The sequence below is a fragment of the Lissotriton helveticus genome, chromosome 9, assembly GCF_964261635.1.
Source record: "Lissotriton helveticus chromosome 9, aLisHel1.1, whole genome shotgun sequence".
Lineage (NCBI taxonomy): Eukaryota > Metazoa > Chordata > Amphibia > Caudata > Salamandridae > Lissotriton > Lissotriton helveticus.
This window is the reverse complement of record NC_136070.1, coordinates 99,834,890-99,979,068: the sequence shown is the minus strand read 5'-3', so window position 1 is coordinate 99,979,068 and position 144,179 is coordinate 99,834,890. Positions and strand designations below refer to the sequence as shown.

Genomic DNA, 144,179 nt, shown 5'->3' with positions numbered 1-144,179 from the left:
GCGCATCTGAGGCGCTGCTATGAGGCTCGCTCTGCTCCTCCGCGCCACCGTCAGCCTTCAAGGGCAGAAAATGGGCAGAGCTGCCACCTGAGGACCAGGGAACCCGCTTCCAGTCCCGGGGTTGGCTCGAAATCCTGTGAACCTGGGCAAATCACTTGATATCTCGGTGCCTAAAAAAACGAATGAATGTGTCCTTCTGTAACGTCAAGGAAGGTATGTTGTGCTGTTCCTCAAATGGGAGGAGTTGAAGGAGTCAATCTAAGGCTGGAAACCACTGGGCCTCGAAGAGATCTACAGTTGGGAATCCATTTGTTGGATTTTAATGCCCTCACACACCCTTTCAGGTGTCATGCTTCATCATATGGGCTGCTCCTCGTTGGGTCGGCGGTGCAATACCCTACGGGCTCACCTCAAAGAGGGGCACTTTTTTGGAGATCTTCTATTCAACAGCCGTATGGTGAAGTGTGGGTGTGGGGCCAGAAGAGTGTAGATGTGGTAGTGAGTTTAAAATGGGGCTGGGAGTACTTGAAATAAATTTTATTCTGGGGGTCTCCTGCCCTAAATAAAAGCAGTGAAACCGGCACTCATTGGAGTATAATGTCTCCTATTTGTGTGTCAGTTTGTGAAAAATAACGGTCAACATGTTTCTCGCGTTTGTGTCAATTAACTCGCAATTCTTCAGGACCTTGAGAAAGGAAACTATCTACACTATAAAAACATATTGAAGGTTCATCAAAATCACAGTAGAAAGGTGTCTAATGTGTTAATATACCTGCGATGATCTGGATCTACCTAATTGTGTCAAGTATCCAGGCATCAACAGTACCCGGCGCTCAACACATCAGGCTTTTGCTCCCATGTATGTTGGGGTTTGTCGCCTTGTGTGGTGCCTTCTGACCTACCCACGCCGCCGAGTCCTTCTGTAAGGTAACATCCTTGCGGCGTTACAAGGCAAGGCATTTTTTTCATTTAAGTGAAGCTGCTTTCACGTTGCTGTGCATTTTTGTGTTGTGTTCATTCCTGGCCAAAGAAGCGCCCACTGTTCACCTATTGTTCAAAGAATAAGCCATGGACAGATTAGTACCTTTGGGGCAATACGCTGTGTGTCCACTGGAATAGGGCAAGCCAAAAGATAAAGAGGGAGCTACAAGCGCACAGGGAGACAGAGCAAAAGAAGCATTGGCATAGCCAATAGGTCTCGCCTTTGGGACCTTTTTAGTGTTTAGGCATGCAATAGTTAATGTTATGCAGTAAGGATATTGAGCTGCATAACTAAATACTTATAAGGTCCCAAAGGTGAAACATATTGGCTATGCCAATGCCTTTTTTCCTAGAGATGGTTCTTCTTTCACTGCACTGAGCAGGAACGTTTCGTTCCTCATAGCCAAACTTTCAAATGGGGTGAGAGCCTTGAAAGTATTAATTCCTATTCAAGTGATAGGCTATAGCTTTGAGCAATCAGAGGTTTGGGGGACCTCGTAGGGAGCACTCCACCAAAGCATAAAAAGTCTGTAGCTTTTCATGTTCACCATTGATTTTTTTATTGTGCTTGTACCTATGCACATATGTCAAGGGGTCCCCAATTACCGCACTAACCGAGGCTTATGCTGAGGCAAACATGAAAAACTGCCATGAAGAGAAAAGAAGAAAATAACACGGAGCAGTGCTGAACATGACTGAACGTTTAGAATGGGTAATGCTTGTCAGTCTGTTATACTGCGGTGATGGCTGGAGTCTCAATTAAAAAGATGACACCATATGCTCTGGATTCGGTAAATGTTGTGCTCCTACTCCCTGTGGCTTCCCTTTTAACTTCTCCCTCCGTTCACATTGCTCAGGATAGTTCGCATTTTTGATTCTATGATTCATGGTGGTTCAGTTTGTCCCGGTCCTATATGTTCCCACTTTCTGTTTAATAGTTTTAACTATACCCATTATGCACTCTGATATCATGTTTCCTCTTCTTTCTAAGGCAATACTTACTGCATGTAATAACATCGTGGATAAGCACCCTAAGTATTGTAAATGGCAATGCCTTTAATTTATGTTTTCAAAACCTGCAAGCATTGTTCACGCACTGCTTGCAGGTTTTCAGAACGCATCAATAGAAGGCATTGTCATGTACAATGCCAATAGTTCAAACTCTCACAAATGCGAGACCTATTACATTGCAAATGCTTGTTTATATTTGGTTAGCTGTCGATTCTGGCCCATAACTCAATTGCCACCTAGGTAAACCTAGCAAACCTGCAAATTTTTTAAAGCTAGACAGCCGGGGTAAAGCAGTGTGTTATGTTATGTTATGTTATGTTAAATGAAACTTGTATAGCGCACTGACACCAAAGGTTTCCTGGCGCTTGGAGACAGAGTGAATGAGGGTGAGGCAAGAGTGACGGAGTTAACCAAGGGGGGGGGGAGGTGAGTTTTGAGCGATTTTCTGAAATTAAGAAGGGAGGGGCTGGATTTGATGGAGAGAGGGAGGGAGTTCCAGAAACCGGGAGCTAGGTGGGAGAAGCGGCGGCCACCGAATTTCTTGGTTTTAGCTCTAGGGGTGACGAGCAGATGAAGATAGGCTGATCGGAGGTTGCGGGTTGGTCGATGTGGGATGATTAGAGATTTGAGGAACACGGGACCGGTGCAGTGGAGGGCTTTGAATGTAAGGCAGCCCACCTTGAAGGCTGCCCTTTGACCTATTGGTAGCCAGTGCAGGCTGTGAAGCAGGGGTTTTGCAGATTGCCATTTGGGAGTTTTATGGATGAGACGGGCCGCCTGGTTCTGAACAACCTGAAGGCGGTGCAGCAGTGATTGTGGGAGACCGTGGTAAAGGGAATTAGAGAAGTCCAAGCGGGATAGTACCAGTGTGGGGAGATTTGCATGGCTTTCATTAAGTTTTCTTTTCCAGAAGCCCTTGCAAGCTCAAACTTTGACTTAGAAAACACATTTTCACCACATTTATGTGATGGAAAGTTCTGGAATCTTCAGGGATCAACACATTTCCTACTACCTACCCCCACAAGTCTCCCGATAAGAATGGTACCTCACTTGTGTGGGTAGGCCTAGGGCAAGCGACAGGAAAGGCCCCGAAATACAATGTGGAGACATCAATATTACCTGTCACAAAGTTGATCTGATTTGGTCAGGGGGTATCAGTGTCTTTATGGTCGGAGATCAACGGTCACCCAGGGGAACCGACCAAACCCAAATATTTCTGAAAACTAAACACCCAGGAGAGTGATGTGCCTTGCATAGATCACACAAGGTTTTCTTACCCCCAATGCATTGAGATGCTTAAGATTGCACATTTTCTTTGCATTTCTGTGACGTAAACTTCTGGAATCAGCAGGAATCCACAAAATTCCTACCACCCAGCATTTCTCCACTTGTCCCAATACAAATGCTACTCCACATGTGTGGCTAATGATGGTGCCCCCGACAGGCACAGATCAAGCCAAAGTCAATTGGAATGTCACATATCAACTCTCATTCACCCTGGTTTGATTTGTGCTTGCTTGTGGAACTAGGCCCAGCCACGAAAGTGGGGTAGCAAGCAAATTTATCGGGACAAGTCAGGGACCGCTGGGTGGTAGAAATGTTGTGGATCCCTGAGGTTTCCAGAAGTTTACAGCATAGAAATGCAAGGAAAATGAGTGAATTTAGTCAAAGTTCAAGATTTGTATTGCATTGCAGGTAAGAAAATTTCATGAAATCCATCCAGGGCACACCACCCTAGACTCCCCCAGATGTCTTGTTTTTAAAAATGCCTGGGTTTAATAGGTTTCCTTGTGTGGCCACCAAGCCCGGGTCCAAACACTATCCCTATTGCCGATTTCTCCACATTGCATTTTTGGAAATTTTGTATTACAGACGCTAGGCCCAGCCACATAAATCAGGTAACTTTTTTATCGGGACTAATGGGGGATAACAGGGAGGTAGACATTTTGTGGATCTGTGCAAGCCCGTATGCGCCCGTCCGCGGCCGGCCGGGGCTAGGGGCCCCCCACTATGCCAGTTTTTTAACTTATTCCCGAGAGCAGCTCTGCTCAGTTCAAGGCCCCTGGTCGCTAAGTGCCCCTACGATCGAGCTCATTGATAATCTCGGACTTAGCCAATCCAATTCCTCTCCTTCCCTGCCTCCTTATATGCATCCTTCATTAACCCCTTCAACAACAGCAGCTGCCCCCCCTACTCCGCTCGGTCCCGCACCAATCATTTCAGCCTACCTCCTCAACACCAGGTCGGCCGTTAAGCATCATGACCTTTTTATCGTTTTTAGATATGGTTAAACCAGACCTCCTGTTTCTTACAGAAACCTGGTTTTGTCCAGATTCCTTGCCGAATGTGCTAGCGGCCCTCCCCCCCTCTTACTATGTCCTACGCGCCGACCGGCCCGTGGGAAAAGCGGGAGGTGGTGTCGCCCTGGTTGTCCGCTCTGGACTTCATTTTCTACTGCTATCATCTCCTTCCATCATGGCGGTCGACTGTCTAGTGGTACGGTCAGCCTCCTTCCTTACCCCTATTATGTGTGTCCTCATTTATCGCCCCCCTCAACAAACACTGCACTTTATTTCTGCTGTCCAGGATTTACTGGCTACTCTAGCAGTAAACAATTCCTCTGTTTTACTGCTGGGGGATTTTAACTTCTGGCCTTCCGACCCGGCTGAAGATGTGATGTCGAAAGAATTCACTGAACTCCTCCTCAGTCTAAATTTCTCTTCACACATTCGAACCCCAACCCATGTCCGTGGTCACATTCTGGATCAGCTTTGGTCACTTAATATACCGGTATCCCCCCCTGTTGCCACACCTTGCTCTTGGTCCGACGATTATTTGATCTCCTTTTTCTTAGATCTAAGCCTTGCAGAAAAACCTTCTCTCCCAAGAAATACCTGGGCCCGCAATTGGAACCAGATAGATGTGCCCCTCCTCTGTTCTTCTCTCCTTGCCTCTTGTCCCACTCTTACTGACTTATCCCCTTTATCCCAAATAGACACCATTAACAACTGGTTGTCCACAGCGTGTGATCAAGTGGCCCCGCTCAAACGCGTCAGAACCAGGCGAGTACATGACGCCAATAGATGGTTCAACGCAGAGCTAAAGGATAAGAAACTTACTGTGCGACAGCAGAGCGCGCTTGGAGACGCGCCTACTGCCCCGCACTGAAATTGCAGTACATCTCTGTATCCAATGAATATAAAAAAGCCATTCTTTTAGCCAAGACAAACTACTTCTCCTCTAAAATCCTCTCGGCGGAAAATCAACCTAGAGACATTTTTGCTACTGTTCACGAGTTGGCTTCCTCAGATAGAGCCACCCTTAAACCCTCCCCTTCCCAATCCTTCTGTGACTTTCTCAATGAGTATTTCATTGAGAAAATTGTTGCCATTAAATCCAACATTCCATTGCCCCCCCGTCCTTCATTGACCCCCAAACCCCGTCTAATCGGTCTAACCTGGATCATATCCCTCCTCTGACTAGGGAAACCTTTTTGGCTTTGATCACCAAAGTCAAGTCTGGATCCCCCTCCGACATCTGCCCGGCATACATTCTAAGGGAGATCTTTTTGGCTTGTCCCTTGCCTCCTCTCACTTTCCTCAATGATTCCCTCACCCAGAGTATCGTCCCTGACTCCCACAAATCAGCAATCATTATTCCTATCCTTAAAAAGCCTGGTGCCGACCCAACCTCCCTCCCTAACTACCGCCCCATTTCCCTTCTACCGTTCCTGGGCAAAGTCCTGGAAAGTCACGTCACTAAAGTCCTGAGTGCCTTTATGGAGGATAGCGGCAGCCTAGCCCCCTGTAAGGCAGGCTTTCGTCCATCACACTCCACTGAAAAGGTAGTTTTTTCTGTGATGGACAAGCTCAGAGAGGGGATGGACGTCAACTTGCCCCAGGCTTTGGTTCTTCTTGATTTGTCCGCCGCCTTCGACACGGTTGATCATTCCATCCTTCTTTCCCGTGTCGAGGCGGCCGGCATTGGGGGACATGCTCTGGCTTGGCTCACCTCCTTTCTGAGTGGCTGCACGCAGGCCGTCCATCTGGCCGACTTTTCCGCACCTCTACGCAAGGTTCAATGTGGCGTTCCCCAGGGCTCTTCCCTCTCCCCTCTTCTTTTCAATCTATATATTTTCCCTCTCATTTTTGGTTTACAGCAGATGGAGGTCACGGTTTTCAACTATGCCGACGACCTCCAGCTTATCTTTAACCTCTCTTCTTCACCCGAGTCCATTCACAACTTCCAATCGGTTATGATTTTCATCAGGGACTGGATTACCTGCAACCACCTGAAGTTAAATCCAGATAAAACTGAACTTTTACTTACAGGTGGCAGCTCCAGTCCCTGGACCCCTTTGTTTTGGCCCCCTTCCCTGGGCACCCCTCCCTCACCTTCTTCCTCAGTTAAGACACTAGGGATAACTCTCAACAACCATCTAACCCTTCACTCCCAGATCAGTTCAGTGGTGTCATCCTGCTTCTTAGTCCTTCGCACCATTCGTAAGATCTCTCGGTTTTTCTTCTTTTCCGCTCTCAAGTTGATCCTAATGGCCATGGTCTTATCCCGCCTTGACTACGGCAACATCGTGTACAATGGGGCCCCTGCCTATGATCTTCCGCGCCTCCAAATGGTTCAAAACCAGGCTGCCCGCCTCATTTTTGGCCTCCCGAAATTTCATCATGTCACCCCTTTACTAAAATCCCTGCACTGGCTCCCCATTCGGGAGCGCGCCCTCTTTAAGATGGGCTGTACGACCGTCCAGGCCCGCGCTGGAACTGCTCCAGCCTTCATCAATTCAGTAATTAAAATCTATGCCCCCAATAGGGAACTCCGTTCTTCCTCCTAGTCCCTTCTGACTGGACCCCGTTTCAGGAAGAAAAAATCTGGGGGCGTGAAATTCTCTGTCCTGGCTCCCACCTTCTGGAACACCCTTCCCCGCACTATTAGATCCACGCCATCCTACTCTGACTTTCGTAAAATCCTGAAAACTCTACTCTTCTCACAAGCCTTCCCGTCCTAAGTGTTCTATCCCTGCCCTCCTGGTTTCTGCATCCATAGCGCCAAGGAACCGCTTGGTAGTAGTGCGCTCAACAAGTACCTTAACTTCAACTTCAGTGGTTTTAAGAAGTTTACATCACATAAATGCAAAAAAAATGTGCAATTTTAGTTTCAGAAAGATGGATGCAGCTATTCTGGAATGGGAGCATGGCGTGATGCCTTTCATTCCCCCCCGAAGAAGATTCTGAGTAAACATCCTCAATCCACCCCAAGGGGGCAAAAATAATGATGCGCCATGCCAGGGTGAGCCACTCCCACATCCTTTTCTCGCCATGCCCTTTTTTAGCCTATTGCAAGGGAACCGCTTCACCATCAAAAAATAGTCCCTGTAGTCTAGTCGGTGGATTCCTCCTTCATCAATGATCCTCATGCAAGGATCCATTGGGAAAAGGTACCATTGGAAAAGGGATATTCTCCCTTTTCCAATGATGTCACTCTCATCTGAATAAGTGCACCAAATGGCTCATTTCTTTTTCACTTTCAAATGTATTGACGCCAACATGCTAGGCATGTCGATCCTCATCACAAAATAAAAAATAAATAACACCAGGGCTTACTGGGGAAGCTTTTCCCTATCAGCCCAAAGTGAAATTAAAAAATGTGCACATGCTAGGTTGTGCTGGAGCCATCCATAGCACCTGGGCACTGGAGCTATGGACATCTCCAGCATGCCTACAGCACCCAAGCAGTAAAAGAGATCAAACGCGCCATTTTGGAGAAATGGTCCACATGGGGTAACACTGTGGTGTTGCCAGCTGTGGGTAATTACACTGCAAAGTCCATTGAAAAGGTGTGACAAGGCTTTGGTGGTATTGGAAGGGGGTGTGATAATCCTATGGGTGGATAATTAAGTGATTTTGCAGCAGACAAATCCTCTGGCAGCAAGGCAGTCCTTCTTCTGTATTACTCACAGGAGTGCACTGAAGAGTTGGTCTGAGGGAACAGTATTTATACCTGGTGCCAGCTTTGTATTGGGAGAAACGTCTGGACTCCCCCCGCATCTAGTTCTGAAATTCCCTACATTCCCCTGCCCAGTCTCCCAGGTGTCTGGTGTAACAATAGACTAGTGTGAAGACCTTTGTGAGTGTGCTGAGGCAGCTCCATTCAAATGTAATTTGTCAGGAAAGTGTGCCCTCCACCCATCTCGGCAGGATGGTCAATACTGATAACAGCTTGTGCCCCTTTGGGATACGATCTGGGACGAATACACAAAGGCCAACTGCTTACAAAAGGAAATAACTACGCTGATGAAGTAGCTCATGCTTGTGTTTTTTTAGGAGAGAGCACAGAAGAGATCGAGCTCAGCATGATGTTGGCTGTAGCCAATACTTGGGATGAGGTGAAGCGGCTGCAGGATGAGGTCCCAGAGGAGGAAGTTGCATCATGTGTTGGAGCAGGCTGTGAAAAGAGAGAAGATGGCATTTGGATGTCGACAGATGACAGAGCAGTAGTACCTAATTGTTTATTGAGCCCAATGGCAAGGCAGATTCATGGAGCAGTTCATCTTGGGAGAGATGCCATGGTGCGAGTGTTGAGTCAAACTTGGTTTAACCCAAGTTTTCATGTGTATGCTGAAGCAGTGTGTCACAGGTGTGTTACATGTCAACAAATGAATGTTGGAAAGAGAACTGTGGTTGCGATGAGTCACATTGGAAGATCAGGAGGACCTTTTAATAGGATACAATTGGACTTTATCAAGATGCCGAGGTACAATAGGCTGAGATATGTTTTGGTGGTGGTGTGTATCTTTTTTCACGTTGGGTTGAGGCATATCCAACTAGACGATGTGACAGTCTCACAGTGGCAAAACTGCTATTAAGAGAACTGATACAGCTTTTCGGATTTCCAACCTCAGTGGAGACAGATAAAGGAACACACTTCCATAGCGAAATCATGAAATTGTTGTGTACAGCTTTGAACATTGATCAGAGATTGCACTGTAGCTACAGGCTTGAGGCAGCTGGTCTTGTGGAGCAGATAAATGGCACAATCAAGATGAGGGTATCAAAAGTTTGTTTGTCAACTTCTTTGCAATGGTCATATGCGCTGCCATTGGTAGTGATGAGTCTGCGTAGCATTCCTGATAGAAGGACAGGGCTCTCTCCCCATGAGATATTGATGGGAAGAGCTATGCGATTGCCTACGGTGCCAGCTATAGCATTAATAAACATCACATATTATTTGGTTTTGGATTATTGTAGGGGACTGGCTAATGTGGTTAATTCTGTGTCCCACCAGGTAGAGGCTGTGACTCCATCCACCTTGAGAGACCTGCTGCATGTCCTTAACCCTGGTGACTGGGTGCTTGTACGAAAGCACGTGAGGAAGAGCTGCCTTGATTCTCGCTGGCGAGGACCATACCAGGTGATTCTGGTCACAAGCACAGCGGTGAAGTGTGGAGGATTGGCAAACTGGATCCACGCTTCGCATACCCGCCGAGTTGCAGAGCTTGTGGAGGAAACGACTCCACTTGTTCCGAGAAGTGGAACTGAAAATGCAACAGGAGAGGAAGGAACAGGTCAAGTCATAAGAACTCTTGGTGAGGCTGGACAACCCACTGAGCGAGGAAGAAGAGATCGAGCTGCTCCAGAGTTGAGTTCAGATTCTGAAATAGATGAGATTGCAGAAATGAACTTTGAACCAGATCAGACCAAACAGCCTATTGAAGAAGGATCAGATCGAGAGCAAGAAAAGAGAGGCTGAATATAAGGCTTGCATCTGAGAAAAATCTCGCTCCGATTCCTGAAACGTCTGAATCAGATCAAAGTGAAACCGGATAGAGACCGGAAGGTCTAAGACGATCCAGAAGAGAGAGGGTACCGTCTCATAATTAAGCATCTCCTGAGTGGACGTACCTGGCTGCAGATGATGAGACCGGGGAGATCTGCGAGGCTGGGGACCGGTACAATGAGTCACGAAGAGAGCACGCTGACAATTGATATTAAGTTGCTGGTCCCTGGAGTTGATGCTTTCGGAATTCTGACAGTTCCAGGACCACCAAGGCTGAGTGGTTTGCGATTTCTAATCCTTAACCAGGTTGCTTTCCCTACCTTTGGTCGACAACCCACTGCATAGGAAATGGGAGAGATTTGTGCAGAGATTCTGCAGCTTGTTCTTGCTATGCTTGGATCTAATATCTTTAACAATGAATCTTGAACTGTGAAAGAAGAACTTATTAGCCTTTAAAAAGAAGATAACATAGGGCCAAGTGGAAGAAGATGTAAATTAGGGACTTTCAATAGAAAAAGAGTTGAGGGCCAGGGCTGACTACATCTCTTCAATAGGTTAGTATTGACTGAAATTTGCAATGACCGAATGGAAAACAGAAAATAAAAAGACATTGTAAATAACAGGATAAGGCAAAGAAAAGAAGAAAAGAGACTTTGTTGATTTCGTTTGCGCCTTAAGAAATCCAAACAGTGGTTCAATGGGGAGGCTGGAAACTCAGAATGCAGGCAAAAGTGCATAATTAGTACCCTTATTGTTGTGGTGCTTATTGTCATAACTATAGTGATTGTTACATCTTTGGTTGGGTCTCGCAATTCTGAAAATAATGTGGAACAGGCGACACTTACCCCTCCTGTCTCAGATGTAGAAGACGGTGCATCTGCAAAAGATAGAGATATGATAAGAGAAACTAGTCGGATGTTACACGTAGATTTGTCAAAAGGTGATTTCACGTTGAATGCATATGCTCGTTTGTTGTATGAGTATGTTGATACAATGGAAGCAAAAGACTGCTATGTGTGTATGCAATTGCCAGCATCAGTAGAAGAAGGCATTCAATACCATAATTTAACTTTGACGTATGGCATCACATGTAGTGTGTTTTTTTAGCAGGTTTTATAGTAAGGCATATTTTGAGTACTACTTCTCCAATTATGATGTGGTACTCTCAGACGTTCCAGTTCTTAAGTACATGAATAATTATGATTTTTATAAGGAGGTAGAAAGGATGTCTACGTATTTTGTGCCTACTATTACTTTAGATACATTATTGCCCATAGACACAATGTGACCTGTATGTTATCTGACATTGAGAAGAAGTTTGTAGATCAGATAGAAGATCGGCATAGGCAGACTTTATTTAGACCAGATCGAAAGCATGGACACAAGAAGAATTAGATTATAAGGCAAAGGGGCGTTCTTGTCCAACAGCTTTAGATTTCCAGCAAAAAGGGAAACTGTGCATTAGACACCCTTCAACATATTATGACAAGATATTTGTGGGTGAGATTGATTGTGAACACATTTTCTTAATTGAGGAATCAGTAAGGAAAGCGCTATAGAAAAAATTAACCATAGGGCCAAATGTGTTTTGTGTGTGGAAAAAGTGCTTATGTGAAATTGCCGAAAAATTGGTATGGTACGTGTTATTTGGCTGTGGTATTTCCTAAAATCTTCCATGTGGGTAATTTATAGCCTTTGGAAGGAAAAAGATCTCACTGTGGAAAACGTGGTGTAAGTGCGGGAGAAATTGGTGGGGATGTATTTGGCACCATGATACCTAGCTTTGGTGTGATTTTGAATGATGCGAAAACAAGAAAGTTAGGAACGCTGGTTGATAATCTCTCTGTGAATATGGCCCAAATCTTATTACTTGTTGATGGGGAGATAGTTTCGATAAAGGCTATGGTTCTTTAAAATCATCTTGCGTTAGACGTGTTATTAGAAAAAGCCGGAGGAATCTGTAATTTATTGAAAGTTCAACAGTGCTGTACTTCTATTCCTGACAATAGTTGGGATATAAGGAAATACTTTAGAAACATTTCAGAGATACATCAAGATTTACGTGATCTGGCTACTGAGGGATTTTGGGAACAAATTGGTAAGGGATTTGGAAAGATTGGAAGCTGGTTTGGTAGCCTGGGACAAGGAATAATGGAAAAATATCATAATAGCTGTCAATTGTATAATAGTACTTTTGGGAGCCATCAAGGCTTAAAAATGGCAAAGGGCACAACATAATGAAAAATCTTTGAAAAAATGAGAGCAGCAGTTGGAACAACTGCATGATAGTCATTATCAGCACCTTAAAGGGTTAGAAGGATTTAGACTAGGACAGCAGGCTACAACTTCTGTTTAGGTTGGTCTTTTCTACAAGGAGCAATATGTGAGAGGGTAGAATATTGGTGTTATGACACTTGTCATAAGAGGGGGGAACTGATAGAGCACTTACAGCACTCTAAATTGTATGGGTGCACTATACTCATGGTTTAACCGCACTCACATGTATTTTGTCGTTTGCAGTGTTTCATAATTATTAAGATGCATTTATTCAAAGTTATATTAGAATTGAAATGTAGTGTACACATTTAAGTAGGACTTTGTATGTATTAAAGAAACCTATAATTCCTGTATGTATAATGTGCACGTTGAAATATTGCTTGTGCAATGTAATTAATGTTTAGTTTAAGTTGCCTGAATTGTAGGCCCAAACTGCAGGTTGTTTTGAGATTCATTTCTCCTTGGTTGCTCAAGAATTATAATTAAATGACTCCTTTTTGGGCTGGAAGATAGTGTGTTCTCATCCTACTGCAGGTGCGGGAATTCGACCTCGTTATTCTTAGATTTAAGGAGATACCCAGAATGTCTTTGAAGAAGGCGAAAAGGGAGGATGCCTTTCGTGTCTGGCCTATCTGGGAACCAAGGCCACTGGAAGAGAATTAACTAAAGCTTCTGTGGAAACTTACTGAAAGATGTTGCAAATGGAAAAGTTTACCTTGTGACGTATTGTGGGTTAAACATTGCCTTTTTGTATGATGCGCTGGGACAGATTCGAGAGACTTCTGCTTATTAAGGAGGAGAAGGAGCATCTTAGAAAGAGCTCCATAGCTTCAGGCTATTAGACCCATTTGAAGTGAGTACTTCTTAGGAAGTCAACACGTGCTGACACCTTTGGGATAGGGTATCGTGGAACTAGGTAGGATTTTTATGTAGAGAAGAGTAGGGAAAGATACATTTGTTTTCTTCTCTAATGAAAAGAGAATTGGACTGAGCTTCTAATCTTTGTTGCATTTTGATTTTGGAGTTCATCATATTATGCCTTTTTATGCCTAATGAATTATATTCGTAGACTCGGCTCTGTATTGATTTTTCTGTACCTATATACTCTAATATTGAAGTGTGTTTATATTCAAGTATTTTTGGCCTTGTAATAAATCCACAAAACTGGAATCAGGAGTCTGTGGTCCTTTAAAAGCATGACTAAATTGAAAGTATAATCTTGAATTATTTTACTCCCCTCAACACTTTTAGCAGGCTATAAAAGACCATCTGCCTTGAATCTAGTAGGGAAGGCAAGGAGTACAATTGTGTGTAATCAGTGTGCTGTCAGGGGCTAATGGGAGTTCTCAGTGAGGTCCAGAGCTGTAAGGGCTGCCTGCAGTATGATGCCACTTTAGCAAGGGCAGCTCTTAGAGTGAGTTAACTGCATTAAGTTCAGGCGAATGTGATGTCAGTTTAGTGAGGGCAGCTTTTGGTGTGATGTCATGTTACTAATGGCGACTTCCAATGTGATACCACACCAGTAAGCTCTCATTGTTATGCCACTGGAGTGAGGGTTATTTCTGGTGTGATGTAGAGTCAGATGGAGTGAGTCATTGTGAGAGTGAGTGAGACTGATTGAGTCAGACTGAGTTAGAATGATTGTGTCTGAGTGAGTTTGAACCAGAATGAGTGTGAATAAGTGGGTATGAGTGAGTCAGTGAATCAGAATACATATGACTGAGCGAATGAGTGAGAATGAGTGACATTGAGTGAGAATGACTGAGGGTGAATGTGAATGAGTAAGACTGAATCACAGTGAGAGTGAGTGAGTCAAAATGAGTGGGACTGGGTGTGAATGAGTGAATCACACTAAGATTGAATCAGAATAAGTAGGACTAGGTGAATCAGAGAGGATGAGTGAGTTATGTTGAAACTCAGGGAAACTAGGTGAGAATGAATGATACTGAACGGGCATGAGTGAGTCACAGCGAGACAGAGTGAACTGGGTGAGTCTCAGTGAGACTTAGTGAGTCAGAGTGACGTTGTGTGAGTCCGAATGAGTGAGACTGAGTGGGAATGAGTGGAACTGATTGAGTGTGAGTCACTGTGAAATTGAGTGAATTGGAATGAGTGGGGGTGAGTGAATTGAAGATAATGGGTGAGTCATATGTAGAATCCTCAGGAAAACTAGGTGGAAATGAGCGAGTCAGAGTGAGACTGAGTAAAACTGGGTGAGACAAAGTGAGTCAGAGTGGGATTGAGTCAATTAGAATAACTTAGAATGAGTGAGATTGAGTGAGCATACCTGAGAATGAGTGAGACTGAGAGGGTCAGAGTGAGACTGAGCGTAACTGCAGGAGTCTGTGAAACTGTGTCAGAGTAAGTAAAAGTGACTGCAAGTGCGAATGAGGGCAAATGAATAAGACAGAGCGAGAATAAGTGAGAGATTGAGACTGCCAGTGTGAGTTACCCCCCCAAATCCTCTAAAGTGAGGGAGTCAGTCTTGTTCACTGGAATTCAGGCCAAGGAGTATGCCCCACCACTTTTAATGGTCACCAGCCATCACTGATGAATTATAACCATTATTCCACAGCCAAGTTTGTGGCAAGTGTGGGTGTCATCATGCCAGCGTTGTCCACAGTATGTCAAGTATTATCACCATTATGCCACCATAATTTTAGGGGTGAATGGTCATAATATGCCACAACTGTGGGAAACTGGGTTTTTGTTGCAGTACCCCCGCCACACGTTTTGCCCGGTTTTTAATGCAACTTCGACTGAAGTGTACTGGGTCCCTACTATCCAGGTTCCCAGTACCAGTGTATTTTCCCTAAAACAGTACCACAATTAGCACAACATCAGCAACCCCTGTAAGTCCATAGTAAATGGTACCCCTGGTACATAGGGTATTAGGACTGAAGAGGGTCAACTAGGGACCCCTCACCAAGGTCATGCATACTGCCATTCAGGCTGCGTGTCTTGGCGCAGAGAAAACCGACAAGTCAACATGGCACACATTCGTGCGTTGAATGCCCACATACACTGCATGAGGTACAGGTAAGTCACCCCTACTGCAGGCCTTACACCCCAAAGGCAGGGTGAATATTATAGTATTAGCTCTCAGCTGAGCTGGTAGAGCCTGCCCCTTGAGGAATGTTTTGATATTGGATACTATAATATTCATTGCACTCTAGAATCTCGTCCCATATTGCTTTGCAGGGCCTTTGGTTGGGGTTGTATTTTTGCCCTTAACTGTGGTTGGGGTGGTCCTAGGAGGATGGGACCACCACCAAATCGTTGAGGATGATGTGCTCTTTGTGTTCAAGGCATCTGCATGGTTCTCTCTAGGTTAGGGAGGACCCCAAAATCATCCCCTCTCTCACAGCTTGCTGTACTTTAGTTTTCACTTTTGTGAGATGACTGTATGCATTTTTGCATGTACAGATAGAGTTATTTGTTGTTTTATCAAAGGTATGTTATGTTTCTGTTTTATTAATTAGGATGAGATGAAATGGAGTTGCGGAGTTCACTGAGTTTTTGTTCAAATCCACAGAGTTCTGCGTAGTGGTACTCCGCCAACTACTCCCACCCTTAGCGCGATGAACCAGTTGTACTCCCATGGTCCTGACGCTCTTGTGATCTGATCCCTCTAGTGGGACCTTCTGGACTTACCTTTAAGTCCCTCTGTGCAGCTTGTTTTCATGTGGCCCCTTCTTCATAGCACACCAACAACAACAACCTCAATACCTCAACAACCTCAGCACCCTGCTCCCGGCCGAATCTGGGACGCTCCCTATTTTCCTCTGTTAAGAAGATTGAACCTGGCCCTGCTACTTACCTACATCCAGAAGGTGAACCTCGATAACCCACTGTGTGATTTTCTTTTCTTTTTCCTCTTTTTGTACACAACAGTGACTTATTTTGCGAACTTTGTAAAATCATAACTTAAAAAGTAGTATTTACTTTATACCACAGTTATTTTACAGTGTTTGACAAATGGTTTCACCAGTTATGCGGAACTGCCATGGGAAATTGCACGGCAACGTCGTACGCTAATATATTCATGAAATCCTTTGAAGAATCACACATATTGACTCAAACATCATGGCAAGATTGTGGGAAGCTTTATTTGAGATTTATTGATGACATTTTCATTTTATGGGCAGGAACAGAGAACGCTCTCATTGATTTCTTGAAATCATGGAATGGAATTAACGATCAAGTACAGTTCACGTGGACCCTTGACAGAGAGTGCATTCACTTCTTAGATGTGAAGATTGAACGACATGCAGGAAAAGTGACCACTACCATATTTCGAAAAACCACTGATCGCAATTCAATTTTACATTTTCAGAGTTTTCATCGACCTGGGTTGAAACAAAATTTACCTCTTTCTCAGTTGATGCGTGTCAAACGCATTGTTTCATCTGATAATTTGTGCCAACAAGAAATATCCAATATGGTCGAAAGGTTCAGAGCACGTGGTTATCCCCAACAGACATTGGATAAGGCTGTTACCCGGTGTGGGAACATGAATCGAGATGATCTTCTGCAAATCCGACCCAAAACGGAAAATTCCCGGATGGTAGTTGTTTCCAAGTACACTGTCATGAGCAATCAATTTAGAAACATCATCTCCAAACATTGGTCTCTACTCAGTTTGGAATCTGATTTCCAGGGAGCTTTCACACAGCCACCGTTGTTTGCCTATATCAGGGGACGCAATCTAAAAGAGATTTTGTCTAAACCTAGGGAGCAGAATAAACCTGAAACATTCAAGGGACTCAGACCCTGCTACAATTGTAGCAATTGTAACAACTGTATACAAGGTAATGTCACCAACCACCCCATGAAGGGTCATCCTATTAAACTGCGAGTCAATGCTACCTGCAATTCTGCCAATGTAATTTACATGTTGAAATGTCCCTGCGGGAAGTGCTATGTTGGTCACACTGAAAGAAAAATAAGAACGAGGTTACTGGAACATAAAAGCAATATAAAAACTGGCAACATCAAATCCACAGTAGCTGTACATTTTTCGGAACAAAAACACACAGTAGCCCAATTAAAATATCTCATACTGGAGCAGGTAACACCCACATATAACAATAAAAACACGTTACTAAAAAGAGAGAACTTTTGGATCCGCTTTATGGCGACGATGCAGCCACACGGATTGAATGACAGGATGGAATTTCTGTGCTACCTATAAACTGTGCATCATTTGTTCATGTAATTGTTATATTTGTGTCACTCACATTGTGCATAGATTCCCAGTAACCTTTTTTACGTATGATTATATGTCCATTCTTTTGTGAGTTTTCATGCGTGGGATTATTTTTCCAATTCTGCATTATATTGTTTAATGTTGTGAGTTAACTCTAGGTTTAGTTTTACCTATCATGAGTTTGTTTTGCTGCACTTACACTCTTTAACACCTTTCTAATATGGCGCTGGTTTTTTCATTACGTTTTAGTCCTTTGTTTATGGCAATTCCACACACCGCGCGTTTACTAACCCCACCGAGACTTTGATGGTGAAAGGCTTCTAGCTTGTTGCAGATTGAGGGAGCCCGTGGATTTCATTGATTGTAAGTACCTCTACCGAGGACAATTGCAACCGCGTTTGCGTTATGGCATGTTTACCGTTTGTGGTTCTAACGCGGTCTTACGTTCTTGTAGGCTGTAACGACTTTGTACTACGGATGTAATCATCCTCGTGAGTATTGAGCGCTGAGGCGGTATATTCATGGTTTGTTGGGCACACTGAAGTACTATTCTTAGATTATCGAGCACTTGGGTTTAATCGAGCGTTGTCTCGCTTACTTCGAGACAAAGCGCATTTATGTTTTTTTGCAATACGGCTTTTCTTACTCCATTAACTCACCCACACTCTTTGTTGAATGATATCACCTTCTTGATTTTTTCACACCCGGTTACGCTTTTAGCATGATTATTTGGCATCACCAAACACCGTGTGATGTTAATTGCACAGCATGGAGTTTGCAATAATTATGTAGTAACAGTTTGATGTTCATGAACAACTCAGTGACAGTATGAAGTTTTCCTTTATGTTTGTAGAGCTGTCCCCTGAAGAAGGGCTAGTCATCAGCCCGAAATGCATTGGGATTGTTAATGATTGGATGACATTTCATTTGGATTATGTTTACTTCATGCATTTTCAAGCCTCGATGAACGACTTATGAAACCAATGAGTGGATTAAAAACTTGAGGAACCCCTCAAACTTGTGGATTTAACTTTTTGATGAACTGTGTATAAACTTTCAGACTTTACAGTCAATTCAGTGCTGTGCACCGGGGAGTCTTCCTCCAAGTGGAGTTAGCCGTGTAGTAGTCTTCTATAGTTCACGCTGACAGGCACAGACAGCGTCATCTCTGGTAGCACGCCACAGACCATTAACAGTGGTTAATTTTGGATTCACCAAGCTGTGCAAGTCCTTCTCCAACTCTTTGTTATCACGTATCGACCAGGCAAAGAAAACACCAAAGTGGCTATCCTTTCTTGCATCTGAGAAACTGAGTTCTACTCCCCACAAACAGACCCAAAACCAATACTTGGCTGTCCTACCTGCTCTGCACTTAGCCCGCTAACCTCGGTAGCGATGAACCAGTTGTACTCCCATGGTGCTGATGCCCTTTCTTACCTGATCCCTCTATTAGGACTCCCTGGACTTACCTTTAAGTCCCTCTGTGCACCTTGTTTTCATGTGGCCCCTTCTTCCTAGCATGCCAACAACAACAACCTCAACACCTCAACAACCTTAGCACCCTGCTCCCGGCCGAATATGGGACGCTCCCTATTTTCCTCCGCTAAGAACATCGATCAATCATAGCATTTGTAAAGCGCACAACATACCCGTGAGGGTCTCAAGGTGCTGGGGGGGAAGGGGTGCTGCTACTGTTCGAAGAGCCAGGTCTTGAGGAGTCTCCTGAAGGTTAGAAGGTCTTCGGTCTGCCGTAGGCGGAAGGGGAGGGTGTTCCACGTCTTGGCGGCGAAGTGGGAGAATGATCTGCCGCCGGCAGTCACTCTTCGGATGCGGGGGACGGTGGCGAGGGCGTGGTCTGCGGAGCAGAGCTGGCAGGCGGGGGTGTAGAGGCTGAGTCGTCTGTTGAGGTACGCTGGTCCGGTGTCGTGGAGTGCCTTGTGTGCGTGGGTGAGGAGCTTGAAGGGTATCCTCTTGTTGATGGGGAGCCAGTGCAGGTCTTTCAGGTGGGGTGTGATGTGGCTGCGGCAGGGGATTTCGAGGATCAGGCGTGCTGAGGCGTTCTGGGTGTGTTGGAGTCGTTTCAGGAGTTTGGCTGGGGCTCCTGTGTAGAGTGCGTTGCCGTAGTCCAGTCTGCTGCTGGCGAGGGCCTTGGTCACCGTCCTTCTAGTTTCGGTGGGGATCCACTTGAAGATCCATGCGGAGGGTGTTGAAGCAGGAGGAGGAGACGACGTTGACCTGCTTTGTCATGGAGAGTGTGGAGTCGAGGATGACCCCTAGGTTTTGTGCGTGATTGGTGGGTATAGGGGTTGCTCCTAGTGCCGTTGGCCACCAGGAGTCGTTCCAGGCCGAGGGGTTGGAGCCGAGGATGAGTACCTCCATCTTGTCCGAGTTCAGCTTTAGTCGGCTGTTCCTCATCCAGTCGGCGATGGCCTTTATTTCTTTGTGGAGGTTGGTTTTGGCACTGTGGGGGTCCTTGATGAGCGAGAGGATCAGCTGGGTGTCGTCGGCGTAGGAGATGATGTTTAGGTTGTGCTGTCGGGCGACGTGGGCGAGTGGTGCCCTGTAGACGTTGAACAACGTTGGGCTGAGAGATGAGCCTAGGGGTACGCCGCAGATGATCTCGGTGGATTCGGAGCGGCAGCGGGGGAGGCGGACGCTCTGGGTTCTCCCGGAGAGGAAGGCAGTGGTCCAGTACAGGGCCTTCTCTTGGATTCTGGCGTTGTGGAGGAGTGCTCTTAGTGTGCGGTGGCAGACTGTGTCAAAAACGGCTGACAGGTCCAGGAGGATAAGGGCTGCGGTTTCTCCATTGTCGAGCATGTTCCTGATGTCGTCGTTGGCGGCGATCAGGGCAGTTTCAGTGCTCTGGTTGCTGCGGAACCCTGACTGGGATGGGTCCAGGATGTTGTTCTCTTCGAGGAAGCTGGTCAGTTGTTTGTTGACGGCCTTTTCGATGACCTTCTCCGGGAACAGGAGCAGGGAGATGGGTCGGAAGTTCTTGAGGTCCTTGCGGTCCGCCTTGGGTTTCTTTAGTAAGACGTTGATCTCTGCGTGCTTCCAGCTCTCCGGGAAGGTCGCTGTCTCGAAGGAGATGTTGATGGTTTTCTGGAGGTGGGGTGCGATGGTGCTGCTGGCTTTGTTGTAGATGTGGTGTGGGCAGGGGTCTTCCAGGGACCCGGAGTGGACGGTGTTCATGCTCTTGATAGTGTTGTTTTCGTTGATGTTGGTCCAGGCGCACAGGCGGTTGGTGTGGGTGGTGGTTGTGGGAGCGGGGGTGTGGGCTGTTGCCGGCGTGGTGACGGCGTCGAAGGTGTCGTGGATGTCTGTGATCTTGCGATGGAAGAAGGTGGCCAGCGAGTCGCACAGGTCTTGTGACGGTGGGATGTTGTTAGTGTTGGAGCTGGGATGGAGAGTTCCTTCACGATGCTGAAGAGCTCTTTGCTGTTGTGTGCATGGTTGTCTTGGCAGTCTCTTAAGGCGGTCCTTTTGGCAGATCTGATGAGTTGATGGTGTCGGCGGGTGGCGTTCCTGTGGGCTGTGTAGCTTTCCGGTGTTCTTTTGCGGGTCCAGTTTTTTTCTAGTTTTCGGCAGGTTCGCTTGGAGGCTTGGGGGTCTTTGGTGAACCAGCTGTCTCTCTTGCTGGTGTGGGTGTTCGGGGGTTTCTTGAGCGGGGCGCGGGTGTTGGCTCAGTTGTTGATCCATTGTCTGAGGCTGCGGGTTGCAGCGTCTGGGTCGGGTGGGTCTGCAGGTGGGTTCTGCGGGAGGGCGGCGGTTAGCTGGTCCTCGGTGATCTTGCCCCAGCTGCGGCGAGGCATCTGCTGGGTGCGGTGGTGTGTGGTGGGTTTCCGGAAGGTGAAGTGGATGCAGCGGTGGTCGGTCCAGAGGAGTTCGGTGGTGCGGTCGAAGAATATGTGGGTGCTCGCTGAGAACATGGGGTCAAGCGTGTGGCCGGCAGAGTGTGTGGGTGCTGTGACAAGTTGTCTGAGTCTGAGGTTGCTGAGGTTGTTGATCAGGGTGGAGGAGTTGACGTCATTGTCGGTGATGGGGGTCGCAGAACTGTGGTCAGGGTCCGGGGGTCTGTAGATGAGGGTGCCTCTGAGGGTGGTGTTGGGGTCGGGGTGGATCTGGAAGTGCTGGTGTTCGGCGGTGCTGAGGGTGTCGTCGGCGTGTGTCGAGATTTTGAGAGTGTTTCTGTGGCCGATGGCAATTCCTCCTCCTATTCCATTGGTGCGGTCTTTGCGGGTGATCTTGTAGCCTTCCGGGATGGCTATGGCGATGTCATGTGCCAAGGAGGGGGTCAGCCAGGTCTCAGTCAGGAAGGCAACGTCTGGGGCATTGGTGTCGAGTAGGTTCCAGAGTTCTACGGCGTGTTTGCGGGCGGAGCGGGTGTTGAGCAGGATACATCTGAGGATGTTGGTTTCCATGTTGGGTGGGTTGGCGGGCCGTATGCTGGTGAAGCTGCAGTTCCGGCAGGAGAAGGGTACTTGGGTGCATTTCGGGGCGGCCAGGCAGCAGGTGCGAGATCGTCAGTCGTTGAGTGCGTGGAGAGTGCTGGAGTCGTAGCAGAGGCGGGTGTCGTGGTGTGTGCGGGGTCCAGGGTTCCTGGCACTGGGTGCGGTCCAGGCTCTGCTACTTACCTACATCCTGAAGGTGAACCTCGAGAACCCACTGTGTGATTTTATTTGCTTTTCCCTGTTTTTGCAAACAACAGTAATTTATTTTGCAAACTTTGAATAATCATAACTTAAAAAGTAGTTGACTTAGAATGAAGTACAATGACTACAATTTTGTTATCACGTATCGACCAGGCAAAGAAAACACCAAAGTGGCTATCCTTTCTTGCATCTGATCAACTGAGTTCTACTCTCCACAAACAGAACCAAAACCAATTCTACCTGGGGAATGTTTTTAAGCCAGGATTTTTATTTCAACGTTCCTGGATGATCTTAGACTTCAAATACAAGGTAAAAGACAAGAACTATGGTTACAAGAGTACTCAGACCTGTCAGACCACAATTCACTTTTGTTCCTATGGAGATGCAAGTATTGGCTGTGAAACTGTGTCATGACATGGTATTAGCAACACAGCCTAGCATAGAGAAAACCCTCTTGCTTGTACAAAGACATTTTTGGTGACCATGAATGTCTGACGACATACACAAGTATGTCAAAACCTGTGCTAACTGTGCTCAAAGCAACTCACTTCATTCACCACCCATAGGATTATTACGCCCACTTCCAATACCACCAAATCCATGGCATGTCATTTTATTTCGATGGACTTCGCAGTGGAAGTTCCCACAACTGGTTATACCACAGAGTTACCCGTTGTGGACCATTTCTTCAAAATAGCACTTTTTATCCCTTTAACCCCTTGGGTGGTATAAGTGTGCTGGAGATGTCCATAGCACCAGTGCTCGGTGCTATGATTAACTCCAGCACATCCTAGTACTTGAAGCAGGAATCCTTCTGGTGCAAGCACCAGAGGGATTTCCTTTTTTAATTTCACTTCACACTGATGGGGAATAGCTTCCCCAGCATTTCCAGGCATTTTTTATTTTATTTTGTAATGATGATCGGCTCACATTGGCGCAATGACGTCATTACTATTGAAAGTGTACATGAAATGAACAGATCGGTGTAGTGATTCAAACGAGAGAGATATAATTGGAAATGGGATAATCTCCCCTTTGTAATGGTTCCTTTACCTAGTGGATTTCTGCTTAGGGATCGCTGACGGAGGGTGACTTCCAAGCAGGGATCCACCTATAGTCACACAGGGACTATTTTTGACTGTGGAGCGGGCCCTCTGCAATGGTCTAAAAAACGGGAGGGCAGCTCACCCAGGCACCACTACTTGCTCTCACCCCAGAATGCTTTCTGCCCCCTCTGGATGGATTGAGGGTGTTTACCCAAAATCTTCCTCCGGGGGACAGAAAGGCATCACACCATGCTCCCACCCCAAAATAGGTGCAACAGTCTGTCTGAAACTAAAAGTGCACATTTTCCTTGCATTTCTATGATGTAAACGTCTGGAAAACTCTGAGATCCACAAAATGCCTACCACCCTGCCTTTCCCATTAGTCCTGAAAAAAATGTTAGCCCACTTGTGTGGCTGGGCCTAGAGCTTGTAATAAAAATTCCCTAAAACGCAATGTGAAGTAATCGGCAAGAGGGGTAGCTCTAGTGTTTTGACACGGGTTCGGTGACCACACAGGGAAACCTACCAAACACGGACATTTCTGAAAAGTAGACATCTGGGGGAGTCCAGGGTGGTGCATCTTGTGTGGATCCCATGATATTTTCCTACCCACAATGCTGTGCAAATCTCAAACTTTGACTAAATTCACACATCTCCATTGCATTTCTATGATGTAATCTTCTGGAAACCTCAGGAATCCACATAATTCCTACCATCCAGCATTCCCTCCCTTGTCCCAATAAAATTGCTACCCCACTTGCGTGGCTGGGCCTAGTTCCCCCAACAGGCACAAATCAAACCAGGTTCAATGAGAGTTGTTCCATGAGACTGCAATTGACCTTGGTTTGATGTGTGCCTTTCCCTGGCACTATCCCCATCCACACATGTGGAGTAGCATGTTTATTGAAACAAGTGAAGGAATGCTGGGTGGTAGTAATTTTGTGTATTTCAGTGGATTACAAAAGTTTACTTCACAGATATGTAAGGAAATTGTGCAATTTTTATCAAAATTTGAGGTTTTCAGTGCATTGTGGGTAGGCAAACCTTGTGGGATCTATGGAAGGCACACCAGCCTTGACTTTCTTGGGATTTTAGTTTTCAGAAATATCTGGGTTTGGTAGGTGTCCCAGGGTGGCCGTCGATCCCAGGTCATAAAGCCGCTATTGCCCCATTACCAAATCAGATCAATTCTGTGACAGGAAATGTTGATGTCTCCACATTGTATTTTGGGGCCTTTCCTGTCGTGGGCACTAGGCCTACCCACACAAGTGAGTTACCATTTTTGTAGGAAACATGAGGGAATGATAGGTAGTAGGAAATTTGTTGACCCCTGCAGATTCCAGAACTTTCCATCACAAATGTGGTAAAAATGTGTTTTTTAGTCAAAATTTGAGTTTGCAAGAGCTTCTGGATAAGAAAACCTCATGAGAGCTATGCAAGTCACTCCACCCTGCATTCCCTAGCTGTCTAGTTTTCAGAAATGTACAGACTTGCTAGATTTCCCCTGAGTTAGGTCCCAAAATCCACAGCGAGCAACATTCAAAAAAAGATTCTGTTTTCTGTGGAAAAATATGATGTGTCCATCTTGAGTTTGGTGCCTTTCCTGTCACTGTCACTAGCCCTGACCACACAAGTGAAGCACTACATTTATTGGGAGACTTGGGGGAATGCTAGGAGGTAGGAACTTTGTAGCTTCCCACAGATTTCAGAAGTTCACCTCACAGAAATGTGAGCAAGATGTCTGATTCTAGTCAAACTTTGAGGTTTGCAATGTATTCTGGGTGAAAAAAGTGGGGGGAGCCACGCAAGTCACTCCACCCTGGATTTCCCTAGGTGTTTAGTTTAAAAAATGTATAGGTGTGCTAGATTTCCCTTGGTGACCGCTGAGCTAGGACCCAAAATCCACAACCACCCACATTAAAAAAGGGTCAGTTTTCAGAGGAAAAAAAGTGATGGTTCAATGTTGTGTTTTGGTTTCTTTCCTGTCACAGGCACTAGGCCTACCCACACACGTGAGGCATCATTTTTATTGATAGACTTGTGGGAATATAGAACAGTAGAACATTTGTTATTATCAATTGTACATGCCTGCATTTAAGCCTTCCAAATGTGATCCAGTGTGCAAGAAAGAAGAGATTTTGAAAAATGCCCTCTGAATTACATGCTAGTATGGGTAGCCATAAATTAAGTGATGTACAGATAACCACAGCTTCTAAATTGTGTATTTGGTGTCTATTTCAGAAATATATAGGTTTCCTTGATGTCCATTTTTCACTCTTTATATTTTACCATATGAATTGTTCTATACCCAGTGCACAATGAAAAACCATACCCTGGGTCTAAGAAAACCTTACAAACCCAATATATACCTGCAATCAGAATGGTCTAGTGGACATAACGGCATATTGCTTTTATAAATTTGCCACTATGACATGAAGTTACAAATGAAAACATTGTCTCAAATGGCTGTTTTTTCCGAATCATTTTCAATATTTGTTTTGTTCCAACCGTTTCTTTAGGTAAGCCTTGAAGGATCTACACATATGCCCCCTGACTGAATTCAGAATGTTTTATACTTCTCAGAAATCGATAGCTGTCTAGGATCATCCATGGGTTTCACCCCAATTTCCACCTCAAACTGGAAGTAGGTTGAAAGCACAGAAATTAGGGAAAATGGGGTACTTCTATGAAAAATGCCAAAATTGTGGAGAAAAAAAAAAGAATTTTTGATTCACCTATGCATCTTCCTGAAAGCCGCGAAGATATTAACTTTAGCACAGCAAACCTTTTGTTGATGCCATTTTAGGGAAAATACAGACACTTTTTTGTGGAGCACTTTTTTCCTATTTTCCCCCCAAAACATAATTTTGCTATACTTTGCGTGTTTTCTCAGTCCCCTACTGCAGAATCCACAAACCATGGGTAGCTTTAGAATCCCCAGGATGTTGGAAAAAAGGACCCAAATTTGGCATGAATACCTTATGTGGATAAAAAGTTATTGGAGGCCTAGCTGCGAACTACCCCACATAGTCAAAACGTGCTTATCACTCTAGCAGCGAAAGGCTGATAGAAACTCTCTACATTCCCAAAGCTAGCATCAATTTTTATGACAAATGTTATTTGGCTACATGGTTTACCGTCTTTTATAATTACTGAGAGAGAGACAAAATTTGTCTTGCAGTTTTGGAACTCCCTGTATAAGTTGTTAGACATGGATGCGTGTTTCTCCTCTAGCTACCATCCTCAAACAAATGGTCTAGCGGAGAGGGCTACCCAAACCATGGAACAGCACTTATGTTGTCTCCCACCCAACTATAAGGGTGATTGAGCAACCCTGTTTAAGGCAAGAGAATATGGATACAACAATTCAGATCATGCCTCCTTAGGTATGCCCCCATTCTTTCCCATTCAAGGGTATCACCGAGAATAACCCCTTGGGAAGAAGTGCCGAATTCAAAGGTTCCGACTGTACAAGATTATCACCCTCATTACACAAGGCCTGCTTTCATTTAGCCTCTACCAAGGAAACTAAAAAACCAGCTACTGATATACAGTGTAAAAAACAGAACCGGAATTCTCTATAGTAGGCCTGGGAGGTGAACTCCGCTCTGTTTGTGGAGGTTGCAGAGTTTTTCGTACTACATGCTCCGCGGAGCTCGCAAAGTTCTGAAAAACGCCCTGCTCCTGCTCGCCAACAGTAAGTTGGCGAGCGCGACCGAGGAAAATCAATGGTAGCAGCTTCCCAGCTAGATTGCTCAACATGGGTGGCCGCGGATGGTTGTTGAGAATCCTTCCATTCGCGTTGAGGAGTTGCTGCTCGAGTTGAATTTCTACTCAAGTGGCAGAAAGAAGCTATGCCATCTTGCGCTGTGTGTGATGCCATTCGCGCTGATTTTACAGCATGGGTCAAACACCAGGGGCTAAAAATCAGTGTGAATATCACGAGGTAATGCACTCTGCCGCTTGCGGAACTCCGTTTAGCTTGGCAGAGTTTTTTTGTCACTTCACAGAGTTCTAAGTGTGGCTTTCGACATAAAATTTCCCTTAAGGGGCAAAAAGAAACTCTTAACATGTTTCTTAGGCCCCTTTCCATTGTGTTCAGTCCTTAACCCTATTGCCGTGAAACTTACATTATCTCCGGCATTAAAGAACCCCGGGTGTTCCACATATCTATGCTTAAAGCTTATCAATGTTAACTTCTCTGCCTCCTCCCATTGAACTATATAGGCAGAAAGAATATGAAGTCCACACAATTCTTGATTCAAACCGCATTTGTGGTAGGCTACTATTGAATTGATTGGAAGGGTTACGGACCCGAAGAAAGCTCCTGGGAGCCTATGTCCAGCGTCCAAAATGCCCCCCCAATTATTGTATGCCTTCCACTCCCGCTATCTGGCCAAACCAAGTCCTATTCTTCCAGTCCTGGAGCCATTGTAGGACGCGGGTACTGTCATGCCTCATGTTCCAAGGACGCTCTATAGTTCCTAGATGTTCCCCAAATGCCTCAAAACACGTCCTATGCCCCCTAAAAATGTCATGAATCTCTAGCGTTTAGAGTGATATACAAAGACCCCCATAATTCCTATTATAAAATATAAATATCTCAGCCCTCTGGCACTGTCACACACTTTTTACCTTACATACAGTTACATCTCAGGCACCAGGCACTGTGTTTAAATGTTGGCAACACTGAAGAAGTGTATGAACACGAGTTTCCCTAAACTCTGTAATGCCTTTCTGACTGCCACAACTCCCGCAAGTTTTGCCACGATGTCTCAAGCTAGTGGCAAATCTCGACAGTCATCTTGGGAGCTGTCAGTACTTACATTGCGCCAAGCTCTGCTCATCTGCTTTGCCTCAAGACTTCCCGACGAAGGATCTCCTCTTCAGAGTTACTTAACAAAGGTTTATGATCAATGCTCCTCTTCAGACATCACGGAGTTGGCTGCCATCTCAGCATTCGGTCCTCAACTATTGACACTGCATCTGCAAAAGAGAAAAAAAAACAAAGACCAGCGGGTAAAGAACAGTGAATAAAGCTGCAGACAGAATGTATGAAAATCACAGGTATTGATTTCTTGTTAACACATAGCTCTGCCAAAAGAGAGAAGCCGAAAGTGAGATATAATTCTGTTAAAGCACCACTCAGGTCTTCATTGGAAGCTTCTTGCAAGACCATTTTGAAGTAAGAAAAGACAACAGCAACTATAAGTGCAAGGACACTTGAGAAGAGACTGCCATTGTGTTAAAGTGATTTCAGTTGCTGAATGTATGTAATGTAATGTACTTATTCAGTTATGGTGGATAGGGATGTGATCCAAACCAATTCTTATACCCATAGTAATAAAGTACACGGTATTTGTAGGAACTTCGAGATCAGAAGTCCTGCACAGACCAAGGTCCATGGAAGGTATTGGGAATCTTCTTTACAACACACAAGGCACGCCTCTTCCCATACAAACGACTCGCAGAACATATCTCAACCATCCTTACTACAGACGACCATGCAAGACTGAGGCAGTTGATTGCAGGTAGGGTATTGGTGAAAGTTAAGAAACTCTCACAAGTAGGTGAAACAAGGGACGAAGGAGAGTGTTCTTATGGTAACTATATCTTCCTTACTTGATAATTACCATGCATTGCCTCCAGCAAGGTTCACTGAGCCCCCATCTGATGGCAAGGCACCACATGTCCAAATACATATGTTCCTCCTGACTAGGTGCCTGTTTAGTGTTTATCAAAAAATGTAAAAGATAAACCCTTTCCGGAGAGGTACATACATCTGCTATATGGAGTTTCTAAAGAAAGAATCAGTCAATCTGTCTACATCCTTGTTATCTTTTACTGGATTGCTCTTATCTAAAGTCCTTATCTTTCAACACTCCCTTGTACAAGGATTACATAACATGTCACTTTACCACTGTGATGTGCACTAATCAGATTGGCTGACCTGTTACATATAACCCTCAGCAGGAATCTTTTCTGGCAGACTAATCTTTGACACTGACAATCTGTAATTGAAGAAAGGACAGTTGTGGAGCACCGGATATGTAAGTCATGATATTACATTAGTTCCTTGTTATATGCACTTTGTATGTTCATTGTATGTAGTAAGATATTGAGATATAAATGTTCTTTGAAAGATGCAACTAATCAGTTCTTCTGATACGGCAGGTTGATGATACTCTGATAGTCGACTTTTGAGAAAGGAAATTGCTTTAGTGCATCCCTTATGGGTCAATGAACAAAGTAGATCTGAATAAGCTCAAGAACATATCTTAACGTGAAACAAGTATAATGAAGGTCCTTTGCCATTAATATGGTGCCAGATATAAACCTTTAATTTAAATGAAATTATCTGGCAAATGTATGGTCATTGCAGAAAACTGATATTTTCTCAGATGCTAGCCACCCACAAGCTGGCTGAATTAATAGACTGTGAGAAAAAGTGTTTTTAAATGGATATGCATTGGTAGATTCAGCCGGTGGTAAAGATAAGCAGTGTTGTTTGATCATTTATGCATCCAATGCCATACATGTGAAAATGTATATCAAAATATCTGAGAGATTGAAGAAAGAGCGACAGACAGACAGAAAATCCAGATTCCGAGGCAAAGTAAAGAAAACACATGTTCTATGTTTGGAGAACATTTGTGATCTTGCAAGATCTCTGGGCACTCCCACAAATATAAGCCAGTAGTAGATTGCCAGGAAAACTAACTGGTGTAACATTATTTCATGCACAATTGTCACCGTGGGGAAGGTTCTGGCTACAGATATGTGCCACAAATGTACACATGTGCATTAAAATTTCCTTGTATTCTCCTTGAGGAAACTATTTTTTTCTGTGGTCAAAGCTGTTTCCCCAAATCCTATAAAATTTGAGGATATTGATTCACAATTTCCACTATTCCCACTCATTAAACAACTGTAGGTATGGCATAATGTATGATGTTAAATACATATTATCACTCAAGTATGCAAACTTCGAGGGGACAACTCACAGCCTATGCACAGCACCATCCAAGAGTGACACCTTTCCTGTCGCTGTTGTGCGTACGACCAAGAGCTAGCTTCCTTCAGCCCCAACATTCAGAATAATATGACAAGGAGGGGGGCCAACTAGTAACCATACATTTGCTTGAAATGCTCCTTAAGAATTCATGTAGTTCCACAGAAAACTCTAAAGACAATAGTCTGTATAAAAAGTGTACTTTAGTTGGATAATGTAAGCCTGAACACATTAAACAAACAGCCAATGTGTTTCGCTCTTTCAAAAAAGCTTCTCCAGGGCTAGAAACATAATCTGATCCTATTCTCCACTCAGCTGCCCCGATAATCTATTTTTCAGGGTGTGAGGCTAGAGGTAAGATTTACTTCAGTTTTTGCACCTGGACTTCTAGTTTAGTTTGGGTTGCACCTTTTCTCTTTTCTATATGTGTGGTGCGTCTGACTTATAGATTGTTTCTGGACTTATGTTCATTGGTGACCCTTACTTCCTCTTAGCAATTATATGTTGCTTTCTGTGTACTGAAGAAGTGTCTGAAATTACCTGGTTAGTCTCTAATCTTTTTTGGTAAGTTTCAACTTTGATTAGTTGGCGTTTCTGGGTTGTGGGTTGCTGGTGGGCTTTCCCGATACGTCTCTCTATGCGTCCCAATTCACTTAGCAGACATTCATTCTAGGTTGTTCTCCCCCTCTCACACTACCTCTCCAGTTAGTAGTTGGTGGCCTTTTGTGTGGCCTTTTCTGGGATTCACCTTCCTCCTTTTTTGTTTTTCGGAGCCTGGGGAATGTCATATTAAGTATGTCATTTTTCTGTCTTTTTTTACATGTGTATTTGCAAGCCTTTGGGTGCTTGCCCTTTGTGGGCCTTTGTCTGCTTTTTAAGGCCAGTCTCCTTCATTTGGCCCATGTCTGCTTCTGGCTTGCCTAATGTAGGAGTTAGGGCTCGCTGTGACCTTGGTCCTTGGGGACATTCTGCAATGAATCTTTTTCCCTTGTCCTCCTGGCCTTGAAGGTTTTGGGGGTTATTCAAACAGTAGTTACAGTTAGTTAGTTCTCACTTTTTGGGATCAGTTTCTGCCCTTCTGTGTTAGCATATGGGTGTGTTGGGTTTCTCTGATGGCTTCTCTCCTCTTTGGGGGACAGTTGTCTGCATTGGCGAAGCATTGTTCTCATTGCTATGTTCTCTTTACTGCCTCACCGACTTTTATTGGGGGGAACGCTGCAAGAACAGGAACATCACACAACACGTTAGGGTTGTTGGGAGTACCTTGAATTTCTCCATGAGTTCTCATGCTTATGGTCTCTGAGGTAGGTCAACACAACTCAATTAGTTGGAATTGGTTCTTCAGTGGAGGTCCTTCTCCTTCCAATTGTATAGTACTTTCTTGCTTTTTGTTATGAGAGAGGCTTCTCCAGTGGGCCAGGTCCTTGTATGGTCCTTCTGGTGGTTTCTCTGTGGTTCTTAAATCCCTGCTCCCTGCTGGACGTGCAGCTATGTGGTTAGAATGATATATATTTTCACTGATATGGTGCACTTTTTGTTGGTGCGTTAAACACAGGTCTCTCTCACTTTCCGCTGCACTCTCTGTAGTGCATGTGATGGCTTTCTTGTTGGTGCTGTAGTCTCCCTTTGATTTCATGACCCCAATATCCCACCCTTTGTGTGAAGACTGGAGGTTGTCTTTCCACTATTCCTCTGTTAATGATTGGGCTGGGGTGTGTCTGTTCTATAAAGAAACACCAGTGTCCATTATCATTGATGTTTGTGCTTCCTTCTGATATTCTTTGCCCTCTGTCATTTGGTTCTCAGCTGGCTTTAGCTCTCCAATTGCATCATAATTGCTTTTGATAAAGGTTTCCGACTCCTTTGGATGATCTTGTAATATCTTCTGCTATGTCCTTCTTTTCTGCTTGCCTATTCACTAAAAGGCAGGAGAAAGTGACATCACATGCCATTTGACATTTACGTTCACACACATACATGCTTACTCATACACAATCACAAACACACACAGTCTGTCTCACAAAAAAACAATCTCACCTGCATGCATGCAAACAACATACATTTAAAGGCTTTTTTTCTTACCTCAGCTGCTAAGGAGGATCAAATTTCAGCTAATTGTATTCCATTCCGTATTACTCTGATATTGAATAATATATTATTAATTATTTTTAGTGAGATAAATATTGACAGAAATGCAAGGGGATTGGCGCCATAACTGATGTCCATAAGCATGAGTTGCCCCTCTGTTCCTGGCTCTGATTTTGCCACCTCTGAGGACAGGGGTCGCAAATCCAGTGCCTGGGATCACAATGGGCACGCCAAGGGTTGCATCTGCGGCCCCAGCTGACCCCTAAATGACATGCACATTATTGACTCCTTGGGCATTCTAGATTCAGTCCTTCCTCTTGTTGCTGGGCATTGCCTCTTGTGGTCTGATGCCTCGTTGGGGAATCAATGCCAATGGTTCCTGTTTCGTACATATGATATGAGATCAGAAGATGATGAGGAGGTAATGCATCAATTATATACTGCTAAATTCATTCCCCTGACTCATCTTCCTTGTTCTTGTCTTTCCATCTCTACAACCTCTCTACTCCGTTCCCATTTTTAATTGAAGTCCATTCGACTCAAGAGTATTATAGACAGAACTGGCCCTTAATAGTTAAATGTGGAGGGGCAGGAGTTTCATTTGTTTGCTCGTCTTAGGTAGTAAAAGAACTGCCCATCACTAGTGTTTGGACTGAGACTTGGAACAAATATCATCACTAATAAGAGCACTAGTAAGTAATCAAAGCATTGAGAAACTTTAAGGGATGCTGCTCTCCTTAGCTGCTTTGACTGAAGAAGCTGGTATTTGGGCCTGTCTGTAAAATGTATGATTGAATTAATAATTCATTTGATAGTGATATTTCTAACAAGAAAGTAATAGCTAACCACACATTATAGAATGAAAAATATAACCTTCCAATAGCAAAACATAAATGGAAGATGTTTCCTTCCATTGGACTTTCTAAACAAACATAACACACACCTTAGTCTAAGTTGGTACAATGTTTTGTCTCGTGGAGTCATAGATTATTTAATAAACAGTTTATTAAAATCTTAATAGTCATATCGAAGAATACACTGTAATGAGAGAAGAAGCTGCTGTAATCATCACAGAAAGTCTATACAATTCAGATAGAGGGACAAGAGAGCAACACATGAGTGACAGATAGAGATCTGTGGCCCAGTTTACTAAACTTTTCAAGCATTGCAGTGTAGCAAGGGAACTTGGTGTGGTGTGTTCCGTGAAAGGGAGAGAGTAGAAATTAGCAATATTTAATAAGATATGGTGCACTTCTGCTCTCTCCTTGCGCACTTATGAAAGCCTAGCGCCAACGCAGGCACCTCTGTTTCATGCCGTATGAGTGCCTACGCTGCGGTCAGGATAGTTTTTTTGTGCTGGAAGGAATGGCGTCATGTACAAAAACTATCTTTAGAGGTGCATTCCTCTTTGCATGTAGCACGCATGCAAACAAGAAGTAACAAGGAGAAATATAGATATTTCCCCCCCTTACACTAAGGTCAGTGAGGCGCCCTATTTTGGTGCAAACACAGGTATACTGACTTTAGTAAATCTGGGTCTCTGTCAAAATACTTGGATGGATGTATGGGAATTCCCATGCTCCAACCATGTAACACTTCCCTGATGCAGGGTAATGCAAGGCTTTGCCTTGCGTTACTTTTCAGATGCAAAGTGACGCAAAGCCACACAGCTATTGGTTTGCATGGCTTTGTAAATGTAACTTGGGTGATGCAAGGACAACACTAGTGCTTATTAAATCTGTACCTGTGTCTTCAAAACTGAAATGCCTGTGATATTATATGAGCATGTGGTTATTTATATCATATTTACATACAAATGCATTAATCGCTGGATATATACTTTTTGTTGTAGAAACAGATGTGAAAATGGAGATGTATTTTCTGTTACTGATTAGCATCGCAGGAGCCATTTCCCATGCAGTCGGTAAGTGGTATGACACTAACAGCTACTTTTAGAAACTCAAATTTAGTGTTCAAAATAGACTCACATGGTATGTGTGCTGGTTTAAGCACTAGCACCAATCACAAGCTCATTTAGGCACCTCCAACAGGGCATTTGGAAAACATATGGGTCATTTCATAACAGAAAAAAGATATATCTAGCCTATGAAACGGATTGTTTTATCTTCACAGAAATCCAGAAAACACAGAACCGTTTAGAGCAATTGTTGTCAAAACCTATAGTCACAGCTCCCAAAAGCCAGACTACTAGTTTGCCAATTGCTTTTGAGCTCATCATCAGGATGCATGTGCAGGAGCTGCACTTTTTCAGAAAACATTACTCTGGAGGCATATTTCTACTGGGCATCATATCAATCTTCATATGATTAACAGAACAAAGGGATGCAGATCCAAAGCAGTAGCTAGAAAATTAAATTATCTTCCACTTTGAACTAAAGCTTTGATGTCACTATGCAAAAGAAGCAAGTGCACCCAACCCTCCCTAGAAGAGCTCCCTTGTCACTTCTAATTATCTTTTCACCCTTCCATCCATCTGCAGATATGCACTATTTCACCTTTATATTCTGTCATTCGTTCATTCTTTCATCTATCACTGAATCTTTCCCTATTCCATCCATCCATACATCCACTCTGCCATCTATTCATCATTTTATCCATCCACTTTGCCATTCTTCCATCCCTCTGCCATCCATTCACTCATCTACCAACACATCCTTTCACCCGCTCATCCATATTATCCCTTTGCCATCCTGATACCTGTTCACCCATGTTATATAACTGGGTTACTGGTTGACTGGGAAGTCAGCCCTGCTCAAGCAGCAACCACAATCCTAGTCAGGGTAAGGCACAGCAAACCCCAAATTAACGCGTGCTCAACCCCCAGGTAATGTCGCACAGAGCAGTCAGACTTAACTTAGAGGCAATGTATAAAGTATTTGTGCAACATTTCAAACAGTAAAACAGTGAAAACACCTCACAAATGTAATAAATGAAACTAGACCAAAACAGCAAAAATGTAATTAGTAGAACCAGAGTTATGAATTTTTAAAGAATAAACTGTAATTAGAACCTATAAACAGAAACCACCAACTGCAGCTACCTGGTCATGCAAGACTGGGTCAAAGTCAGATGTTGAAGCCAACCGCGAGGGAGCGCAGGTGGGATACGGTCCCAGTTTAGTCCCGCTGATGGTTTGCCTTCTCCTTACTGTGAGAAGAGCGTTGCCGGTGGCAGAGGCGGGCTCTATCCACTTAGCGCTTAAACTGCTGTCTGTTACACTGCTCGCGCTGTTTTCATAGCGGTCTGTTTTAATTTAGCGACTGAGGCTAATTTTAAAAACGTTCAGTGTTTTGTTTACCTGATTGCACTTGTATCACTGCACCACACTTCCAGGCTGTTTGTATTCCGCCCACTCCCGCCCCGGTCCGCCGCGTCCAATCATGGGCGTTTGATGCGGAGGGTGAGGAGGAGCCTTGCACTTACGGGCTCAGGGATCACAGGTCAGCGCTCTAGCGACGCTGAGAGTGGAAGTCTACTTAAGGTCAGCTGGGTTATCTCGCGCTGTGGAGAAGAGCGTTGCCGGTGGCAGAGGCGGGCTCTATCCACTTAGCGCTTAAACTGCTGTCTGTTACACTGCTCGCGCTGTTTTCATAGCGGTCTGTTTTAATTTAGCGACTGAGGCTAATTTTAAAAACGTTCAGTGTTTTGTTTACCTGATTGCACTTGTATCACTGCACCACACTTCCAGGCTGTTTGTATTCCGCCCACTCCCGCCCGGTCCGCCGCGTCCAATCATGGGCGTATGATGCGGAGGGTGAGGAGGAGCCTTGCACTTACGGGCTCAGGGATCACAGGTCAGCGCTCTAGCGACGCTGAGAGTGGAAGTCTACTTAAGGTCAGCTGGGTTATCTCGCGCTGTGGAGAAGAGCGTTGCCGGTGGCAGAGGCGGGCTCTATCCACTTAGCGCTTAAACTGCTGTCTGTTACACTGCTCGCGCTGTTTTCATAGCGGTCTGTTTTAATTTAGCGACTGAGGCTAATTTTAAAAACGTTCAGTGTTTTGTTTACCTGATTGCACTTGTATCACTGCACCACACTTCCAGGCTGTTTGTATTCCGCCCACTCCCGCCCCGGTCCGCCGCGTCCAATCATGGGCGTTTGATGCGGAGGGTGAGGAGGAGCCTTGCACTTACGGGCTCAGGGATCACAGGTCAACGCTCTAGCGACGCTGAGAGTGGAAGTCTACTTAAGGTCAGCTGGGTTATCTCGCGCTGTGGAGAAGAGCGTTGCCGGTGGCAGAGGCGGGCTCTATCCACTTAGCGCTTAAACTGCTGTCTGTTACACTGCTCGTGCTGTTTTCATAGCGGTCTGTTTTAATTTAGCGACTGAGGCTAATTTTAAAAACGTTCAGTGTTTTGTTTACCTGATTGCACTTGTATCACTGCACCACACTTCCAGGCTGTTTGTATTCCGCCCACTCCCGCCCCGGTCCGCCGCGTCCAATCATGGGCGTTTGATGCGGAGGGTGAGGAGGAGCCTTGCACTTACGGGCTCAGGGATCACAGGTCAGCGCTCTAGCGGCCCCCCCCAACGTTATAAATGTGCTTTGGTCAGCGACCGCGCAGCGGACGCGTGCAGCGGGCGCGCCGGAAGCGCGCCGAAGTCGAGCCAAAGTCAAGCCCGTCTGCGCCCGTCCGCGGCCGGACGGGGCGCGGGGCCATAAACCCTGGCTCTCCTACATTTGCCACCATAAGGTATGACAGACAAGAACTGTTGGATATCCAGTCCAATATTCCCTCATGCTGCAAACATTCTATGAATGCGCTATCGCTAAAGAACTGTACTATATGCACATTTGCTCCAGAAAAAAATGTAAAAACTAATAGTGCGACATGCACAATAAAAGCAGCCCTACTTAACTGCAGGTCCCTTCGAAAACAACGTACAGAAATCTTTCACCTGCTCGAGGATGACGAGATTGATGCCCTGTTTCTCACGGAAACATGGCTGGACGAATACTCAGACCCCGATATCATTCAGGCCCTACCTCCCGGTTACTCCCTCTCCAGATTGGATAGGAAGGATGGTAGAGGCGGGGGTATTGCCATTGCCACTAAAACTCCTCTAGAATGCACCCTCTCTCCTATTTTTGTTGACCATAGTGAAGCTGGTTCATTTACCATCACTACTGGATCCAACCACTCTTTTTCAGGTATCCTCATGTACCGTCCCCCTGGAAGGCTCTATGACTTCACTTTCACTCTTATGGAAGCCTTAACCCATCTAGCACTTAGAAAAACACGATCACTAGTACTAGGTGATTTAAATGTCCACTTTGATGATCCCATCGATAAGGAGGCGGTAGACATCAAAGCCGAGCAACTCTCCTTACAACTAGAGTTAAAAAATAATGATCCTTCACACCAACATGGACACTTATTGGACCCTTTCTTTGGGAACTGGAAGGGAGTTCAGACCCTATCTCCCCAGCCAGTACCCTGGTCTGATCATTTTATTATCCCTATACAACTCCAACTAGATGGTACGGAGCAGTACAAACAAAGCTCACAGCGTTATAAACGCAGGAAATGGAAAAACTTCTCTATAGACTCCTTCACAAAAATCCTCCAAGATGCAGGATCTCCTAGAGGATCCGACTGTGAGACAGCATATGAGCATCTACAAGAATGCATCACGAAAGCTTTGGACATTACTGCCCCTAATCGTACGGTAACTAACGCCACGAGGACTAAAAAAACTGCCCCGTGGTTTAGTCAGGAGCTCCAACTTGCCAAAACCGCTTGTAAAAAGCTCGAAAGAGAATGGCGCCTCAACTTCTGCCCTGAAATCAAAGCCCGATATAAAGTAGCACAAAAAGAATATAATAAAAATATACGCTTGTCCAAGGCATCTCACTATAATAATCGGATCTTGGAAGCTGAAAACTCCTCGAAGGAGCTCTTCCAAATTTACAAGGAAATCTCAATAATTGATTCTAATTCTACTTCACATAATGACTCAGTAGAAACCTGTAATAAAATTTCTAAGTTTTTCTCTGGCAAAATCACGAACATATATGCTAAATTCTCTAGCAACATAAAATCTGGCATTGATTTTGCAGAGAGCGAAGACCATATACGTACACAATCTTGTCTATGTGTTTTCTACGTTCCCCCTGTTGAAATTCTAGTGAAAAACTGTAAAAGTATCAAATCCGGCTCTCCACAAGATCCCGCTCCACCCAAAATTTTAGCAGCCAGTCTTGCTGTTTTAGAGCCCCACTTCAGACATCTGCTCCAAATATCTTTTTCCATTGCTTGTTTACCTGCAGAATGGAAGAAAGCTATAGTGCTTCCAATCAAAAAAAAACCTAACATAAGTCAAGACATATTGGAGAACCTACGCCCTATCTCCCTGCTACCCTATCTTGCAAAATTAGCAGAGAAAGTAGCCAATGTCCAACTTATGGCCCATCTTGAAGCCCAAAATGCTTATCATTCATCGCAGTCGGGCTTCATATCGAGCTTCTCCACAGAGACAGCACTCCTGAGAGGTTCTGAAACTCTGCGGGAAGGAGCTGACGAAGGCAAGACCATGGCTCTTATCATGCTGGACCTCAGCGCCGCGTTTGACACTGTAGCACATTCCATCTTGCTACAGTGTCTAAACAGAGCGGGGGTCATCAAAGAGGCGCTGGGATGGCTGAAGGCTTTCCTTACCAACAGGAGTTTTCAGGTCCAGAGAGGGACCTTCCTTTCGGACAGCATGACATTAGAACAGGGGGTACCTCAGGGCTCTGCCCTGAGTCCCACCCTGTTTAACCTATACATGGCACCGTTGGCAGAGGTGGTCCAATCGTTCGGCGTAGAGATTGTCTCTTACGCCGACGATACTCAACTTCTGATCTCCCTGTCTCAAGCTCCCTCCTCTGAGGCCGACAACTTTAAATCCTGTATGAGCAAGCTTGCAGCTTGGATGACCGAACATTGCCTCAAATTAAATGGCACAAAAACTGAGGTACTCATAATAGGAGGAAAAGACACAACATGGACTAAAGATTGGTGGCCTACCTGTCTGGGACCCCTACCAACTCCCAGTCAGGAAGCTAAGAACTTGGGTGTCTGGATAGACAACAAGCTCTCCTATGATAGCCATGTCAAAAAAACAGTAGGGAAGCGCTTTGGAGTCATGAAAACTCTTAATCGCACCCTGGACTTGCTCCCTATGAATTCCAGGCGTACCATGGCACTCATTACCTCCCGAATAGACTATGGCAACGTGCTGCTGCTGGGCACTTCTGAAAAAAACATCAGAAAATTACAAGTCCTACAAAACTCAGCCGCACGTCTAGTGCTAAGACTCCCCCGCAGAGCTCCTTCCAAACCTTCCCTAGCTACCCTCCACTGGTTACCTATCGGTAAGAGGATACTATTTAAAGCACTCCTCTGGTGCCACAGGATTATCTATCTATCTATCAAAAAGCTCCATCCTACATGTCTGATTTAGCCTTACTGTATGAGCCCAACAGATCCCTTCGCTCCAAGGGAATGGGTATGCTCAAAACATCGCTCCCTAAAAAAGCCAGAATGGGAGGCAGGTCCTTCCGCACCCTTGCAGCTAAGAAATGGAATTCCCTCCCCATGAATATCAGACTAGATAAAAATGAGGTCTCCTTTAGAAAACTGGTGAAAACTTATCTTTTCACTCTCTAGCTGCCTGTCATATGTCTCCGTCCTCCTAAGACTCTCTCTCCACAGCGCGGGGACACGCCGGGAGGCGTCACCAGGCGCTTTACAAACCCCTTTAATAATATTAATAATAATAAATTACCATCAAGAGTCCTGTTTGCGTGGAAAAAGGACACAGTGAGCAAGAATAGTTTCACTGCCGGTGAACGGTGTGGCACAAAGAGCAGGCTGGGCATCGCAAACGGGGGGCTGTAGCTTTACATTGGTGGTCCCCGTGCGCTGACAATGCTGCTGTGTGAAGAGATGGCCTTGTGGTGGCTTGTGCTGATTTTCTGTGTGAGCTGCTTAGTTCTGGTGCAAAAGGGTCTGTCCACGATTGCATAGTGCCTAAATGCCTGAATTTAAGAACTCAAGAATCACAGCAAGGGTCTAGGACCTAAGGGGCACCTCTTGGGGGTCAGAAACTCACTTAAGATGGAACCCAGAGCTGTGGGGAGCAAGAGGGTAGAAATTCAGGATTTTTGCTGGAAAGTAAGCCCCAAAACAACACTTTGTACTGGGTTTGCATCACTTTTGTGATGCAAACAGGAGCAAATTATTAGTAAATCCACCTCAAAAATTTAAAACAATAAATGGCATGTCAAACTTTTTAAACTGTATTGCTACCCAAAGGAACCCTTTTTAGCAACCTTAGAATAATGAAAGAATAAAGGGAAAAACAATATTGTTCTAAACCTTTGCCTTTCAATTTGCATGCAACACCCTGATGCTAGTTCATGGCTCACTGTGCTACTTTAGAAGAATTTCGCTTATGAACTCCAAATAACAAAGGATCTCTATTGCAAAAAGCAATAACCCAGTAAACTGTACTTTGCAACAGGAACATTACCCTCCTATGCTACAATATAATGAGGCTGCTCTTATCTCAGTTTAGTCTGTCAAGCAGAGGTAGTCAACCTCAACATGGCGCTCAGTGCACGGGTCGCACCGCCGAAAGCCGGAACTGCTTGCATGTACCTTTCACAAAGGCTGTGGTACAGTGAGCAATGTTTTTCTATTAGGGTGGGAGTCCTAAATCCTGACCTCCCATCTTCTTAATGAATAAAAATCATAACTAGAAAAGAGTGAACTGCACAATAAGAGGAAGCGCTTTGTATTTAATGTTCTTAAGAGTACTGAAGGCCAACAAAACCTAAGGGCACTTACCAGCACCAATTAGGGGTGATTGGCCTTGCTGGGTTTCCCAGAAGAAGGCGTGATAGAGGGTATTGCCCTTCCGAAGTGAGACCTAAGTTCGATTCCCAGTCTCTCCACTTCTGGGCATAGGGAGTTTAAATAAATAATGCTAAAAGACCTGGGCGAAAAGAAATCTGTTTTACATGGCAGCTCCAAAGAACAAGAACCTATGAGGTAATGATGAGGTAATGGCTGAAAGCCAAAGAATCAACACAAGGAACAAGTCTCTGAGTGACAGCAACAGGACTTTCAGAATGCTGACGTGGAGTATCGCCTAAGTGAGAATGATGACAGAGCTTTCATATTTACTTATTTATTCATCTAAACATTCATCGGAGTGAGTTAGGCACCCACTCCAAAAATCGGTTTGAAACCTACGTGTCACTCACGCCTTAACTGCACATGGTCTGTGAGCGATGAACCTGATTTGTACGTATTGTGTGATGTGAAAAATGTGCTGCTTCTGTCCTGCCATCGCCTCTCTGTTGATGGAGGGAGGTTTGCACTGTTTCTGCCCAATATATATGTGTACTATGAAGACCAGGCTTTCCCTCTGCTATTGTACCGGACCTCTAGTCCTGAGGAAAGCATCAAACCATGTAGGGGTAATATTTGCACTCCAAAACATTCGGCCTCGATCCTCTATATGGTTATGGAACTCCTCAGTGACTTGCAATATCCTTATAATGTATGGCAGGTAGTACTTTACCCTTTATATATCTGATTGTTATCTTGTGTAAAGGCTCATAACCAATATAGTCGGTCTGATTATGGTGAGAAGCAAATGATAACAGCTATTGGCCTGATTGGTTCACTTGGAAAATAAATTCCAATGCCATAGATCTAATGAACTGCTTCCCAAACCTTTTAGAACCACTGCCCAGTTAGTAGAATGACAAACGTCTGTGACCCACCTAGCTTTAATGGACATGAGGTTTCATGCAACTAAAGCATTGTGTGGTATGGCGCTATCCATAACAAACACCACATTTTCTATTGAATTGGACACCAAATTTGCACAGACATGCCGTTATAGTGATAACACTACATGCAGAAAAAGGGATGATGTGTATTGTTTTACATTTAATATTTATCATTTGTGTATCACCAACTAAAGTGTTTTGATCCTATTCAAATCTTTGTTTCACTCACAACTCAGAAATACAAAAATATGTGCTTTAATTTTTCTTTCCTAACCACTGAATGTGTACAGTTCATTTACAGGTATTTTCATTTTGTTGTGTGTTACATCCTACTTTCCTTTCACACTAACAGTACCCCAACAAGATTCTCACATAATTCACTTTACTTTTCATTCTAAGGCTACAAAGAAAGAGTTTGTAAACATCAACCCCATGATAAAACAAAATAAGAAGAATTTTATGAGAAGATACAGCCTAACATTTGACCTCTGTCTTTAAAGCACAGCAAATGTGACAAGATAAATACAGAATTTAAAGGCATCTTTATTTATAACTTGGACTTTTGCAACCCATTAAAAATCAGTTCCATTCCTTCTAGTGGGTAGCAACCCACAATGTGGGAAATTCTAACATATTGATTGTAAAGCATTTATGTTAAAGCCAATAAGCATTTATGAATGAATTGTTATTTCTATGCATTAAAGCCTACAGATAGGCATTTTGTTAAATGAAATGTTACAAATTGTCACTTGGATAGTGACCTAATTAGGGAACAATATTATCCTTTTGTTGAAGACTCTGAGCAATGAGGTCTCTGGCATCAATGAGGTACTCCTGCACATTATGCATTATGCTACGCGAGCAATGGCGTTCAAATAATTGCGCTGCCGAATCGTGGCGCACACACACTTTTTGGTTAAGCAAACGGAGATTTGTCACCTGCGTAGCGAAGTTTGGGAGCTCTTCAATACAAACAAGGTTCAGATTGCAGCCAGCCTATTCGATTGTCTTTTCGAAGACAGACAATGAGAGACTACGAGATTTGCATAAGATAACAACAAAAATAAAAAGACAAGAATGAAAAGTTTATTGACACAGCATCATTTTGAAGTGTGACCCCCCCTCCACCTGGATCAAATTTGGGACTTTTCAAAGATTAGAAACGCGTAGACCTTTTTTCATTCTCTAGGCCAATCTATTGTCTTATTTGGTTGCAAAAAATATGAATTGGTTTATGTTGTTAGATGGCCTTGTTGTTATAAATCCCTTTTCTTTTTATAACAAAACTGTAGTGCCGCACCAAAAATAGGGTTTAATAAAATATTGCAGGGGCGCGCATTTTTTTGTATGTATGATGTAAGTATGGATGGATGGGTGAATTAGGACAATAGGTGTATGATTCTGACACGGTGTATATGTTGTATATATAGTGTTTTTAGAGTACGATTGTGAATTCTTTTTTTAAACGGGGCTCCATAATAAAAAATAAGAAAGAATTGAGTCGATCACATAGATTTGTTTAAAAGTTTGAAAAATTGTAAAAATGGTTTAAAAATATTTTCTGGAAAAATATAAATACAATTCTTTGAGATTAATTTCAAACTGAAATATTGGTTTCAGAAAGGACAATTGTTTTATTCATTGTTTTTTCTAATGATCAAATAACAGTGCAGTACTGGCATTTTGTTCTGTTTACTATAAATGTGGCGCGGCCTTGCTGCGCTTAAGCCAAACCTTTGTTGTTTTTGCCTATTGAAATATGGCTCAGGCCTTCCACTGCATCCTGTAGTTCAGTTTTAAAGTAAAAGTTTGACTTGGCAATATAAACCCTTTGCCAGGCTTAAACCTTCCTTTTCCTTCTCATAAGTCACCTCAAAGATAGGCTCTAAAGGCTCATGAGGCAGGGTGAATGGTATTCAAAAAGTATGGTACGTGGGTTTACGTTTTACAAGTCCTGGCAGTAAAAAAACTCCTAAAATCGTTTTTCACTGTGTAAGGCCTATGTCCCCCTGAGCAAAGACTGGGTTTAATAAGTGCTTACTTCAGATTGGGCACAAATAGAGAAATGCCTTGACACTACAAATGATTATGCATTATAATAATTAAATATCTTTATTTGATAGTTAATTAAAATCATTCAAATCTTTAAAACAGGCAATACATATACACCAAGCATGTGTCTGGTATTTAAAACTTAAGAGAAAGGATTCTTAAAATATTAATCAAAGTACAGGACCAAGTATAACTTTATCAGAAGTAGGAGATGTGCTGCTTTTCAGAGGGCACACGGTTTGCTAGTGAGGTGAGTCTAGTCCCCACTGTGTCCCTAAACGTCACAAAGTGAACAGTAAGCCTGCAGTTCCTTCCCTAAAAACAATGGTCAATTGCATCTTGACATAAGTGAATGTTCAGTTCTCGAAATAATGGCTTGAGCCAAAATTGTCTTTCCCACATATAGGGGGGCAGGAGCACAATACTTGGAGCCAGTGATTCCTTCTAGTAAGGGAAGAAGTGGCACGAATCTCCTGCCCATATAAGTTTCCATCTTTTGACTATGTCCCCCTCATCAAATAGGCCTTTTCTCATCCTAAAAACTTTAATTGATAGGATTTTAACAAAGTAAGTCACAGATAAGTTGCAGGTTCAAATCAACATAGGTCGCTACTACAAACTGGCTGTGAGACTTAGATTTTATTGTGAAGATATAATTTTTTACTGACTGGTTTTTGATGGTCTTTCTTAAATGAGTTTTTTGAATGAGTCATTTGAGATTTTCAGAGCCTGGAGGGAGACTTTTAGGTCAATCAGAGTCGTCTGAATCATCTCTTGCCAGGGTGATGAAGATAGTTTAAGCATCTCTTGGGCTTGACGAGATTTGAAAGTCCCGGCATCTGCTTGTTCTAATTAGAACCACAGTTTCAATATCTTGGCTCGCTGTTCCAATATTTGGTCTGCGAGGCCAAATTAGAAATACATCGGAAATTCCCTGGAGGAATTCGGCAACCAGAATATTTGTTGAAATGGCTTTGATTGCTGCTAATTTAGCCAGTGCTCAAATTTGTCAGGAAAGACTTCTAGGCCATATATGAGCGAAGGCAGAAACTTGGCTTCAATAACTTGCAATAAAGGCAGTAAGGAAGTGCCTGTGAGAGTTGATGAAGCTGTACACAGCCCGACGGCTATCCCTGTGACTCGTGTTTACAGAGTTTCTTTGTGGAGACTGCAGATGCCTGAGGCCTGAAACTCAAAGCCAAGATTGTTATATACAGCTGTCTTATCAATAATATGATCTCCAAGTTTCCACAACCATGAGATGAGCTTTGTAACCTGTATTTTCTTGTATTTTGACCTGCTGCCCGTGATTGTACTGTTATTGCCTTTTTTTGTATCCTGCCCCCTCGCCTCCTTTGTTTTTCCCGCCGGTACTCCCCCCGCTACCCGCTCCCCGCCGCTGCTCCCCTGAGGCCCACCCCTCTTTCCTTCTGTACCCGATCCCCCGTCCCGTTCGCCGCCCCGCTCCCGCATCCCAGCTGCTCCTCCCTCCCACTTGGCCACTTATGGCGGAGTCCGCGCAGTGGTGAGCTGCGACCCTTGACCCCACCTTACGGCCGGTCGCTCCACGCACTGCGTGGCTCCCCGTGATTGTGCTTAGGCTCTGCCGCTGCTACCGCGAGTTCGCCGCTGCTCCTGCAGCTAAGTATTCTGGTTATGTGATTGTGCTGTAATCTGTATTTTCTTGTATTTTGACCTGCTGCCCGTGATTGTACTGTGATTGTCTTTTTTCTATCCTGCCCCCTTGCCTCCTTTGTTTACCCGCCGGTACTCCCCCACTCCTCGCTCCCCCCCGCTGCTCCCCTGCGGCCCCGCCCCTCTTTCCTTCTGCACCCGATCCCCCCTTCCCATTCGCAGCCCCGCTCCCGCCTCCCAGCTGCTCCTCCCTCCCACTTCGCCACTTATAGTGGAGTCCACGCGTATGCGCAGCGGTAAAGCACAGCGGGCGCGCCGATTGCGCGCCGAAGGCGTGCCAATGGCAAGGCCGTCTAAGCCCGTCCACGCCTGGACCGCGCCCAGCGCCAGAATCCCTGGACCTCGCCGGACCCAGACCAACCGACTGAGATACGACCCTGCCACCCGCAATGCACTCAACACCGGACGAGCGCCCGCCTGCTATCGAGCCACCCCCAAGCGCACCCACGGACCCTTCACCTGTCATGCTTGCAGATTCACCTGTCTCCAAAACCGCTCCATGCCCACCAAACAAAGCAACAACAACCACCTCAAGTGCATCCTCCTCAACACCCGCTCCGTACACAAACACGCCATCAACCTCGGGGACCTCCTCGACTCAACAGCATCAGACGTCGCCTTCCTCACAGAAACCTGGATGAACACATCCTCAGCCCCCAACATCGCCGTAACCATCCCGGAGGGCTACAAAATCACCCGGAGGGACCGCATCAACAAAGTAGGATCGCCATCATCTACAGGAACACCATTAGCATCACGACTAACTCCGAAGACACCATCCCCACCGCCGAACACCTACACTTCCAGATCCACACCGGCCCCCAGACCACCCTCAGAGGAACGCTCATCTGCAGACCCCCGGGCCCACACGCACACTTCAGCGAAGCCATCGCTGACCTCATCAGCTCGCACGCCCTAGCCTCACCAGAGTACATCCTCCTAGGAGACCCAAACTTTCACCTAGAAAACAACAACGACAGCGTCCCCACCACACTGCTCGACAACCTCGCCAGCTTCGGACTCAAGCAACTAGTGGACACCCCCACTCACCTCGCCGGCCACACCCTCGACGCCATCTTCTCAGCCAGCGACCACATCGCCTTCAACCATGCCACAGGACTACACTGGACCGACCACAGCTGCGTACACTTCACTTTCAAGAGGACCACATCTCACCACTACACGCATCGGATCCCCGCAGATGCTGGAGCAAAATCACCACGGACCAGCTTACCACATCACTGAGCCAGAACCCACCTGCCGACACCAACATTCCCGACACCGATATCGCAGCGCTCAACCTCGCACACTGGATCACCAACTGCGCTGACGACCTCGCCCCACTCAAGAACACCCACAGCAAGACCACCACCTGAAAACCCTCATGGTTCACGGACACTCTCAAAGCCGCAAAGAAAGCCTGCCGAACTCTCAAAAAGAACTGGCGCAAAGAACAGACAACGGAGAACATGACAGCCCTCAAATCCGCCACCCGTGAATACCATCAGCAGACCCGCAACACCAAGAGGACATCGCTCAAGGAACGACTGGACAACAACGCCCACAACAGCAAAGAACTCTTCAGCATCGTCAAAGAGTTCTCGAACCCAAACGCCAGCAACAACGACATCACCCCTTCACAAGACCTCTGCAACTCCCTTGCCACGTTCTTCCACCGCAAGATTGCAGACATACACGACAGCTTCGGACCCCAACCCCCACCACCGGACTCCTGCCCTACGACCTCCACCAACACCGTCAACGCCTGGACCCCGATCAGCAGTGAAGACACCATCCACTCCAGCTCTCCCTCCAACCCGTGCCCCCACCACATCTTCAACAAGGCCAACACCATCATCGCACCCCACCTGCGGAACATTACAAACAGCTCCCTCACGTCAGCCACCTACCCGGAGAGCTGGAAGCACGCAGAGATCAACGTCCTCCTGAAAAAACCCTCCGCAGACCCCAGGGACCTCAAGAACGTCCGACCCATCTCTCTTCTCCCCTTCCCGGCTAAAGTCATGGAGAAGACCGTCAACAAACAGCTGACCGCATTCCTCAAGGACAACGAATCGCTCGACCCCTCCCAATCCAGGATTTCGAGCAAACCACAGCACCGAGACCGCCCTCATCGCAGCCACAGACGACATGAGAACCATGATGGATGACGGAGAAACAGTAACCCTCATCCTCCTGGACCTCTCAGCAGCTTTTGACACTGTATGCCACCGCACCCTAATACACCGCCTCCACAACGCAGGAATCTAGGGGAAGGCCCTGGAATGGACCAACTCATTTCTCACCGGCAGAACCCAGAGAGTCCGCCTCCCCCCTTTCTGCTCCTCAGCGACCGAAATCATCTGCGGCGTACCCCAAGGATCCTCACTCAGCCCAACACTCTTCAATATTTACATGAGCCCCCTCGCCTCCATCGCACCCAAGCACAACATCAACATCATCTCCTATGCCGACGATGCCCAGCTGATACTCTCCCTCACCAAGGACCCAGCTACCGCCAAATCCAACTTCCAGGAAGGAATGAAAGAGGTAGCGGACTGGATGAAGCTCAGCCGCCTCAAACTCAACTCGGACACGACTGAAGTCCTCATCCTCGGACAAACCCCCTCAGCATGGGACAACTCCTGGTGGCCCCGGGCGTTGGGTGCCGCACCGACACCCACGGACCACGCACACAACCTGGGTTTCATCCTGGACTCCTCGCTCACCATGACCAAACAAGTCAATGCCGTATCATCCTCATGCTTCAACACCCTGCGCATGCTCCGGAATATCTTCCGCTGTATCCCCACCGAAACCAGAAAAACGGTCACACAAGCCCACGTCACCAGCCGACTGGACTACGGGAACACCCTCTACGCCGGAACAACCGCCAAACACCAGAACTGTCTCCAGCGCATTCAAACCGCCTCCACACGACTAATCCTCAACATCCCTCGCCACAGCCACATCTCAACCCACCTGAAGAATCTTCACTGGCTCCCCGTCAGCAAAAGGATCACCTTCAGAATGCTCACCCACGCACACAAAGCACTCCACAACAGAGGCCCGGAATACCTCAACAGCCGACTCATGTTCTACACCCCCACCCGCCAGCTCCGCTCCACCAACCTCGCCCTCGCCACCATCCCACGGATCCACAGAGCCACCACCGGAGGAAGGTCATTCTCCTACCTGGCAGCTAAGACCTGGAACGCCCTCCCCACACACCTACGACTGAACCAGAACCACATCAGCTTCAGGAAACACCTCAAGATCTGGCTCTTCGAGCAGTAGCAGCACCCCCCCCCAGCGCCGTGAGACCCTAACGGGTGAGTAGCACGCTCTACAAATTTATTGATTGAATGATTGATTGATGAGTGCCTCTTACTTAGCCCTATAAAAGTGACTATTTAGCTTTTTTCCTGGATATATTTCTAGTCCGTTGGTGCTGCAGTATACGGCCAAGTTGTTAAGTGTAGGTTGCAAGCCAACAGCTGAGAAATTTAACAAAACTATCTCATCTCCATACTTCATAACAGATGGCGGTTGGTTGGTAAGTTTCAGAGGGCATGGATTTGGATTTGTCATAGTGAATGCTATATCCGCAGTATATATTTTGAAGAGAATAGGGGCTAAAACACACCCTGTTTTAGTCCTTTATTAATGGGGACTCTTTTAGACAGGATGCCGTCCACACTTAGTTTTACTTGCACCCAATTGTTCAAATAAAGAGTGTAGTTTTGCTGGGAGACCGCAGGTTCTTAGTTTCTGCCACAACCTTGACCTATCAGTGCTAACATAGCCTTTTTTATAATCTATAAAGCAGCCATGCAGCGCATGCTTATTGGCCAATGTTGAGTGGATTTTGAGAGCCAGTGCTATGATGATGTTTGTGGTTCTGGTGTTTTTACGGAATCCTTTCTGGAACCATGGAATTATGTTTGCTTCAGAGGCCCAGTCCTAGAGATCTTGAAGAACTAGTGAGGCAAAGAATTTTGCATCAACATCAAACAGCTTAATTAGATGGTAGTTCGCTGGATCTTCCCTGCTCCCCTTTTTGTGAATGGGAACAATATATGAGTCCTGCCGGGACAGGGGGGCTAGACTGGTGGATGTATGACATCACAACGCATACTTTCACAACGCATGCCATTACAATGCAACTTTTACAACGCATACCATTACAACGCATAGTGCTTTGGGGCGCTGGATAGTGAATAGTTTAATTTACTATTCCAACGCCAGTCCCCGTGGATAGTAGGGAAGGTGTTGGATAGTAAATGAAACCTATTCCCTATCCTAGAGCGCCCCCCAGCGCAATGCGTTGTAATGGTATGTGTTGTAAAAGTTGCATCGTAATGGCACTGCGTAGTAAAGGTTGCGTTGTAAAGGTTGTCTCCCAGACTGGTTAGCAAAACATTGTCAAAGACACTATTCACTATTTCCCTCTAGAATTGAGGGTTTGCTTTGAAAACTCTGGTAGGCAAGCCATACGGTCCCGGAGCCCCGGTTACTTCTTTCCTGATGATGATCTTGTCAATAGCTGCAGGATAAACCAGACTAATGTCTGAGTTTGTCAGGTGTGGCAATGCTGTTGCTTGTTTTAGACATGCTGGTATGGGTTGTATGACGTTACAGCGCATGCTTTTACCCCGCATGCCGTTACAACTTGTTGTCGGGGGTGCGCTGGATGTTGGAATAGTATAATTTACTATTCCAACTCCAATATGTGCAACATTAGGGAATGTGTTGGAGTTGAATCCAACACCGTATACCCCCTACCAGCAAAGCCATTTTCGTTGTTATGGCATGCGGGGTAAAAGCATGCGTTGTAACGCCTGCAGTGTAACGGTTGTTTCCCGCTGGTACGACATACATGGCATCTGTATTAGTACTGTACAAGCCAGTAATGTAAGTTTCCCATGTTGTGCTGTCTAATTGGTTTTGACTTGGTAGGACTGACGTTGCTGTGAGCTGATTTACCCACTTTAAGATCAGGGCACTATTGGCAGACACTGCTGCTTTAAGCAAAGAGTATCATATTCGTTCTTGTGGCTCTTGCTTGGCTTCCCAGGCTAACTTTTTGTATTGATTGATTATACATTACAAATTAATAGTAATTTTAAATAATTTTAAGGCCAAAGTTAGATTTCAAGTTATTATTATGAAAATGCCATTTTAGAAAATTGCCATTCTCCTGCCCTATCCAAATGTGCCTTACTGTCAGTGTTCTGGGTGACATGACTGTGAATGACTCTCCTGTTGCAGGTTGTGTTTTGTTTCCAGACAATTAGACCAAGAAGGATAAGGTGTGAGGGGAGAGGATTTTCCTGACAAGCTGGCTGGGGGGAAGCCGTACCCTGCCCTGATTACATTTCAAATACTCAGCCTGATAGCTCACACAAGGGAATCTCACACCAGGCCTGTCCTTGCCTTTGTCCTCCTAGCCAGGTCCCAGTCAAACTCTTAAAAGAGGAGACAATTGGCCTCCACAATTTCCCCCACATAAAGGCTGGCTTCAGGAATAAATGTATCATCTTAAGAAACTTTTCACCAGAACACCCCTGGACCAGTGGAAGATTTAGAAGAAGGACTCACTTGCTGCCTGAAAAAGACTGCTTGGAGTGACTCAAAGGGTCAATTGGCTGAACTCCTGTGAGAGATACAGGGACACAACACGCTTCCAGAGGCCTCCCTGCAACTGTCCAGCTGACCAGCACAAATTGGACCCGCCTGTACCTGCCTGTGCCATGTGGCTGGCTTCTGTTGGAGTGAGTGCTGATCCCCAAGAGGTGCCTCCTGGGTTCTGGATCCTTGGCTGGCATTATAAAGAGATGGTGAACAAAAAAGAGACATTGTGGGCTGCATGCAACTGCAATGTGACCTCTTTGCACTGAAGATCAGTGCACTTTGCAATGACCAGCTTTTTGGGCTAAAGTGAAGGCCATCTGCGACCGGATCTTCCTTCGAAAGCCTCCTCCTTGCAGCCCCATCCAAAGCAAACAGAACTCTTCTCACCAGACTTCAAAAGGTAACTTTTCTGCATGACTTAGCTGGTCCCTGTATCCAACCTGCTATCTATTGTGGTTAGCCTGAACTTGTGACTTCTCCCAGGTCCAGTGCAACCAGATATCCACGAGTGGAGGTTGTGCTTTTTGGTGCTATTTTCATTGAGACCTTTAAATATTCATATCTCTGGTTCTACTTAACTGGATTGTTGTTGTTATTGTGTCATTTATTAAAACTTATTCTATGTTTTTATATTGGGTTGGGATTTTTGTTGTGTTGTGTTTTTTTATTTTATTATTGTTAGGCCTGACTTCTTTGTGCCAAGATACTAGAGGATTAGGTACAGGCTTATTTAGTGAGTTTTGTAGTTCACAGATTGTGTTTATTATTAGAAGCCTGTGTATTCTAGACAGTCGCTCTTTTGGATTTTCAAAGTCTGGCCTAATAGATTCAAGATGGGTCAGACTGTGAAGAAAGACTTTCAGCAGAGGAACAACAAGTCAGCTTTTTGACTTTCGTTGTGCTTTAGCTTCCACTTCAGATTTATATATATCTGCTAGGAGGCACATATTACTTGTTAACCTCTACCGCGCTACCGCGTTTTCCCGCTGTGCGCTGAAATTTCAAAAATGCGCGGTTTGTGACAAAGCCAGCTCGTCATCCGCGTAGCGCAGGTAACGCCCATGACGAGCTGGCTTTGTCATCAGCGCTGTAGGGGTTAATAAGGAACCTCCCTTCCCATAACGCAATAATAATATACTTGCCTAACTTACCTTATAATGTGTGCTAAAGTCTTGCAAGGTAAAATCATATGTGGTAAAGTCTTGTAGTGTAAAGTACCATGCATTGTAATTACTGTGTGGTAAATGTGCCAAATAGTAATTACATCATGGCAAAGGTAACATAGCCATAGAGAAAGGCCAAGAGCCAACTCTTTTTTTTTTAAAGTTCAAGTAGAATTTTATTAGGAGAAATAAAGTTGATATTACAAAAAGCAAAATGAAATACAACAACCAACTCTTAACCTTGGTCTACAAAGCCGATATATTTGAGTAAGAAGGCCATCTCTTGATCTCAAGTGTCAGACTGGAATATGCTACTACATTGCTACAGGCCAGTATTGTGATCCTATTTTATAAAGAAACGTACACTTTGTTGATACACGAATGTCCCCTGCATGTGACAAGGGTGTGTTCCCCTGGCCTGAGTTTCTGCCTGCATTTGAAACTAGTTTCCTGGCTTTCATTATGGCAATTGGATAATGCTAATCTAGCATGTACAAGAGGCCTATACATGTCCATAGTAATGCAGGGTCCAGGACCTGTCCGGTAAACTGAAGGGGTGCACCAAGTGTGCCATCATATTTGGCATGGACTACTGTCCATACATTTGGCTTATCAAATAAAAAGTGGTGACAGTGTAATATGTTTTTTGGATTTATAATAAGGACACTCCTTTTTAGGTCGAACTTAGGCAGCGTTTGCGCTGGCGCTTTGCGACTTGTTGCATATGGTTTGTGCAGTGAAACTCTGCCATTGCTTGCTATTGCTTTGTCCTTTACATATGCTTGCTTGCTACTGAACAATCCTTTCTCTTTTCCCTCCTTTGTGTTTCTGGTTTAATGCCACGGAGCACCGACCAAGTACTGTCTCCTTACGCTTTTGGTATTTATGTGTTCCTGGGGACTACTTTGTTTTTTCTTGCCTGCTCATGTTTCGTGCCATCATAAAGAGTGAGTGTGGTAGAGGCACTCACACCCAGGGCTTAGAAGGTTTCACCATTCGTCCGCGAACACACTCGGGTGTTTGTGTATTGACAGCACCATCTTAAAGAGTGAGTGCTGTGGAACCACTTAGACCCACAGCTCTTGGAAGGGGCTAAGCCAGCTTCACTGTTCGTCCGAAACACACTTGTGGCTATGTATATAGTGTGCGGCTGAGACTGCAACTCTACTGTATCAGTTCCTTGGCAGTTGGACGGGGACCTTCATTGTATTTAGCGTGGTGCATAATGTGGCTTTGCTGGGCACGTGTGATACAGCGGATTCCATTTCAGAGAGCTGGTGTTTAAGGTGGTGAGGCTAAATATGAAAAGTGACATGAGGAAGAGTCTGAGGAATTCTATTCTAGGTGAGCCTTTTTGGAGTGAGGTTTAATATTGCTTTTGGAGATCAGTGTTCACTGTGCGCTGATTGAGGAGAGTCGGTGTAAGCAGAAGGGTTTCCTTTGGGGCTGTGCGAATGTGGAAGAGTTTTATAGGTGGCCCCAGATCCCGGAATTTAAGAAAAAGTTTGCTTGGAGGAGCCGCTGAGTTAGCAGAGCCGCATTTGATTTCCTGGACACAAGTCCCCGCGTTTTCTTTTCTGTTTTACCAAAGGTTAATGCTTACCTTTCCTTCATAATTGAGACTTCTTTTGCTTAATCGTTGGGGATATTAACTACCTTTTGTAAGCCTGCTGCCATGTGATTGAGACTCCGAGCTTATTTTTTTACAGATAAATGCATACAGAAAATGTTTTTCCTGTCTGTATTTATCGGACCTTGTCCAGTGACTCATGTATAGATGTAGGGTCGGCGAACAAATGCTATCGCTTGTTTATGCCATACTTCCTTAGGGTTTGTCCCTTACTGGTTTAACACGATGTTTAAGTAAAATGTCTATCTTTTCGGTCTATCTCTTTCATTTATATCTGCCACTGTAGAGAAACAATCACAACATGAAAGCTTTTGGTTTCCTTTCGGAAAACAGTGTGGCCAAGTCTAGTGTATAACCACATTTTAAAAGTGTTTTTATGGTATCTCAAACGTAGTGCAGCTTCATTTGGCAAATAATTATTTAAGACACAAAGGATGTTTAGGTTGAGTCCGGGCAGTGCATGCGCTGCTCTGCTAGGCATGCTGTATTGAGGTATGGCATAGAAGCTCCAACTATTTCCCGCCCATCTTTGCAATTGGCTCCTGTTACTGTCCTTTCAAAATTGTTGCTTTTCATTCATGAATAGGCTTAGTAGTCCCTCCTTGGTACCGCCTTGTCTGCATTTGTAACCTCCCATAAGGACTGGACATTTTACTTGTGTTGTTACACGGTGTGTTTTATCTCTTCGGTGACCACTATTTTCTTTAATGATCTTCCCTAATCCATCCACGAAGTTGCAGCACGCCACCACCTTATATATTGTTATTAGTCATTGATTTTTTCATTTCCAGTTCCCAGTTTTCAATTACCAGTACTCAGCACTGGTAATTTCAGACTCTGAGGTGTCCCTCACCTCAATTGCCTTTTGCTTGGATGTCTTTAAATCTCTGCGGGGAGCGTCGTATTTCCTTGCAAAGGTCATTATTCTTCCCTGCTCGTAATTACGAGTATCTATATATCTATATATATATATATATATATGTATATATATATATATATATATTCTACTTTAGAAGATAAAAAAAGAGAGAAAGGAAAAGTTGGGAGACAGTTTGCACACTGCACTGAGCACTTTCTTTCATAGAGCTGCTATTTACAAATTTTGGATCGATATCATCAGAAGAAAACATAATAACTTAAAACAGGCTATAATGAACTTTCAACCAATATATGATTTTGAGCCATTGCACATTGCACTTTAGAAAATGATGTTTTTTAGGACAGTAAATCAATAATTTATAGTGTACTTTACAGACATTGAATTACTTAACTTATGCTATTTAAAAAAATCGCTGCTCTCTAATGTCACTATCTTAAATGCACATGTTTCTTAATTCTTCCGTCTTTGAAAAAAGAACTATTGCTTAATTTTGCACACCAATAACTAAAATACCTTTTTTAATCACCTCTTAGCAGCGACTATGAACTTGTGTAAACTTTGCTTTTTACTGCCTTGTAATAATGGTACTTTACCACTAGAAATGCTAGTAAAAATGGTAGCCATGAGTAGCCATTGTTTGTGACAAAAATGAGGGTCAACAGTCTAGCATATTGTAAATAACTGAAACAAACAAGGGATCGTAATGCACAAGTTCACTTTAAATAGATGTTCTAGACAGCGGGACTCTATGGTCGAGCTGAAGGCAGGAGCGGAAACGAGTTGACCATCCATGCTTGCCCAAATAGTGTACTAAATAAACACTTTTTTGGTTAAAAGTACCTGTGGGCTCTCTCTCCTGTGCCGTGTAACTCTCGTCGAGTGGTGGTGTGGAGTTTTGTTGAATATATATATATATATATATATATATATATATATATATACAAATTGTTTTTTTGTTTCACATTCCCCTTCTTTCTGTGAAGAGCTCCAGGGTCTGGCCGGAGGGGGTAGGGGGGGGGGGGGGGGGGTGCGGGGGGGGGGACTCTACAGTCCTGATTTACACTTCATTAATTCCTGCTGTGCTGCTTGAATGAGGGGAGGCAGCACAGCAGGAGAGTCTCACCAAATAAACTTCTGTCCCAGGTTTCTAAAAGGGCCAGTTGAAATGTGAACCTGCACAACACTGTGGTTAATGTGCAGGTTCACCCGACCCTCCCTTAAACGCCGGGACATTTTGAAAGAAGACAGAAAAAAGAAACAACATTGTTTCACCTATAATGAAGGCTGCTTCCTCACTACTGCTGCAGATAGACAACTAGCATTAAACTTCACTTAATTCAACACAATAACACACAATTCCACAAAGCACAATTCAGTGCCACACAATTCCACACCACACAACATATTTACACTCCACATAATATCACTCAACACCACATAATTAAACTCCACCTAATTACACACAACACAATACCACATAAACATGAGTCACATAAATACACTCCACACCATACTACATAATTCCACTCAGCGCCACACTGTTCAATGCCACACAATTCAACTCAACACAAATCCATTCCACCACACACAATTCAACATAAAACCACATAATTCCTCTCCAGAACACAATTCCACTACACACCACATATGTCCAATTCACAACACATAATTCAACATCATACCACAAAATTCGACATTACACCACATAATTAAACTCCACTACATAACACTCCACAGAATCACACTCCATGGCACACAATCTCACTTCATATATTTCCAATACACTCATAAACACATAATTACTATCCACATAATACCACTGCACACTATGCCACATAATACCACTGCACACTATGCCACATAATTCCACCACACAAATCCACTCCACATCACAATTCAATGCCACACAATGACACAACTAACAATTCCAATCCAACCCACATAATACCACTATACACAACATACATCCACTGCACTCCATAACACATTGGTATGAGACATTTACATTTGCAATGCCAATATCTCTAACTCTTTTTTAGGTCGAGCCTAGCGTTGCTGTGCAAGCGCTGCTCGCTTTGCGAGGCATGCAGTATTTAGTATAGCGAGGAAGATTCATGGAAGCTCCGCCCACTCTCCGCCCACTCTCCGCCCATCATTTTCATTGGTTTGTGTCTTAAATGCTGCCTTTTGATTGGTTGTAGGCTTGTTAGTCCCTCCGTATGACGACCATGTCCTTCCATGGCTACTGGTCCCTTTACTGTGCAGACTACTTTCTTTCCGTGCCCCCACCTCCTGCAGTCCAATGCCTTCTTAGCCCGTCTCCCTGACCGTTCATGCCTTGTCGCCCCCCTTCCTGTGTCTTGTCGTTTGCAATGCAATAGGTCTCGCGTAATGGGGAGTTCTATTGCATTGCAAATGCTTGTTGAAACTTAAAGTCCCTGATGCACACACTGAGCTTCTTCCATGTCAGTCTAATCTCAGACTTCACACACTTGGATTAAAGTCTGCTCCGGTTTAACAGTTACTTGTTGAACCACTGTGAGTACAAGGACAGGAAATGAGCAACGTAAGCAGTGCTCATATACTGCACTCTCTATTAGTAATGAAAAGGGGGGGCTCTTGGCCCCCCCGCCCGCATGGCGGCGCGGCGACCGCTCCCCTCTCCAGGTGCCCTCCCTGACCCGGAAGTCATCATTATACTTCCGGGTCCGGGGGGCGGGCCGCAGGAGGGGCCGGGTGGGGGGCGTAGCCGCCCCCCCCACCGTGCCCCTCAGGAATATAGAGGCGGGGAGCGCCCAGGAGACCCTCTTGTTCCTGAACGCTCCCACGCAACTGGTCGTGCCCCGCGCCCGGGGGCCTCTTGTTTTGATAATTCTTTTTCTTTTTCTTGCAGGTTCGTTTGCGGTGCGGCCCGAGCTCGGTGGACGTCGCTGGTGGTGCCTAACGTCGGCTGCCCGGTGATCGTTGGGATTTGGGGCATCGGAGCCACGTGGAGCGCCGCGTAGTAACTTGCCGGCTGTGGGGGCAGAGAACGAGGTATTTCTCGGCGGGCGGGTGCGGGGAGGTGAGACACGCGCAGCCGGAGTGTAGGCTGCAGTGGTGCCGGATGAACTGCGGGAACTGCGCTTCAGGGCTACGGAGTGATTTACGGTGAAAAACCTGGCACGCTGAACCCCCGCCTTCTCCGCTCCTCACATAGGCGGTTTGTCCGATTGTTCCTTTTCCGCTTTGTTCCTTTGTTCCGCTTTTACAGCGAGTGATTTATACGGGTATTCGAGTTAGCGAAGGAGGTTGCGAAGCAGGGTCGACCAGGGCAGGACCTGGATGGGAGACCAGGGGGAAAGGGTGCATTTAATCGCTGAATTGAGCAATTGTTCAGAAATTTTGTGGGCTGATTCATGTTGATGCATACTGTCTTGTTGATTAACAATTTTGGGTGTTGTTTTTAAATTGAGGAGCCTGCTGAAAGAGATAACAACTGCCCCCCGCCTCATACCACTAGGTATTAATACATTTTCTATTACAGGCAATTAAAGAGAACTTAGCTGCTTTTTGACTGATCAGCGCGAGGTCGTGGATGTAGGGCGCGGTTGCGGATACAATACCGTCGGAGAGTACGCAGGACTGGTCGGTAAGAGGGGAACGGGGGGCTGGCATTCATCGCTCCTGGTTGCCGCCGGGCGGGTCTACATTAGGTTTACCCACCCCTTACATAGCCGGATGAGCCGGTGGTGTTGCGGTTGCCGTTGCATGGTGCTGAAAGCCCCCTGAAGACCCTCCATCTGGTGCAGGTACAGAATACAAGTACGCCTGATTGTGATACTAGGAGTGTAGCAGTTGCCATCATGCCAGGAGCAAGGGGTGGTAAAGGAGGGTCTAAGATGGAGGTGATGATGCGAGCCATGATGCGGGAAATGGGCGAAATGAACAAACGGTTGGGGAAGATTGATGAATTAGAGGCACGAATTAATGAGAGGTTTGATGATTCCCCTGGCCCATCGGGTAGGCCTGTTCGGCGGAAGGCACCCCCCTTGCCAAGGGGGGATTTTGTTACCTCACCAAGGAGGTCTAAGGCCAAGAAAACTAGATACGCGGCTCCTACCCCAGAGCCGGTAGCCCCGGTGCCTGTTGCACCTACGCCTGTGATCCCAGCGCCTGTGATCCCAGCGCCCGTGGCACCGGCTCCTGCCATCCCGCCGGCGCTCCCGCCTGTGGGGCCTGACCCTCCGCCCATGGCCCCAACCCCAGGTACGCCCGCGGCACCAGTCCCAGTTACGCCCGCACCCTTGCCCATTGCTCCTATGCCCCTGACCGTGCCCACAGTGATCCCGGCGGGCCCAGCGGGTACTGACGCATTGCCTTCTGAATTGGTAACTCGGATAGCAGATTTGCTGCCGTGGTTAAAAAAGGGGGGTATGTCCTTTGAATCATCTGATCATGTAGCCGAAGCACAAAAACTGGTAGAAAAGATTAAGGCTTCAACGGCGGTTGCCAGCAGTGCGGGACCAGCATCTTCTTCCCTTACAGGTTCGGGTCCTGCTCAGGCGAACGGGGAGAGTGCCCTACCGGCTCAAGTGCCTGTGAATGGTAAGGAAGTGTCTCTGCCGCTGTTGGGGGACGGCTTAGTGCCAACGAGAAGTGAAAATTTGGGACAACATGTGTCCAAGGAAGTGAAGGAGATGATTTGGGCAGGGAAATATGTTTACATTTTCTCTTTACTGCTAGACAATAGGGAAATGGAACAGGCAAAGGTATTGAAAGAGTGGATGCATCCAAGCGAATGGAGGGCACAATGCTCCAGGTTTAGAGTAGAGGAGACATTGAAGAATGGGATCAGGGCCTTCGCTGTCCTTTCAGCCATCACGGCAGAACGCCCCCCAAATGTGCAGGCCGAAATGGCTTGCTACCTGAGTAGGATTGTGGGGTGGAGTGATCAATACACTGGTGATGCGTGGAGGGAGTATGATGTGAACTTCAGGAAGGCCAAAGAATTTGACGCATCCCTGGCATGGGACAAGGTCGACTCCTTGTCTTGGCATAAGCAGTTTTCGGGTGACTCAGTCCCTTCGCAGGCCATCAGTACAGTGAGGGTGTTTTCCGCGAAGCCTCATCAGCCCTTTCGGACAACCCAGGGGAGTGAGGTCCCGGGGAAGAGTAAAGGGGCGGGGTCAGAAAGGAGAGGGGTATGCTGGGATTTTAATAGGCGAACATGCACGAGACCCCAGGGCACCTGCAGATTCCGGCATGCATGTTCAATCTGTGGACACCCATCACACCCCGAGACAACCTGCAGGTCCAAGCCAGGCAACCATGGGCATAGGGGAAGGGGGAAGCCGGAGCAACTTTCACGAGCAGGGCCCCCCCACACCAATAGATGTGTCAGCATTGATCCCCTGATCACGCAGCGGCCACCCTACTTCAGGAGGGGTTTTCACGAGGTTTTAGGATTCCGGCAGTGGGTTACACAGGTAGCAGTACTTGCAGGAACCAATTATCAGTGAAACAGAATCCAACGGTAGTGTCCGCTAAGATTACCAAGGAACTGTCCTTAGGCAGGATAGCGGGCCCCTTCCAGGAGGCACCGGTCCCTAATTTTGTGTGTTCACCACTTGGAGTAGTACCCAAAAAAGAGAAAGGTGAATTTAGATTGATCCACAACTTGTCTGCACCGAGGGGATCATCCTTGAATGATGCGATTGATGAAGGAATTTGTAGTGTGAAATATGCCTCTTTTGATCAGGCGGTTGACTTGTTGCGTGCACTGGGCCCGGGGGCATTGATGGCTAAATCTGACATCGAATCCGCTTTTCGCCTCCTCCCAGTGCACCCGAGTGACCACCATCTTTTAGGCTTCACCTTTGAAGGCAAGTTTTACATGGACAAATGTATGCCCATGAGCTGTTCCATATCATGTGCCTATTTTGAGATATTTAGCTCATTCCTAGAATGGGTTATGAGACAGGCAACGGGCCACCAGCAAGTCATGCATTACTTGGATGATTTCTTGTTCCTAGGAGCGGCGGACTCTCAGGAGTGTGTGTGGGTATTGCAGGAATTTTGCGTGCTCATGCGGGCTTTTGGGGTTCCGCTGGCGCCGGGGAAGACGGTGGGCCCGGCTACTTGCTTGGAATTTCTGGGCATTGAAATTGATTCGGTTCAAGGATGTTTCAGGTTGCCCGAGGACAAAGTGTCTAGGTTCAGAGCGGCTCTGCAGCAATGTATAAGAAAGAACAAGGTTTCCTTGCAGCAGCTGCAGGAAGTGGTGGGGTAACTGAATTTTGCATTACGGGTCATCCCAATGGCACGCCCATTCTCACGCTCTATTGCCCATGCTATGAAAGGACTGCGGGAGAAGCACCACCGCACTAGGCTGTCAGCTGAGGTTCGCCAGGATATGCAGATATGGATGGCATTTCTGAGGGACTTTAATGGCAGGGTAGTGTGGGCGGGTCCTCCCGCGTCATCAGCAGAATTGGGTTTGTGGACGGACGCTGCTGGTAGTGTTGGTTTTGGTGCCATCTTGGGGACCAAGTGGGTAGCTCAACGGTGGCCAGAGGAATGGAAAAGATGGGGCTTGACTGCCAACATTGGCTTCCTGGAACTTTTTCCAGTATGGGTGGCATTGAAGGTCTGGCCAGAACATCTATGTAACCAATCAGTGGTGTTCTGGTCGGATAACATGACAGTGGTCGAATGCATAAACCAGCAAGGGGCACGCTGTCCGTTCATCTTGCGCCTGATTAAAGAGATTGTGTTGCTGTGCTTAAAATTGAATGTACTATTCAAGGCCAAACATGTCCCAGGCATCCTTAACAATGCAGCTGACTCCCTTTCTCGCTTCAAAATGCAGGTTTTCAGGGAACACCTTCCTGCAGCAGACCCCTCGCCAGCACAATTCCCGACAGTACTCCGGCAGATTGGTGCCCCAGATTACAGGACCTCGTGGTTGCTAGCCTAGCACCCAGGACCAAGACATCTTATGAAGGGGCGTTTTTGTCTTACCGCTCGTTCTTAGGGCAGGAGTGGGAGGTCAGATGGGCGCAGGAGGACAGTTTTGCAGAATATTTGGAATGGATGCACAGGGAAGGGAGATCAGTGGCAGCCGCAGCCAGACATAGGGCGGCTGTTTCCTTCTTTGCACAGGCTAAGGGCATGCGAGATCCCACCAATAATTTTGTAGTGCGCAAGGCCATGAGGGGATGGCGCCGGTTGCAGGGCCATATTGCAGATACAAGGAAGCCCATAGGCTTGGCGCGGCTGACAGCCTTATTAGTGGCACTGCACGAGGTGTGTAGTTCAGAATGGGAGATACATCTGTTCAAAGCTGCTTTTGCCTTGGCTTTTTATGGGGCTCTAAGAATTGGCGAACTGGTAGCAGGGTCAAAAGGGGATAAGTTGGGCGGCCTACAGCTAAATGGTGTTAGGATCAGGGAAGACACCATGTGGGTGACAATTCAGAGGTCAAAAACTGATCAGGAGTCTCGGGGTTGCACCATAGTGCTCCTCCGGGCCGAGACCAACCCCTGTTGCCCGGTTTCCCATGTGGAGGTGTTCCACAAGCAACGGGTGGGCACGGCGGGTGGGGCACTATTGTGTCATGCCAATGGGACACCATTGACTAGATACCAGTTCAGGCGGGTCCTTGAATTGACTGTTAGACAGGCAGGGTTGGATCCTAAGGAATTTGGCACGCACTCATTCAGGATAGGGGCGGCAACTGAGGCTGCCCTAGGGGGTCTCTCGGCAGACAGTGTGAAGAAGATTGGGAGATGGTCATCTGACTGTTATAAACGATATGTACGGATTGACATGTTATGACAGGATGCTTCTCACGCTGGTTATGTTTTCTGGTTCTTGCAGTTTCTCAAACCTGTGACGCAGGGGAGGAACTCGCTCGCGGGAACAAAGGAGCTACACCAACACAGCACAAGCAGCAAGCTGGACGCGGAGAAATGAAGATCTGGATTGTAGGTCATTCTTATGTAAGACGGGTGCAAAATGTTTTTCTTTCAACAGACCGTAAGAGAAAGGCGGCATTGAAAGGGTTGGACATCTCATTCTTTGGGAGAGGGGGTCTGTGCCTTGGACAGTTCAGAAACTTCTTTCAGGGACTCTTAGCTCAGCAGCCCGACCCCCCGTCAGTGGTGATAATTCACCTGGGGGAGAATGACCTGGCCAAACTGGGGAGGCGAATACTCATTGAAGAGATCATTTCCACTGCGGGGTGGGTGTCTAGGACTTGCCCAGGTTGCACAGTAGTATGGTCGCAACTTATTCCTCGGTGGCAGTGGCGGGGGGGGGACTCAGTCAGGGCGTTGAATCACTCGGTAAAGAGGATCAACACACAGTTGGACAAATTATTCCGAGCCCCCCTGTTGCAGACAATCCCACATGGGTGTATCTGGGGTGAACATTACTATCTGGGTGATGGGGTCCACTTGACTGAGGAAGGGAACGTCCTGTGGTCGGATAATGTCTGGGCCTGGTTAGAGGGTTTTGCTAAAGGGAGAACTTGCTAGGGTAAGTCAGGACACAGGGGGAGGCCAGATCGTCGGTTAACAATGCTGGCCTGTGGCGGTAAGGTCATGACCGGTGAGCAGCTAATTTTTAAGGTCTGAGGGGGCGGGCATCATCCCATAAAGGAGGTTCCCGCCCAGGGGGAGGGGCCATTGGCACCTCCTAGAACTTCAGGGGCAAGGTAACTGGTGCTTCAAAGGGTCGCGGGTTGGAGTAGTCACGCTTTCCTTTGGCTGGTAGCCACCTCGCGCGCGCATACTCATGACGTCACCGGATGGCGCAGAGTAAGGACCCTCCTTTAGTGGGTAAATGGAGTTCACGGCGTGGACCGGGTAATTTAACGGGCTTGGCTACGCATGCGCACATCGCTAGGTAAGGCGCAGCTTGTAGGACCTGACACCGGTTAGCGACCTTGCCATATGGCCAGAAATGTTTATACAAAATCTAGATGAGGATGTTAGATTCGGTTAGGAAACAAAATGTATTAGAGTCTCTGTTAAGGTTAGGCTTTCACATTTGTTGACACCATTGTATCTAATGTCTTGATGATTTTGTATAAAACGTTTATCATGCAATTAAAATTTTATGATCTTATATCTTAATAAATACGGCCGGGGGTTTCGTGACCCCTGCCTTCCAAAAGTTAACTATGTTTCATGACCCTGTGTCCTGGGTTGGCGTGGTGAGTTCGAGGGAGGGGGGCGGCAGCCAGTCGGCGACCATGTGAAAAGGGGGGGCTCTTGGCCCCCCCCGCCCGCATGGCGGCGCGGCGACCGCTCCCCTCTCCAGGTGCCCTCCCTGACCCGGAAGTCATCATTAGACTTCCGGGTCCGGGGGGCGGGCCGCAGGAGGGGCCGGGTGGGGGGCATAGCCGCCCCCCCCCACCGTGCCCCTCAGGAATATAGAGGCGGGGAGCGCCCAGGAGACCCTCTTGTTCCTGGACGCTCCCACGCAACTGGTCGTGCCCCGCGCCCGGGGGCCTCTTGTTTTCCCTCCCACCATCCCTGGAACAAAAAATGACTGTGCGATGATAAAGTTGGTCTAGTTGTACATTTGTAGATTATGTTCTGAGAAATGTTGAAATATATTGTACTGTTCGAGTGTGTTTAGGCCAATTTTTTTCCTTTGATAGGTACGTGTTGAATTATGTTTTGCTGTTACAATGATATTTAGGCCCTTTCTTCCTTTGGTAGATGTGTGGATGTGTTATGTGTTTAGTAAGAGAGTAGTTGTCCATTAGAATTTTTTCCCATAGGTCGTCGTATTTATTAGGTATGGGGCATGCGGTAAGGTCATGACCGGTGAGCAGCTAATTTTTAAGGTCTGAGGGGGCGGGCATCATCCCATAAAGGAGGTTCCCGCCCAGGGGGAGGGGCCATTGGCACCTCCTAGAACTTCAGGGGCAAGGTAACTGGTGCTTCAAAGGGTCGCGGGTTGGAGTAGTCACGCTTTCCTTTGGCTGGTAGCCACCCCGCGCGCGCATACTCATGACGTCACCGGATGGCGCAGAGTAAGGGCCCTCCTTTAGTGGGTAAATGGAGTTCACGGCGTGGACCGGGTAATTTAACGGGCTTGGCTACGCATGCGCACATCGCTAGGTAAGGCGCAGCTTGTAGGACCTGACACCGGTTAGCGACCTTGCCATATGGCCAGAAATGTTTATACAAAATCTAGATGAGGATGTTAGATTCGGTTAGGAAACAAAATGTATTAGAGTCTCTGTTAAGGTTAGGCTTTCACATTTGTTGACACCATTGTATCTAATGTCTTGATGATTTTGTATAAAACGTTTATCATGCAATTAAAATGTTATGATCTTATATCTTAATAAATACGGCCGGGGGTTTCGTGACCCCTGCCTTCCAAAAGTTAACTATGTTTCATGACCCTGTGTCCTGGGTTGGCGTGGTGAGTTCGAGGGAGGGGGGCGGCAGCCAGTCGGCGACCATGTCTGGCTGTGAGCATGCGCAGTACGATAATATCCAGTCTACCCGCTGAAAGTATCTCACGTTCTGGGCACATGCACTGGAATAGATGGACAGCACATGCTAGTGTTTACTAAGAGGAGGTGCTATTGTCTCTCAGGGTCTTTAGTTTTTCGATCCCAGTGCTCATCTCTCCGTCACTGAAATACATCCTCCGAATAACAAACCCTTTAAGGTCATATAAGAATGTACCGGCAGCACACAGAGGAGGTGAGTTGGGTTTTGTATTAGGGGGTTAGCTGAGGAAGTGTTTGTTGAGGTGAACCTTCTCATTTTGTTGTTATTTAGGGAGACTCAAACCTAGTGCCAAAGTCTACAGCTCAAACCGAAACGCCACATCTACCCTATCTGAAGATTACATCCGGCATTTGTACCGCTTTCAATAACACTCTTCATTCCCCTAGAGAATGTCACTGCAACATCATTTCAAGTTAAGCATTAACTTAAAAAAAACGCATGAATTATAGCTTTATGTTTCATAAAGCTCTCTCAGTCTTGCACCCTAGTGTGGCTTGCAATACCCTTACAGATGTAGCTTTATGCAGTTTTTTCCATTTTATTCTGACAATTTGTATTCATATACGTACTTACACAAATCCATATTGAATGTATTTATATGAACACGTTAATTTGGACCTTTTTTTATTCTATGCTTCTAGCCTCTGGCAACATTTATAGAACATATAAATAAACGTCAAAGAGAACATGGTGTGTGTAGTTTTTGTTAAAGTCTCCAGTTACATCTATCCCACTTCGACCTTACAGACTTGCTTCTGATGAAAGTGGGTGGTGTAGTTGGATGAAGTAATTACAATGGATGTTGGTTCTCCTTGCTGTACAAACAGGAAGGTTGAAAGTTTCAGAACAAAGGTTATTGAGAATGTCTACTGTTGGAGACCATAGCTTCTATTCCAGTGGAGATGATGCTTTGATGGTGTCAGCCCTGTTGCCTTGTTAGCGTAAGCCTTTGTCCATGTGGCATACAGGCAATGAAAGAAGACGGAGAAACAAATCTGGTAGATTGACGGATGACATAGACAATAGGCTGTTGTTTAATACCAAGTGAATTTATGAGTAGAAAGGGGAAGAGGCTCATGGAGTGAAAGTTACAGGGATGGAGGTCTGCAGCATTAATTCCCGAGAAAAAAGTCTTGTTAGTCACGTTTAAAAATGGAATAATTTATTGATACGCACGTTTTTTGTTCTGTTAAAATATTCTTATTATAGTCATCCTACATTTTGTGTTGGTCTGTAAACCGAGACTAACACAATGGACTGTTTAGCTGCTGGCACGCACTTGAGGTCACTGAATGTATGTGTTGGTGGATGGCCCTTTTGTTGCATTGCCAGTGGTCTTGGTGTCAATAGGAAACTAGTCACACCTGAAAGGATGTAACAACAGATTTTATGAAGTGGTAACAGTTAATTTAGAAAGTCTGGACAATGTTAAATGCCAGGTATGGCTCAGCTTTGAACTCTCTACCATGGACATTTGAGGTATTCACGCTGGCTGAAAACTAAATTACTGTAAATTTGAAAAAAAAATCACAAATGTATAAATGATTGAAATGTTTGTAATAGAAATCCCAGATAACGAACACAGTGAAATAGAGCCTATCAAATGTGTAATAGCATAGGAAAGAAAGTCTTGATTGCACTGTATTTTGTATGTTAACCGTTTCACCATTTTGTGCCTAGAAGCAGCATTCGAAATGGTGTTTCATAATACTCTCATCCGTCATATCACAATGATAGGAAAATGAGTGGAATTTGATCTTGTTCATGTTTTGGTGTTTAGTTGCTGTAGCTTGCTAAAAGAAGCCTTCTTTCTCTAATAGTTGCCCATCAAGTTTGTGAATTAGTATATTATCCATATTATAAATGTGAACCAGCTGCATAATCCTCTAAAAGTACGAAAAGTGTTTGGCATTGGCAGTGTTTGGCACTCGTGTATCCGGTATCCATCATGATTGTTGAACTCTGTCTCTGGGTGTTGACACACTTGCCACCGTTTTTGTTGTTCGGCACAAAACTGGGCAGTGGATGGAATTGACCTTCCGCACAAGTCAATTTTAACTTAAGAATCCCTTCCTTTACATAACTGTCAGTTCTGTGTCTCCACCTGTAGTGTAGTTCCTATATTCCCAATAGGCTCTGCGCATGGCAATAATATATACTGTAGTTTAGACGTAGGACTGATGTCTGCTAGGTCTCTACCGAATATATTAAACTTAATTGTGAGTGCCAGCTCGCTCAGAGGTCACTAGAAACTTTCTTAAATTCACAAGAAGGGATTCGTTTCTGACAACCGCATAAACATGACAATTTTGTTTCCCAAGAATAAGAAATCAATCTCTTGAGTCGCGACGGGAGCTTCAGAGATGCAGACTGGCAAATGCTTCGTTGGTGCCTGCCAAGCAGGGGAGTCACTCCTCGACCCCAAGGGAGATTCTTCTGTCCTCTAGTCTTTAGTAGAGTTTCAAAGTTCTGGGATTTCTATAGCAGAGTTTCGACCAGGTGTAATCTAAAGTCCTGTAGCCTGGGGTTCCTTACTTATACCTAAGAAAGGGGTTGGACATACTCTGGGGAACCACCTATGGGAGGGTCAGGAAAGAGGGGTGGCTGCACCCATTTCCTTTGTCCAGTTTTACACCAGAGCAGGGGCTGGTAGCCCCTGCAACCGGTTTGAAGTGGGCTATGCACAGGGGCACCAAATGTGCCCCCAGTGCAGACTTCAAAGCACTCTCAGAGTGCACCCATCCAGCCCCAATATACTAAAGCCTGTCTGGTTACACCTCCCTGTGACAAGAAACCTATTGTCCAGGCCCCCCCTGCTGGAGTTTCGGTCAGCAGCAGGAGGCCAGATTAGTGTCTGTGGCTGTGGCTGCAGCATCCATTTTGTGAAGCCAGGGCTCTTTAAACTTCGTACCGGGTAGACCGGTGTGTACATGTCTCTCCCTCTAGAAGGGTGGAATTCTACCCCCGCCACCAGGACTGGCGGGGGAGGGGGGGTGGGATTCCAAAGTGTTTGACACCAAACACGACATGTTTCCTTGCAGCCATTCCAAAGTTAGCATTTACCGCAAGGTTATAATGCACTTAAGAGTATATGGTCTGGCTGCAACACAGAACAGCCTCAGAGAATAGGCTCCGAAAGCTGCAGAGGGGTCCCACTCATGCATGGGCACTCTCTCACACGAAACCAAGCACCCTGCCTTGAATTGAATTGAAAATAATTTATACCGCGCAAAAAACAATAACCCGGAGGTATCAAGGCGCCTAACAATAAAATCAGAAAATAGAACCATTCATCCATTACACATAGGCTTGCAGGAAGAGGCGAGTTTTAAGTGCACCACGAAATGCCTGTAATGTGGGTAGAGACCTGAGATCCAAAGGGAGTTCGTTCCACCATTTAGGGGCAAGGGTGGAAAAGGCCCTGCCACCCCATTTAGCTCTTCTTATGCGAGGGACTGACAGAAGCAATTTCCCGGAGGAACGCAAGTTCCTTCCAGGGATGTAATTGGAAATGATGGAGCTTACTCCAGAGTCACTGTTTTTTGTAATGACTCTATATGTCATGCACAGGACCTTGAACCGTACTCGGTATTCTACCGGAAGCCAGTGCAATGTTTTCCTGGCTAACGTAGCTGAGGTACGTCTGGGAGCGTCCAAGACAAATCTTGCTGTGGCATTTTGGACCACCTGTAAGCGCTGCAGGAGGCTCTTTTTCAGCCCCGCATACAGCGCATTACAGTAGTCTAGCCGCGAGCCTATTAATGCCACAGCTACCTGTTTTCTGGAATTTAGAGATAGATATTTCCTAATCCTTCGAAGGGTATGGATTAGGTCCCAGCAGGTGGAGATGGTTCTACTCACCTGTCCATTCATATCCAGAACTGGGTCTATCATCACCCCCAGATTCTTGGCAGATGTTGTGGGGGAAGGGCAGGCTCCAAGCGAGTTGGGCCACCAACTATCTGACCAGATGTTGTTGTTCCCTCCAAACACCATCACCTCAGTCTTCTCCCCATTCAGTTTAAGAGAGTTCTGAATCATCCAGTGACCAACCGCCTCCATACAAGATCTAAACTTGGAGGCGGTCTGCACATCTGAATGGGAGAGAGAGACGAGGATTTGGGTGTCATCAGCATAGGAAACTACCTCCATCCCGAAAGATCTTATAAGTCTGGCCAGAGGGGTCACATAGATGTTAAACAGGGTCGGACTAAGAGCCGACCCTTGAGGGACCCCACATAGCACAGATCTGGATGGAGATAGAAACTCACCCAGTTTGACTCTTCGCTCCCTCCCAGCAAGGAAAGAGGTCAGTAGATCCAAAGCTACCCCCCCCACCCCCACGTCCCTCAGACGAGATGTAAGTACTGAGGGGGAGAGGGTGTCGAAGGCAGCAGTCAGATCCAAAAGGACCAGGAGGGTGGTCTGGCCCCCATCCACTGTCCTACGGATGTTATCGAGCACAATGGTGAGGGCCGACTCGGTGCTATGTTCCCTCCTGAATCCATGCTGGGAGGAGTCCAAGCAGCCCGAGCATTCCACAAAGGCCGCAAGATGCTTGTTCAGATGTGCTTCAAGCATCTTTGCCGGAGCGGGAAGCAACGAGATTGGGCGGAAGTTTTTTAAGACCTCCGGGTCGAGGGAGGCCTTTTTTAGCAGTGGTTTTACCACTGCCTTCTTCCACTCCAACGGGAAGACACCATTTCTTATAGCTAGATTCATTATCTCCAGCAGCGGTGGTAAAAGGGTCTCCCTGCACTGCTTGATGATTTTCAGTGGGCAGGTATCCAAGGGGGAACCGGATTTGATCTTATTAGTCAAGATTTCAAGATCCTCAAGAGTAAGAGGTGGAAAAGAGTCCAAGGAGCCCAATGAAAAGGGGTTGGTGGCTAGCATATTTATCTCAGCCATGACAGTGGGCACACTAATACGGGCTCTTTGTTTTTCAAGAGCTAAGTGGATGTCCTCTATCTTAGTGTGGAAAAAAGAGGCAATCCTATCGCATAGATCCTGCGAAGGTACGACAGGGTCAGGGGCCTGTAAATTGACCAGGGAGTCAACAATTTTAAAAAGCTCCTTCGGCGAAGAGAGCGAGGATGTCAGGGTCACAAAATAATCCTGTTTAGCCTGCACGATCTCAGCCTTATATTTCCTGATAAGGAGTTTGTGAGCCTCTTTATTCTTGAGGTCCCAACTGGAGTGCCAAAGCCTCTCCTTCCTCCTTACTTCCTGCCTGAGGAGCCTAAGGGAGTCGGAGAACCACGGGGCAGATGGTCTCTTCCTGGCTCGGCGACGGGTTAGTGTAGGGGCCAGTTCATTCATAGCCTCAGTAATAACATACTCAAAATGACCGACTGCGGTCTGTACATTATCCATGCCCAAGGTAGAAAGGCTACCAGCCCAGGGCTCAAACGAGTGACTGTTAATATTCCTAAAGTTTCTAGCCGTTTCCACAACGTGATTTCCCTTTTTGCCTCCTTCCTCCCTATCATACTCCAAGTGAAATGGAACTGCAAGGTGGTCAGACCAGGACAAGTGCAGCGGATCCTTAATAGTCAGGCGGACGTCATTTGAAAAAATTCCATCTAACATATGGCCCGCCCGATGAGTGGCCCCGCGGACTAACTGCAAAAGTCCACAGGACGCCAGCCCTTCAGTGAGACTTAAGGTATCGGAGACATCATGTCGTTCTAGGTGGTAATTAAAATCGCCAAGGATGGTGAAATTCTCTCGACCAAAGTATGGTTCCAGAGCCTGCAAGAGACTGGAGGTAAAGCCAGTTCGCGGGCCTGGTGGTCGGTATAATAGGATGCCATTAAGGAAAGGGCGCTGTACTTCCTTTATAGTAAAATAAAGGGCTTGAAAACACTCTGGGAAGTCAAGAATAGGTACAATATGGCATTGTAGACGATCTTTATAGAGGATCGCTATGCCCCCTCCCACTCGACCCTGCCTGTCAAGTCTAGCCAGGCGGTACCCTTCCGGGGCTGCTTCAATTAGATCAGGGCCAGACGACTCTTTAGCCCATGTTTCGGTGATAAATACAAGGTCAGGCCTTCTATCCGAAACCATCTCCCTAAACATTATCTTATTTTTAACAAGGGAGCGGGCATTAACCAGAATGCCTTCTACTCCCTTGCTCCTAGGTCTAATGGGATCCGAGTGGCCAGAATGACCAGAGGGGGAATGTTGAGGGGGGTTGATAGACTTAGGGTTAAGATAACAGCCACATTGTAAGGGGGAGAGAAAAGCAGCGGGTTCAAAAGAATGCATGCAACCTGATATGCGAGGTTTCAGGCGCAGCATTTCCTGAAGGGAGTAGCTATGAAGGGAGGAAGTGTTCAAATCACGATTCAGAGTCCAGCCGTCCAGCGCGTCCTCAGCGCGGACAGGCGCAGACGGGCTGGACTCTGGCGTGACTCCGGCGTCACTGCGGCGCCCACGATGCGCGTACACGCTGCGCGTCATATCCTTACAATTATAGAGGGCTCTAGCGTGCCCACGTGATAGGCTTCAGCCAGTAGCTGAAGAGCGACTAGCTCGACCCACCCAAGATGGCCCCCAGGTCAACAGAGCGCTGGGACCGGGCTGCCCAAATGGCAGTGAGAGTGGCGTAGTGCCACAGTGTAAGAATGCGGTCCGTGGCTAAAGAGCACAGGTAGGGGGACTATGACATTTTTAACAATTCTAAATATGTTTAAAAGCAGGGGAAAAGCGGACAACTCAATATAAAACAAGCGACAGAACAGGGGCGATTAAAAGTTGTAAATAGCCAGTAACAGCCCGCTTCTAGCGAGCAGCGCTATGTGCGTAGCAAAGGTTCAGAGAGGGAGTAAGGCTTTCACCTACCCGCATTAAGTACTGCTCCCGAGTACAGCCTCTAGCGAGCCCACGTGATAGGCTTCAGCCAGTAGCTGAAGAGCGACTAGCTCAACCCACCCAAGATGGCCCCCAGGTCAACAGAGCGCTGGGACCGGGCTGCCCAAATGGCGGTGAGAGTGGCGTAGTGCCACAGTGTAAGAATGCGCTCCGTGGCTAAAGAGCACAGGTAGGGGGACTATGAAATTTTTAACAATTCTAAATATGTTTAAAAGCAGGGGAAAAGCAGACAACTCAATATAAAACAAGCGACAGAACAGGGGCGATTAAAAGTTGTAAATAGCCAGTAACAGCCCGCTTCTAGCGAGCAGCACTATGTGCGTAGCAAAGGTTCAGGATAAGGCCTGCCATAGGGGCGACTGTTAGGTTTCTATGTGCAGTAATTTAAGGTAGATATAGGTAACCTATATCTTAGTAAGGGGTGCATGCACCACCTTACCCAGGCTGCAGTAGCAGCCCTGTGGTGTTATTTTGGAAGGCTTCCCAGGGGTGGCGTAATACATGCTGCAGCCCCTGGTAGGCCATATACCAGGGACTCACAAGGGTACCCCAGTAACCAAACTGGAGTGTACCTAAAGTACTTGCAATCAATTTTAGAAAGGAAGCAGCTAGGCTGGGGTCCTAGATAGCAGGGCCCCAGCCAGACTAAAGTCGAAAAAACAGTGAAACATCAGCAAAAAGTGGGGGTGACCATAGCAAGCAGATCCTAGTCTCCTACAATGGGTACTCACTGGATGATTAGAGTGCTGCAAGGAGAGTGCATGGTGATTTTATAAGTGCTTGGGTATTGGCGAATTGATTAGATAGGAACATAGTGCTGGCTGGGTGATTAGAGGAGTGCATGGGTAGTGACAAGGTGATTGATGAACTGCATGGGTAGTACATGGGTAATTAAAGGTGTGAATGAATAGTGTCTAGGTGGTTATAGGACTGCATGGGTAGTGCACAGGTGATTGTAGCAGTACATGGTTACTGCCTTGGTCATTGCATGAGTGCATGAGTACTGACTGGATGATTAGAGTACTGCAAGGAGAGTGCATGGTGAATTTATAAGTGATTGAGTATTGGCAGAGTGATTGGATAAGTATATGGTGCTGGCTGGGTCATTGGAAGAGTGCACGGGGAGTGACCGGTGTATTATGGAATGCATGGAAACTTCCTGATTAATTGAAGGTGTGAATGAGCAGTGTCTAGGTGGTAAGTGGATTGTATGAAAAGCACACAGGTGATTGTAGCAGTGCACATGTTAGTACCTCGTCATTGCATGAGTACATGGGTAGTCACTGGATGATTAGAGTACTGCTTGGGTATTGGTGCAGTGATTGGATCAGTACATGATGCTGGATGGGTGATTGGAGGAGTGCATGTGTATTGACATGGTGATTGATGAACTGCATGGGTAGTGCATGGGTAATTAAAGGTGTGAATGAACAGTGTATAGGTGGTTGGAGGACTGCATGGGTAGTGCACAGGTGATTATAGCAGTGCATGGTTACTGCCTGGGTCATTGCATGAGTACATGAGTACTGACTGGGTGATTACTGCACAGAGAGTGCATGGCGAATTTCTAAGTGCTTGGATATTGGCAGAGTGATTGGATAAGAACATGGTGCTGGCTGGGTCATTGGAAGAGTGCACAGGGTAATGACGGTGATTGCGGGACTGCATGGAAACTACCTAGGTAATTAAAGGTGTGAATGAGCAGTGTCTAGACGGTAAGAGGATTGTATGGGAAGTGCACAGGTGATTGTAGCAATGCATGTGTTAGTGCCTGGGACATTGCTTGAGTGCATGGGTACTGAATAATTAGACTGCTGTAAGGAGAGTGCATGGCGAAATTATAAGTGCTTGGGTATTGGCGGAGTGATTGGATAAGTACATGGTACTGACTAGGTGATTTGAGGAGTGCATGGGTAGTGACATGCTGATTGCTGAACTGCATGGGTAATTAAATGTGTGAATGAATAGTGTCTAGGAGGTTAGAGGACTGCATGGGTAGTTCACAGGGGATTATAGCACTGCATTTGTTAGTGCCAGGATCATTGAATTAGTACATGGGTACTGACTGAATGATTAGAGTACTGCAAGGAGAGTGCATGGCAAATTTATAAGTGCTTGGTTTATTGCATGAGTACATGGGTAGTGCTTGGCTGATTGGGAGAGTGCATGGGTAGTGGCTGGGTGATTTCATAAGTGTTTGGGTAGTGGCAAAGTGATTTCATGAGTGCTTACATACTAACTGGGTAATTGCAAAATATGGAATCAGTCAATCATTACTCATGTAGCTTTAATATCACCTAGTAACTACCTTTGCACTCCTGTAATCGGTCAGGCACCACCTCTCAACAGTTCACTAAGCTTACACACAACTGTATAAATACAATCTGAACAGATAGATAAGTCATTACATATTATCTAGTTAAGTAGATAAGTACAAGGTGGTTTACTTTTGAGCTACATCTTGAGCATTCTATCTACAAATATGCAGCATCATTAAACTATACCTCTCAACAGACTTAAGAAAGAAGGCTAATTAGCAACACCTTTTATGAGCATTTTTAAAACCACACTTTTATTCTACATTTTCACCTTTGTATCTAAAATTATGTGGCATCATTCAACTATACCTTTTTTCAGACTACAAAAAGAAGCCAAATTAACAGCACCTTATTTCACCATTCTATCTAAAAATATGTGGCATCATTTAACTTTACCTTTGTACAAACTAAAAAAAGAAACCTAATTAATAACACCTTATATGAACTTCTTTCAAACTGCAGAGTTGTGCGGCATCTTTACCAAACTATCTAAAATATGCAGTATCAACTAATCCTTTGTAGAGACAACAGAAAAAGAAGCCTAATTAATTACACCTTCTATGAACTTCTTTCAAATTACACATTTCTGCTGCATCTTCCACCAACTATCTAAAATTATGCGGCATCATTCAACTTTACCTTTGTACAGACTTAAAAAACCAGCCTAATTAATAACATCATATATGAACATCAGTAATCATTTTAAAAAATACACTACTGTACAAACTCTTTTTTAAACAACATTTAAGCACAATGAAAGAAAGTACAATATACATCTCTATATGTAATAATATATTTTAAACAACGTCGATTTTGAATAATGTTAAAACATTTCAAATAAACCTCACAAATCTATAACTCACCTTGCAAATGTGTTCAATTTAAAATCTCACAAACTCTGACAGGATTATCTATTACACACAATCACCTCAATGCACCAGACTCAGCAAGGTAAAACCAGTAATGGCAAAGTTTCCTTCTTTTCTCCACACAAATACACATAAGTAACAAATCACTTTGCTTCCCAGATTTTTCAAAATTGCAAAACACATTTCTTTTAATAACGCATAATAACCCTTAGCAACTCACTTCTAAAGGTGTCCAAACTCTCCCTACATTTTTTTAGAAGTCGCGACCCCATCGTGCACCACCGCGATGGAGTCTCGAATTCATACAGGAGTTCATAAAGATATAACAAATAAATTCAACACTTTTTTTTAAAACATTTTTTATTATAGTTCAAAACAATCATAGGGCATATAGAGAATCACTGTGTGCATACATAGAGATCGATAGTCACTTGGTCTAAATACAATACACAAAAGGAAAACACATGAATGATAACCTTAGGATTCAGTGCATTTGGGTAAATTCGTGTCCAACCGTAAGTCCCCCCCCCCCCTCTACTCAGAGTCACTCCCGCTGTCCAGTACCGGGGGTCACATAAATATCCTCTGTACTCATTCCATGCCCCCCAGAGCCGTTTCTATTTCTGTGGGCATTTTCGATTTAAATACACTGTTCGTTCAGCCAACATTGCAACGTCAAGATCAGAACACCAATCCCTGCGTGTCGGTGCCCCCTGGGCCCCCCAATATTTAGCTATATTTCTTTTTGCGTACATCATCCAATCCAGGGTGGAGTGAGTGAGATCATTGGGTTCCCAGATATTTCGGAGACAGCATTTAGGGTCCGGTAGTATGGATTCCTTAACTACTTGCGACATAGTCCTCATTACCTTATTCCAGTAATCTGCAATATATGGGCAATCCCAGACGGTATGAAAGAACGTCCCTTCTTCCCCGCACCTTCGCAAGCAGTATGCATGTTCAGCCCTCCCTATCGCGTGTAGTGTGATCCTAGTGTAATATACTCGGTGTAGTATTTTTAATTGTATCAGTCGGAGTTTGGAAGGAATAGCAACTTCCCTAGGGGAGGAAAGAGTCAGTCTGATTCGTCAAGTTCCCACACCTCTACAGTCCATTTGTCCTTTAGTTTTAAGGTTGGGTCCGGTAGGTTGTTAATAAGCTTACGATAAACGAAGGAGGTCGCTTTTTTTAGGCATATGCTCCGTTAGGAGCCTGTCTTCCAGGGGGTCGAGTCCGGGACGTCATGCCCAGGTTTGATAATGGAGCCTAAGGCATGACGAATTTGCAGATATCTAAATCGTTCGGTGGGAGCCAGGTCATATTGTTCCACAAGTTGCTCAAATGTTAGCATGGCACCTCTTTTCCAGAGGTCTCCCACTGTGGAGATACCGATCAGGTCCCATGCTTGGAAGCCCTTACTCTTGCATAAGCGGCCCAGTTGGTGCGATGCCCAGAGTGGAGTCATCTGTGTAATGACGTTTTTACACTTAAGGCGGGCCTGGGCCTCGTACCATAATTTAACTGTGTGGGCTGTAGGGCCAAGCAGGGCCGAGGCGCCCCTCTTGTCATAAAGTGCAACTAGTACTCCACCTCCACCCAGGTCGTACCTATCAGCTTTGAACGCAGGCTCAGTCTGGGGCGCATGCAGCCATTGATTGATAGTCTTCAAATGGGCCACCAAGTAATACAATTAAATATCGGGGAGGGCAACTCCGCCCTCATACCAGCCCCGGATTAATTTCTGTCGGGAAATGCGCGCCGGTTTATTCCCCCATAGAAGACCTGAGACCAATGTGTCTATGGATCTGAAGTACGTTTGAGGGACAGGGAATGGGGTATTTTCAAGGATGTAGAGCAGCCGAGGCAGTGTCTTCATTTTATATAGCGCCGCCTTTCCCAGGAGAGTCAAGGGCAGGGTGTGCCAGTGTTGTACGTCTGCGCGAAAACGCTCAAGTGGGGGAGCTAAATTATGTCGAAAGAAGCCCTTCCCGATTAGGCGTCACCCAAACCCCCAAATATTTAAAGGAATCTTCAGTAATAATCAATTGGCAACCTGCCGGACGTTTTGGTGGGGGACCTTTGAGAACAAATAAAACAGACTTGGACCAGTTAATAGTATACCCCGAGATTTCAAAGATGTTAAGGAGAATTATAATAGAGCGTCTGGGTCGGGTCAGATACAAAAGGATATCGTCTGAATATAACGATATGCGGTCCTCCCATGCCTCAGTCCAATTAAGCCCTTTCACACTAGGGTCCCACCGGATCCATGCCGCCAGTGGTTCCAGAATGAGAACAAAAAGCAGGGGTGATAAGGGGCACCCTTGGCGTGTGCCGCGGCCGAGCGGGAAGTCCCTAGAGATGTGGCCGTTAGCTACCACCTGTGCCAACGGTTTAGTATAAAGCAGTTTTACCCACGCGGAGAAATTGGGACCAAAACCAAGATGCTGGAGAACCGCAAATAAATAAGGCCACTCAACCATGTCAAATGCCATTCGGGCCTCCAGGGATAAAATTACCGCAGGTTCTGGGAGATTTGGGATTTGTACCATTACCGCGTGGACCCGGCGCAGATTAAGAGCTGTGTTTCTATTTGGCATAAAGCCGGATTGGTCAGGATGGATCAACGTCTCAAGATGCGGAGTTATCCAATTGGCTATTATTTTGGCCCAAATCTTGGCCTCTGCATTAAGTAAGGATATCGGACCGTATGAAATACATTCGTCCGGAGGCTTGCCAGGTTTTGGTATTGCAACGATTGTGGCAAGTCGCTGATCCCGCAGCAATTCCCCCCTGCTTAAACTGTCGGAAAACACAGCTAAGAGATGTGGGACCGTTAACTCAGATACTTGCTTATACAACTCAATAGGGATCCCGTTGGGTCCCATAGCCTTTCCCGATTGCAGGGAGTGAACCGCAGCCGCTACCTCCTCTTTCGTAAAAGCGGTTTCTAAAAGTAGGGCATCATCCTCCGATAGAGACGGCATTTTTATGTCTTTAATGTAGGCTTTACCCTCCTCAGTCGTAAAACATGAAGTGGAGGTGTATACCTGCTCATAGTGGTCAGCTAACGTGTCGACAATTTCTACAGGGGTAGAGACTACTACGCCTGGGGAGGACCGGAGCTGTGCGATCGTCTTCTGAGCCTTCTTCTTCTGAGCTAACCGGGCTAGAAGCTTCCCAGCCTTATCCCCAATTTCATAGATAGTGTGATGCGTGTGTTGGAGCCTCAATCGAACCTGTTCCCGCTGATGTTCAGTGAGCTCGCTCTGTTTAATACGCAGCTGCCATGCCGTCTCCACCGTGGGATCAGTGTCGTCCTGCGACTGCAGTCCGATCAGTTCGGCCTCCATCGTATCTAATTCAATTCAAGCTGCCCGCTTATGTCCCGTTATGGAGGCAATGGCCTGCCCCCTCAGCACAGTCTTATAAGCCTCCCAGCGGATGCCCGGTGAGTGTACAGATTCCAAATTTTCTCGAAAATAGTGTTTCGTGACTGCAATAAGTTCTTTTCGAATCTTAGGGACCTGCAGATAGCCAGGAGAAATCGAGAAGATTCGTTTCCGAGCCTTGACGTGGGAGGAATATGTCAGAACAACCGGCGAGTGGTCAGAGATGCCCCTCTGCCCTATCCGTGTCTCAGTCAAGTGAGGAAGGCTGTCTGCGGTAGGAAAAAACAATCAATACGGGAGAGACTACCATGAACACCGGAGTGGAAAGTATATCCACGATCAGTAGGGTGGTTGTATCTCCACCCGTCCGTAAGGCCGAGGAAACTACTCAATCGGGATGTCCCCGTCCCCTGCACCTTGCCTGGATGGCGATCCAGCTCAGCATTTAAAACTGCATTGAAGTATCCTCCTATAATGAGCTCCCCCACGGCAATGCCAACAAGAATGTACTAAGGGCCGGAAGGGCCACGGAGTGGAGGGCTGGCGGAATGTATACTGACAGTATATTAAATCCCTTCCCCTTCCATTGGCATGAGATAGCAGCGAATCGCCCCTGTGTGTCCCTCCATACCTGCTGAACAATCAGGGGGAACCTTTTGCGAACCAATATGCCAACCCGTCTAGAGCCAGTAGAAAACTCTGAGTGCGCCACCATCGTATAGCCCCAGCGGTCCAGAGCCTTACACGCTGAGCGCACTAGATGTGTTTCTTGGAGCAGGGCTACAGCAGGCGCCGTTCGGCGTATGTATTGTGACACCAATCCTCGTTGAATTTTGTGTCCCAACCCATGGACATTCCAAGTAATTAAAGTTATAGGGGACATCAGGGCCGGCGGGGGGATACTAACTTCTGCAGCATTGTGCACGGTACCCATTTCTGTCATCAACGTTAAGCCAGCGGTGCAAACCAATCTCCTCATTATACACCTCACAGGTCACAGTAGTAAAACATAGCCCATAACATAAACTTAAGGTAGAGTTTAAAACCCCTTCATACATTGCTGTCATTATTTCAATTAACTTTACAACTTTGCAAAAAACAAACACCCCGCCCCTCCGCCCCTCGTGAACTCTTCTCCCTCCTCTTCTCACCCCCCTCCCTGCTCCCCTGCCTGTGGATATAAAACTACCCACCCCCAACGCAGCAGAGTGCCTGAACCCCTCTCAACCATGCTAAAAACGCAAAGGGGAACTGAGCCCTCCGTTCAGTGGCCTTTTGAATTGTCATCTATAAGATACAGCCTTAACGTTACCAAAGTCCCATACAAAACATCATGACATGTCTTAATAAGCGGCAAATAGAGCATATTATATACCCAGCTTCTTCTGAGACCTACCATAGCCTCAAAAACTCCGAGTCGTCACTCACCTCATCCCTCCACCCCCCCCCGCAATACTTGCGTGTGTTCTTAATGTCTGGCCCCCCGATGAGGCATAAGATATCTTATTCCTGCTCATTTAAACCGCTAGATTCCGCCGCGTTCTCCATCGTTGCCGGGTCAGGAACCTCACTGTCTCTCCGCTCTGTCCTCTCCCGTCGGTTGCGGCTCCTGCTTCTGACTTTTGTCCAGCCCTCCAACCAGTCCCAGGCCGCATCCGGGGAATCAAAGAACCAAGGTTTACCGTCTCTTTCCACTCTCAATTTTGCCGGAAAAAGCATTGCGTACGTTATATCTCTGCTGCGCAGCTCCTGTTTAACTCCTTGGAAACTTCTCCGCTGTGCTTGGACCTGGGCAGTAAAATCAGGGAAGAAGGACACTTCATAGTTATCGATTATGAGCGGCGGGCCAGTTCTCGAGGTCTGCAGGATACTGTCCCTATCCTGAAAATTAAAGACTCTTGCAATCAAAGGTCGCGGCGGGGCTCCAGGCCTGGGTCTTCCGGAACCCGTTCTATGGAGAAGTAAGCCGAGAGTGACTTGGGCTTTAAGTGTTTTGTTATTAAATACTCTACGTATAGGTCCGCAGCCGGCCCCTCTGTTTTTTCCGGAACACCAAGGATTCTTATATTATTGCGACGGGCCCGCCCTTCGTAATCATCCAGCTGCTGTGCCATTCAAAGCTGTCTGGTCTCCATTTCGGACATTTGGCGTTGAAGCTCAGGTGAATCGTCCCGTAATGCAGTCGTCGCTATCTTTAGCTCCTTCACCTTCTCATTTACCTGCTTAAAGTCAGCTCTCCGAGTCTATGGTTGTGCGCATACCTCCAATGGCAGCCATGACGTCATAGAGCGTTGGTTCCGGCTCTGAATGTGACGGTGCCACTGAGTCCCTCTTATCTGCGTTCGGCGAGCTGCTTTTGTCGCCACTCTTGGTCCACGCAAGTTTGGACAGTTGTTTCTGGGCATTATTTCTTGATCCCCTGCCCCCTGAGGCCATTGCAAGAGTCGATGTGAGAGCGCGTTGGGGGGAAGGGTGGGGAGGAGAGGCGCACAAGCGTCGCAGTAGCGTTAACAACGGGTCCTCGCTATCAAATTCGCTGTCCGTACGTATCGCAGGATCAAACTTCGTCACTGCGCCTCAGAGGCTTCCCAGGGACCCCTAAAGCAAACTCGAGTCCCCCTGTACCAGCAGCACGCGGCCATATAGTGCCCACCAGTGGTAGCTGCTCTCTTGAATGGCCGTCTACACAATGTATCTCCCTGCATTGGCAACACACTCCAGAACTCCGCCGCAGGTCGCCGTTTCCCAACAGAGATCAATATGCCGGGAGTGGGGTGGGGGGGAAAGGCTATCCCATCCCAAACACTGCTGCACCCCCACAGAGCCAGCAGCGCCACGGGTTCACAAGGCCAAACCAGGGGCCAGATGGGAGAGCGAAGTCACATGGATGCCCCTTCTGCGTCCTCCAGGAGTCATCACCAAGCACTGCACCACATGGTTGACGCACAGCAGCCCCGAGCAATCAGTGTCGCTACAGTGGGCAGGGGGGGGGAAAGTCCATCCAAAAGGCACCCGCAGTGAGCTGATGTCTGCCAGCGGGCCTCCTACCTTATGCAGTCAGGCCGGACCAGGCCTAAAGTTTAGTATTCATGCGCAGGAATGGCGCGACGCTGTCTCGAGCCCGGGGAGCAAAGACATGGAACAGCTTGCTCACGGGGTGCCTCCGAGCCTCTCCAATCGGGTCCCCGCAGTCCAGGGATGCTCCGGGTCGCACGAAGACCAACACGCGTGATCCTCGTCACTCCTCTGCCAGTGCGTGGCTTCCACTAGGCCGCAATCCGGGGCCTCAGTTTAGGGCCTACCCCCAGGCCAACCTCCGCACCTCCAAAGGGCCTCCAAGTTCAGGCGACCTATCCGTCAGTACTGCGGGGTGCCGGCGATCCCCCGCACCGCGACCCGTGCGAGCCGCAGGTCGAGCTCAGGCGGGGGGGGCGGAGGCGGGGAACTTCGGCGCTGCGGGGCAGAGAGCAGGGTCAGGAGCCACCTTAGCTCGTCTGAGCCGCCATCTTGATCGCCTTCGGCCCCAGAGGCATCCAAATTTCAAAGTTGCCCAGGGTGCTGCACCCACCAAATACAGTCTGTCGCCCCCCACGGGGGTGCCAGGCCCTTGCGGGAATTTCACCGGGATTACAGGCTGTAAAGGATGAATCGGCCAAAGAACGGGGCGGAGCTCACTCAAGCCGCAGCCATCTCTCTTGGCTGCTAGCCACACCCCAACACTATTTTCTAATGAAACACCACTTCTACAGATAGTACTGACTTGGGAAAATTCATTGAAAGAAAACTATTACTCATATATAAATTACAATTCCACATTATAAAAGCACAGTTAACGTTTAACCCTTCCATCATTCTGCTTCATGCCAGTTTCCATAGTAACAGTTCATGGAACATTCAACTGAACTCTCAGGTCACAAGTTCACCATATTTTCAAGTTAACTACACAATGTTGCAAATACAAACAGCAGGTGTTGTTGCCTTGGCAAAATATGATCTTATCCTTTCTATTGAACCTTTCAAAAAATTTTTACTAACCAATAGGAAAAATGCTTTAAAAGAAAAGTAAAATGCACCCTACATTTGAATGTTGAATGTTCTTAATCAGACAATTAATTCTGTAATTTTTTTTAATTGTATCTTGTCCACCATTTTACATACCTCTCATTTTACAAACTTACTACCTCAGCTGCAGACATCTCTTCGTGACTTACAGACATCCCTTCAAGATGCTTACAGTGTGGATTATTGGGCACAGCTATGTTTTCTGGTGCAAAAGGTATGCTGAACGCAGAAGTATTGACAAAGACCTAGCTTTGCAAAATGTACACATTAAATGGATTGGACATAGAGGATTAAAGTGGCATCAATTAATGGCTTTGGATAAAACCTTTTTGCATCTCTAACCCCCTAACCTAACTGTGCACTGTGGTGGCCATGACCTAGGCACATTGACTGGGGTAGGTCTCGAAATGCTAATGAAGAACGCATTTGCAGAATTGATGTTGCTTTCCCCCAAACTGTATTTGTGCACACTAACATATGCCAAAGACAGAAGTGGAAGTGGTCCAATCAATGTTGAGAAAGCTAGAAAAAATGTCAATAAAGCTGTTTCTGCTTGCCTCAGAGACCATAGCATGGGCTCCATATGTAACCACAATATACGTTTCCATATGTATAGCATCTACAGAAGTGATGGAGTACACTACACTGATCAAGGCAACAGAGTGCCTACAACAATCTCCCAATGAAAACATCCAATAACCCAACATATAACCTAGGTTTAGATTAAATAATCGTAATTATTTTTGTTAGGAGTCACGTACTCAGCGCGACTGACGGAGCCGCGGACCCATCGTGTTCACACCAGTAATCTGCTCTGGGAGCCGTGCACCCATCACATTCACACAAGGGGACCGCGCTGAGCGCCAGGCACCCATCATGTTCACACTAGGGAGCCGCACTGAGCGCTGTGCACCGATCACTAGGGTCGTGACTCCAAAATTTGACGGAAAAATAAGTCTACTTCCATTAATTTATATTTGCCCTGGGGACCCCATCCCCCGGGGCATGGCCATATATTTGTTTTTTATTTTTAATATTTTTTTAAGGAGGGAGGCAGCGTGGCCCCCCTCTTGAGGCCTCTATTAGCCTCGGGGCTCTGCCTCTTTTTTTAACTTTTTTTTTTATTGAGGGAGGTGGGCCACGTGGCCCCCCTCCTGGGCCACTTCTGGCCCCAGGGACCCCATCCCCCGGGGCCTGGCTGCTCCGTTGGGGACAGCGGGGGAGCCCAATACCCCCGCGGTCCCACCGGTTCCCCGCCTCCTGCGGGAGCCGGCATTACTTTTCCATAAGGCGAGCTGCTGACATGCAGCACCCCTTGTGGAAAAGCAATTCTGCTTTGCTTGATTGAAGCGAGAGCAGGTTTCCCTGCTCTTGTTTACTTGTGTTTCTCATGGCCGTGCGAGGGTGCACCGCTCTGCTCACTGGGAAGGTCAATGTGAGCAGAGAAGCTATGGAGGAGAACAGTTCTTAGCCGTATGGTACAACGTTTCAGAAAAATGAACAGCACTGACGTCCGAGGTCTTCTCTCCTACTAAAGGATACAAACAAGGACTATAATTTCAGCACAGAAGACAGTCACCTACTCATGGGAAATTTCAGGTCACCTCATGGACTACATGAACCATCATGCCGATGGTAAACATATTGAGCCACGCCCACTGCGGGCGGTGTTTACCTGATTGAATAAATAGTGAAGGAAACAAGAGGTGAGCTGCCTGCCTGATTCTGTGTGTCCCCATGATGAAGACGCCGACTGGCCTCGAAACGCTTTGGGAGTCGGGAGAAATATTTGGAGAATGGGCGTGAGAGCTGATAGAGGCGCATAGGCAAGATTGCAGAAACCCTGTGAAGTGCCCCTCTAAAGCACAAATGCTTTGTTGTTGAACCATAAATAGACACAGCTTCTTTTTGCAGTGCTAGGGTACACCACTCTGCTTACTGGGAAGGTCAATGTGAGCAGAGAAGCCATGGAGGAGAACAGTTCTTCGCCGTATGGTACAACGTTTCAGAAAAATGAACAGCACTGACGCCCGAGGTCTCCTTTCCTACTAACAGATACAAACAAGGACTAATAATTTCAGCACAGAAGACAGTCAAGGGAATTTTTGGTTCACCTCATGGACTACATGAACCATCATGCCGATGGTAAACATATTGAGCCACGCCCACTGCGGGCGGTGTTTACCTGATTGAATAAATAGTGAAGGAAACAAGAGGTGAGCTGCCTGCCTGATTCTGTGTGTCCCCATGATGAAGAGTCAGACTGGCCTCGAAATGCATCGGGAGTCGGGAGAAATATTTGGAGAATGGGCGTGCAAGCTGATAGAGGCGCATAGGCAAGATTACAGAAACGCTGTGAAGTGCCCCTCTAAAGCACAAGAGCTTTGTTGTTGAACCATAAATAGACACAGCTTCTCTTGGCCGTGCGAGGGTGCACCGCTCTGGTCACTGGGAAGGTCAATGTGAGCAGAGAAGCCATGGGGGAGAACAGTTCTTTGCCGTATGGTACAACGTTTCAGAAAAATTAACAGCAGTGACGTCCAAGGTCTTCTTTCCTACTGAAGGATACAAACAAGGACTAATAATTTCAGCACAGAAGGCAGTCACCTACTCAAGGGAAATTTTGGTTCACCTCATGGACTACCTGAACCATCATGCCGATCGTAAACATATTGAGCCACGCCCACTGCGGCCAGTGTTTACCTGATTGAATAAATAGTGAAGGAAACAAGAGGTGACCTGCCTGTCTGATTCTGTGTGTCCCCATGATGAAGAGGCGGACTGGCCTCGAAACGCGTCGGGAGTCGGGAGAAATATTTGGAGAATGGGTGTGAGAGCTGATAGAGGCGCATAGGCAAGATTACAGAAACGCTGTGAAGTGCCCCTCTAAAGCACAAGAGCTTTGTTGTTGAACCAGAAATAGACACAGCTTCTCTTGGCCGTGCGAGGGTGCACCTCTCTGCTCACTGGGAAGGTCAATGTGAGCAGAGGAGCCATGGAGGAGAACAGTTCTTCGCCGTATGGAACAACATTTCAGAAAATGACCAGCACTGACGCCCGAGGTCTCCTTTCTTACTAAATGATACAAACAAGGACTAATAATTTCAGCACAGAAGGCAGTCACCTACTCAAGGGAAATTTCGGTTCACCTCATGGACTACATGAACCATCATGCCGATGGTAAACATATTGAGCCACGCCCACTGCGGGCGGTGTTTACCTGATTGAATAAATAGTGAGGGAAAGAAGAGGTGAGCTGCCTGCCTGATTCTGTGTGTCCCCATGATGAAGAGGCGGACTGGCCTCGAAAGGCGTCTGGAGTTGTGAGAAATATTTGGAGAATGGGTGTGAGAGCTGATAGAGGCGCATAGGCAAGATTGCAGAAACCCTGTGAAGTGCCCCTCTAAAGCACAAATGCTTTGTTGTTGAACCATAAATAGACACAGCTTCTTTTTGCAGTGCTAGGGTACACCACTCTGCTTACTGGGAAGGTCAATGTGAGCAGAGAAGCCATGGAGGAGAACAGTTCTTCGCCGTATGGTACAACGTTTCAGAAAAATGAACAGCACTGACGCCCGAGGTCTCCTTTCCTACTAACAGATACAAACAAGGACTAATAATTTCAGCACAGAAGACAGTCAAGGGAATTTTTGGTTCACCTCATGGACTACATGAACCATCATGCCGATGGTAAACATATTGAGCCACGCCCACTGCGGGCGGTGTTTACCTGATTGAATAAATAGTGAAGGAAACAAGAGGTGAGCTGCCTGCCTGATTCTGTGTGTCCCCATGATGAAGAGTCAGACTGGCCTCGAAATGCATCGGGAGTCGGGAGAAATATTTGGAGAATGGGCGTGCAAGCTGATAGAGGCGCATAGGCAAGATTACAGAAACGCTGTGAAGTGCCCCTCTAAAGCACAAGAGCTTTGTTGTTGAACCATAAATAGACACAGCTTCTCTTGGCCGTGCGAGGGTGCACCGCTCTGGTCACTGGGAAGGTCAATGTGAGCAGAGAAGCCATGGGGGAGAACAGTTCTTTGCCGTATGGTACAACGTTTCAGAAAAATTAACAGCAGTGACGTCCAAGGTCTTCTTTCCTACTGAAGGATACAAACAAGGACTAATAATTTCAGCACAGAAGGCAGTCACCTACTCAAGGGAAATTTTGGTTCACCTCATGGACTACCTGAACCATCATGCCGATCGTAAACATATTGAGCCACGCCCACTGCGGCCAGTGTTTACCTGATTGAATAAATAGTGAAGGAAACAAGAGGTGACCTGCCTGTCTGATTCTGTGTGTCCCCATGATGAAGAGGCGGACTGGCCTCGAAACGCGTCGGGAGTCGGGAGAAATATTTGGAGAATGGGTGTGAGAGCTGATAGAGGCGCATAGGCAAGATTACAGAAACGCTGTGAAGTGCCCCTCTAAAGCACAAGAGCTTTGTTGTTGAACCAGAAATAGACACAGCTTCTCTTGGCCGTGCGAGGGTGCACCTCTCTGCTCACTGGGAAGGTCAATGTGAGCAGAGGAGCCATGGAGGAGAACAGTTCTTCGCCGTATGGAACAACATTTCAGAAAATGACCAGCACTGACGCCCGAGGTCTCCTTTCTTACTAAATGATACAAACAAGGACTAATAATTTCAGCACAGAAGGCAGTCACCTACTCAAGGGAAATTTCGGTTCACCTCATGGACTACATGAACCATCATGCCGATGGTAAACATATTGAGCCACGCCCACTGCGGGCGGTGTTTACCTGATTAAATAAATAGTGAGGGAAAGAAGAGGTGAGCTGCCTGCCTGATTCTGTGTGTCCCCATGATGAAGAGGCGGACTGGCCTCGAAAGGCGTCTGGAGTTGTGAGAAATATTTGGAGAATGGGTGTGAGAGCTGATAGAGGCGCATAGGCAAGATTGCAGAAACGCTGTGAAGTTCCCCTCTAAAGCACAAGAGCTTTGTTGTTGAACCATAAATAGACATGGCTTCTCTTGGCCGTGCGAGGGTGCACCGCTCTGCTCACTAGGAAGGTCAATGTGAGCAGAGAAGCTATGGAGGAGAACAGTTCTTCGCCGTATGGTACAATGTTTCAGAAAAATGAACAGCACTGACGCCCCAGGTCTCCTTTCCTACTAAAGGATACAAACAAGGACTAATAATTTCAGCACAGAAGACAGTCACCTACTCAAGGGAAATTTTGGTTCACCTCATGGACTACATGAACCATCATGCCGATAGTAAACATATTGAGCCACGCCCACTGCGGGCGGTGTTTACCTGATTGAATAAATAGTGAAGGAAACAAGAGGTGAGCTGCCTGACTGATTCTGTGTGTCCCCATGATGAAGAGGCGGACTGGCCTCGAAACGCGTCGGGAGTCGTGAGAAATATTTGGAGAATGGGCGTGAGAGCTGATAGAGGCGCATAGGCAAGATTGTAGAAATGCCCCTCTAAAGCAAAAGAGCTTTGTTGTTGAACTAACTACATATATACTACTCTGAACTACTCTGGCCTTCTTTTTTTATATGATTTATCACTGGAAGTTTCTGTTTTATGCATCTTTTGGCTAGTATTCAGTGGCCTTTCTTATTTACATCTTTCTAATTTGTCAACACGTATTAATATATGTTGTTCATTTTGCATATACATGATTAGCTATGCTTTTTTTTTGATTGTCACAATTGTTGATCAATGGCAAAGCCTGTTTAGATAACATCATTTTGTTTGCGTTTTCATGAATTTTTAAAAAAAGAACAAGTCTGTCTACTATGTTTATCAGTAATGCAGAGAGGGCGTGCACTTTTTTGAATTGTCCCACTTTTATTTTTATTATAAATTGTCCTTGTGTTTCTGAGCGCGTTATGTGAACAAGCTCCCTAGTGGAGTGAAACTCGTCGTCTTTTTATTGAATAAATATGTCATCCTGCAACTCACTTGAGGAGTAATTCTTTTGCTCGAAATTACCACTCGCTACATTGGAAAAGGATAGCCGGAGGTCCATACCTGTTTGGTTCCGCCGATCACTGACGGAACAGGAGTGTTTCTTCATATATATATATATACATATATATATATATATATGTATATATATATATGTATATATATATATATGAAAGCTCCAATTTCCTAATAATGCCCACCACCCACACCTAGCGGGACAGTTCAAAATACCTTAACAACTCAATTCCAGAAGTTAGAACGACTTTATGAACGTGAACTCCGCAAGTGGTGGGACGGCACATCTCTGCAGGGATACATTGAGGTACAGAGGGTACCTCGAGGCTTGCGAATTTTTACTGTACCCGCGTATGAGAACCCAGATCCCCTCCTGCTAGAAACTTGGGCTACTCACATAGCAAATTCATGCAAAGGCATGTTGGAGATCCTAATCCAATTTGCGTGGAGTGACCGCGACAAAGTTGTCAAGGAGATCGAAGCTCTGGAAGAGTTAATTGCACAAAATACTGATAAGGAGGAACAAGAACAACGTAGGGTGAATATGAAGAAGAGATTACAAAAATATGAAAACAAGATCAAACAGAGAAAACAAGAAAAATTTGACCGGGACGAGCGGGACTATGCAATGGGGAGGGTCCTTACGTTCTCCAAAAAATACGACCAGCCACGTAAGGAAGTTGCAAGAAAGAGCCACATGCCTAATGTTGCAGCAGAATCACCAGCCGCAACCTCGGAATCAGATCTCACTGCAAGTGAATTATCAGGAGATGAAACCCCTGGCACAACAGCAGCAGCAGCACCAATCACTAAAACTCCTTTTCAACAGGAGTTCAAAGTTATCCGAGAAAGTTGGCTCAGAGGTGGAAAGAACAAGACCCCAGAAGATCAAGGCAAACCAGACGTGGTGGTTGGAAAGGGAAGAGGCAACGTACAAACAGGAACAGTCCCAAGGGTAACCAGAAGCAAGAGGAGAGGCAGATGGTGAGAGCCCCCAACCAACTAACCATTGTAAATTTGTCCCAAAGATCATTGACATCAGGGGAGGAGTCCGTTTTAAAGCTAGGACTCACATTTTGTCCGAACAACAATATGGAGTACACTCAAACTCGTATTGATTTGTACAAATTTATTCGGAAGGTCAAACTCCATAAGTTTTTTAAGACCAAACCTACTGTGAAAGAAGTGAAACAACTGAGACACAACAAAAAAGACACCGACCTCTTATCTGTCAATGACCTGACAGCGTGTGAGGTTCTGCAAAATCTAAGACGAGAAGGAGACATGAAAATCGATGGGAGTGGCAACACTCTCACACAGACATTGATTAATATCAACATTGATCAAGAAGCACCAAAGAGCGAATTCAAACGAGCATCAAAATTTGTCCCCCAGATTGCAATTGATGCAATAGACATTTTCTCCGATGCGGTCATTAGGGATCTGATGGCCATGAGAAAAGAACAGAATCAACAGGGGAAAAAAAAATTTAACACGACAAAAGAACAAAAGTTGGCAATTAAAACATTAATGGAGGACAAAACAATTGTGTGCAAACCCTCCGACAAGGGAGGAAATATCGTGATCATGTCGAGGTCTAACTATGTTGCAGAAGCCATGCGTCAACTCCAGGATGTTTCTTGTTATATTCCAATAAAAAAACAAGACTATTTGAAAAGCATCGATGACTTACACACTTTGCTTAAAAAATGGCATGATAAGCAAATGTTAGATCTTGAAGAATACCTTTTTCTAAAGACTATGAACCCCACCTTACCTTGTTTCTATCATCTACCTAAGATTCATAAGAACATTGACAATCCCCCTGGGAGGCCTATCATCTCTTCCATGGGAGGTCTCACTGAGAATCTCTCAAAATTTCTAGATCATTATCTTTTTGATTTTGTGCTATCCTTGAAGTCCTATATCAGAGATACCACAGACTTCATTGAGAAGGTGGAACTTGTAACCTGGCAATCCTCATATGCACTGATTACTTTGGATATTACAAGCTTATATACTTGCATAGACCATGAGCAGGGTCTCCACGCAGTGGAACACTTCCTAAACAAAAGAGAATTGAAGCACGCAATGCACAATAAGATGTTACTTGAATTAATTGCATTTTGCCTGCGTAATAACATCTTTCTCTTTCAGGACACCACTTATTGCCAACTCTCTGGTACGGCCATGGGCTCCTGCTTCGCCCCCAGCTATGCGAATTTATTCGTAGGCTGGTGGGAGGAGCAGGAACCCTGGGCCCCCGGGAATGCGGTATGGAACAACAAAGTGGTGGCATGGTGCAGGTACATCGATGACCTGTTCCTTGTTTGGGACGGGTCTATAGATGAAGCTATTCAGTACATACAAGTACTCAATGAGAATGAGTGTAATCTGAAATTCACTGGTGATGTAAACAAAGAAAGTGTAAATTACCTAGATCTACTAGTGAGTGTCAGAGAGGGACGAATCTGTACACAACTCTATCGTAAACCGACTGCCGGGAATAGTGTATTGCACGCTTCAAGCAGTCATCCCCGTAAACTCATTCATAACATCCCCTACGGGGAGTATTTACGACTCAAACGTAATTGTAGTCACATTGAGGATTTTGAGCAAGCTGCAACTGAAAGCATTGAGAGATTCCTGATGAGAGGATATAACTTGCAACTTCTCCAGGATACCTTGAGTAAAGTCAGAAAACTACCCCGTACAACCCTTTTTGCTAAAAAAACACGCCCCATTTCAGACGGAAAATTCCGCATGATAACACCATATGCTGCAAATTCTTTTAAATTGAGATCCATAATGTCCAAACATTGGCACATTCTCAAATGTGATTTGATAGTAGGGCCTGACATCCCGAAGTGCCATTAATTACGTTCAAGAGGGAAAGATCACTACGTGATCAGATGGTCCACAGCTATTTGCCGCCACTGGAAAAACAAATAGGGACTTTGAAGGATGCTAAAGGCTTTTTCCCTTGTGGAAAATGCAAAGCCTGCTCAGCCAGTAAGAGAACATTAACATATGAAGTCACAGGCTGTAGAGGTGGCAAGAAAATCAATAAATTTATGTCCTGCCATACTGACCATGCGGTCTACTGTCTGATGTGTCCTTGCCTTTTAAGATATGTTGGAAGCACTATTAATCCTGTCAAATTAAGGGTGCTTGAACACATGAGGGCCATCGCTAACAAAGATTTTTCTTATCCAGTGGCCCGTCATTTTGCTATCAAGCACAATAGCGACAGGAATCTCCTGAGATACTTTTGCCTGGACCACGTTAGTGAGAACCCGAGAGGAGGCAATAGATTGCAAACACTCAGGAGATTAGAATCTCAATACATTGTCGACCTAGAGACAAGGGCGCCAAGGGGCCTAAATATGGGTGAAGAACTGGCATCTCACTTAGGTTGAAGAATAAATATCAGTATAAATGTGTAATTTCACGACATAAGATTTTGAATGGTATGTAACAATGATTAATAGAATGGGTTTTTTGTTTAAAGCTGCGCCTAGATTTGAATCAATTGCATCACATGGTAATTGTATGGGTTTATATATTCCAATACCCAGCAGCCAATACATGGCTGCTATTGCCGATCCACGGCAAGATTTACGCCCCCATGACTATTCATTAATGTGGTCTTCATGTGGTTGTCGCGCTATGATGCATGATGTTTGTTCTTGTTCCTAGTTTGGATATATTCTGTCCTATAGGTTTTAACAAGAAATGAATGAATATTTTTGTTTGCCGATACACGGCTGTAATTACGGTTTATATAACCCGACTGTCATTTCCTATGATGCATGTTAAACTATAACACATTCAAAGATGGCGCAGAATTTTGCGCTTGTGGTATAGTCCATTGTTTGTTTCTATTAGGTTTGCAAACATAGATAATGGTGCCGCATAGCGTTTCCTGATGTGAACACTGACGAAGGGATTTTGCTCCTGAAATGCGTTTGTTCTGAATAAACCCTTTGCTGATATGCTGCTGTAACCGTGAGTGCTGTCTTTTCCTTAACCCGGCTGGGCAATATTAGGAAATTGGAGCTTTCATTTTACACGCGGACACCATCGCGTGACAGCACCCGCTTCCAAGAGTGACTCGTTTTCTGGTGTAACTGGAGCTTGGATATATATATATATATATATATATATATATATATATATATATATATATATATATATATATATATATATATATATATGAACAAATCCTCCTCAAAAGAAAAGGCAGTGACCCGTAGGGAATTGAAGAAGCACTTTATTTTCGGCAAGCTGTAGGCGAATGCATTTCGGAGTTTCCTCCTTCATCAGCGCCCCTCTCCTATATATTTAGTATGGCAATGTTTTTTTAAATTCTGGACCAACATGGAATATGGAATTTGCTGCTTCTAGAGGTTACATACTGGAGAATCAGAATATTTAATTTGTTCTCTCCAGAACTGCCTGTAAAAACTATGTCTTTTTTAGTAATACATTTGGAAAATTGTGCTGTAATTTACCAAATGGTCTTACTTTTGCCAAAACATAATTGGGAGAGAATCGGCTGAAACTCCCCAGAAGAACTAAGGGCCTTCATTAACGTTTGGCGAATGGGTAAATGTCCTTCAGGATGATGGGGTTCCATCATCGAACTACTTAATGCCCACCCTTCTCTAAATGATTGAAGCTGGCCAAGGCTTTGGCAGGCAGTGTCCTCGTAATGTTTGTAACAGATTGCCCTGTCTGCCAAACTGTAAAATCGGGCCATACGTATGGTAAAGGTACTAGAATGGGCAGGATTCATGGGCTTGGCAGAGTTCTTATAGCTGCATTCACTATAAAGAGAATGCTGCTTTATTTTAATGTGCAGGGATCACTACATTAGCTTGAATTGTCTTTGTTTTCCAAATTCAACAGAATATAATTACTGTACGTTTACACCATCTCAAATGGGTCTGAGAAGGTTAAAATATGACATTCAATACCATGTAAAACACAGAAAGAATATACATGCCTATTTACTTATGTCCCTTCTCTTGTGCCTTCAACTACCACCTTTGATGATGTCTTTATTCCATCCATGGTGCCTCCTTCCCTTCCTCTTCTCCCTTGCACCAGTGTCACATTGACCTAACCCACTCACCCCATCTTTAATGCCACTTGTTCCTGTGGCTTCTAGATCCACTATGTTTGTATAAAATTATATCCCTTTATGTGCTCCTTGTTCTGGTCTTGTCATATTTCATTCTTTTCCTCCTTCGCACTCCTGCTTGCCATCTTTCACTTCCAGCACTCAATACTCTTCCACCATTTTACCATTTTTAATTTCTTGTCTTCCCTGTGACTCCGCCTGTACCCCCAATTCCTCACACAACGTCTTCCACTCCTTATCTGCCACTTTGACCCTCAACCCAAGGCTAGTCTACTAACCCCAAGGCTCCAGAGACCTTCAACATAGTCTAAGCAGTTGAGAAAAAGATAATCACAGTGTGTTCAAATGTTTTGTATAGTCTGCCATCTTCCTTTTAACCACGAGAGACTTTAAAAAAAAAATCTTATCTCCCTTTCTCTTCCACAGACCTGGATGGCATGCTATTCCTTTTCCCAAAAGATTCAGTCACTGACTATGTGATACTGAAGCCAGACTTGGACACCCCGCTGAAGAGTTTCACCGTCTGCGTTCGTGCATTCACTGAGCTCACTCGCTCCTTTGCACTGTTTTCTGTGAGCAGCTCCACTGAATTCAATAACCTCATACTTTATTATCATCATATTTTTACCAATCCATATTCTGTGTATGTTGGGGGTCAACTTAGGGTTTTCAAAGGCCTGAGAAATGCCCATGAGAGGAAGCATCTGTGCAGCTCATGGGATTCCTCATCAGGGGTGACACAATTCTGGCTCAATGGAGAACCATTGGTTAGGCAAGTTATGTCAAAAGGGCACACCATTGAAGGACCTTTGAAATTTATACTTGGACAAGAGCAAGATTCATTTGGCGGTGCATTTGAGGCTAAGGAGTCATTTGTGGGCGAGATGGGAGATGTGCATATGTGGGATTATGTTCTGTCTGCTGCAGACATACATCAGGCCTTCATTAACAACAAACACTTTAATGGTAATGTCATCAGTTGGAGGGCCCTGCGCTACGATAAACATGGAGATGTCCTTGTGGAACCTATGCTTCAGAGCGTCGGGGAGAACCAAGCATGTAGCAGCGTGCAGCCAGGATGTAAGTCAAAGTAAGATGGACGGGTACCCTGCAGGAGGCCAGCAAATGGAATACTAGAATTTTTGCAAAGAATTTACTGCATATCGCAAAACATATGGAAAACATGCAAACGTACATTTTCGGTAGGTCTATGCCTCCAGACCTGGCTGTTCGAATAAGCCTTCAAGACCTGCTATCGCCTGGATACCCTATTGGGTGATTAACCGTGCTTTATAAATCCTGATTAATTGATTGATTGATGCTTAGGTTATCTCAGCAGATAACAATCTGAATGCACCTGTAAAGAGGTTGCCTTTGCAATCAACCTTGTCCTCCTCATGTTAGGTGAATTTTGCTGGACCTTCAAAGAACATCCGAATACATCGCAGCTGGTCGGAAGGAAAAATTGAGTGGCAGGAGGGCCAACACAATCTAAATGAGACATTGATACATCTGTTAGCAGATATTATGAAAACAACCTGAGGCTTTTTAACATTTCAAGATGAGCATATCTTAGATAGAGACCTTGAGTGGAAAAGGCTGACACTCTTTTCCACCACATCTCTGTGACCTGCCCTGAACAAGGCCTTATTAAGGAGGCATGTGAAGGAAAACTGTCGGTGGTTGCTCTAGGGCTTAATTTGTAAAAAAACAAAAATTATAACTTCCGGGGCCCTCGTCAGGAGGACTCTGCAGCTTGCAACACCCATTACCCTTGCCAGTGCTGCCAATGACAGTAGCAACACAACTACCAACCATTAAACTCCTACAAGTATGACAATCAAGACTATTCCAGAACCCCACAGCTATAAGAATAGCTTGGGTGTCAGGTATTAGTAATTTTTTTATGTATATTGAATCATAAACAACTGTTCTATTGTTCATCTCTAAATCAAACAAACAGTGCCACCATGTGGCAGACTGTCGTAAGTACCGGTGTTGACAATGAAGTGCTGGTGCTGAGCACCAGAAACCATTGGTTCTAATTAAGCACTAGGTGGTTCCCATCAAGCCAGGTACTTAAAAGACATACCAATAACACATTCTCCAACTTACTGCGAGAAGCTCTTATTCTGGGGGAAGCTACAGTTTCTTTCTTAACAAATCTCTCCTGATACCTTAGAGATTTCTGGCCAAAAGACCATTGTGTTAATACAAATCAATATGGAATTCAGAAATGTGTTTTCACCACTAAAATCTCCCATGTAGGTGATATGTTGCTACTTCTTGCCAGAAGAGACCGTGAAATATTTAAAGGGCCAATTAGTTCATTTGTTTGCGTCTCACATTCATTTCATGTTTAATTTCGCTTCATGGTTCACATTTAGAAATCATGTTAGAGCCCTGGCCTGTAGATCGATGTACAGAGATTTGAAAGGGGTCCAACATATCCAGGGAGAATTCGGAAATATGGCCTAGTTTATTGTCTCATCTTCTCTTTCTGCTCCCCTTGACTCTCCATCTGGCCATAGCATTGCTGCATAGCTGTCCAAATGACAATCTCATATTGGGTTGATTTTTGGGCTCATGTAATAGTTTACAAATACCATGTAGTGTGAGATGATATGTCTCCTGGCAGAGCTGTCACCTTGACTGTCAAAGCAAACAGAAGGAGATGATGGACAGAGTGCTGAAACTTTTCAAACACTCATCCCCAATCACAGATCTGGGTTGAATCCATCATCATTCTTTAGCTCACTTTGCCACCCCAGTTCAGACACAGCTATATGTAAATCAGTCTTGACCCTGTGCCTCATGGGAACAGTCCAGCTCGAACTGCCAAGCCATGTCTTCCCTGGACCGGAAACAAGCATCCTGGGACCGGTTTCGAGCTAACTGGCTGGGGGAGAATGTTTGCATTGTCAGCATTCCGCCCATCATTTGTTTGCTGTAACACTCTTCGCCCTAAGTGGGATGGGTATGCCCAGACATGGGTCCCTTGCTCACTGTGCTACTGGAGTCGAGCTAGCGTGGCTGAAGAAGGGTGACATACCATGAAACCGGTCCCAGGATGCTTGTTTGCGGTCCAGGGAGGACCTGGCCTGGCAGTTCGGTCTGAACTGTTCCCATGGGGCACAGGGTCAAGGCTGATTTGCATATTGCTGGGTCCAAACTGGGGTGGCCTAGTGGGCATAAGAACGATGGATTTAACCCAGATATTTTGACTAGGGGACAATGTTTGCATTGTCAGCATTCTGTCCATCATTTGTTTGCTGTAACACCTTGACTGCCAAGGCTTGAGTTCTCATCCTGTGTTTGGCACTTGATTTAGATCATGTGATCCTTGCCAAATCACTTAATCTTCCTATACCTACAACTATGAAAATATGTGTAATGCAATTGTAAAGGCATATATTGTAATGTATTTCAAATATGCAATGCCATACTTGATGCTCATACCCTTGTATTGGCTCTCGAGTTCTTTCTCCAATGAATGTACAGCTCTCTGTTGCCTCCAACCTGGATTTGTGATTGTTAATACAGTGTAATAGATGTTACTAAATAAATAAATTCACTGCATCAAGATTGATCATTTATCCTGTAAAATTGTAGAAGCCTAATCCATGGAGCATATATTCACATTCCATTGTCATGGTTCTAAAATTAGCCTGAACCAAAGGTGAGCAGGGCATCACTTGAGCAAGGTCATCTCCTACCAAGACACAATTGCTAAAGCTACCAACGAAAGCAACACAATCTTCAAAGTAGTAGGCCACTCTATCAACCCCATGTGTCCATTGACATGCCACATCCAGTGCAACATCACAAGCAACACAACTGAACACTAGATTTCCAAAATATATCTAAATGAACCCACCAAACTCTCTGACTCTAGATGATCTTTCAAACATAAAAGCATCTCTGAAACCTAGCTCTTACATCACAGCTTAAGCATCATATTCATCTCCTGAAGCCCTAAAATCCTGCCTTGCTCTAGTCCGTTCCTCTCCCAGAACAGGCACACTCCCTCATTCTCAAATTCTGTCTTTTCTAAAAATATTTTGAGGTACATTAACTCAGATTCCGTTCCTGGGCAAAGAAACAGAAACAGCTGCATCAATGCAGGCTCAAGACCACATCTACAAACATCAACCACCATCAACTACTCCAGGCTAATGAATCAGAATTCTACCATTTCTGCAGAACAGAGCCACGCACTATCCATAAACTCATTGAGAGAGTCCACTAGCAACAGAAAAAAGGACCACGAAATGGCAGCTTTTAAAGATGTAAACCGTCAGGCTCTCTGTAGTATTGCTATTGTGGAGAACAGGAGATTCTACAACAGAGCTTGTAATGATTGTAAAGGAGTAGGTAAGATATAACAATTTTCCTTCAAAGCTGTACTTCCTCATGAACTGTGACCATAATGGTTTGATGTACCCCCATCCTGCCCAGCAGACAAAACCTTTTACGTGCCTGTAGGCTTCTCGGTCCCCGCTCTTCATTTCTGGCATTCCCCCAAGGTCTGGCTTGTATCCAGTTATCCTTAACCATGCTACATACAGCTTCTGGATGCCCTGTTCATAAGACAATATTTTTCATAAGCCAGAAAAGTTGACATGGTTCACATCTAAATCTAATAATGGTGGGTAACCCAATATACCCTTGCGGGCTCGGGCAAATACTGTAAATTAAAAGGTACCGGCAAGGGAATTTATTCAGATCAACAGTTAACAGAACTCAGATTGACAAATTACTTGTATCAGTTTATCTGGCCCAACCTTATTGGAATCTGTACAAAATGTAGCTTAGTTTGTCTTGTTATGACATGAAAGAACAATAAAAAAAAAGCAGCAACACAGGAAATCTTTTATATCAAAAGATTATTTTATATATATGTAATTATTTGAAGTTTCAAAGGGTACAAATCATCTCATAGATTTAATCACAAATTCAAATGCACAAGGAATAAACAAATTGTCCTATAAAGCATCTGAAAAAAAGTCCAATCAAATAAATCAAATGACAAATGACTCCTATTTCTTTTACAGTGAGGGTCACTTGCGTAATTGATAACCAATATAGAAATGGACTTAGCAGTCGACGTTTCGGTCTTTGGTTCTTAACTTTCAAGACCTTCTTCAGGACAACATATCTTTATATATAACGGTGACCCCTAAAAAGACATAATGCAATAAATTACCATCATATCCTACTGATTACATCTTTCATTTTTAGAAAAAGAGAAACAAAACATATATAACCCGTGTGCAATGTATACCTAATTGTTTACACGTAGTTAAAAAACATCATCACTTTTTCAAATGTTAACAACTGTCAGATATCACTTTTTGCCCAAAATACTCATTGCATATAACAGTTTGGGCACCAATCGAGAACCAACCCATGTTGTCTCTGTTCCTTGAGCTTGTAAATATATTAATGGCAAAATTATATCTGATCTTATCCATTTTTAATACACACTTACTTCTGAAAGCTGATTTTAGCAGAAGTCCCATAAGATTATTACCAATGGAAATTTGACGTCACAATTTTCTGTAATATAAAATCAATACATGAAAATCTTGATCAAGCAATCAATCAAGACATTTATAAAGCGCGCTACTCACCCGTGAGGGTCTCAAGGCGCTGAGGGGGTGGGTAGTGCCACTACTGCTTGAAGAGACAGGTCTTGAGGTGTTTCCTGAATTCCTGAAGGTAAGAAGGTCCTGGGTCACTTGTAGGTGTTTGTGGAGGGAGTTCCAAGTCTTCGCTGCCAGGTAGGAGAATGATCTTCCTCCGGTGGTGGTTCTGCGAATCCGTGGGACGTTGGCGAGGGCGATATTTGACCTGAATCAACCCTGCTGATCTTAACATGTGGTTGAAACTTTACTTGAACTGTTTAGTATTATTCCTTCAGGCCTATATTTCAAGGAACTTTCGTTTGCAGCCTCTTTATTCTTATTTAAGATGCGCTATTACTTCTCACTTGCAAATGAATCTGCAATGTAAAAGATGTTCGAACTTAATCAAAGAGATTTATCGCTTTTTCTATGAATCTGAGCTCCTTGCAAGGAGACTCAAAGCGACATCTTTATGCTGCATTTAACCTGATTTCAATCATTATATACTGGGCTACTGCTCGGGCCCATTGACCCCTATGAAAAGCCTTTAACTCCAGCTTAATCTGGAATTATTTTGAAATAAATTTGCTTTGGTCTAAAAACATCAAAACACGCGTTTAATTTACATTGATACCAGACTGCCGGCCATTGCTTTAAAACCTAGGCGAACTAGTAACGTGTTTCCAATACATTTGTATCTGATATTCTATTTAAACTTGCTATCGCGGCAGACATATTTCATGTTCTAAACTAAGCTGAATACAGTGTTTTGCATTTATTTGACATCGGTTTTGAATTATCGCAGCAGACATGTGTCCCGCTTGGAATCAGGTTCAATCCATTGTTTGACACCAGTTTGAAGTTAATGTTAGCGTTCGGCAAACAATAGCCTAGGCATTGTGAAGATATTGCCATTATTTGCTTGCTTACCTTCAGAGAGTATTCACGGAAAGTATTCCTCTAACGCTCCACAGTCTTTCCGGTTCGAAATGCACTGACGTCAAAACAGCAATCGACGTTCCCTGCATTTCGCACGGTTTATAAAGGCATCTCGAAGCCGCTTTTCAGTGGCGGCCATCTTAGAGTGGTAAAGATTACTCTGTTCGATCCCAAGCGTTTATTTTGGATGTTTTTATGCTATCAATTTAAACTGATAATTTAAGTTACATGAGAATTGCAGTTTTTAGATCAATCCAAATTCATGATCTAGATTGCTTATAAAATACAATTTCTACATGGTGAGTGCTTACAAAACAACATTTTATCAAAGCGGCCATCTTGAGATGGTGACAAGTGACGCATTAAATCGCTGCAATTCCTCTATCGGAGAATCAAAAATCAATTGCAGATCGTGAATTTATTCATTGTAATGAATGGTTATTAATTGATTCCAATTTTAACCTCATTTGTACTGACAATAAATGCGCTCACGAAAAGACGTTGTAAGAAGACGGCCATGTTTAGGAATTTGATCTTATTGTTTCACAAAGTAAAATAGTGAATCGACCACAGATCTGGGATCACCTTGAGTTTAGTAAAAGCTCGATCTTGCGCTTTGCTCTGTATATGTTGTTTACAGTGACTCATTTGGAAGCAAATGGTATTGAGTATGTAGTCATGGCTAAAATTCAAGGTTACTTTTTGTCAATATTCCTTCTCGATCATGATGGAAACAGATATGTCGGTTGTTTAATCAAACAAGGGGCTGTCGCTAGAACATGCGCTCACAGTCTATGCATGCCCTGGCTGTATTTTCATATTCAAATGATCAACACTAGATACATGGTAGCGTTTAGAGAGCACAACAATTCTTTTATACATTTTCATTAACCCAATAGCAGTGGAGACAGTTCTTTTATATATTTACACTGACCAAATAGCAGTAACATGCATATCAGTAATACAATCAACAGAATTGCTGTCACTGAAAAATGTGCTCACAATCTGTGTATAATTTCAATGCTTCGTTTCTATGCTTAAGTAAATATAGTCTAACTTGAATACCAGAGATGTCACACTGGCAACAGAATAGAGAAATACATGTTTATAACCTTATTACTGATATTTCCACTCTAGTGGTGGCATAGGAGCATCAATGTGTGAATCACTAGAGTAAGGGTTAGAAGAAGTTATTGATGTGTTCCATCTATTGATAGCTCAGGGTCTGCTTATGTCAAACATGCTAGTGTATGCCACTCTGTTGCAGAGTTCAAGCCCTTCTTAATGCTCTCCGCTGAGTCTATCCAACGATTCTCTTTCAGTGTCAAAGCCTTATCGACATTTTTTTGTTTGATGGTTGGTTTAACCAGTTCCACCACCCACCAATCCATTTCCTTTCCTGTGTGTTTCTGCTGGATATAGTGATCTACCAGTGGGGCGTTTTCGACTTTGCATCAAATCCTTGATTGGTGCTGTAAAATTCTCTGTTTCACCATTTGGGTTGTCTACCCTATATAAGAAAGACCAACAAGGACACTTTATACAGTACACCACATTGGTGGTTTTACAGCTGGAGAAGTGCTTAATCGTGGTGACTCTCCCATTTAGTATAAAACATTTGATGTTTCTTGTTGAAGTACAGGCGATGCAACCATTACATTTAAAGTGGCCTTTGACCGGCACCAGTTGTTTCGTATTGTCCACTATATTAGCCGCTTCTGTTTCATGTGCATGCACCAGTCTGTCACGTAAATTTGGGCCACGCTTATAAGCAAACAATGGCTTTTCTATAAGTTCTAGAAGTGTTGTTAACAGAGGCCAGTGTTTGTTGACTATTTTCTTAAGCTGGTTGGTTACTGTGCCAAATGTGGTAACACATACCAGAGGTTTGCGATCGGATTTCTGTTTGATTTCCAGGAGCGCATCCCTATTGTTGTACCATGCCCTCTTGAGCGAGTTTTTCAGAAGTATGTTGGGATAACCCCTGGCATGGCGTTTATCCTTTAGTATTTTCTCTTCCCTAAAGTAATCAAGCCGTTTCATGCAGTTCCTTCATAAATAAAGAAATTGCCCAAAAGGCAAACCATCTCTCAAGGCCTTGGGATGATGGCTGTTGTATTTCAGCAATGTATTTCTGTATTTCTTGCTGTGGGCTTGGTAAACAAGGTAGTGTAAAGAGTGTTCTCATCTCCCACCTTGATTGTTTTTTCAAGAAAATTCATTTCACTGTTGCTACTCTCTATGGTGAACCTAAGATTGGGATTTCTGTTGTTCAACCAATCATGAAACTGAGCAAGAAGTTCTTGGCTGCCCTTCCAGATTAAAAAGATATCTTCTATATATCTCAGCCAACATGAAATGTTGGCTGAGAAGGGATTGAGAGGATGATAGACGAATTTGTGCTCAAAGTTTGAGACATAGATGTTTGCTATATCTGGGGCGTAAACCACCCCCATCGCTACTCCCTTGAGTTGCTGATAAAAAGTTTTTTCGAAAAGAAAAAAATTCTCAGATAGGGAGATCCTGATACAGTCTATGATAAATTCTGTCAGCACATTATGTGGTCTCATACGTGTGTCTAAAAGTTCCTTTATTATCATCAGTGCTTCGTTCTGAGGGATGTTAGAATATAAACTTTCAATATCCATTGATACTAGAAGCTCATAGTTAGGGTCAAAGTCATGATTTTCAAGTTTATTGATTACCGAAGTGGTGTCTCTGATGTATGTATTAGACTCCACAGCAAACGGCCTTATGAAAAAATCAGAATATTGGACCAAAGGTTTTAAAATAGAGTTGCAGCCCGAGACTATTGGCCTCCCTGGAGGAATTGAGGCATGCTTATGGACTTTAGGAAGAATATTTATAGCTGGCACTGTGGGAGATTTGTTAATCAAAAATGCAGCTTCCTTCTCACTAAGCCAACCGCCATTGAGGCCTCTAAGGCTGAGTGATGTAATTTCTTTTTCAAGTCTAGCCGTGGGATTTGTTGAAAGTTCTTTGTAGTTTACCTCTATTGTGAGTTATTTAAGCATTTCTGTTTTGTATGCTACAAGGTCCCATAGCACTATGCCCTCGCCTTTATCGGCTGGTTTAATTATGGTGTCTGTTAGAGATTTAAGGTTCTTCAGAGCCTGTTGCTCATCTCTTGTGAGATTGTTTTTCACAAAGGGAGATTTCTTAAATAGATTTTCAATTTCAATAATAACTGCACTCTCAAAGGTTAGTATTTCTTTGGCCACCATATTGTTGGGTGGAAAAAACTAAGATGGATGATGAAGACCTGTGAAGTCTTTTTGTTCATTGGGTGGTGTTCCTGAAAAGAAGTTTTTCAATCTGATCAACCTGAAGAATTTATATAATTCCAGCTTAGTCCGGAATCGGTTGCTCCTGTTGGTTGGGACAAACGAAAGTCCAGATGACAAGACTGAGATCTCAGCCTCAGCCAACAGATGGCTGGACAGATTGAAATCTGAATTGTTGTTTCATTATTCACCACTCGTAGTATTGATTCCGGGTTTGTCTCTGACCCGGAGTATACTGGTTGCGGTACCATCCTCGTTTCGCACCTGCGATTTCCGATGTGGACCTGAACCTCTCCTGTCCTGTCCTAAAAGAGACTGTCTCGAATTGAAAGGTTGTTGATTGTAAATTGGTCTAAAAGGACCAGCTGATGTTTGTTCGCTGTCTGTGTCGGATCCTGTATCAGAGAAAGTCGCCCTCTTTTGCTGGTGATGGTTCGGGCCTTGATTGGTTCCCTGTGTTTGATAATAATCTTTTTGTAGGTAAGGATAAGTCTTCTCTTTGCTGTATCTGCGTATATCTTTATGCAGCTTGTCGGTCTTTTTATGCAGCAAGAGTTCAATTCCCGTAGAGGTAGAATTATTAATGTGATGTGATGTTCGACTGCAGTTTGTGAGGATGAATGTACTACTTTTACTTGGACCAATGGCACCTTTGCTGTGCCACTGTGCATATCAACTACCATTGAAGTGTGCCACTATAGCCATAGACTGGTGTAATCTGACCATTACTGAATAGCTAAAGAGGAGATCCTCACAACTTGTGCAGTCAAAACATGATTAAAGAAATGGACATCGTGGCTTCTCTAAACTCATCAAAGCCCATGACAAGAATGTTGCCTCAACCTATTTTCCACGGTTACTAAACTCCTCTTTATCAGCTTCCAGCAGCTACCCTTGTCAGACCATAATTTAATTAACTTCTGCAATGAAAGCAAGTTATATGAAAAAAAACAAATTTTACTTTCGTCCCAGAAAACTTTATTCCTCAGAAACCTGTCAACTGATGTTCTTTGAGATGTCATAAGTGATGTCACTGACCATGTCATGAGTGATTTAATATGTGAGGTTATAAGCAGTGCATTGCAGGGGTGTAGGTTATAATTAGATCAGGTAACTATAACTGCTGAATTTCTATGGTTTTGTGTGTGTACAATCTGAGCCTAACTATAACGTCCCCATGACCTTTGGTTTTTTTCAGTGAATTTCTAAGTTTTTTTTAATTATATACATGTGTGTGAGGGAAGAGTGTGTTTGTGTGTGTAATTCGGCCAAGTGTCCCTAATGCCATAAAAGTATTTTTACTCCAAAAAGATTATTGCTAGGTGTCGTAATTTCATATAGACCAAGATCTAAATTCAGAAAAATTGAAATATGGGATTTTCAGGAAATATAATGTCAACACTTTGCACTATACACATGACATTTTATGATCGCTATGGTAGTATATACATTGAGGAAGAAAAAAAAGGGTTTCATTACTTAGAAATCACATACGATTAGAATGGTCAACTTGGAGTGCCTTTTCAAATATGGGCAAGGTGTACATGTATTGGAAAGATAACTATTGAAACAATCCCTTTTAATTGTTTAATGAAAATCAGCACATAATTCCTGAGCACCTTCAAGGATATGCATTGTATGTTAGAAATAATGAATTTATGTAAAATTAATTTTGGAATATTGTTAGTATGGAAGGTATTTTACTTCACTTGTGGGAAAGGCTGTATGAAGTCTAGTTGTTCATGTTACGAAAAAGTGAAAAAAGCTATTCATTTTATTTGTTTGGGTGAATGGAAGAAGGTTCATGGTCCTTCTGAAGGGAGTGAACTGAATCTAGTTGTCCATGCTGGCTAGCTGCATATATGTTTAAGAATAAAAGAAGATGATACTTATAAACCTCTGAGGTCCATCCTCATTCCTGGTTTGGTGAATCCAATTTGGTTGTTATGGATATATATATATATTTATCAAAAGAAGGGTGCCCCCAAATGTGTAATGTAAGGTTCGGGAAAGGGGGAAAACAACAGTAATCAATAATGAGTCTTTCCGCTTAGCCTATCTACATTTATCAATGGAATTACTACAATGTAGGCTGACAAAGATTTATTTTGAACATGTTTCTTTTGTTTTGTATTATATACTTATTTTCTGACAATTTTTCTTAGTTTCATATATTTCATTTTACATAAACGTTTTCTAATACAAATATAATGCTTAAAACTCATACATAGAATCCACAAACAATATTACAATAAATACAAAATCAAATTTGTTCAATGTACATCAACTAAATATTTGACCACTCCACTCGCCAATCACTGTCTCTCACTCATACACCACACCCAGCACACTTCATATACACAGGTCCTTGAACCTCCCAGAACAATAATCTGCGACAGGCAACCCAGGAGACCTGTGATATCTTCCAGTTCAAAAAGTAACTTTATTAAAGAAGTCTTAATACATCAGTAAATGATACAATAAAACAAGAAAATTACATATGGAACCGTATCAATTTGAAGTACTTATTCATAAAAGAAGGAGATAATATACATAAGGAAATAAAGCACGCTGGCTTGTATGCGGATTGGCATAGTATAATATAGATATACAATTGTTTGAGTGATAAAAGTAAACATACAAAAATAATATTAATACCACTAAAGGGAAGGTAAAGGAGGCTGAAAAACTTCTTGTTGAGAGGGTGTAGGAGCAAAAGGAACACTTTGCACTTTCGCCTAGGAACTGTGTTATTGGAGACCATAAGTGCAAATGCTTCACAGCAAGAGATATAGGATAGAAAAGTGATATCCAATCTGTGAATATGGCAAGCAGCTTACCAATAGTCTACGGTGATATGAATAAAGGGTTATGTCAATGCTTACTGTATGGAACGCTAGTGTACAATGTAGAATACATGGCACAAAGAGTCCCAGGTCAGTTGCTGACTTGCTGGTGTGGTGGCTGGGACATTTCCTATGTACTGCTCTACTACAGTAAATCTTTTGTTCATAATCTTCTCCTAGTGTGCGGCCTTCTTCATCACAAGACCATTCTTCTTTAGCCTTCAATTAGTTTGTCTTGAACTGGGTTTTTCACACGAACCTGGTCAATGCACGTTTCGGTGGGATACAGATTCTTTCAACCACCATCTTCAAGTTTTTTTGCTCTCTTTTAACCCTGTTCAACAAGTGGGGTGATCTAGCTAATAGGTGTTGTATCAATTATAATACAGCCACATTCATGTTTTTCTGTTTCTCATTCATTCTGCAGTTGGTCACACTAGGGTACCACCTTCCAAATCATATAATACGCGGATCCGTGCAGTTAGCACTAACAATAATTGCACTTCTTATGGAACTTGCAGAGAAAAAAACATAGATATGCCTAATTTCTCATACTTCTAGTCTCCGACTGGAGTCCTCATAGTCGGTAGATTTGCCATGTTTTTTTTGCTTTCTCCACATTGGGATGATTCCATTGATGAATGTAGCTAGGTTAAGCGGGAAGTGTGATTATTGATTGCTGGTATGGATATATATGCATATATATTTTTCTGTGGGGGCGGTTGTTTGAGAGCCTCCTTCTTTTTGTTTAAACCTTACCTCTACCCTCACCTAAACCCTAAATTACATTTACGCCCCTTTACCTCCCTTTACCTCAACCCTCCCCTAAACCATAAACTCGCTCTTATCGCTGTTTACCTCTACCCACTCCCAAACCCTAAAACACCCTTACTTACCTTACCTCTACCCTCCTCATAACCCTTAACTCACCTTACTTACCTTTACTAACCCAGATCCTAAAATCACATTTATCTCCTTTTATCTCTACTCTCCACTAAACCCTCAAATTACCCTTACAACTCTTTGTACTCATCATGTTACTTGAGAAAAAATACCTAACTATGTGGTAAAGTCTTACTTTGTAAATGCATTACATGGAAAAGGCTGTTTCCTTGCAAAACAACTTGCAGTACCCTCGGAGTCCCATGAGTCAGCCACACTGAAGTTGGAAAATATATTTAGTTCTGGATACAAACTGTAAATCTCTTAGAATAGTATGATCAACTGAAGGAATACATCACCCAAATCTGCTGATAGAGAGGAAGGTTGCTAGGCCTTGGTGAAGAGTCTCCAGGATAGATGGACTGATACCAGCTTTAGGCACTGAACCAGCAGGCCTGATGGAAGAAGGGGAATAGAGGCAGGTAGGGGGTGGTTAGCCAAAAGTCTTCTTGAAGGAATGGATTTTAGTCATCTCCTGAATTTTAGAAAGATAGACTACACATGCAGACACAGATATATGGAGCCCCTTGCACAACAAAAGACCATTACCCTGGATATCTTGTAACAAGGCAGATGGTTGAAGTAAGTTAAGATTGAAAGACATTTGGCATCTGGTGGAAAGATAAGGGATAAACAACTGTAAGAGGTGATTCGGAGCTCAGCCTTATAAGGCTTTGTAAATGAGGCAGATGACTATGAGATTTCCTCTTTCTTTTATGGGGAGGCAGTGGGCAGGCTTGATGAGGTTGTGTTGATTCAGCTTTAGCAGGAGAAGAGCTGGATATTTCTGGACTCTTTGGAACTTTTATATTGAATTTTCAGACTATTCCAATAGTGAAGGTGACAAAACAGTTAATACCAACAATTAAACTTTATAAAGTGTTCGTTTCAAAACCTTTAATCACTTTGGCTAAGAAAGGAAGAAGATGTATAACAATTGATGTCTTATTTTTCTGCCTGGCTGAGCAACTCCTTTACCACTCTATCAGAATTGCATGACAGACCTGGCTGGCAGTCAGCACCTCCACAGAGTTCATGGTGCACAGACAAGCAACCACACTCCACTTGCCCACTGGCCCTATTTGTCAATTTTTATCCTGTTAGCTGTTACTGGTGTTTTACGCGAAATATGTCAATCAGCATTCATGGTGCGTTCAAGTGACAGGAGAGTGGGAAACATGTGGAAGGCATCTGTGCAGCAGCCAAAGTGAGTTGTGTTGCAATTTATTTATTCTCAGATTAGAATTTCACCACCTGCCTTGGCACGCCTGATATGACAAGATGCAGCTCCTTCTATACCATATGAGACACCCATCCAGCATGTCTCTGTGTGCCCAGTTCAGCCTACTACTGGCTCCTAGTTATTATATCAATATATTCTGACCACCATGACTGTCTCTGGATTTCAAAACTGAAAACCTTTTTTAAAGCAGCCCAAATTCCTTTAAAAAAACAGGTCTGCTTTAACATGGGGACCACAGACTACTCCCTGGGAAGCTCCCCCCCCCCCAATTTTCAAAGGAGAGGCGATCCATAGAAGATCTATTCCCCTTTACGTATCAATTTTCACGCCTAGTAACTGATCAACGGTTTGCAACCAGAATTACGGCTGCAAACCATCGATACCTCAGGGTTTGAATCCCTATTTGCAAAGGACGCCCAAAACATGCCGCTTCCGAGAAAAAACCTTTAAAAATCGTTAATTGGCTAAATAAGGAATAGTGTTTCAGTGGTCAACAAACCTTAAATGAATTGATACGCAAGAGTGCAACTCCAGAAACACTTAGTACATCTGACCAATTGTTTTCAATGGATCACTCCTCAATGTTGCCACTCAACTGGGTAGCAGAACAATTTGATATGATTTATCTTCACTTTGTAATGCAATTTTTGGCTCAAAAGATGATTGAACGGCTTGCTCATCTGGCTTCACCACTGCTGCAAAAATAGAAAAGATGGAATAAAGGAGCATTGAAAAAATTTACTTTGATACACTTGCTATCAGAAAATATGAAAAGAATGGAAAAGAAGGCGTTCCTCCAGATAAACTTGTGTTTTGTTTTACAAAGACCATTGTAAAATGTTGATATTTAATAAGTTAGACCTAGAGCATGGATCTATCTATTTGTATGGAGACTCACAATTTGACAAGATGCTTTTGTGGGTTCCTGTGTTCCTGTGTGCTTTACAACGTCCAGAAATGATCAAAATACCAAAACGCCTCGATGATTACAACCAATGACTATTGTTGAAATATTTTATTTTATGATAGTTACTAAGAGGATATTATCTTCAGCACACACCTCAGAAGGGTGGCAATACCAAATACACACAACAGTATTGCCATTTACTTAACAATTAATACTTTTGTATCTCTAATGTAAATGCAAGTTGATGTGATTTTAAAATAACTTTTAGAAAAATAAACTGTTTGTTTGCAACTCTTTATGAAATTTACATGTCACCAACTTTGTGGCAGTGGTAATGCAGCCTGATGCTCGATGCTTTTGCATTGTTTGTGGTTAAGCTAACTCCAGCGCAAGCCCTACAAATATCAAATAACTCATGAACATGGCCAGGTGCATGCTGTGGCCCTCATGAACAAAGATTACATTTGAGGAATCGTAAATTTAGACAAGTAACGATTCGTAATTTGCGATTCCTTAAATGGAATGTACAAAAATCGATTTGTTAGAAGTTATAGCAATTTGCGCATCAACTTCTAATGATTCATTGTTATTTTGAGAACTGACCTATGTTTTAATAGGTTGGTTCTCAAAATACCAATTGGCAATGGATCTCAATTCGGCCCACGTTTTAAAGGAAAACGGCCTACATTTAAAAAAAAAAAAAGTTACATTTTTTTATAAGCAGACAGTGGTATCGCCGACCACTGCATGCTCATAAAAACACGTTTTTGTGAACATTCACAAATGGGAAGTATTCCGCAGGGCACCCCTTCCCATTTGCAAATTGCTTACCACCCCCTCCTGTGAAGAAGTGGTAAAATATTAATTTTTTGTGATCAGATTTAGGTCACAAAGCATTAATACACAGCTCAAAGATTTGGTAACTGGAAGGCACGTACGTCCTTAACACTCCCCTTCCTAATACCAAATATTTATTTATACCCCAAACCAATTTGCGATTCAGTAAGATTCAGTAATCTGTTACCGAATTGCTATTTGGTATTGGAGAATTTAAAATGGCAATTTATGGTTGGAAAGGCTCTGATTTTTTGAATTGGAGCCTTACCAACCGTTAAATAGCTATATACATGAGGGCCCTAGTCTTTTGCTAATGTTAGGAGTCGAGTCGAGTATATTTTATGCCTACGCTGGGTTACTGCAAGGGACCTGGTTCACTCACATTGCCTTACATTGCATGGGCATGCTGTTACATGCCGGGTTCTCCCAGCTGCTCTGCTGCACTGGTTCTACCAGCACATTTCCCTTCATTGTATAGGAGAGGGCCCTCCAGTTTATGACATTACCATACAAGTGTTTGTTGTTAATGAAGGCCTGGTGTATGTCAGCAGGTGCTAAAACATAATCCCACATATGCACATCACCTATTTCGCCGATAAATGATTGTTTTGCATCAAATGAACCTCCAAAGGAATCCTGCTCTTGTCCAAGTATGACCTTGAGTGGTCCTTGAATGGAGTATCCGGGCATTAAGACTTTCCTAGGTAATGGATTTCCATTGATCCAGAGCTGTGTGACTCCTGTAGATGAGTCCCAAGTGGTGCAGATGTGCCTCCTTTCCACTGAGTATCCCAGAGTGCTGAACGCCAGGTCTTGACCACCCACAGTGACAGAAGATGGGCTTTTACCTTCATTCACGAAGAGAAGGAGCATGTTCTCGTGAGTACGACTGCTTACCGAAAAGAGGCTGTAGCTACGAGTCAACTCTGTGACTGCACGAAGGCACACAGTGAAACCTTTCATGGGAGCAGCAAGTTGTGGCTCCAGGATCACTTGGTCAGTGTCTGATTCTCTTGGGAAAAGGAATAACATGCCATTCATGTCTGTGGAGAAAGAATGGAGATATTACAGATGTTCGCATCAATGGAAAAGTGGAGAAAGCATACCAATGGAGTACATTTAAACACTTGCTTTTACAATGTTGCTCTTGTATTTACAGTGTGCTGTGCAGTGGGCCACTTTTAAGTCACTTGCATGCAGATTGAGGCACTGAGCTGAGCATTGATAGGGACTAGGGCGGCAGCACAGCCACACCCCCTTCAATCCTTGAAGCAGCACAGCAATCAGTGGCGAGTCCTCGAGGGAGTTCTGCGGGGCAGTGAGATGGTTGAGGGGCAGGTTGGCGGGTAGTAAACTCCGGCATATGGCCGAACGGAGTTAAGTAAATAAATATATCAAACTAATTACATTGCGCACGCTGCAAAACCAAATTTGTTTTATTTATCTATTTATTTACTTAACTCCGTTTGGCCGTATGCCGGTGTTTACTACCCCCTCCCTGCCACCCCTCCACCCCGCCTCACCACCCGCAGCACTCCCTCGAGGAGCTGCCACTGACAGCAATAGTCCCTCTATAGACTGAAGCCAACCCAGGCGTCTACTCCCCATTCCTCATGCATCCCTTTTTCGGACCGCTGAAGTTTTTTGACTGATCCGATCAGACAGAAAATGTTGGTGCTTTTTTTTACTGGATTTGGGAAAATCTACCTGGTGAAGGTCTGAGCAGTTATTTCCAATTCTGGGGGAACAACTCCTAATCACCAGAATTTGTAGTGGGTATACTGGGTGTAATGATTGATTCCACACCCGGTATCCCTGCACCGAATTTCGGCCAACTCATAATGAGGATCTAGCGGGCACATGCATCAACGATAATTGTATTCGCAAACGGTGCGAATCGCAATTTTTGGCCGTTTGCGAATGCAATTATCAAAATCGGAATGCATCATGTATTTCGCAATTTTAGGAATCGCAATCATGTTGTGATTTCTAAAATTGCGATTGCATTTAAGAAATCGCAATTTCAGATTTCTTAAATGCAATGCATGATCATTTTTAAATTGCGAATTAGCCATTTGGAAGCGGTAAATTAGCATGAGGTTGAACCTCATGCTAATTTACCGAAAACCTTCAAACCTGCACAAAAGTGCATTTTTGAAAGTTGCAGTTTACACACACACATGTCCTTGGGACATGTGTGTGTGTAAATTGCACTTAAGTTTAATTTCAGGGGTGCAGGGAGGAGTTCTTTGGACCCCCCCCTGCACCCTTGAAATTGCATTTTCAATTTGAGATTCGCAAATTGAAAATCGCAAATTGTAAATGCCTTCCCCTTGATTCCTATGGGCCTCTTGGCCCATAGGAATCAATGGGAAGGGTTTTCCTTAATTGCGATTCGCAAATTGTGAATCGCAATTAAGGAAAAATACTGAATCGCAAAAAAGTTGCGATGTTTTAATGCAATGCCGTTTGCAATTTCTAAATTGCGATTCCTTAATTTTCGCAATTTAGGAATCGCAAACGGAACCGTTGATGCATGTGGCCGTAGGTGTGTTCCCCGTTTGCATGTGCTTCATCTTCTCTTGAAGGCTCTCGAGAAGAGGCATTCTCTCTGGGCCTTGCAGACATTTTTAAGATTAGGCCATCCAGCAGCTTGCAACTAAAATAGTTCCTCCATTACAAATAAGCTACCCCTTCAAAAGATGGGGCATCTCTAGCATGTTCTTTGCAGTCCTTGCCTGCCTTCTGCCCTTTCTATTGTTTATGAGTGCCCCTACAAATAGGTTTAGGTTCTACAAGCCAAGGACTCATTTGAGGAACCTGTCTGTTTAATGTTCAGCCCAAACCCATTAGATATATATTCTTTATGTCTACACTGTGCACGGTGAGCAACCTCTGATTTGAGAATTACATCTTGCCCTGTTGAAATAACCATTTTTACTGCTCACTAATGCAACTCTCCTATCCGGTACTTGGAGCAACTCAATTTAATGATTGGTAAATAATCGTTGTTGTTTGTCTCCACCAATGGCGTATGTATCTGGCATGCACAGGAGGCCATCTTAAAATAGTTCCTTTTTAAAGATTGATAAAAAACATTCCAAGATGGCCATGCATGTGCCTTCTTGGTGGCCACATTGATAAGTTTCTTCTTTCAAAAAGAGTTCCATTAACAACAATCTTTATTGTGCAAAACCTCACAAGGAGATCAACAAAAGAACAAAACATTTCCATAATGGATACTTATAAAATACAGATTAGATTTCAGTACTATACATACATAAAACGGCAAGATAAAACATACAGAATAATCCAGCTCAGTTAATACAAATTTGGAAGTTGTTTACAAAATATGTAAGCCGTATGTCAGTAAGATATTGTTGGTGGCAGACGTACAAAATGTAGAGCCTCTTGGGTATTCATAATTTCATTTGGCTAAAGATCTTTTATTTAAAATGACACCAAATTCAATGTAATGGGCAGAAACATACATGGTTGAGATCTTGAATATAATTCACAAATATATATGCCTTTTATCAGATTCATATACTTTGTACCACTCTCCCTTATTTTTGTTTTGTGGAAAGCCTTCTTTGTGCATGTCCAGAAAAACTGTTCTCATGGAGCAATCTATCAACATTGAAAAATGTGGTTGTACACTATTCAGCTCTGCTGAGTCATTAACAAACGTTATACTTTTTTTACACCCAAATGTACAAATTAAAGCTCATCTCTTGTACTAATATTCTTAAAAAGTTCCTAGCAGAGATATTCTGATCACTTCACGAGTATTGCTTATATCAAGTTAAAAGGATTCCAAGTAAAGTCTAAGGGCCTGATTTAGAATTGGGGGAACATGGTCCTGTCCGCCAAACTCTCGGTCCATCTGCCTCATTTAGATATGGGCAAACGGTAAGCTCTGAGTTGATGGCGTGATGGAGTAAGGGCCGTCAGAGAAAGAACATTACACTTCCCGCCCGCCCTTTCTTTTTTATATGAAATTCCCCTCCAGTTAGGCCTATATTATAAGTGCTGCTCAGCCAGTGTGAATGTGTTGTGTAGAATGTTGGCTTGCATGGTGATGTAATGGAATGTGAGGATGCACGGATGTGGAGTGTCAGTTGGAGGATGGGCTGAGCAGCAGGAAGGCTGCTCCTGGTGGGGCTCTACTTTACATCATAACAAGTTATTCTGAATAAACCTACTTACGACTTACATGGATTACGAAGCATCCTTCTTCATTACTACAGCCTATAAGGCCTTTAAGAACATTCTGTGAGAGTCCACCGCCTCTCACCATAGCTACACGGAAAACCAGAAATATTAGTCATGTTTTCCCAGATCTCTATAGGCGTTATGATAGGGTCTGTCACACAATCCTTTTTCTTAATATTGGCCATAGGCCGTGAGCATGTTGAGTTTAGTGTTCATAAGGTAAAATGGGAGATCGATACAGGGGGGTGGCCAGAACTGTCCCACGTCAGTATTTTAAGCAGGGATACATTTCAGAGGGTGGCACGGAATGTCAAAGTCAACAAATGACCACTAGTGGCACCAACTTACCTAAATGTATTAATGAAATATTTTCTTCAAAAAAGGGTTTTCGGAAAGTTATTTTCTCTTTCCTTGAAAGTAAGCTATTAAAAGATCTACCATCAGGTTTGGATCATGTTAACAAACATTTTGCGCAGGATTAGCGTCACATGGCAAAAAAGTTTTTGGATTTACCTCAAAGTTACTCTCAAAGTAATGAAAAGCAGCTTTTGGTACTGGTTTATTTGTTCTGCATCAAGGGGCACCCCAAGGTAGGGACCTGAGCACAGGGCTGGGTTTAACACTGGCGGCGCCCTGTGCGACAATGTTTGTTGGTGTCCCCCCCCCCCAATTATCACCTCTACCACGGATTCCCTCACTAGCACCCTTTAACAGTGCCCCTCAAGTCTCCACAACCACTGTCTCTCAGATTCATTTAGTTTAATAGCACCACCAATAGCACTTTACACCACACACACATTGTACAGAGGCAATAACATGTGTGTAAAACAGTGTATAGGAACTGTTACATCAGACAGGACTACAAGGTGTAAAGTTAGGAATAATGTAATTGATACTGGTAGGCAATATAGTTTGAGTCCTTATTCTGGAAAAGCTCAAATTCATAACTTAAAACATAACATCATTCTTAGGGGATCTCTTTAATAATAAGAATTGTTTTATACCCAAATGAACCCTTTTGGCAAGGTTAGGATAATGAAACACTGGGCAAAAAACATATAGCTCTAACATATTCCTTGCAGTTTGCAAGCAGCTCTTTGATGACAGTTAATAGCTCGGTGTTCTATTTTTTGGATTTTTACCTACAAATGACAATGAACAAAATGAGCTTTCTTACAGAAGCAGTAACCCACTGACCTATTTACATTACATGCACTTTGTGATCTGCATGGTACACGTTCTTAATAGCAAGTATTTTAACCCTCTGCACTACCTCACGTTGAGTCAAAACTTCCACTAGACAATCCTCCGGTCTCTTTCCAGGAAGAGGAGTAATCCCCGGAGTTATCTTGACATTTTAATTGATGTCAGAAAATTACTGGAGGCAAGGAACACAGCAGCAGGTGCTTTTAAAATGATAATATACTTGCAGAAATTGACACCCCACCCCGAGTCAGCATTCGGTGCGGTGGCACCGATCGCACGGGCCTTGAGCCGGCCCTGCATGGGCATTCTCATGCAATCACCCATGATTTTTGCTGAAAACCACGATCTATTAACAATAGCAGTGAGGGGTTTGCACCAAAAAATAAAGCTTCTTTGAAGTAGGTGTTAAAAGTAGAAATGCTTTTATTTCTACGAACTTTTCCCACTTTGCATGGATGCTGCACTGTACAGCACACATCTGACTTGGGAAATGTAGGAAAGTAGGATATTTCTGGCATAAATAATGCCACTTTTTGTCTGGTGTCTGTGTGTTTTAACTGTAGTTCACTGGGATCCTGCTAACCAGCACCCCAGAGGCAGTGCTCCCTCCCCTAAATTCCATGGTGAGTACATTGTACAACCCAAAATTGGCATACTGGGGTACCATTGTATGACCCTAGTATATGGTACTGAGGTACCCAGGGAATTGTTCACCAGGGGTCTCCCATGGGCTGCAGTATGCAATATGCCTCCCATGGGAGCCCATGCAACCTGTGTCTGCAGCGCTGCCAGTGCAGCCTGCGTAAATTGGTGCTTTATATCCGTGTCACTGCACTTTTACCCTATAGGTCAACCCTAAGGTAGGCCCTAGAGTTGAAGGGCAAAGTGCTTGGTTCTAAGTGTGTGCATACACCTGTACGAGCAGAGGTACCACTACAATCCCCAGACTCCGTTCTCTGGGCTTTATACATGCGGGACAACCATTATAAGGTATGTAGTGGACTCTGGCATGTCAAGTTGTCCAACTACATAATGGCTGCTCCGAACCTGGAATCATGCAACTGCACTGATTCCATTTTTAGTTGCATGATACCATGTACTGGGGTTCCTTAGAGGACCCCCTAAAACCTACCTGTCTAGCCTTACCGGGTCTGACTGCCAGACAATGTCCTGCCACCCTGCTGAGGAGCTTAACTTGGGCAGAGGAAGCTGAACAAATAATTTTCTGGGAAGGAGAGGTGTGACCACCTTTCCTTTAGCATTAGGTAGGATGGGGGTGCTTATGAGCGCCACCAGGCTGCATGGAAGGGCAAATTTGGTGCCCTCCTTGCATAAACCACTTTTACCCAGTTCAGGAGCCCTTGTCTCCCACTCTGGTACAAAACTACAAAAAGGACAGGGGAGTGACCACCGCCCTGTCCAACTCCTCCATTGGGAGGAGCCCAGAGCTCCTCCAGGTAGCCACTTGATTCTGCCATGAAGAATCCTGGCCCTTGGGAGCATCTGACTGGCTAGACCAGCTGAGTAGCGTACCTGACCCCATCTGATAGGCGGGTCACCACAGAAGAGGTCCTTCCCCTATTAAGGGTTACTTAAGGACTCCCCTGAGGGTAGGTCCCTAGATTCGTCCCGACAACAACTTCAAGATCTGACTGCCTGTCATCTGAAGACTGTACAAAGATCCTTCTGTTGGGGGACACTGGAACTCTGCTGTTCTTCGAGCCAGGACCAAAGACAAGACTGCTTTGGTGGGTGTATTCCTGCTGCATCTTCGTCCCTGCGCTTCTTCAAATTCTGCTGCTCCGTGGCCGTGCATCCACCAAGTCACCAAGTACTCAGCCTGCATCCCAGCCAGAAGAAATCTCCCTTGAAGTTAAGGAGTCATTTCCCTGCATCAGCAGGCACCTCGACGATGACCAGTTTGCTGATACTGTTGTCCCGTGGACATCTCCTGGCTCTGAAACACAGGTGGCAGTTTGTTGGCTCTCTGGAGGACTGACCAGTCTTCCCTGGAAGTTGGGTGACTGTAATCCCTCTCCAGCCTAAATGAACTGCCTCCCTGTGCATGGTGTCTGTTTGTCATTGCCAAGGCTTGTTGGCTCTCTTTACAAAAGATCTTCAAACTCCTAGAAGCCCCAGCCTCCAGTATTGCACAGCTCCAAGAACGAAGTCCTGCCTGCAACCTTTGCATCATGGGCCTTCATCTCCTCTGTGCTGTTGAGGCTTCCCTGAGACTCCTTGTGCCTGCTGGCAGAGGGTCCTCCAGGGGGCTCCATCGATTCCTGATGGCTCTCCTGCATGCTGAATGCTGGCCCTGACTTACCCTTGCTGGGTTAGTTCCACAGACCTTGCTGGTCTGCAACACAGCATATTCACTCCCAATCCGCTGTTTGCGTCTGCAAGGCTTGTTGGTGGGCCTGCGGGCCAATGACCTCCCTGCACTCGTCGACTAGCATGGGACAGCTTGTGGAAGGCTCCCATGCTCCTGCATCATCACCTGGGCTCCACAGCTGCTGCTTCATTCTCACTATGCTAGAGCAAAAAACAAAGACAACTGCTGGTATTGTGCCCCTGTGCCCCCTGGTCACCTCCTGGTGGTTTGGACTCTGCCCCTTCTGCTTTCAGTTTCTTCTCATCTGGATTCCATGTCCTAGTTCCACAGGCCTGGTCCACGAGAGGCTGCAGCTGCTGAACTTCCGCAAACCTCCATTGGCATCTACGGGTAATTCCGACAGCACTTCATCCCTATGCACCTGGGCTTTCTGGTGTAGGAATCCTGGTTCCTGGTGTATCCACATGTGGCGTGGCTCTCCAACCTACCTTGATCCAAGTGGTTCCTTTGGGGTCCTATGGGAAAGTTCTAGAACTGTAAAAGTCCATCCGTGACTTACCCTGTGCTATCCTATCGACGTTTGATCAGTGTAACCACTCTGCACCCGAGCGTCTTGGGCTACTCACCTTGGGTGATTCCGTGTTTCCCCTGGGGTCCTCCATCTTTGACTACTAGTCCTGTTTTGGTACTAAACTCACATCCCACTATTTTAGTATTTGGTTTGACCCCCTGGTTAGGCCCTATGTGTTTTCTTATGCTACTTACCGATCTATAAGGTATTTCTTGTGTGTACTTGATATCCCTGGGTAGGAGATATACGAAGTTATCGTCTAGTGTATAGTTATAAATATAAAGTATTTATATACTCACCTGGTGTGGTTCTTTTTTGTGTGAAAAGCTTACTGACAGACTATATTGGTAAATGCACTTGCTTTATACCCTCCTGGATAAGCCTTAGCTGCTCTCCACAGCTATCCCTTGAGAGCTCTGGTTTTCAGGGACAAAACCAGAATGTATGACGTTACAACGCATACATTTATAACGCATGCCTTTACAACGCAGTTTTTACATTGCAACATCCTTTACAACTCATACATTTACATCGCATGCCACTACATGTACAACGCATTCCATTACATCGCATTATACCTTTACAACGCATACCATTGCAACGCATACCATAACAATGGATTTAAGGTAAGTGTTGGATAGGGTAGGTGTAAAAATTACTATTCTAACTCCCGGGGGTGCAACAGTAGGGTAAGTGTTGTATAGTGTAGGGGTACTATGCGTTGTAATGGTATGCGTTGTAATAACATGCAATGTAATGCCTGCATTGTAGTGACATGCGTTGCAGTGTCATGCTTTGTAGTGACATGCAATGTAATGACTGCATTGTAGTGACATGCGTTGAAAAGGATGTTGCGCTGTAATGACTGCATTGTAAATGTAGTGCAATGTGATGACTGCATTGTAAAGGTTGTTTCCCACATAAACACTATCACTAAGGGTTGCCTTTACTCCGTGCACAGTGCCTCACCATAGGTGGACACTATATACTGAGCCAGCCTCCAACAGGAAAAGTTTAAAGTTAGTCTAAGCATGGTATTTTGTAAAGGATGGGTACCCTTCCAGTACAAACTCTGGGGCATATTATCAAGGGGGGTTATCTCCGCTTTTTTGGCTTTAAAAGCCAAGAAAGCGGAGATAAAATTATCTCCCTATTACCTAGCTGTCGCTAACACCAGTTAGCGACAGCTAGTAGGAGATAGCGACCATCTTGGGCCCCACTTTGCATGTCAGAGAAATGTATCACTAATGACATGCAAAGTGGGCGTGCCAAGATGTTAGCGACTGGAAACAGTCGCTAACATCGCTATCTCCTATTACCAACTTTTGGAGATATTCGCGCTAAGCGCGAATATCTCCAAAAGCTAACACCTGCCCTGAGCAGTACTTATCCATGTTATCCAATGGGAGGTGGATAACATGGCTAAGAGCATTAGCTCCGTAATGCCTGAATATCGCTGACTTTTCAGCAATATTCATGCATTGTGGCCGATTTTTATCGCATTTGCGATAAACCTTGGTAATACCAAGGTTTATCTACGATAAAAATCGCCGAAGGTCGGCGATACATTTTTGTCTCTAACCAAGCAATAGCGATAATTATCGCTATTGCTTGGTAATATGCCCCTCTATTCTAGATTCCTACAAACACCTTTGCACAGTGGTGCAAAGGTATGCATGTAGCTCAGCCGCTTGATTATGGGTCAGTGTTAGGGAGAGAGCTGGACAGTGTCATATCTTTGTAGATACGTCCATTTCTGCTCTCTCCTTGTTACGCAATGCAGCACAGCAAATTTGGTAGCTGTGCTGGGTTCCGTGACCCTTTTGATAATCTGGGTCAGTGAGTTAGAGCTTCTGGAGACCCCAAGTATGTCCAAGGCAAAACTCGCGGACTTGGGTTTTGGGCTCTGACCTAAAGTGGCCCTCTCTGCAAATGAAAGAAATTAATAAATGTGCTCCCAAGCACCTCTGGGCAATCGTTTACTGAATGGACCCATTTATAGCACCTTAAGGTCCTATGCCTGTCAATGGAAAGGCCCATCAACCTTTTCTCCAGCCACAAACCTGAGTCATTCATCTGCACATAATGCAGAGTTCCAGAAATCCTGCGGGAGGCACCAATTTCTGTGCATGGCTTTGTCAGAATGTTCAAAAAGCTGTTACGCATGTTCATGGTGCAGCCCCAAAATTTGAGCTTTAGTTACCAAGGAAGCCCTCTATATGATTGGGAAAGTTAGCGAGTACCAAAAAGGTGCCTAGGCTGCTTACAGGTTACAAGCTTAGAGAAAGCCCAAACTAGAGCTGCTGTAGACCCCATGCACGGCTGTTCAAAGGTTCTGGAGCTTTCTACCAAACCATCACCTCAAGGCATTCCTCTCCACAAAGGACAGAGTTCCAAAAAGCCTATGGGTACTTCCAGTGTTTCAATGGGACAATCAACTCTATAAATGACTGAATTTGGGCTTCCAAAGCCTCCCCACACATGTTCAGGGAGAGCTCCCAGGCTCCTCTGAGGTGACAAGTCCTGAAAGCACCATGGTTAGAGCTCTGGGAAGACCCTATGCAGGGCAAGACGTCTGGGCCAATTCTGCAGCCAAAGTCATCAAACTTCCAGCCACGAGTAGGGCAGAGTCACAGATGCTAAAAACTCTATAAGTGAATGACTTTTGGAGGCCCCAGTGCATGTCAAGGCTACAACACTTGGATTGGGGCTTTAATCTGTTGATAAAGGTGATCAAAGAGGCCATATACTATGTAGATAAGGGAATGCAGTGAATGCTTTAGTACAGTGAGTACAGTGAGTCTTAGGTAAATGGTGTCAATAGCACATCCAATAAACAATCAAACACGTTCACAGTCACTCTTCGAAACACCTAGGGCTCCATCTGATCGTTTTACATCACACTGTTCAATGTCTTAGAAGGTTTGCAGATCTGAAGGTGATTAGCTCTGAATGTATGTCGGCATTCCTCATGCGCTTTTCAAGCATGCCTTAGGAACTCCGTCATTTGAACGAATGCGAATTTAGCAAACATTTGTTCTGCACGCAAGTCATTTTGCCTTAGGGGGGGCCTGCATATTGGATCAGTTTAATTTACTATTCCAACTCCAGTCTGTGGAACAGTAGAGAAGGAGCTGGACTATAATTCTAACACCATTCCATCAATGCGTCCCCCTAAAGCAAGTCACTGTAATGACTTGCGTGCAGAACAATAGCGTGCTAAAGACGCATTAATTCTGCTGCCAGAGCTGTGGAGGCACAGCATGATTCCGGCTTTGCCCTAAAAGATGTATCCCGGTTAGCTCTATAATATCTCAGTGTATTAAATTCCCATCAAATCTTCGTTCTATCACTCCATCTAAACTAACACATGCATGGAGATGATTGACGCTTGATGCAACTTACCTATGGCTTGGGAAGCAGCTCCGAAGATGCTGATGAGAAGAAGGCCCAGCTCCATTTGTCTCATAGTAGTCTAAAACATTAAGTAAATACGCAATGATTAATTATGCCTTTTTAGGTGAATTATTGCTCTGTAACCATAGAATGCAGGATGACATTGTCGATGACACAGCATTTTCTAACCTCTATTGTCCCATCCATTTTTCTTCTTCCTTGGCACATTATCTAGCTTCTCTTTATCTCAATACTGATATCTAGTCATCCCACTGCACTATATTTCACCTCTTGTTCAAACCTGTGCTTTATTATTGCCATCTCTTGGGCTTCTCTCATTTAGGTAGTCTATAAGGCAGGAGGACATTGGCAACACTTCCTGCTTCATTTGTCTCATCAGACAGACCCTGGATCTGCCTTATCGCCTTAATGGGAAGAATCTTGCAGGAGAGCGATCTCCAGCACGGATCCTCCCACTAGACGTCAGAGAAGAGAGGAGTGGACCGCTATGCATGGGCAAGTGCTCTCTCACAAAACATTAAATCAATGTTTCCATCCACCTGGAGAGAGATTTCGGGGTTTACTCCTATCTGCCCACCTAGAGGGAGAGAGGGTGCACAGAAAGCCCACTAGACTCAGGGATAATATTTTTTTTAAAGAAAGATTGGAGTGCATGTGGACCACCCTTCTATTGGGCTTGCCCCCACCCCTATCGGCTCCAAAAGTCTTCTGATACCCAGGAGAGCAAAAAGCCCACTAGATGCCAGGGGTCAATAAAAACAAAATGGGGTAGAGTATCCCACTGTGGCGTGGGGCCATGCCCCACCTCGTAACAGCCCCTGGAGTCCATCTGGTCCCCAACGACAGACTTACGTGGATGTCTAGTTTTCAGAAATGTCTTGGCTTGGTAAACTTTCCTGGTCACTGAGTCGAGGTTGCAATACTGTAGCTACATACATGGCCAGAAAGTGTCAGTTTGCAAGGCAACATCTTGATATTTCCTTCTTGTGTTTTCCTGCCGCTGATAGGTCCAGTCACACAAATGAGGTACTATTTTTATCGAGCAAAGTGTGGGAACAGAGAATAGTGGAAAATGTTCTATTTTTTGGATTTTTACTTACAAATGACAATGAACAAAATGAGCTTTCTTACAGAAGCAGTAACCCACTGACCTATTTACATTACATGCACTTTGTGATCTGCATGGTACACGTTCTTAGCAGCAAGTATTTTAACCCTCTGCACTACCTCACGTTGAGTCAAAACTTCCACTAGACAATCCTCCGGTCTCTTTCCAGGAAGAGGAGTAATCCCCGGAGTTATCTTGACATTTTAATTGATGTCAGAAAATTACTGGAGGCAAGGAACACAGCAGCAGGTGCTTTTAAAATGATAATATACTTGCAGAAATTGACACCCCACCCCGAGTCAGCATTCGGTGCGGTGGCACCGATCGCACGGGCCTTGAGCCGGCCCTGCATGGGCATTCTCATGCAATCACCCATGGTTTTTGCTGAAAACCACGATCTATTAACAATAGCAGTGAGGGGTTTGCATCAAAAAATAAAGCTTCTTTGAAGTAGGTGTTAAAAGTAGAAATGCTTTTATTTCTACGAACTTTTCCCACTTTGCATGGATGCTGCACTGTACAGCACACATCTGACTTGGGAAATGTAGGAAAGTAGGATATTTCTGGCATAAATAATGCCACTTTTTGTCTGGTGTCTGTGTGTTTTAACTGTAGTTCACTGGGATCCTGCTAACCAGCACCCCAGAGGCAGTGCTCCCTCCCCTAAATTCCATGGTGAGTACATTGTACAACCCAAAATTGGCATACTGGGGTACCATTGTATGACCCTAGTATATGGTACTGAGGTACCCAGGGAATTGTTCACCAGGGGTCTCCCATGGGCTGCAGTATGCAATATGCCTCCCATGGGAGCCCATGCAACCTGTGTCTGCAGCGCTGCCAGTGCAGCCTGCGTAAATTGGTGCTTTATATCCGTGTCACTGCACTTTTACCCTATAGGTCAACCCTAAGGTAGGCCCTAGAGTTGAAGGGCAAAGTGCTTGGTTCTAAGTGTGTGCATACACCTGTACGAGCAGAGGTACCACTACAATCCCCAGACTCCGTTCTCTGGGCTTTATACATGCGGGACAACCATTATAAGGTATGTAGTGGACTCTGGCATGTCAAGTTGTCCAACTACATAATGGCTGCTCCGAACCTGGAATCATGCAACTGCACTGATTCCATTTTTAGTTGCATGATACCATGTACTGGGGTTCCTTAGAGGACCCCCTAAAACCTACCTGTCTAGCCTTACCGGGTCTGACTGCCAGACAATGTCCTGCCACCCTGCTGAGGAGCTTAACTTGGGCAGAGGAAGCTGAACAAATAATTTTCTGGGAAGGAGAGGTGTGACCACCTTTCCTTTAGCATTAGGTAGGATGGGGGTGCTTATGAGCGCCACCAGGCTGCATGGAAGGGCAAATTTGGTGCCCTCCTTGCATAAACCACTTTTACCCAGTTCAGGAGCCCTTGTCTCCCACTCTGGTACAAAACTACAAAAAGGACAGGGGAGTGACCACCGCCCTGTCCAACTCCTCCATTGGGAGGAGCCCAGAGCTCCTCCAGGTAGCCGACGCGGCCCACCCACTCTACTAAACCACCGCACCACGGCGGAATTGCCGCCACGGTTAAGCGGTTAATATAAATGTTGCTACTTATAATATACAGTAACAGGTTCTCATGAAAAATCACCCTAGATGAGGCCTTGGGAAGATTCACTTTCAGTGGATTATTGTGCTCCATAACTCTAAACAAAAGAAGCATTATTCTGTACATGGGAAATTGACTTTGCAAAAGCAGTGTTTGCAAAGTTGCGTGTGCATGAATAGGCTGTGTGCAGGGCAAATCAAAAACAAAAAATGACCTACTGAAAGATGGCCACAAACAGCACCAATCATTTTGAAATCGAGGCCTACATTAGCTAATGTTAGCATAAGCACAGTTCCCACAACAAAATGTATTTGGTTCAACTACAAGTTACTTTTCTTTTTATCATGTTAATGCTATTGAGCATATATTTTTATAAAATCCTCTATCAATCGTGCTTGTCCAATCAGCCCCCAAAATTCCAAGGGGCATAGACAAGGATAGTACAACTATGTGCCAGGAGCCAAAGGTTAACAGGCGTTGCAGAAATAGCTGATCTATAACAGTTAATAGTCCTATATGTGAGACCTGAATTGGACAAATCTGCTTGTTAATTAGCTACCTCAGCTATAGGAGCTTCCAGGGGATCTAAACCCCTCTCCATGCACCAACTACACCACTTCTTCCAAACATCTTTGTATCTCTTTCTAGTTCCCAGGCCAACATTCTTACAAAAGATCTTTAGTCTTTTGTGAAAGGCCTGAAATCCGCAAAACAAGAAGGCTCCTTTTCCTTTCCAAAACCAAAGGGTTTTCTTCTCCTTCTGAATCCATTAGAAGACCAAAAGAGGCAACCGAGGCATAGCTACTGCAATCTCCATCACCCCTAGGAAACAAACTTGTGACCTCTGAAAGGGAGTCACCAAAATAATGCTGAAACCTTCCGACATTACTTTCATCAATACTCTCAGAATCATAGAGAAGCAAAAAAAGGCATAGCCTCTCTCTCTTCCTCAATCCTGCAGAAAGGCATCTACTGACAGTGCCTCCGGATTCTGCCTCCAACTGCAATTCCTGTGTCCCTGGTAAGCCAGTCTTCTCTCAAGGAAGTCTACTTGAACATGACTCCATAGCCTCTGAATCAGACAGAAAACCTCTGGGTTCAATTTCCAATTGCTGAAGTCCCTGAGGCACCTGGAATTCCAACCCGTCCTTACATTTTGAAGGCCTGGGATATATTCTGCTCTCAACAAAATCTTGTGATCCCAACAAAAATACCAAATTTGTTGCACCAGGTCTGCCAGAGCCTTTGATTTTGATCCACCCAAGTAGTTTAAACATGATATGGCGGTGACATTGTCTAAACGAATCAGTGTCACAGTGTTCGTCAACAAATCCTTGAAGCTCTTCAAGGCATTCGGGCTTGCAACATTTCTAAACAATCTATGTGAAGTAACTGTTCCTCCCTGGACCATCTTCCACCTGTTTCCGGGCTGTTCAAACGAGCTCCCCAACTAAGATTGCTGTCATCCGATTCCAGCACAAGTTCGGGAACATTCCCAAAGTTGGCCTTGCCATCCCAAACCTCTAATTTTTCTTTTTCTTTTTGAATCTTCTTTATCGATTTTCAACAAGTTATACAAATGATTTTCTTGTAACAGTAATTTTATACATAGCATTTTAATAACAAACGTTTGAGCAGCTTTGACACGGTGTCAGCCTGTGACATATGCAATGATCTTAAAGCAGTGGTATTATTTCATGCCTTTGACTCTACAGGAAAATAAAAAGAGATTTCAAATTACAATACACAACAAATAAACTGCTACATATACAGAGTTGTTCCATCTTGTCTGTCATATTTTGTGCATGATTCTGGTCACTGGTGAGTTAGGGTGAGTAACCACATGTGTACGAAGGCAGGGGTTGCGGGAGGGGGACCACGCAACACATCGAGCCGCGCGCACAACCTTTAAGTTTTTTCAAAAAACAGCTTTTCTTGAACATTCACTGACATCCCCTGATAGGGAAATAGAGTCCCCATACCATGAGCCTTTTCTCATGCCCAAATTTTTCAGCTCCTGTAATGTAAAGGACCTTGGGAGATGGCCTGAATGGACGATGACAGGAGTCCAAGAACTCTTGCACGGTCTCTTACGCTGATCAACTCCTTTGCCAACACCAATCTTATCTCATTTCTTATCTTTGACACCTTCTTCTGAGGGAGAAACGATTGGAATAATAGAGTATCTACCTGAAACCACGGGAATGATAGATTCTGAGTGGGGACCATGATAGACTTTTCTGCATTTGCTATGCAACCTAAACTCTGTAGGAGTTCAATTGTCCTAGCCAAGTGTTTCATATGTTCTAACCTGTACTGGAACATTAGCAAAATATTATCCAAATAAATTATTAACAAGATGCCCCTGAGGAAGGCTACCACTGGGTGCATCACTTTGATGAAACACCACGGAGCTGAGGTCAGCCCGAAAGGGAGACAGAGTAACTGATTGGAACACCCCTCCATCTGAAGCATACGTATCTCTGACTGTCCCTTGCAATAGGTATCATGAAGTGTGCGTCCTTTAGGTGTAACTTCACCAACACTCCTTTGACTGTAAAATGTCTCTTAATAGATGGATTCCTTCCATCTTGAAGTGCCTGTAGACTAGAAATCTGTTCAAGTCCCTTACAGTTATGACAAGACCCGGACCTTAGTCTTTCTCCTTCACCAGAAAAACTGTATTCACAAAACCCTTCATCTCCTTTGCGCCTGTAACTCGAACCAAAGCCTCTTTTTCTAACATCTGGGCTAACTCTGTGAATAGTATATCCATCTTCTCTGTATCTAGGACCAATTCCTTTGGCTGTCTGACTTATACGTGTGTCTCCCAGAACTCTATTCTAAAACCAGCAACAATTTAGAAAACATACCATCTCCTCTATTTCTCTCCCATTTGTGGAAGAAGAATCTCCACCTTCCCCCAACTTTTATATGGGCAGAACCAATAGAGCGCACCTTGAGAGCCGGTGCCCAGAGGCCTCGATCTTCCACAAAGGGATCCTGAATTTCTCTATCTCTGAGGTAGAAGCCAGTGTTGGAGTGGTAGCCCCTATTGTAACCTCAATAGTTTCTGGCATCCTGGGTATAATATTGGGATCTGAATGAACTGCGGCTGACAGCCAGTCCCCTCCTGTTAGCCAATCCAAAAACAGCCCTTGAGCCGAAGACTGTTCACATATATGGGTTTGTTGAAGGCAGTAAAGGTTGAAATATATTTTCCAATGGACTTGACAAAGCTCCCTCCAAAAAGTAGTCCCTTCGGATCTCCCATGTCGTCTCTTGTGGCCAAATCGGTCGGCTTGGGATTCATCCTCATTAGGACTGCCTTTGTTCTCTCTGTAATTAGGCTTGCATTTGCATTTGCCAAAATACAAATGGCACGTTGTGCCCAACCTCTCAATAGGGCTACATTAAACCTGGCATTTGTACTCCTGGCCTCTTTGGCCATATCAAGAATGCGAGTCAAAGGACCCAGCATATCAAGAACTCGCCCTCTGCCCCTGACAACAAATCAGCGCTGCCGTGAGAATTCTGAAGCAGACGCTTAGGCTGCCAAACCTCGGGCAACAGCCAGAGACCCCAGTTAAACCAACTAGAAGCAGAAAGGCCTCCTGTAACCAACAACACAGTCCTGAATATCGGCAGGAAGCCAATTAGACTGCAACAGGCATGGAGTGATTTAAAAAAAAATATCATTTCAGACTGCACTCTCACCATAGGCAAAATAAACATATATCTGCTTACCACGTCCAACCATAAATTAGAAGAATAGACCTTTAAAATAATAACAATCTAGAAGCATAAGTTCATTAAGAAACACAGTAATGGTAAAACAAGCAACATTACAATAACAGAAACACACAAACAAGAAGCATAATATCAGAGGCACTTATCTGGAGTGGAGCAGCTAATGAAAGAGGATGATGACCGCGCGCACTGGATATTTATATTCACTGGACATTCTAACGTTTCATGCTGTATTCAGTGGCGTAACAAAACTTGAGGGGGCTCCCCTGCAAAGTACATGGAGGGGGCCCCCCATGCTCTGGACCCATTCGGGAGCTCTCAGGGCGGGGGCCAGCCACTCTTGCACAGTGCAGGAGGGGGCCCTCTGGAGCTTAAAGGGGCAATATTTACAAGGACAGGAAAAGCCATGCAGAGTGGCTTTTCCTGTCCTTGTAAATATGGAGCAGTCAAATGCGCTACTAGTATGTCACAAAAAGTGACATACTAGTGGCGCAGGGGGCTTGTAAATCTGCCCCGCTGTTCTCAGCCTCCCACTACAGTCACCCACTTCTTCCTTTGAGTCCCCAACAAAATCAAAAGGCTGTCTGAATTATGTGCAATCTCTGCTGTCAGTCTGTATTTATTTAGTTGCAGAGTTTTATAAAGCGTGAACAGGACTCTTCAGGGTATCAGAGCGCTGTTCATATAACAGTCAAGTCATACATATAATAAAATACAAGATGGAAAATGCAAGGAGCAATGCAAATACAAAAATAGATACAATATACCAAAACGGCTTGTTAAATCGGAGGAGTCCACATGAAAATGCTCACGCTGAAGTGATTAAAAAGATAATTTGGGAAGGAATCTATTCATCACAGTGCTGAAAAACTCTGAAGGCCCAATTATGTTATGCAGTCCCCTGTTGGCACCTTCAAAGAAATCGTGCTGTAAAATGTTGCAAATGTTGTAAAATAACCAAAAGTTTTAAGAGCAGAGAGGAGTGTGTGTACGTGAGTTTTTTTGTCTCTGTGTGTAGTTAAAAATTATTGTTGAAATCCTGCAGCCACCTAGAGAATACATTAATTTTGGAGGGGATGGGAGGGGGGGGGTGTAGCGCCACAAACAAACACCTGTGATTGAGTTGTTCTGTGGGAGGACGTCACAGGACTCGACCAGCAGTAATTACAATACCAATTACCAACCCGTGCCGTGCCATCGTGACCCGACCGCCACCCACTGAGACAGACAGACTCGCTCCGACGGTCCTCCTCGCCGCCCACCACCCGTCCTGAACCGAACCACCACTCCAGTCCTCCTGCCTACTAGGCGCTGCGCGCTGGGACCATCGTGACGCAGAGACTCACTGTCTCAAGTCTCACTCACCTGATCTTGATCTGAGGGCTAGGAGGGCCTGTGCCTGGGCCTGGCCTGCAGCAGAGTTAGGGCGGCCGAGGCGCGATCGTGTCGGGATGGGCAAAAGAAGGCCGCAGCAGGGGCTGAGGGCAGCGCAAGGTAGGGGCCACGGGGGCCAGGCAATTTAAATAATGATGGCAAATCAGGACTGTGGCAAATAAAGGCCCAGCCGGTGAGGGACATCGGACAGTCCTGACCGGTCACCGTTATATTTGTCCTGAAGATGATGCCATTTATCTTGTTTTTCGGCGTCGAAACATCGTCGACACAATAGGATCATATGTACTGAATATTGGTATTGGTATTGGTATTGGTAATTACACTTATATAGCGCATAACTACCCGGGGGCCTCGCAGCGCTTTGACTGAAAACAGGTGGCGAACTCATGGAGACTTAACAAAACTTTGCAAACAGGTAAGTTTTTAAGGCCTTTCTAAAGGGCAGAAGGTTGTTAGTTTCTCGAAGGGCCAAGGGGAGGGAGTTCCAAAGCCTGGCCGCAGTAAAAGAAAAAGATCGGCCACCCCAGCGAGCTTTGTTTATTTTTGTGGTGGTTACCAGTTGCAAGGAGCTGGAGCGTAAAGCTCTAGACGGTAAATAAGGAGTGGCTATAGAGCGTAGAATAACTGGGCCGGTACGGTGAAAGGCTTTGTGCATAATGCACATGGCCTTGAACTGTATTCTTGCTGCAACTGGTAGCCAGTGAAGCTCTTTGAGAGCCTTCTTGGCTGACTGCCAACGAGGAATGTTGTACAGTAAGCGAGCAGCACAGTTCTGTGTGACCTGAAGCCTGTACGTTGCTGCTGTTGAAGCTCCCATGTACAGGGCATTCCCATAATCCAGGCGGGAAAGGACGAGGGCTTGAACCATGGTCCTCCTGGCCTGGAAAGGGAGAAGGGGGAGCACCCTACGAAGCATTTTCAGCAGCCCAATACACGTGGAGGCAGTTTTGGTTGCTTGAGCTGAAAAATCAAGCGCCTTGTCCAGCCAAACTCCCAGGCTCTTAATCTGGGGTTTAGGAGGGGGAGGCGGACCAAGGGATGAAGGCCAGATGGAAGTTAGCGCAGATGGAGGGGAATTGCCCAGCAACATGATGTCAGTTTTCTCTCCATTTAGTTTTAAGTGGGAGGAATGCATCCATCTGGCAACAGCCGCTAGACAGGGGCCTAAGGTGGAGGATGATCCCGCGGGGTGGTCCAGAGAGACCACCAGTTGGGTGTCATCTGCGTAGGTGACAATACGCACCCCAAAGGGAAGAACAATCCTCTCTAGCGGCTCCATATAGGCGTTAAAAAGGGTCGGGCTCAGAGAGGAGCCCTGAGGCACTCCACAGCTAAGAGGGTGTTTGGGGGAAACCGACTCGCCCTCGAACACCTGGAAGAATCTATTATCCAGGAAGGAGGTAAGCCATTCCAGAGCCGCGCCCGACACACCCAAACCACTTAGTCGATGTAGTAGAGTAGAGTGGTTGACCGTGTCGAACGCGGCGCTGAGATCGAGTAAAATTATGGCAGCTTTACCTCCCTGGTCCAGCACGGCTCTGGCTTCCTCAGTTACTGCTAGAAGGGCAGTTTCGGTTCCGTGCAAAGGACGGAACCCTGTCTGGGAGGTACGGAGAATGCCGTTCGATTTGAAATAGTCCACTAGGACATTGTTGACATGCCTCTCAAGTAACTTGCTCATCCAAGGAAGCAATGAGATGGGTCGGAAGTTGACTAGGTTGTTCTGGTCAAGCGACGGCTTTTTCAACAGCGCTTTGACCATCGCACACTTCCAGGAGGGCGGGACAGTATTTGAGGTAATGGAGGCATTAAGGACGTCCGAGATGACCGCACGAATAACGTCCATAGCCTTATTGAGGACCTGGGGGGTGCATGGTCTGTGGGGGATCCCGAGGTAGTCTTGGGGATCAACCTATTTAGTGAGGTAGGGTCTAGGAGTGGAACATTTTCAAGTTTACAAGGTGTGGGGAAGTCAGGGCCGAGTGAAGAAATAGTATCAGTGTTACCATCTCCAGGAGTAAATGACGAGTAGATAGTCTGAATTTTCTGGTAGAAGAAGGTTGCAAGATTGTTACACCGGGTTTGCACACCCTCAGATGAGGGAGGCTCTGGAGGGGGGGAAATTAAGGACTTGGCGATTTTAAAGATTTCCCTAGGCGCATTGGCAGCCATATTAATTTTTTCCTCATAGAAGCGAGATTGTGTGATATTAATTTCCTTTTTGTAGAGTCTAATGGCGGCTCTGTATTCGGCCCTCTTTTGTTGGGAGTGGTCCTGCCTCCAGGCTCGCTCCAGTTGACGAAAGGTTTGCTTCATGGTTCTGAGAGAGGATGTGTACCAGGGAGCGACCTTAGCTCTTATAGTAGGTTTTAGGGGAGTAAGGGGGAGGACTTGATCCAGGGTACTGGAAATCCATTTATTGAAATTAATCGTGGCTACCGAAGGGTTGGTGGATAGCTGGGGAGGGTTATTAATAAGAGCAAGTTCCCAATCGGGAACTGAAAGAGAGGGCCACTTCCTTCCCATACGTTTTTTGAGAGTGTAAAAAGTGGGAGAAGAATTTATGGACCAGGTGAATGGTATAAGGAAGTGGTCAGTCCATGGGAGTGGAATAGGGGTTTCAACTTTTAGGTTCTCTATATTGCTATAGATATGATCCAAAAGGTGACCTCTGTTGTGTGTGGCAAGGAAACCCTTTTGGCAGAGATCCAAGGCGAGAAAGTTGGCCCTAAGGTTAGTGGCTGAGGTGTCGCATGGGTCGTCAAGATGAAGATTGAGATCGCCAAGCAGTGTGAAATTTGCTGAGGAGAGCAGGGCACTAGCGACAGTATCCGTCAGATCAGAAATAAAGTTGCTAAGTGCACCAGGAGGGCGATAGGGCAGCATACCAGAGAATGAAATGGTAGGCATGAATTCTAAGGAGAACAGAAAGCTCTCATGCGATCGAGCGGAAGAAGAGGTGATGCAGCACTTGTAGAGATCTTTATAAATAATAGCAAGTCCGCCGCCTCTACCCGTCTGGCGGTCCAGGCGTTTCAGGGTGTAACCCTGGGGAATGGCCCTAACAATGGCTGGATCGTTTTCCAGCTGCAACCATGTTTCTGTCAGAAATAGGGCGTCGGGATTGAGCTCCTCAATCAACATGGAAATTTCTGTGTGGTGCTTGGGTAGCGACCGACAGTTAAGGAGAAACAATCTCCATTTGTGTATAGGTTTTATTTTAGATATATATGGGAGAGGTAGGCTCCCGTTACATGAAGTACAATGTGACCCGAGCCTTGTCGGGGGGATAGAGTGAAGACACAGTGAGTTGACGGAGGGACGTAGCAAATGCAGAGTCTGTGAGCTATAGGAGAGACAGTGTCCTACCATAATAGGAAGCACAGGAAGCTAGAAGCGTCTGAACGCGGACTGGCGCAGACTGGCTTCTCTTTGGCGCCTCTTCGGCGCTCCTGTGGCGCTACCGCTGCGCGTCACCGCTGCGCTTGCAGGCCAAGGGTTAAGTAGATTGGGAGGGTTGGGACACTAGACCGACACCCTGTGAAAATGGCCGCCCGTCGTGGCCCGACCAGGAAGTGCTAGCGCTGTTTTCTCCCTCCACATCAATCAGCAATAAGCTGCGGTGGACCGGGGAGTCAGCGCGACTGCTAGGTAAGTGCAAGCTAACCGTTCTTAATTCAACGTGCTTCCAAGTGCAAATGCTAGCAATTAATTAAAACTAAGTGTATTCCAAATTCAAGTGCACCACAAGAGATTTTTAAAATAACAACTATACAGTTTTAGACAATATTTAAAATTTTAGTGCAAAGATGCAGGCAACACGCTCACGCCGCAGTATTCGTAGTCAATATGAGGGGCGCGTGAAGGATTAGGCTCTTTAGTAGTCAGGGAGTGCTGGGACACTAGACCGACACCCTGTGAAAATGGCCGCCCGTCGTGGCCCGACCAGGAAGTGCTAGCGCTGTTTTCTCCCTCCACATCAATCAGCAATAAGCTGCGGTGGACCGGGGAGTCAGCGCGACTGCTAGGTAAGTGCAAGCTAACCGTTCTTAATTCAACCTGCTTCCAAGTGCAAATGCTAGCAATGAATTAAAACTAAGTGTATTCCAAATACAAGTGCACCACAAGAGATTTTTAAAATAACAACTATACAGTTTTAGACAATATTTAAAATTTTAGTGCAAAGATGCAGGCAACACGCTCACGCCGCAGTATTCGTAGTCAATATGAGGGGCGCGTGAAGGATTAGGCTCTTTAGTAGTCAGGGTGTGCTGGGACACTAGACCGACACCCTGTGAAAATGGCCGCCCGTCGTGGCCCGACCAGGAAGTGCTAGCGCTGTTTTCTCCCTCCACATCAATCAGCAATAAGCTGCGGTGGACCGGGGAGTCAGCGCGACTGCTAGGTAAGTGCAAGCTAACCGTTCTTAATTCAACGTGCTTCCAAGTGCAAATGCTAGCAAGGAATTAAAACTAAGTGTATTCCAAATACAAGTGCACCACAAGAGATTTTTAAAATAACAACTATACCGTTTTAGACAATATTTAAAATGTTAGTGCAAAGATGCAGGCAACACGCTCACGCCGCAGTATTCGTAGTCAATATGCTTGTGAATACTATGTACTATGGTCACTCAAACTACAATCAAGTCTGTTCACTGATTATAAGTATACAGAGCGATTTGCTCGCTCTTGCCTATACTTGTTGTTTTGTCTTGTTCACTGTGGGTCATGGGCTGTGCCCCCTTGACATTACTTTCTGATTGTGTGCATCACCAAATAAATTCCTGTCCGGCTGGACAAAGGACATAAATACTATTCCAGTTTGTGTCTATTCTTACCCTGATCACCCAAACTACTAGGGTCAATTCTGAGGTAAGCAGGCCATTGTTATCAGAGTGCTCACTTTGAGTATTCTTATAGGTTGACGCTCGGCCTACATATGTTAACCGCTACCGCGCTACCGCGTTTTCCCGCTGTGCGCTGATTTTTAAAAATCGCGCGGTTTATGACAAAGCCAGCTCGTCATCCGCGTAGCGAAGGTAACGCCCAGGACGAGCTGGCTTTGTCATTAGCATCGAAGGGGTTAATAAGCCTTGCTTAACATAAACCTCCATGACACTACATCTCAGTGACAGAAAACATAGATAGAGATTCTGGTTACAGCTTATGAGAATTACAAGTTGCATAACACATACTAGGTGCCCCTGTGGTGCAGGACCCCTGAGACTCCTGTATCTCACAGATATTCATAGGCTTAGGCTGAATGGGAACTCTGAAGGGTGGAGGGACACTCTGCTACCCAGGGGCTGCGGTGACCTACGTTACGCTCCAGTAAGTCAGTTCTGTGATTATTACAACAATTTCATGCAAGCACTGCACTGATACTGGACACATAACAATGTTGTGTCTGAACCTGTACTACTAAAATATAAATACTAACTTTTTGATGGCACACTCATGCTGTTTCTAAGTGATGCGCATAACAGATGCAACTGTTGCCCTCTATGATGATATCAATAAACAAAACTCACCAGTAGCAGACCTGGACTTTCTAAGCATAACATTCTGCACAATTATTTGTAAACAAGGAAGAGCATGTGTGATAGAAGAGAACAGGATACCACACTTTGTAATAAAGAGTGTGAATTTAACATGTAGACTATAATTCTTGGATTTTCATTGTGTGCCACCTGACAGGTATTTTGTTAGCTTTCTGTTGTTGAATCCAGATACATAACACCAAAATTGACATACACCGAAAACCAGCCAGGACTTTTCGCTTTGCCAACAGTTGTAGCTGTTTAAGATAAATGAGTAACAACAATGATTGTGTTGCAAATAAATAATATCGTTAATATTTCAAATCTGAAATTGTGAGACTGAATTAACCTTACTGAGGCCTGTGGAAGAGTTAGTAGTCCTCAGACTGTCCCAGTCACTCCTGTTATATTCACTCTATGTGAGACAAGTACACTCTTTTTCTCCCAGCATCTCATTCATCTGCCTCTCCTACACCCCATCTCTTACCACTCAACCACCCATTTTCACTCTCTCTTGAATGCACTTCTGTGTGTGTCTTTCAGTTCACTGTCCTCAAGTAAACAATACATTCACTAGCCTGTAAGCACAACATTTTCTTTTTCTTTCGCATTGTCAATATTTTGACAACTGCGTACCTCATTCATAAATATTTGCATAGGATCACAACTGCACCTGCACACATAACCATTACTCTGTGTGCCTTGGAGATAGGCAAAGGTTTAATGACCATGCATTCTGAACATCTTTTTGACCCACTGACAGGCACTCGTGAGAAACTTGCACTGCCTGCTGCCTCCACTCCACACCTCTCAATTGTGGCCCACTTTAAACACTTGAGGGTAGATTTACTAAGATTTTACGCTGTGTTTGCATCACAAAAGTGACACAAATCAGCACAAAATCTTCCCTTCCAATTTACTTTCTCACGCTAAACTTGTTTAGTGCTTAAAATAATGTGAAAGTAACGCAAAGCAGGGCGAAGGGGGCGTACCATGGGTGGTTCATGGGGTTCCCATGCAATCACCCAAGGTTTCTGATGCTAAACCCAATTCAGAAACAAAGTAAACAGGGTTTAGCGCCAGAAAATAGCACACACTTGAGCCAGGCGCTTTGCAGGAGAATTTTTTTTTTCCCGCTTTATTTTCTGACTTCGATGTGTGCTGCCTTGTAGAGCACACATTCAAAGTGGGAAGATTTTTAAAGTTAGTCTAAGCATAGGATTTTGTACTGGAAGGGTACCCTTCCAGTACAAAACCTAAGCTGGACTCATGGAGACACCATGGCGCAAAGGGGTGTCCGTGGCACATGGCAGCTGATTTCAGCGCAGACGCCAGGGTAAGGAGAGGAGAGGGGCATAATTCTGTAAGCATGGCATTCTGCTGCTCTGTCCCTCTCATGCAGCGCAGCATTTGCGGCTGCGGCACTGCGCTGTGTAAGAAACTGGTAAATCTGGCCCTCAAAGGTGACTCAGTTCAAAATATGCCCATACAAGAGTAAGATGATGCACAAAAACACATACATAAACACGTCATCTTGGAATTAGCTGGACTCTTAGGTAAGCAAGATTAATTAACACATGTGAAATATAAACCTGAGCTAAGTCTCTGACGTGGATTACCTTAACGTGATTTTACAGTCTTTGTTCAGAAGTGGACTTTGCCATTGAAGTGAAGGACATCTACATAGGGTCCGACAGGGACCAGATTCAGTGTCTGTTTTTAATTACTATAGGGCCTGAAACTCTTAAAGCTCTGCTTATTCACCGACGATATATGGTGCAGTGGCATTTTACTTGTGGGCTTCCTGCGCAGTGACGCGGAAATTGATACAGTAGTTTGTGTATTTTAAAGATTAGCCTGATGTTGGTTTCACATTTTCTTACAACTGTGGCTATTTGGATGGACGTTGTTTATTATTATGCTATATTGAATTTATTGTGTTTACTGCATGACATTTTGTTTCCACGATATTTTTCTTATGCCATACTTGTTTCTCTGTGTAACTCCTCTTTGTTGCTCTCTGCCTCTCTCTCTCTCATCATTCCTCTTCTGCTCAGTTTGCTTATGCGTCCTCTACCGTGACCGGACAAAGTATTTTTCAGTGCAACTCCTGAGACTGTGATCACTGTTCCTTCACCTTTACTATACATAATGTTGCATCATCCTAAAATGCCTGTCTTTCCTGCCTTGCTGTCTGTACTAACAGAGATACTTATCTCTTAAGAGGCTGTCACAAATTATTTGACCTCAGGCGGCTGCAAGACAAACATTTCCATAGATGGCCTGCAGGAGGCGCCCTAAGCCTAACTATGAAGAGATCCGCATTTGGAGGAATCGTCCTCCGGCACAATCTACTCCCTTCAAGTTAATTTTAGTTGATTACATTACTTATCAGTTGTGCCCGTTCACAATTCAACACCAGTGTTAAAAAATCTTTTCTTCAACTATTTGAGCCTGTTATCTGGAGTGAATACAACATTTGTACCGGTGCCAAATGGCAATGGTTAGTTGGGGAAAATGCTCCCTCTGAGCTGCTGGTGCAAACGATTGTGCAAAACAGCTCAAGCAAAACCTATTTTAATTCGGTCTCTGGTGTTTATTATCTAATCCATGGCCACAATGTAGTATTACAATGTAACTTTCCAAGCAATTAATTATTTTTATCAATTAAATCAACGGCATGAATATAATATGACAACTTACATTTCAGGCGCGCCTCGAGGCTCTTTCTTCAGCAGCAGCTGTCAGTGTCAGAGTGTGCCCCGCACACCGGGGAGTTCAGTTTATAGCCCCCTGGGCGAGCTGCATGAAAGTGCCAAGCAATCTATAGAAAGGCATCAGAGGTGAAGTGATGCTCTGTTCGGTTCACTTCGCAATTCTTGCAAGGAAGGGGAACATTTTAGGGAGGTTCTGTTAGATAAGAAGGGGGAAGTAAAGAGAACAATTGGTTCTCTCCTGTGAATATTATGCTGGCAGCCTAAAATAGCACTTCCCATAGGCCTGGAATATCTTTGGCTGCCTGGGATGTGGCACGTGGCCCAGGGCGAGGCTCACAGCAAAGACTGAAGCAGAGTTAAGGGGCCGCCTCACTCCAGGCCCTCGCTCCAGCCCTGAATTATCCACCCACAAATCATTGTTTGCACACCTGTTAATCTAATTATTTTAATAGAAGCAAAACAAAACTGCTAGATTCAAAATACATTAGTTGATCACAGGGAAGAGCAGGACTGGAGAAAGTTTGCCTCGTGATCAGGAAAGAGGTAGTTACCCTAAAAATAATAACATTTGTGGGGGGACATGGTTCGATGCCACCACAATATATTTTTAATCTTGGTGGATTGTGATAATATTTAAAAGTCTTAAACCTATTCTAATTAAGTCTTAAATTTAATATTTAAAACTCTTATTTTTTTCAGTAGGTTGCTGTGGAATTCTTATTCCTGTAAATATCGTAGCTCTGTGGTTCACAATAAAATCTTTGCGCATCACTTGTATGTCTGCCTCTGATGAGGCCAATATAAGCCACACCTAAAGACATCGCAGCTTACATATCTCTGGTCCTACAAGCAGTAAACAAAGGCAACATTAAATCAAAAATCTTACGGGATTACATACTTTTAGAATATTGTATTATGGTATGCATGTCTGAGTTGAACAGCTCCCTGCCGCTGTGTGCATTATATAGGCTAAAGGATTTGCCTGTAGCACGTAACACTATGATTAACATAGACCTCTAAACCCTTCAATAGTACAATAGTATCTGTGTAATATGTATGCAATATTCTCCTCCCTAAAGTTCAGGATGGCCAGGCCCCATCCCACCCTGTGACTCAGCTGCCCAGCAGAGGCAACAGTGAAAAATAAAATGCAAATAAATTATTTTATTATCATTTTATTTGTCACTGTTGTCTCTGCTTAGTAGCAGCAGTGGGGCTTTGCTCCTCTGCCATGGCGGTGGAGCCAACCCTGGCAAAACAAGTTCTGGCGGCAGCACCTCTCCCACTCTGATTGGTGCCTGACTGTCTAGAAGGCTAAAAGATGTGGCAGGCCATGGTGTTATCTACATTTGTCTGCGATAGGGTAGGCCTCTTTTAAGATAAATAAATTTATGAGCACCACCCAGATGGCCATCCTATCAGAAGAACAGAACACCTTCCCACACCCAAGGCCTTTGTCTCTCTGGGAGCCAGTTCACACTCTTCAAGGAGCGATTCAACTTCTGGATGATGGTTGGAAACTCAGGCAAATGTACTTCTAGAGGCTTTACGTAGGCAAATTGAGACTTTTTGAAAGTGCCTTTAGTACGATATTTAGTACAGATCTGGTTTTATCTATGAATTGCATTTATAATTTAAAAAAATGTAAAGCAAGAATTTACTTTCTAGCTGGTTCCTAGGCAGAGACAACATTATTCATTTTAATATTAACTGCCACTGTTTTCCTATGGAACAGGCTAACCCTGATACAGTTAAATAGCTTTTGTGGCCTTGTCACTAGAAGGACATGTTTTACATTAAACTTTTAACTGTTCTACTTTTAAATATCATGTGTTGGGATGAAAAAGTCTGCCTTATGGTGAAGCATGGACTGAATTATTGTGAGAAAATACTGACAACCAAAGATCTTGTAACCAACATGTTTGTTTTGTCATGTATTCCTATAGGTTCTGAATCGATCCCCCTATTCCTGACCCTATTCTGGTTAAACTAACTATCAAGTTAACTAACAGTCAGCCCATGAGGCAAGAAAAACCCCCATGATGCAGATACCGTTATCTGACGCAGTCACACTACGGCACAGGAACGTGTTATCTGATTAGGTCATAACGCTTGAGATCTAATTAGACAAGAGACATTCCTCCAGCCCCTGATAAGGCATACGACGTTCTCATAACAAATCAAACCTATGACAACCTGGAAAATCCGTGCGGCCATTGTTTTGATTTCACAGAGAACTTTATAAAGAATGTGCTAACGAGCAAGTCGTATGACATCTTTATTGACATATCTATGTCCATCCTTACGTCAATCTCGGCACCTTTGAGGTATAAATATTGCCGATCTTGCCCTATGCAAAGAGACGCGTGGTGACAAGACGGAGCAGCCATACTTGCCGAAGCCGAGAGCAGAAGCAGACCCCGCTGGCAGCAGCCCCGCCTTCCTGACGCGCTGAGAGACGCGCTGCTATCTCAAGCTGAGAGACCCAGCACCGGCGCTTCTGGGCAGCCCTCGCAGGCAGCCTGGAATATCGAGAGCAGAGAAAGAGATACCATTCCTCATTCATCCTAACTTCCAGGTACAGAACTGAATAACCCCTCACAGAGAATTCTTTAGTTATTCACTTGGCAAAAACAAACTTAACTTAAACTGTAACTTTCTATTCCCGCCCACGCATTAGACTTAGGTCAGGTACACGGGGTAGGCGTATTTAGAAACACCAGTTGAGTACGTTTAGTCAAATGTATATGTGTATGTAAATATATTTTAATCATTTCAAACATCATATGGCTCAGAAACCATATCAATGTTTTTACAGTATTATTTTATACTATTGCTTTTAATGTATGCACTTTACTTAACTATAAGTATTGCAATAATATCGATCCATTTCTCTTGTACGAGAAAAGAGACTGATCAATAAATAACACCTTTTTATTGAACACGCCCGTCTCTTCCTTTTCTCTACAATCTGATGAGACTAAGAATGCACGTACTGACTGAGTAAAATAATTGCCTTGTGCTCACACGACTCTTGAGATTGACTCTTGATTAGGGGAGAGCAAAGTTGTCATGTTCTATGGTTGTCAGAAACTAAATCCCTTCTTGTCTAATCAGGGAAGTTAATTCCTCCTTGAACATTCGAGAAAGTTTCTAGCGAACTCTGAGCTACGCTGGCAAACCCAAAACTTAAGTCTAGTATCGACAGTAGTAGACCTAGTTAACGTCTGGCCTAGGCCTTTACTGCTGTAGGTATTATTCCAATGCGCAGAGCCTATTGGGAAGATAGGAGCTACACTACAGTTTTTGTAGAAGGCATTGCAGTTTGGTCTCTAAATCTTGACTAATTTGCTCAGTTTGACAATGAGACTGTGGATTATACGCAGATGAAAGGCAAACTTCTGATCCTAGTGCGTAACAGAGTGCTGGCCAAAATCATGAAATGAACTGGGGTCACCGGTCTGAAGGTATTACTTTTGGTAATTTATTGAGTCACACTATATTTTGTAAGACCAATTCACTAGTTCTGTTGTATTTGAAACGTGATCTCAGATCAATAAACCACAACAAACTAGCTGCCCAATGTAAATCCGTCGTTTCCTGCCAAGCTGACTTGGTTGATGTTCAAACTCTAACGGACCACTACAATTCGAGCATCGCCAAGATCATGCACGACATTGCTCCACTTCAGCTTAAAAATACCTCATCAAAAATTTCCAAACCGTGGTACAATGAAAACTTAAATTCCGAATGTCGCAGCCATAGAGCTGCTGAACGATCCTGGTGTTCCAATCCTTCCTCGGATCAACTAAAATTCTGAGAGATGTCAGAGGCCTCTACAATAAACAGATCAAGAAAACTAAGGTTAACTACTTCAGATTACAACTAGACCAAGCGGCAAATCGCCCCAAGAAACTCTACGAACAGGTCAAACAGCAATCTGTTACTGCTCCAAACCTCTCTGAATCAAATGGCAACCCACCCTCTTGCAAGGAATTTGACGCTTTCTTCATGGAGAAATCACGACTCATCCCCAATGACCATGCCTCTAAGAAGGCCCTATTGCACCCTCTTTAGCTGCCTCGCTCTCCGACTTCCCTGAAAAGCGTATCCCGACTGTCTTTGTCACTAAGAACAATGCTTCATGGGGCTCCTTTTCCCCTTTTAGTGAAAAAGACATTGAAAAAATTCTCCAGCCTATCAACCCATCTACCCACTTCGGTGACCCGTTGCCTCCGGCCATCTTCAAAGAGATCAAGAGCGCTCTTATCCCCACCTGGACCAGGATTGTAAACGCCTCCTTATCTCAAGGCTCGATCCCAGACTGCCTAAAAGCAGCCCAGGTCTCACCTATTCTAAAAAAAATCAACGCTGACAAATCGATCTCAATAACTTCCGTCCTATCTCCAACATCCTCACCCTAGCGAAACTTCTCGAAAAATATGTCCAATCCCAGCTCTGTGCTAAGATTTTTAATCCAGAAAGAAATATTAGAAAATTTAAAGGAGCAGTCATTAATTGTTAACATTTTTAGAATTGCCGTTGACTTGCTACAACTGGATGAATCCGTACTTTTCACCCTATCGTCATATCAATTAAGGGCCACTTTGAAGCAGGCCACTTGGAAATTTCTTTTTTTTGTTTTTTAAAAACCTATATTGAAAAAAATCAAGGCAGACACAGTACATCGTGCAACATCGCAGTGCAATAAACAAAACAGAAAGCAGGTCAAACGCTCCATTACACATAGGTGTCAACTGTCAGCACAGTAAAAAATCCTGATGAGAATATCACAGCTCTCTCGCATCAAGGTCCCTCCCACGTAGGGAAACATAAATAGAGCATTGTCAGCCATGAAAGGGTAAGGAAGAAAGGACAGGAGCGCCAGTTGCAGGGAGGAGAGGCAGTCACTGACCAGCACCGGCAGCCGCTGCGGACCCAAGGCCAGCGGGGAGCGCGGGAGAGGCAGCGCCGCTAGGGTGGGAATGGGAAAGAAGGTAGGTAATCAAAGGACCCCAGATGTCAACAGGTCGGGGCCTAGCAGGCATTAAATCCCAGAACTCTGACAGGAGGGTCTGGCACAGAGAGGCATCCTCCAGCCAACTCTCAACCCTGGGAGCCGGCTTGCGACCCCAACACATGGCCATCCTACGCCTAGCAAGGACCAGCAGCATCGCAATCAGACGGCGGGAGGCATCAGGGCAGAACATGACAAAACCGAGAAGGCACAGAGGTGGAACGGGGCACACAGTAGCACCGGTAATGTTAGAAATGGCAGAACACACCGCCTGCCAGAACTCCGAGACCCTAGGACAAAGCCAGGCAAGATGAGCGAAATACGCAGCTGGAGCAGCACAACGCACACAACTGTCTCAGAGAGTGAGCCCAAGCCTATGGAGCTGCACCGGGGTGCGGTAAAGCCTATGCAAGTACTTGAAATGGATCAAACAAAGCCGGTAGTTCTGTGACAATTTCTTCATCTGATTACAGCAATAGAGCCAGTCAGCTGGCGAGATGTCAGAGCCAAGATCAGCACCCCATGCCTCCCGAGCACGATCAGAGGAGATGCGGGCAGACACCAGAGTGAGGGCATACTGTTTTGTGACTAATTT

The 144,179-nt window shown here is 44.8% G+C and overlaps 2 protein-coding genes across 2 annotated transcripts; one reads left to right on the top strand and one right to left on the bottom strand.

The window, feature by feature from the left end:
• Nucleotides 1-28,963: 28,963 nt before the first annotated feature.
• Nucleotides 28,964-97,654, top strand: LOC144782643 (mucosal pentraxin-like). The gene is made up of 3 exons (XM_078662000.1): nucleotides 28,964-29,017; nucleotides 33,920-33,991; nucleotides 94,502-97,654. The coding sequence occupies exons 2-3, from the start codon at nucleotides 33,934-33,936 to the stop codon at nucleotides 95,167-95,169; spliced, it is 726 nt and encodes a 241-aa protein (XP_078518126.1). The 5' UTR covers nucleotides 28,964-29,017; nucleotides 33,920-33,933; the 3' UTR covers nucleotides 95,170-97,654.
• An 8,713-nt stretch (nucleotides 97,655-106,367) lies between these two features.
• On the bottom strand, nucleotides 106,368-138,799 carry LOC144780980 (C-reactive protein-like). The gene is made up of 3 exons (XM_078659573.1): nucleotides 138,554-138,799; nucleotides 122,451-122,520; nucleotides 106,368-111,764 (listed from the first exon to the last, which is right to left on the bottom strand). Exons 2-3 carry the CDS (start codon nucleotides 122,512-122,514, stop codon nucleotides 111,100-111,102), a joined length of 729 nt encoding a protein of 242 aa, XP_078515699.1. The 5' UTR covers nucleotides 122,515-122,520; nucleotides 138,554-138,799; the 3' UTR covers nucleotides 106,368-111,099.
• Between the last annotated feature and the right edge of the window lie 5,380 nt (nucleotides 138,800-144,179).

What these genes read in the sequence shown, in the direction of transcription:
- LOC144782643 (XM_078662000.1), top strand. Translation starts at nt 33,934, where the DNA reads ATGGAGATGTATTTTCTGTTACTGATTAGCATCGCAGGAGCCATTTCC. An exon ending in AGCCATTTCCCATGCAGTCG is followed by an intron (nt 33,992 to 94,501) that starts GTAAGTGGTATG and finishes TCTCTTCCACAG; the next exon opens with ACCTGGATGGCATGCTATTC.
- LOC144780980 (XM_078659573.1), bottom strand. Translation starts at nt 122,514, where the DNA reads ATGAGACAAATGGAGCTGGGCCTTCTTCTCATCAGCATCTTCGGAGCT. An exon ending in AGCTGCTTCCCAAGCCATAG is followed by an intron (nt 111,765 to 122,450) that starts GTAAGTTGCATC and finishes CTTTCTCCACAG; the next exon opens with ACATGAATGGCATGTTATTC.